At 48.7% G+C, this 131,680-nt stretch overlaps 5 protein-coding genes across 7 annotated transcripts; 1 reads left to right on the top strand and 4 right to left on the bottom strand.

Annotated features, from left to right (window-relative positions):
• Positions 1 to 4,105: 4,105 nt before the first annotated feature.
• On the bottom strand, positions 4,106 to 9,961 carry LOC140207668 (bolA-like protein 1). 2 transcript variants are annotated; one of them, XM_072276237.1, is made up of 3 exons: positions 9,825 to 9,895; positions 7,803 to 7,858; positions 4,106 to 4,589 (listed from the first exon to the last, which is right to left on the bottom strand). In XM_072276237.1, the coding sequence occupies exon 3, from the start codon at positions 4,560 to 4,562 to the stop codon at positions 4,119 to 4,121; it is 444 nt and encodes a 147-aa protein (XP_072132338.1). In that variant the 5' UTR covers positions 4,563 to 4,589; positions 7,803 to 7,858; positions 9,825 to 9,895; the 3' UTR covers positions 4,106 to 4,118. The 2 variants fall into 2 exon arrangements, with proteins under 2 accessions (XP_072132338.1, XP_072132332.1); XM_072276231.1 differs by lacking the exons at positions 7,803 to 7,858; positions 9,825 to 9,895 and adding an exon at positions 9,899 to 9,961.
• A 36,692-nt stretch (positions 9,962 to 46,653) lies between these two features.
• On the bottom strand, positions 46,654 to 53,704 carry LOC140207662 (prostate-associated microseminoprotein-like). The gene is made up of 3 exons (XM_072276219.1): positions 53,566 to 53,704; positions 52,936 to 53,044; positions 46,654 to 47,069 (listed from the first exon to the last, which is right to left on the bottom strand). Exons 1-3 carry the CDS (start codon positions 53,702 to 53,704, stop codon positions 46,898 to 46,900), a joined length of 420 nt encoding a protein of 139 aa, XP_072132320.1. The 3' UTR covers positions 46,654 to 46,897.
• Positions 53,705 to 55,480: 1,776 nt separating this feature from the next.
• Positions 55,481 to 61,809, bottom strand: jtb (jumping translocation breakpoint). The gene is made up of 6 exons (XM_072282646.1): positions 61,759 to 61,809; positions 60,128 to 60,311; positions 57,645 to 57,685; positions 56,655 to 56,740; positions 56,200 to 56,279; positions 55,481 to 55,940 (listed from the first exon to the last, which is right to left on the bottom strand). Exons 2-6 carry the CDS (start codon positions 60,244 to 60,246, stop codon positions 55,784 to 55,786), a joined length of 483 nt encoding a protein of 160 aa, XP_072138747.1. The 5' UTR covers positions 60,247 to 60,311; positions 61,759 to 61,809; the 3' UTR covers positions 55,481 to 55,783.
• Positions 61,810 to 71,186: 9,377 nt separating this feature from the next.
• On the bottom strand, positions 71,187 to 111,153 carry LOC140212097 (cyclic AMP-responsive element-binding protein 3-like protein 4). Of its 2 annotated transcripts, none has more exons than XM_072282636.1 (10): positions 111,046 to 111,153; positions 109,269 to 109,415; positions 108,512 to 108,761; positions 103,875 to 103,957; positions 94,554 to 94,643; positions 90,947 to 91,053; positions 87,033 to 87,101; positions 77,516 to 77,600; positions 72,746 to 72,842; positions 71,187 to 72,094 (listed from the first exon to the last, which is right to left on the bottom strand). In XM_072282636.1, the coding sequence occupies exons 2-10, from the start codon at positions 109,410 to 109,412 to the stop codon at positions 71,784 to 71,786; spliced, it is 1,236 nt and encodes a 411-aa protein (XP_072138737.1). In that variant the 5' UTR covers positions 109,413 to 109,415; positions 111,046 to 111,153; the 3' UTR covers positions 71,187 to 71,783. The 2 variants fall into 2 exon arrangements, with proteins under 2 accessions (XP_072138737.1, XP_072138727.1); XM_072282626.1 differs by having other exon boundaries at positions 110,819 to 111,152.
• A 210-nt stretch (positions 111,154 to 111,363) lies between these two features.
• On the top strand, positions 111,364 to 119,719 carry slc39a1 (solute carrier family 39 member 1). Its single transcript, XM_072282612.1, has 3 exons — positions 111,364 to 111,608; positions 115,256 to 115,383; positions 117,637 to 119,719. Exons 1-3 carry the CDS (start codon positions 111,434 to 111,436, stop codon positions 118,264 to 118,266), a joined length of 933 nt encoding a protein of 310 aa, XP_072138713.1. The 5' UTR covers positions 111,364 to 111,433; the 3' UTR covers positions 118,267 to 119,719.
• The last annotated feature ends 11,961 nt before the right edge of the window (positions 119,720 to 131,680 follow it).

Genomic DNA, 131,680 nt, shown 5'->3' with positions numbered 1-131,680 from the left:
TTCCTTAGTTACCCAAGGCTGGCTCTCCCCACACTTACTGTCCTTACTTTTGACTGGAATATACTTTTGTTGAGCACTGTGAAAAATCTCTTTGAAAGTATTCCACTGTTCCTCAACTGTCCGACCAAATAGCCTGTGCTCCCAATTCGCATTAGTTAACTCCTCCCTCATCCCGTTGTAGTCTCCCTTGTTCAAGCATAATTTACTAGTTTTAGATCTAACTATTTCATCCTCCATCTGTATGCGAAATTCAATCATACTATGATCACTCTTTCCAAGAGGATCCCTGACTACAAGATTGTTAATCTTACCTGTCTCACCGCACAGGACTTGATTTAAGATAGTCTTTTCCCTTGTAGGTTCACTAACATGTTGCTCAAGAAAGCCATCACAGATGCGTTCTATGAAGTCCTCCTCAAGACTTCCTTGACCAACCTGATTCACCTGATTTACGTGGAATTTAAAATCCCCCATGACAATTGCCGTTCTGTTCTAACAAGCTTCAGTTATTTCTTGGTTAATCGCCTCTGCCACTGCAATATTTTTATTAGGTGGCCTATAGACAACTCCCACCAGTAATTTTTTCCCTTTACTATTCTTAATCTCTACCCAGATGGACTCAATATTCTGCTCCATAGACCTTATATCGTCTCTCACAATCATCCTGATCTCATCCTTAATTAAGAGCACCATCCCACCTCCTTTGCCCTCCTGCCTTTCTTTCTGTATTATCTGATACCCTTGGATATTTAATTCCCAGTCATCTCCACCTTGCAACCAGGTTTCCGTAATGGCCACTAAAATCATATGCCTTGGCACTGATCTGTGCCACAAGTTCACTAGCCTTGTTTCTAATACTATGGGCATTTAGATAAAGTGCCCATATACTCATTGCCCTTTTAGAATCTAGTGACCTATGCAATTTTTGCTTTTAACTTTTATGCACTCTACTCTTATTTTTTTCTTCACTAATTCTAGCTCTGGTCTCTGCTTCACTTCCCTCTTCTTTTCTGTGTGGGTTCCCATCCTCTTGCCATATTAGTTTGAAACCTGCCCAACTGCACTAGCAAACAATCTCCCTAGGACATTTATCCCAGCCCTGCCCAGACAGTACTGGTCCCACCTCCCCCAGAAGTGGTTCCAATGCCCCAAGAATCTGAAACCCTCCCTCCTGCACCATCGTTCAAGCCATATATTCATTCTAGCTGTCCTGCTATGCCAACTCTGGCTAGCTCGTGGCGTAGTCCTGAGATTATTACCTTTGAGGTCCTACTCTTTAATTTATCTCCCAGCTCCCTAAATTCAGCTTGTAGGACCTCATGACACAAAGGGTGGCGGTGTTGTGGATAGTGTGGAGGGCTGTCAGATGTTACAGCGGGACATTGATAGGATGCAAAACTGGGCTGAGAAGTGGCAGATGGAGTTCAACCCAGATAAGTGTGAGGTGGTTCATTTTGGTAGGACAAATACGATGGCAGAATATAGTGTTAATGGTAAGACTCTTGGCAGTGTGGAGGATCAGAGGGATCTTGGGGTCCGAGTCCATAGGACACTCAAAGCTGCTCTGCAGGTTGACTCTGTGGTTAAGAAGACATAAGGTGTATTGGCCTTCATCAATCATGGGACTGAGTTTAGGAGCCTAGAGGTAATGTTGCAGCTATATATGACCCTGGTCAGACCCCACTTGGAGTACTCTGCTCAGTTCTGGTCGCCTCACTATAGGAAGGATGTGGAAACCATAGAAAGGGTGCTGAGGAGACTTACGAGGATGTTGCCTGGATTGGGAGCATGCCTTATGAGAATAGGTTGAGTGAACTTGGCCTTTTTCCTTGGAGCGACAGAGGATGAGAGGTGACCTGATAGAGGTGTATAAGATGATGAGAGACATTGATCGTGTGGATAGTCAGAGGCTTTTTCCCAGGGCTGGAGTGGCTAGCACGAGAGGGCACAGTTTTAAGGTGCTTGAAAGTAGGTACAGAGATGTCAGGAGTAAGTATTTTACGCAGAGTGGTGAGTGCGTGGAATAGGCGACCAGCGACAGTGGTGGTGGTGGAAATGATAGGGTCTTTTAAGAGACTCCTGGGTAGGTACATGGAGTTGAGAAAAATATTGGGCTACGGGCAAGCCTAGGCAATTTCTAAGGTAAGGACATGTTCGGCACAGCTTAGTGGGCCAAAAGGCCTGTATTGTGCTGTAGGTTTTCTATGTTTCTATAATATTATTATTATTTCTGGGTTTTTTTGGTCTGCATCAGATCTGGAGTAACAATTATTCTTCTGTCCTTACCAACTTATGTACAGGAAATAACATTAAACTTTATTCTGGTTCTGCCTTCGCTCCCACCCCATCAACTTGTGCAGCCACTTGCAAGGCGCTGTGGACTCGCACCCCAAGACCCCTAAAGGAATCCAAGATCTGGAAACTCCCCAACAGTCTCAACACTGGACTGTTCCCACAGCCGACGGACTCACTTTCGAGGAACTCCACAACTCACGTTCTCAGTCGTAGTTCTTTACTTTTTATTCCTTGTCTTCTTTTGCACACTGGTTGTTTGTCAACCTCTGTTGCTTTGTTTTTCATAAATTCCACTGCATTTCTTTATTTTCCTGTAAATGACTCTCATTATGAGGTGCAGGCGGGGAACCCAGTGTGGCTTCCTACTGCTGTAGCCCGTCCGCTTCAAAGTTCAATCTGTTGTGCATTCGCAGATGCTGTCCTGCACACCACTGTTGTAACATGCAGTTTCCGTCAGTTTGAATCAGTCTGACCTCGCTCATTAACAAAACGTCCCTCTGTTCCAAGGCAGTGTCCTCTGATTCAAGTCTCCCCACCATAGGAAACATCCTCTCCACATCCACACTATCGAGGCCTTTCAACGTTCACCGGGTTGCAATGAGATTCCCTTCATTCTTCTCGCTGTCAGTGAGTACAGGCCCGGAGCTCCTCATATGAAAGCCCTTCCACTCTCAGGAACCCCCTCCGGACCCTCCCCAGTGTTAGCACTTCCTTTCTTAGATAGGGGGCCCAAAATCGCTCACTACCCTCCAGTGAGGCCTTACTGGTGCCTGATGAAGCCTCAGTATTACATCCAGTCCTCGCAAAATTAACGCTAACATCACGTATGACTTCCTCACCACTGACTCAACGGGGTGTGAGGAGGGGGTGGAAGAGAGGGGAGAAGGAGGGGTGGTAGGAGGAGGAGAGAAGGGGAGAGGGGAGGGAGGAGATGGGAGAGGGAAGAGTGGCGGGGGAATGGAGGGGACAGTGAGGAGGTGGAAGAGAGGGAGGGAGGGGTGCAAAGCAAAGGAAGTGGGATAGGAGGGGGAGGGAGAAGGAGAGAGGGAGAAGAGGGAGAGGACAGGAGGAGGAGAGAGGAGGTGGAGGAAGAGGGGAGGAAGGGAAGGAAAGGGGGAGGAGGGGGAAGGAAAGGGGGAGGAGGGGGGAAGGAAAGGGGAGGGGGAAGGAAAGGGGAGAGAGGGGAGGGGGTAAAGGGGACAGTGAGGAAGAGGGGGAGGGAAGAGGAGGGGAGAGAGGGGAAGAGGAGGGGAGAGAGGGGGTAGAAGGAGGGGAGGGAGAGTACGGAGCGGAAGACGAACAGTGAGAGGGGGAGGAGAGGGGGAGGGGAGGGAGAGGAGAGAGAAGGGAGAGCGAGAGGGAGGGGGAGGGAGAGGAAGAGGGGGGGAGGGGGGAGGGGGAGGAAGAGGGGAGGAGGGGGAGGAAGAGGAAGGGGGAGGGGGAGGGGGAGGAAGAGGAAGGGGGGAGGGGAAGAGGGGGAGGGGAGGGGAAGAGGGGGAGGGGAGAGGAAGAGGGGAGGGAGAGGAAGAGGGGAGGGAGAGGAAGAGGGGAGGGAGAGGAAGAGGGGAGGGAGAGGAAGGGGGAGGGAGAGGAAGAGGGGAGGGAGGGGAGGGAGAAGGGAGGGGAGGGAGAAGGGGAGGGGAGGGAGAAGGGGAGGGGAGGGAGAAGGGGAGGGGAGGGAGAAGAAGGGGAGAGTATGGAAGGGGGGGAGGGAGAGTGAGAGGGGAGGGGAGGGAGACTAGGATAGGAGGAGGGGGAGGGAGTATGGGGCAAGGAGCTGCTGACAGACCATAAGACAGTCAAGGGCACGTAGTGTTCATCGTTTATTTGTTGACGGAGTGCTCAGTCACTGGATGGTGTGGGGTGGGGTCTCCCTGCCCCACCCTGCCGCTCTCATGCTTGGACCCTCCGAGGCAGGGTGGGCTGGTGTCGATGCGGGCATCGTCTGCCCACTGCTGGGGAGTCCTGGCATGGATGGAGAGGGCATGGACGGGGCCAGCGAGCTCCTGGCCGACGGCCGCGTGGACCAGCCGGTGTCGCTGGAGCAGAGGCAGCCCCTCGAAGCGCGGGCTCACCACCACCACCTTGAAGTGGGTCTCCGAACCAGGTGGGACGGCATGCCGGTGGCTCTCATTCAGCACCTCCAGGTGGGCGGGGGCCAATGCCTGCTGAATCTTCGCTCGCAAGGTGCTCTCGACGGGGCGCCTGGGGTCCCGGACTGCTGTGGCCATCGCCCTTCGCAGGGGACCGCTTGCCACTAGGCTCATCTGCTCACTGCCTTCGACCTCTGGTGGCTGGCAAGAGGAGAGCAAAGGGTTAAAACCATGGGAAGGTTCCTTCCTCACTGCTCCTCCCACAGCGTACCCCTCCCTCCTTTCACAGTCAGATGCCCCCTTCTCATCACCCCTCCTGCAGTGCAGAGATCTTTTTGCCATCCATCCCACAGTGCACTCCAGCCTTGTCACCCCTCCCAAAGAAAACTAAATAATAAATAAATAAATACTGAGAACAAGAGATGAAGAGTCCTTGAAAGTGAGTCCATAGGTTCTGGGAACATTTCAATGAAGGGGCAAGTGAAGTTATCCCCACTGGTTCAAGAGCCTGATGGTTGAGGGTGATAACTGTTCCTGAACCTGGTGGTGAGAGTCCTGAGACTCATAGTCATACTTTATTGATCCCGGGGGAAATTGGTTTTCGTTACAGTTGCACCATAAATAATTAAATAGTAATATGTAAATTATGCCAGGAAATAAGTCCAGGACCAGCCTATTGGCTCAGGGTGTCTGACCCTCCAAGGGAGGAGTTGTAAAGTTTGATGGCCACAGGCAGGAATGACTTCCTATGATGCTCTGTGTTGCATCTCGGAGGAATGAGTCTCTGGCTGAATGTACTCCTGTGCCCACCCAGTACATTATGTAGTGGATGGGAGACATTGTCCAAGATGGCATGCAACTTGGACAGCATCCTCTTTTCAGACACCACCGTCAGAGAGTCCAGTTCCATCCCCACAACATCACTGGCCTTACGAATGAGTTTGTTGATTTTGTTGGTGTCTGCTACCCTCAGCCTGCTGCCCCAGCACACAACAGCAAACATGATCGCACTGGCCACCACAGACTCGTAGAACATCCTCAGCATCGTCCGGCAGATGTTAAAGGACCTCAGTCTCCTCAGGAAATAGAGACGACTCTGACCCTTCTTGTAGACAGTCTCAGTGTTCTTTGACCAGTCCAGTTTATTGTCAATTCGTAACTCCAGGTATTTGTAATCCTCCACCATGTCCACACTGACCCCCTGGATGGAAACAGGGGTCACCGGTGCCTTAGCTCTCCTCAGGTCTACCACCAGCTCCTTAGTCTTTTTACATTAAGCTGCAGATAATTCTGCTCACACCATGTGACAAAGTTTCCTACCGTAGCCCTGTACTCAGCCTCAATCCTCCTATACCACCTTCCTGATGGCAGCAGTGAGAAGAGAGCTTGACGTGGAGAGAGTGAGCAATTTCAAGTTCCAGGCTGTCAATATCTCTGAGGGTCTAACCTGGTCCCAACATATCGAAGCAGAGAAAGCACGACAGCTGCTATATTTCATTAGGAGTTTGGTTTATTTCCTAAAACACTCAAAAACTTCTACAGATGTACCATTCTAACTGGTATCGGGAGGTGGAGAGGAGCTACTGTACAGGGCCAAAGTGAACTGCAAAGAGTTGTGAAAGTTAGCCAGCTCCATCCTGGGCACCAGCCTCCATAGTATCCAGGACAGCTTCGAGGAGCGCTGCCTCAGAAAGGTGACGTCCATCATTAAGGACCCCCATCACCCAGGACAGGCCCTCTTCTCATTGTTACCGTCAGGAATGAGATACAGAAGCCTGAAGGCACACACTGAGCAATTCAGAAACACTTTCTTCCCCTCTGCCATCTGCCGGACGATGCTGAGGATGTTCTACGAGTCTGTGGTGGCCAGTGCGATCATGTTTGCTGTTGTGTGCTGGGGCAGCAGGCTGAGGGTAGCAGACACCAACAGAATCAACAAACTCATTCGTAAGGCCAGTGATGTTGTGGGGATGGAACTGGACTCTCTGATGGTGGTGTCTGAAAAGAGGATGCTGTCCAAGTTGCATGCCATCCTGGACAATGTCTCCCATCCACCACATAATGTACTGGTTGGGCACAGGAGTACATTCAGTCAGAGACTCATTCCACCGAGATGCAACACAGAGCGTCATAGGAAGTCATTCCTGCCTGTGGCCATCAAACTTTACAACTCCTCCCTTGGAGGGTCAGACACCCTGAGCCAATAGGCTGGTCCTGGACTTATTTCCTGGCATAATTTACATATTACTATTTAATTATTTATGGTGCAACTGTAACGAAAACCAATTTCCCCCGGGATCAATAAAGTATGACTATGAGTCTCAGGACTCTCAGCACCAGGTTCAGGAACAGTTATCACCCTCAACCATCAGGCTCTTGAATCAGTGGGGATAACGTCATGTTCTCGATACTTGTTTATTTATTTATCTATCTATTTATTTTCCCCTGTTGTGTTTGCACAATTTGTTGGACTTTTGCACCTCGACTGCTTGTCCATTTTCCTCGTATCTTTCACTGATTCTACTGTGAATGCCCACAAGAAAATGAATCTCAGGGTCGTACAGTGTACACAGATATTTATGTACGTTGCTAACAAATTTACTTTGAAGTTTGAGATAATCTTGCTGCAGAACAGCAAACATTCAGCAGACTCAGCTGCGGGATTTGAGGAAGGAGGGCTTTGGGGGGGGGGGGGGGGGGCGGGGGGAGAATGACGTCTGGCTGGGCCTGTATTCCGAACAATGGAAGAGCAGGCTTGAGTGAAAGGCCCTGAGCGGCAAGTTGTTCTTACCCACAGGCTGGTCTGTATATGGAACGAGCTGCCACGGGAAACGGTTGAGGGAGGCGCATTAACAGAGGCCCTTCCGGCCCTGCAACCCAGCGTGAGTGCAAGCAGAACTGCAGCATCCAGACAGAGGCCAACCTGGCCGAACAAACTGTGCCACCGTTTCGGCAGGGGCGAAGGGCAAGTCGGGCAGATGATAATAAAAGGGCTGCACAGGGAAGAGAAAAAGCTAAAAAGCCAAGTTGCAGTTTCAGAAAGGGCGGTAATCTACACGCTGCTGATGAAAAATCCGATCATGATGAGAGTGACAAAGGACTGTGTAGCCTTGAGAGTTACAACATGAAAACTAACAATAGACAAGCAATATGGCTCATGTCAGAAGTGAACGGTAAATTATTTAAAATAGAATTGGACACTGACTCGGCTGTTTCAGTCATTCCACAAAATGATTTTGAACGGCAACTCAAAGATACTGAACTGAAGCCTGCAGATATCCAATGAAGAACTTATTCCTGTGGGATTGACCTTTGTAACAGTGAAATACAACAACCAACAAGCCACATTGGGTTTGTACGTGGTAAGAACAGGAGGGCCAAAATTGTGGGGATATGTTTGGTTGAGACAGCTACCTGATTCGGGATCCATCCACCATTTGTGTGCCGTATCCACTCTGCAATGCAGAAAACTGAAAGCCAATTAAGAAAGGTACTGGATAATGCCATAACTGTCGAAAACCATGAACCATTGCCCCACAGAGTTGGTGCTAAGCTCCGTGCCTCTGGTTGGAAAGCATATTGGACCAAGGAAGGACCATGATGCTCAGAGGGAATGTGAAACTGACAAAAGCAGTGGTCGGACTACAACGGTTTTTTGTAGGCAACATATCTGAGAAGGCTTCTGATCTGTTAATCAGGCAGTTACCTGTGAAATGTGGCTTGGTTTTAAGCTAGAAGTAAGTTTAAGGAGCTTCGGGTAAGTTTTAAGCATTCGGCTTTTGTGAGTTATAAAACAACAGAGTCTACCCTGCGTGCATTAGGGTTTTGGCATGAACTTCAAGTGGGAGACAAAATGCTGCTTGTAAAAGTAGATGCAAAGACCAAAGTCCAGCTGGATGGATGGAAGGTCAAAATGAAAGGAGTCGGTGGAGATACGAAGACAGAGAATTCATCAGATCACTTTGTGGATATGGAAACCAAGGGGAGAGATCAGATTATAAAGGGAGCAAGAGATGGATTAATAAGAGAATACTCCAGTGAATTAAATGCACCTTCCTGTTCTCTGTGCAGTTGGTCTTTAAACATCCTCCAGGTGGCAGATGTGGACTTCCCAATTAACTCTCCCTAGCTCCTGCCTAATGCTCTCGTAATTTGCCCTACTCCAATTTAAAACTCCCCTGAGGTCCACATTTAACTGTAGCTACCTTAAGAAGTTGTGGTCACCATTTTGCCACAGGAAAGTCAGGCTCATTACTAGCACCAGCTATAGTCCTCCTCCTCTTGTAGGACTAGCTGAATATTGATTTGAGAAACCCTCCTGGATGCACCCAACAAATTCTGACCAAGCAAAGATCTTGCACGCAGAAGTGCCCAGTTTATATCAGGGGAGTTGAAGTCCTCCACGACAACAAACCTAGTGTTTTACACCTTTCCTTAAGCTGCCTGAATGTCTGTTCCTCAGTGTCCAGCAGCTTTTCGGGGTCTGTACCTCAGACAGCTGAGGAAGTTTGGTATGGGCCCCCAAATCCTAAGAATTTCCTAACAATTGAGAGCATCCTGACTGGCTGCATCACTGCCTGGTATGGGAGCTGTACCTCCCTCCACTGCAGGTCTCTGCAGAGAGTGGTGTGGACAGCCCAGCAAATCTCCAGATGTGAACTTCCCAGTATTCAGGACATTTACAAAGAGAGGTGTGTGAAAAGGGTCTGAAGGATCATTGGGGACCTGAGTCACCCCAACTACAAACTGTTCCAGCAGCTACCATCCAGAAAACAGTACCACAGCATAAAAGCCAGGACCAACAGGCTCCGGGACAGCTTCTTCCACCAGGCCATCAGACTGATTAATTCATGCTGACACAACTGTATTTCTATGTTATATTGACCTTTCTGTTGTACATAATAAATTACTATAAATTGCACATTGTCAGAGACGTAACGTAAAGATTTTCATTCCTCATGCATATGAAGGATGTAAGTAAATTCCATCAGAGTGAATGCACCCCTCCTAGTTTTGAGTTCTACCAATAGACTCAGTGGACGGGCCCATCATTATGCCTCTCGGGGTGACAGTGTCCCCAATTAGTAGTGCAACTGTCTCACCTCCTTTACCCGCACTCGAACCCCTGGGGCATTATGCACCCATTCCGGTCCCTCTCTCAACCAAGCCTCTAATGGCTGCAACATCACAGCTCCATGTTCTAAGTTTGTCACCTCTACCCGTAGTACTCTTGGCATTGAAATACACACACTACTCGTAGGATGCGAGCGACTGGGTGATTCTGTACTAATCTGAATTGACTCCGGGCCTGCGTTTGCAATGAAAGCAAGTTTGCAGCCAGTGGAGTTCGACCTCAAACAGAGCGTGGGGTTTGGGTCAGTGTATTTGTCTCCTCTATATTGGTTCCGGCACGCCAACGGTTAGAAGCAAAGATACAGCAAGGCCAGCGGGCCTACAAAATCCCGAACCCGTTCCCCGTCAGCAGAATGACTCCGACCCCCGAACCTCACCTTCCGCAGCTCCCGGGACCAGCCGTCAATCAACCGCACCCGGAACCTACGTCGGGTCTTCCCCAGCGCGCTTGCGTACAATCGCAGGGCCCGCTGGGGCTTGTGGTTTGGTGTCTCGGTAGCGCCGGTGCGGAGCGGACTCCCGTCGCCATGCCAACGGGGCCTAGGCTCACGGTGACAAAATGGAGCCTGTCAGTGAATGCCTGAAAGCGTCACTGCATCCGGAACCGGAGGTCCCGTCACCCAGGGATTTCACTCCCTCTGGGTTTGGATCCAGTGGAGGTCTTGGGCTACCACCAACCCCTCATCCCAAAACCAGTCCGAGTCAGGAATTCTGACTTGTCTGAAAGTGGATCCAGAGGGAGTCAACCCACCCCTCCCAGTGGGAGCTGGGGCTTCACCCTCCCCTCTGGAACTGGATCCAGTGCTTTCCACTTTGGCTTTGGTTGAAGATGGAGTGATACTTATTGGCGGTTAATAAAAACAAGGAATATGACCAAATACCTTAGCAATAATGCTTTTTCTGTGAACAATTATGGCAAACGATCTCCACAAACAATGAAGAGGTGAGAGAAGGTGAGGCTGAGTTGAGGGTCAAGTGTGCGGGTGCGAAGTGAAGTTGGAGTGAGGTTGAGGCATGTTCGAGGCAAGTTTCAAATTCTTGCTGCCCTATTACAGGACGGATGTTGAAGCTTTGGAGAGGTTCACCAGGATGTGGCCAGGATTATAGAGGGCATGTGCTCTAAGAAGGGGTTGGACAAACTTGGGTTGTTTTCACTGGAGCAGCGGAGGCTGAGGGGAGATCTGATCGAGGTTTACAAGATTATGAGGGGCAGAGATAGAGTACCACTCTATCTGGCTCAAATGACTAATACATATAGGGTTCCCTAAAGATTAACTTGTAGGTCGAGTTGGTGGTGAGGAAGGACATGCAATGTTAGCAATCATTTTGCGAGGACCAGAATACAAAAGCAAGGATGTATTGCTGAGGCTTTATGAGGCACTGGTGAGGCCTCACTTGGAGTATTGTGATCAGTTTTGGGCCCCTTAGAAAAGATGTGCTGATATTGGAGAGGATCCAGAGGAGGTTCACAAAAATGATTCCAGGAATGGAAGACGTATATGAAATGAGGAGCTTTTGATAGCTCTGGACTTGTACTCACTGGAGTTCAGAAGAGTTTGGGGGAGGGGTGGGATTTCATTGAAACTTATATAATGTTTAAAGGCCCAGATCAGGGGTTCCCAACTCAGACCGCTCAGTTAATGGTAAGGCTCCATGGCATTAAAAAGGTTGGAAACTACTTGACTAATAGATAGAGTGGAATTGGAGAAGATGTTTCCTGTGGTGGGGGGTGTCTAAGACCAGAGGGCACATCCTCAAAATAGAGGGACGTCCAAAGTGTGGTAAATCTGTTACAGGGAGAGGGCAGGCAGGCGAATGGGGTTGAGAGGGAAGGGGATCAGCCAGGGTGAAATGGCAGAGCAGACTCAATGGGCCAAATGGCCTCATTCTGCTTTATGTCTTACGGTCTGATAACAGAGGACATGCATTTAAAGTGAGGGGGGTAATTTCAGAAGAGATGTAAGGGGCCTAGACTGTGTTGCCTGGGGTGGTGGTAGAGGCAGAAATTTTAGGGACTTTTAAGAGATGTGTAACGGACCATGGAAGGACATGCGCACTGTGTAGGCAGGGAGGAATTGGTTTAGTTACCCATTTGGTTACTAATTTAATTGGTTCAGAAACATAGAAAACCTACAGCACAATACAGGCCCTTTGGCCCACAAAGCTGTGCCGAACATGTCCTTACCACAAAACTACCTAGGCTTACCCATAGCCTTCTATTTTTCTAAGCTCCACATAGCCATCCAGGAGTCTCTTAAAAGACCCTATCGTATCCGCCTCCACCACCACCGCCAGAGGCCATTCCACAAACTCACCACTCTCTGCATAAAAAACTTACCCCAGACATCTCCTATGTACCTACTTGCAAGCACTTTAAAACTATGCCCTCTCATGTTAGCCATTTCAGCCCTGGAAAAAAGCCTCTGACTATTCACACGATCAATGCCTCTTATCATCTTGTACACCTCTATCAGGTCACCTCCCACCCTCCGTTGCTCCAAGGAGAAAAGGCTGAGTTTACTCCTAACTATAGAGTCCCCTATCACTGCTGCCATCCTCTTCCTTTCCCTACCCCTCTGAGCCACAGGGCCAGACTCTGTGCCAGAGGCACGACCACTGTTGCTTCCCCCATCTCCCCCAACAATACTCAAGCAGCAGTAGTTATTGTTAAAAGGTAAGCCACTCGGGTACTTTCTAGCACCTGTTTCTTGCCCTTCCCTCTCCTGACTGTTACCCACTTATCTGTCTCCCCAGGCCCCGGCGTGACTATCTGCCTATAGCTCCTCTCTATCACCTCCTCACTCCTCCTGACCAGATGAAGGTCATCGAGCTGCAGCTCCAGTTCCCTAACCCAGTCCCCAAGGAGCTGCAGCTGCACACACCTGGCGCAGATGTGGCTGTCCAGGAGGCTGGGAGTCTCCAGGACTTCCCTCATCTGACTCCGAGCACGGAACACCGGCCTCACACACACACATACTTCCTGTCTGTATTCTACACAGTTAACCTACCTCGCCTTGACCCGTATTTGCCAAAGCCTTCCTACTCTGTCTCCCACTACTCTGACACCCGCTCTGTAAAGCTGTCTTCTTTTTAAACTCTTCCCGCTGTTCTCACTGGCTGACCTCCACACGCTTGTGCAGTCATGCCCCGTTCAAACGGCTGAAGGACAAACCCTTCAGCACTACATAGTGGGCCTGTGCTGAACTGTTCTATTTCTATGTTTCATGTTTGTGTCAACGGCCAACACAGTCCGAGGATTGTGCTGGGTCTGCCCGCAAAGTTGTCACCGTCCTTATGGCACCAGCATAGCAAATCCATGACTTACTAAATCATGTCTTTCGAATTTTGGAGGAAACTGGAGCACCCAGAGGAAACACACAATCATGGGGAGAACTGTACAAACTCCTTACAGACAGCAGCGGGATTGAATCAGCATATCTGTGCTGTAAAGCATTTCACGACTGTGCCACACTCTACAGATGGGCAGCCCGCCCACAACCACTGACTCACCATGCCAACAATGCAGAGCAGCAGCAGCTTATACGATGCACTGCAGCACCTTCCAAACCCACCACCTCTACACTGGAAGCTGATTCTCCTTTGTCTATCCTGCTTGTTATTTCTTCAAAGAATTTCAACAAGTTTCTCAGACAAGATGATCCCTTAAGGAAACTATGCAGACTTTGGCCTGTTTTATTCTGAAACCACATTCTTAACAATCCTTAACAATTCTTTGTCACTATGGTTGCATCATCCTGCCTTTAGAATACTTCTTGTTCTGCAGGATCTATCTAACCTACACCTTCCAAATTGCTCCCAGAAACTCCAGCCATTTCTGCTCTGCCATCATCCATGTTAGTGTTCCCTTCCAATCAACTTTGACCACCTTCCCCTCACGGCTCTGTAATTCACTTTACTCCACTGTAATACATCTGACTTTAGCTTCTCCCTCTCAAATTACAGGGTGAATTCCATCATATTATGATCACTGTTCCTAAGGGTTCCTCTGCCTCCCCTCCACAGACTCTTTCTACACTTCTTCCTGTCTTAGTAAAGAAGTCAACATAGAACATAGAAATCTGCAGCACATTACAGGCCCCTCAACCCCACAACGTTGTGCCGAGCATGTAGCCTACTCTAGAAGCTGCCTAGAATTTCCCTAGCGCATAGCCCTCTGTTTTTCTAAGCTCCATGTACCTATCTAAGGGTCTCTTAAAGGACCCTATTATATCTGCCTCTACCACTGTTGCTGGCAGTGTATTCCACACACCCACACTCTGTGTGAAAAACTTACCTCTGACATCCCCCAGCCATACTTACTTCCAAGCACCTTAAAACTATCCCCCCTTGTGTTAGCCATTTCAGCCTTGGGAAAAGGCCTCCAGCTAACCACACGATCAATGCCTCTCATCATCTTGTACACCTCTATCAGGTCACCTCTCATCCTCCATCACTCCAAGGAGAAAAGGCCAAGTTCACTCAGCCTATTCTCATAAGGCATGCTCCCCAATCGAGGCAACATCCTTGTAGATCTCCTCTGCTCCCTTTCTATAGAATCCACATCCTTCCTATAGTGAGGTGACCAGAACTGAACACAGTACTCCAAGTGGGGTCTTACTAAGGTCTTATATAGCTTTAACATTACCTCATAGCTCTTGAACTTAATCCTATGGCTGATGAAGGCCAACACACCACATGCCTTCTTAACAACACTGTCAACCTGTGCAGTAGGACACAGATCCCAAGATCTCTCTGGTCCTCCACAATGCCAAGAGTCTTACCATTAACATTATATTCTGTCTTCAGATTTGACCTACCAAAATGAACTCCATCTGCCACTTCATAGCACAGTTCCACATCCTATTGATGTCCCACTGTAACCTTTGACACCCCACCAGACTATCCACAACACTCCCAACTTTTGTGTCATCAGTGAACTTACTAACCCACCTTTCTACTTCCTCATCCGGGTCATTTATAAAAATCACAAAGAGGAGGGGTCCCAGAACAGACGCCTGCATAACACCACAGGCCACTGTCCTCCACGCAGAATACGAACCATCTACAACGACCATTTGCTTTCCTTGGGCAAGCCAATTCTGGATCCACAAAGCAAGATCTCCTTACTTTCGGAATGAACCTGGCATGGGGAACCTTATCAAATGCCTTACTGAAATCCATATACACTACATCCACTGTTCTATCTTCATCAATGTTTTTTGTTACATCCTCAAAGAATTCAAGCAGGCTCGTAAGGCACGACCTGCCCTTGACAAAACCATGCTGACTATCCCTACAACACACACAAAAAATGCTGGTGAACACAGCAGGTCAGGCAGCATCTATAGGAAGAGGTACAGTCGACGTTCCGGGCCAGGACCCTTTGTCAGGACTAACTGAAAGAAGAGATAGAGATTTGAAAGTGGGAGGGGGAGGGGGAGATCTGAAATGATAGGAGAAGACAGGAGGGGAGGGGTGGAGCCAAGAGCTGGAGAAGGGAGAGGATCATGGAACGGGAAGCTTGGGGAGAAAGAGAAGGGGGAGGGGAGCCCAGAGGGTGGAGAGCAGGCAAGGAGTTACAGTATAGTCAAAGGGAGAAAAAAAGTGGGGGGAACATATAAAAAATATATTAAATAAATAAATAAGGGATGGGGTGTGAAGGGGAGGAGGAGGATTAACAGAAGTTTGAGAAGTCAATGTTCATGCCATCAGGTTGGAGGCTACCCAGACGGAATATAAGGTGTTGTTCCTCCAACCTGAGTGTGGCTTCATCTTGACAGTAGAGGAGGCCGTGGATAGACACGTCAGAATGGGAATGGGATGTGGAATTAAAATGTGTGGCCACTGGGAGATCCTGCTTTCTCTAGCGGACAGAGCATAGGTGTTCAGCAAAGCGATCTCCCAGTCTGCGTCGGGTCTCACCAATATATAGAAGGCCACATCGGGAGCACCGGACGCAGTATATCACCCCAGCCGACTCACAGGTGAAGTGTTGCCTCACCTGGAAGGACTTTCTCGGGCTCTGAATGGTGCTTAGGGAGGAAGTGTAAGGGCATGTGTAGCACTTGTTCTGCTTACAAGGGTAAGTGCCAGGAGGGAGATTAGTGGGGAGGGATGGGGGGATGAGTGGACAAGGGAGTCGCATAGGGAGCGATCCCTGCGGAAAGCAGAAAGAGGAGGGAGGGAAAGATGTGTTTGGTGGTGGGATCCCATTGGAGGTGGCAGAAGTTACGAAGAATTATATGTTGGACCCAGAGGCTGGTGGGGTGGTAGGTGAGGACAAGGAGAACCCTGTTCCTAGTGGGGTGGCGGGAGGATGGGGTGAGAGTAGATGTGCGTGAAATGGGGGAGATGCATTTGAGAGCAGAGTTGATGGTGGAGGAAGGGAAGCCCCTTTCTTTAAAAAAGGAAGACACCTCCTTCATCCTGGAATGAAAAGCCTCATCCTGAGAGCAGATGCGGTGGAGACGGAGGAATTGTGAGAAGGGGATGACAGTTTTGCAAGAGACAGGGTGAGAAGAGGAATAGTCCAGATAGCTGTGAAAGTCCGTAGGCTTATAGTAGACATCAGTAGATAAGCTGTCTCCAGAGATAGAGACAGAAAGATCTAGAAAGGGGAGGGAGGTGTTGGAAATGGACCAGGTAAACTTGAGGGCAGGTTGAAAGTTGGAGGCAAAGTTAATGAAGTCAACGAGCTCAGCATGCGTGCAGGAAGTAGCGCCAATGCAGTCGTTGATGTAGCGAAGGAAAAGAGGGGGACAGATACCAGTATAGGCTTGGAACATGGATTGTTCCACAAAGCCAAAGAAAAGGCAGGCATAGCTGGGACTTATACAGGTGCCCATGGCTACACCTTTAGTTTAGAGGAAGTGGGAGGAGCCAAAGGAGAAATTGTTAAGAGTAAGGACTAATTCCGCTAGACAGAGGAGAATGGTGATAGTGGGGAACTGGTTAGGTCTGGAATTCAAAAGAAGTAGAGAGCTTTGAGACCTTTCTGGTGGGTCTGCTCTCAAACGCATCTCTCCCATTTCACTCACATCTGCTCTCACCTCATCCTCCTGCCACCCCACTTGGAATAGGGTTCCTCTTGTCCTAACCTACCACCCCACCAGCCTCCAGGTCCAACGTATAATTTTCTGTAATTTCCGCCACCACCAACGGGATCCCACCACTAAGCACATCTTTCCCTCCTCCCCCTCTGCTTTCCGCAGGGATCGCTCCCTACACAACTCCCCTGTCCATTCGTCCCCCCCATCCCCCCCCACTGATCTTGCTCCCGGCACTTATCCTTGTAAGGGGAACAAGTGCTACACATGCCCTTACACTTCCTCCCTTACCACCATTCAGGGCCCCAAACAGTCCTTCCAGGTGAGGCGACACTTCACTTGTGAGTCGGCTGGGGTGATATACTGCGTCCGGTGCTCCCGATGTGGCCTTCTATATATTGGCGAGACCCGACGCAGACTGGGAGACTGTTTCGCTGAACACCTACGCTCTGTCCGCCAAAGAAAGTAGGATCTCCCAGTGGCCACACATTTTAATTCCACGTCCCATTCCCATTCTGACATGTCTATCCATGGCCTCCTCTACTGTCAAGATGAAGCCACACTCAGGTTGGAGGAACAACACCTTATATTCCGTCTGGGTAGCCTCCAACCTTATGGCATGAATATTGACTTCTCCAACTTCCGTTAATGCCCCTCCTCCCCTTCATACCCCATTCCTTATTTATTTAATATATTTTTCCCACTTTTTTTCCTCCCTCTGTCCCTCTCACTATAACTCCTTGCCTGCTCTCCACCCGCTGAGCTCCCCTCCCCCCTCCTCTTTCTCCCCAGGCTTCCCACCCCATGATCCTCTCCCTTCTCCAGCTCTTAGATCCACCCCTCCCCTCCGGTCTTCTCCTGCCATTTCGGATCTCCCCCTCGCCCTTCCACTTTGAAATCTCTTACTATCTCTTCTTTCAGTTAGTCCTGATGAAGGGTCTCGGCCCGAAATGTTGACTGTATCTCTTCCTATAGATGCTGCCTGGTCTGCTGCGTTCACCAGCATTTTTTGTGTGTGTTGCTCGAATTTCCAGCATCTGCAGATTTCCTCATGTCTGACTATCCCTAATCAGATTATTTCTCTCCAAATGGTCATAATTCCTGACTCTCAGGATCTTGTCCAACAACTTGCCTACCAATGAAGTAAGACTCACTGGTCTATAATTTGCTGCGTTATCTCTACTCCCTTTCTTGAACAAGGGAACAACATTTGCAACCCTCCAATCCTCTGGTACTTCTCCCATCCATATTGATGATGCAAAGATCATTGCCAGAGGCTCAGCAATCTCCTCCCTCACTTCCACAGTAGCCTGGGGTATATCTCGTCCAGACCCGGTAACTTATCTAACTTGATGCTTTTCAAAAGCTCCAGCACATCCTCTTTCATAATACCTATAATGCCAAGTGTTTCAATTCACTGTAAGACATCTCCACATATGCCAAGGTCCTTTTCCCTGGTGGGTACTGACGCAAAGTATTCATTAGGTACCTCCGCTACCTCCTCCGACTCCATGCCTACACTTCCACTATCGCACCTGATTGGTCCTATTCTCACATGGCTCATCCTCTTGCTCTTCACATACTTGTAGAATGCCTTGGGGTTTTCCTTAATCCTGCTCACCAAGGCCTTCTCATGGCCCTTTCAAGCTCTCCTAATTTCATTCTTAAGCTCCTTCTTGGCAATCTTGTAATTTTGTAGAGCTCTATTTTTTGAACCTTTCGTAAGATTTTCTTTTCTTCTTAACTAGATTTTCTACATCCTTTGCACACCATGGTTCTTTTACCCTACCATCGTTTCCCTGCCTCAATGGAACATACCTTTCAGAATGCCAAGCAAATGTTCCCTGAACATTTCCGATCCTGTGCTGTGGCCCCTGATATCTAAGGCAGAACCTGGTCGTTGAACCGGTAATAATCTTACGCTGCCGAGCTTCCCCTCTGATGGACCCTTTGGCCCTAGGCTGCACCTGTCACAATGGGGGCACTGGGAATGGACCCAAATGCAAGACACAGACACTGAAGTACTAGGAACAGGACTTGACTAGAGTAGGGACGTGACAGGATACAGACAAGGAGCAGGGACAAGAACGCAGACTTGGGCTAGGACATGGACTAGACACAGGGAACCCAGACAAGGAAATATGAACTAGTAGCCTGGGCATGGACTCCGAGCCAGAGACTGGACAAGGACCCAGGAGCTGGGTCTTGCCTTGAGCTCGGACCCCAGAACTAGGCAAGGACATGACATGGCTACAGGACAGGACGTGGCTGGGGACTTTGTTCTTGAGGCTTGAGGCTGTGGTCTTGGCTCTTGAGCTTGGAGGCAGGCTGGGGTCTGAAGTCTTGAAGCTGCAGGCTGGGATCTGGAGTCTTGAAATGCGGAGGCTGATAACTCAGAGGCTGGAGTTCAGAGACAGACTGGGAACTGTACATCAACATAGAGCCGGGACTATCCTTCGAAAAGCTGGGACTCATCTTTAACACGACACAAACACGAGACAGGACAGTACATAGACATAGAGCCGGGACTTATCCTTAGACAAGCCGGGACTCAGTTTTATCTCCACTCCAAGGTGGGACAGGTCCCTCCATTGGGTAACGGCAGAACAGCCTGACTTACCCCGCGGAGGCGAGAACAAGAAGAAACAAATACCAAAGAATGACAGACAGTTCCATCTCTGCATCGGGGTTGCTCCGAGTCGCAGTTCGGCCAGCAACCTCAGCTGGCTATGGAAACAGCCGGATCCCTACCTAGCTCGGAGTGGCTGACGGCCACTCAGCTGGCCCAGGAAACAGCCGAATCCATACCACAAAGACAGCTCCGACTACTAACAGCAAGCATCCATGAGGGGATGGTTCCCCAACACGGCCTAAAGATGGCAAGTGGCCGCTCTAGCCTTCCACCGGCAGGTTGCTGCCAGGAAATCTTGACAAGACAAACCAGTAGCCCACAGTCATCCCCAAGGCTACTTACATTTCAAGCTCCAAGATGGGAATCAGGTGCCTATGATTAACTCAACCAAAACAAGGGACAGCTGGAAGACCCAGAGTGCTGAGTCCATGGACTGGACCGTGAACTGGAATGTGGACTTCACATGACAGCACCTTAAGGTATTCATTTATAGGATGTGGGCGTCGCCAGCTAAGCCGGCGTTTATTGCCCATCCCTAGTTACCCTTGAGAAGGTGGTGATGAGCTGCCTTCTTGAACCGCTGCAGTCCCTGAGGTGTAGGTACACCCACAATGCTGTCAGGGAGGGAATTCCATGATTTTGACCCAGCGACAATGAAGGAATGGTGATCTGTTTCCAAGTCAGGATGGTGAGTGACTTGGAGGGGTATTTCCAAGTGATGGTGTTCCCAGGTATCTGCTGTTCTCGTCCTTCTAGATGGTGGTGGTCGTGGGTCTGGAAGATGCTGCCTTAGTGTGTTGTTGCAGTGCATCTTGTAGATAATACACACTGCTGTAACTGTTTGTCGATGGTGGAGGGATTAGATGCTTGTGGAAGGGGTACCAATCAAGTGGGCTGCCTTGTACTGGATGGTGTCAAGCTTCTCGAGTGTTGATGGAGCTGCACTCATCCAGGCGAGTGGCGAGTATTCCATTACACTCCTGACCTGAGCCTTGTAGATGGTGGACAGGCTCTGGGGAGTCAGGAGGTGAGTTACACGCCACAGGATTCCTAGTGTTTGACCGGCTCTGGTAGCCACAGTGTTTATATGGCTAGACCAGTTCAGTTTCCTCTCAGTGGTAACCCCTCAGGTTGTTGATCGTAGGGGACTCAGTGATGGTGATGCCACTGAATGAAAAGGGTCGAGAGGGGTGTTTGTGGGTGGGTGCGGGGTGGTGTAATCGTTACTTCGATTTAGCCTGATAAATGAGGTTACTAGTGAGTACCAGGTTAACCTACTCAATCAGTGGAAAGCAACCTGGCTTTCTTTGTGTTTGGCTTTCACTTTGTCACCACCGTTGTCACGCACCCCGTGACGGGTTACAGAACCAGCAGAAATGCAAGACACCTTAGAGTCTGGTATTGTTATTAACTAATGGTATTTATTAGTAACTACGCAATACAGTAATATAAAATCAGATATATCAAACAGGTTAGCAAAGATCATAGATATATAAGTCTGGAAATATAGAAACCAAGCTTCTTCAAGCCTAGGGGTAAATGGATGCAGTCTTACGGTGATGGGTAAAGTTCAGTTCAGTTCATGGTATTGAGTTGAGTAGTGATGGAGAGAGAGAGGTGTGGTGGTTGTTCGAGTAAGCCGACGCCGTCGATTCTTCCTGTTGTCCTCTGAAATCCTGTAGAAGTCACCGAATGTGACCACAACAAGGGGACCGTTTTCTGTGGTGGTGTTGTCAACCCAGGCAAGGTTTGAGCACACTAAGAACTTCCCACCGGTCACACCTTTTCCACACTGCAAGAGCCACTGATCGATCCTCCAAAAAACCACCTTTCTGTGGGCACAACAAAGCTCACCCAGTGTCCAAAACCACGTGTCTGTCTATCAGCTGACTTTCTATTTATCTCACCATGCTGAACACCAGCTCCATCAAGTAGCTCCTCCCTTCTCTCTCTGTCGGAACACAGAAGCTGGCAGTGTCCTTGCAAAAGTGTAAACATGCTGCAGAGAAACCATAACACCATCTCAAAGCAGTCTTCGCCTCTCTCGCTTAATAACAAGGTGTTTGTGTTACACAACTCTCTCTCTCTCTTTTTAAAGGCACAGTCCATAGAAAATATGACCCCTAGGAGTACACAACCTTGTGTTTGGCTTTCACTTTGCCACCACCGTTGTCCCTATTATTTTAGAATAATCCTTGTTAAAACGGTCAAAAAAAAATCTAGATAAAATGCATGCAGGTCACCAACTGGACCCAGAAAACCTCTGACTCATGGGCCAGGCCGATGGCTCGTTTATCCCTGCTAAGGGACCCCACCGATTCGGGAGAGAAGGCAGAGCGAGAAGTAATGAGGAGGGGAAGAGAGGAATCAGAGTCAGACACCAGGAAATATCCACAGGCTGAGGCTTCTCTTCACAGGCTTTATTCCGCGCTCTGCTGCAGCCCGTCACCACAAGGGTCAAACTACAACGGCTGACAACGATGTGGGGAGTTAGCATCCCCCAGTGGGGCCGAGACCCGAATAGAAAATCCTCAGCGGGCCCTTGCCTTCCACCCATGGCTTGGGGATGGGAATGCAGTGAGATGCCAGAGGGGGGGAGATCATACGCTGGAGGGATGTGAGGAAAACAGGCTGGGCTGTGGATGTGCTCTGGAGGAAGCAGAGGCTGGGGAAACCATGAACCGAACGTGGGTTGGGGGAATAAAGGGCCGTGACATGTGGAATGTGCGTGGTGAGTTAGACGCAAATATCTATGACGTGGAGAGTGGACCATAATACCGCATAATAAGGAGGCGGGAAGGATGCCAACGTCATTGACGTAGGGGAAGGGACGGGAAGTTATGACAGTCCGAACGCCACTTTAGAAGGCGATTAGCAGAGTTTTGACGTAATAGAGAGAGGCTGTGAGACCGTGACGTATAGTGGACGAAGCAATAGCAAGGCAAAGTGGAGACTGGGAGATCATGACGTAAAGGGATCGGGAATGACGTAAGGGGCGCTACTGATCACCGTGACGGGACCGGAGGCGTGACGTAGATAGGGTGTGGTCATTTCCATGACGTGTAAGGGGCGGGGCTGCTACCGGGATTCCTCACACCAGCCTCATGTTGCACGCCGTCGCCGCCGCCCCCTCCCTCCTCGCCCCGGGCGTGCCGCACGTATTCGATGTGCGTGTTGTGTTTGATGGGCCCACACATCCGGCTCCAGATCAGCAGCAGCGAGAAGCAGACGCTGACCACGCCCAGGAAGGAGCTGAGGCCGAGGCTTGTAGCGATCAGCAGGGCGCGGCGCCCGATCGTGTGGTGGAGGTGCGGGTCCAGCGTGGCGCCGCCCAGCCCCAGCTCCCGAGCCGAGAGCGGGCGCACCAGCAGCACGGCCGAGGCCGTGTCGTTGCCGCCGGCGTTCCGGGCCACGCAGCGGTAGGTGCCGGCGTCCGTCGGGCGCACGCCGCTAATCTGCAGCGTGCCGTCCGACAGCAGGCGGCTGCGACCGGCCCCGGGACCCGATATGGGCCCGGGCCCGGGGAATAGGACCTGTCGTCGAGGGTTGATCCAGACAATGTCCGGCGGTGGTTGTCCGTCCGCGGCGCAGCGCAGTCCGACAGTCTGAGCCTCGCGGGCCCGCAGCCGTTGCGTCTTGTTGCGGATGACTGGCTTGCGGCAGCGGAAAGCGCCCACCGGCAGCGGCTCCTCCAGCTTGGTCAGTCGCCGGCCGCGCAGCAGCGCTGGCGAGGCGCAGACCGGCTCGGAGCCCAGGAAGTAGAGCCGCCGGCGCCGCCGCATGATCCAGAGCAGCCGGCAATCACAGGCCAGCGGGTTGTCGCCCAGGCCGAGGCTCTGGAGGCTGGCGACCGAACGGAAGACACCTTGCTCCAGGCTCGGTAGACGGTTGGCCGCCACGTCAACCAGCCGGAGACCGGCCAGGCCGCGGAAGGCTCCGAGGGCCACCGTGACCAGCTGGCCGCCCACCAGCCGGAACTCCTGCAGCCGCCACACGTGGTGAAGCAGGGCGGGGCGGATGACTCGGATCGGGTTGTGGGAAAGGTTGAGAAAGCGGAGCTGCGCCTGGAGCCGGACGGCGGCGTACGGCACCTCCGTCAGGTTGCAACGCGTCACCGACAGCCACACCAGGCTAGGGCCCTGCAGGCTGCCCATGCCCAGCTCGCTGAGCTCCAGCCAGCCGTCCAGCTCCAGGGCCCGCAGCCGGCCCATGTCCCGCAGCCAGCCGTTCGGCACCGAACTCGGCCCCCGCAGGCTCCGCAGCCGCAGTGCGGTCAGGTTGGCCAGCCGACCTAGGGCAGCGACCGGAGTCTGCTCTAGCGTCGAGCCGGCCACCGTCAGCTGCTGCAGGCCGCCCAGTCCGGCGAATGCATTGGGCCCGATGTGGACCAGGCTCGGGGCTCCCACCGCCAGCAGCCGCAGCTGGCTTGGCCCCGCGAGGCCGTGGTCCAGCAAGGCCACCAGCGGGTTAAGGCTCAGGTCCAGGGAATTCAGATCCAGGAGACCGCGTAGGGACCCCGGCTCCAGGTACCGCAGGCGGTTGGCTCGCAGGTTGAGGACCGAAAGGCGATCGAGGCCTTCGAAGCAGCCGGAGTCCAGATGGGAGAGCAGGTTGTGGCCAAGGTCCAGCTCCTCCAGCCGCCGGGCCCAAGCCGAGGGTCGGGTCCAGTCGCTGCGGCCCACCCTTCTGATCAGGTTGCGGCTGAGGTCCAGCATTCGGGTGCCGGCCGGGACTCCGCGGGGGGTGGCCTCCAGCCTACGGCCGTCGCAGCGGACCGTCCGGTTCTGGGCTGAGCACTGGCAGGCGGAAGGGCAGCTGGAGCCCGGGTTCAAGAGAAGGAGGGAGGCAAGGCCCCACAAAGCAGCGGCGGGTCCCGTTCGGATGGACATCCGGCCCGGAGCTGTGGGTAAGAAGAAAAGGCACAGTAGGTTGGTGACGGGGAACGGATGCTCCAAAACGCTGAACACTACAGTCCGGTGGGGTATAATATCCCAGCTCCCTGTTCCTCTGCCTTAACTATCAGAGTGCTTGCGTTACGGTAAATGCAGTTTATTGTATTAGGCCTTCCTGATTCTTCATCTAGCTCCTACCCTCCAGGCTTGTTTTAACCAATTCGACATGTGCTGCACCAGTCCCGCGTCCCAGCCCAACCTCCCCGCCAGCATAACCTTAACCCTCCCGAGTGGTTAAGAGTGACATGGATTGAAAATTGGCTGGCTGACAGAAAACAAAGAGTAGCGATTAACGGGTCCCTTTCGGAATGGCAGGCGGTGACCAGTGGGGTACCACAGGGTTCAGGGCTGGGACCGCAGCTGTTTACAATATATATATTAATGATTTAGATGAGGGAATTAAAAGTAACATAAGCAAATTTGCTGATGACACAAAGCTGGGAGGCAGTGTGAAATGTGAGGAGGATGTTATGAGAGTGCAGGGTGACTTGGACAAGTTGGGTGAGTGGGCAGGTGCATGGCAGATGCAGTTTAATGTGGATAAATGTGAGGTTATCCACTTTGGTGGTAAGAATGGGAAGGCAGATTATTATCTAAATGGAGTCAAGTTAGGAAAAGGGGAAGCACAACGAGATCTAGGTGTTCTTGTACATCAGTCACTGAAAGCAAGCATGCAAGTACAGCAGGCAGTGAAGAAAGCTAATGGCATGCTGGCCTTCATAACAAGGGGAATTGAATATAAGAGCAAAGAGGTCCTTCTGCAGCTGTACAGGGCCCTGGTGAGACCACACCTGGAGTACTGTGTGCAGTTTTGGTCTCCAAATTTGAGGATGGACATTCTTGCTATTGAGAGAGTGCAGCGTAGGTTCACAAGGTTAATTCCTGGGATGGCGGGACTGTCATATGTCAAAAGATTGGAGCAACTGGGCTTGTATACTCTGGAGTTTAGAAGGCTGAGAGGGGATCTTATTGAAACATATAAGATTATTAAGGGATTGGACACACTAGAGGCAGGAAACATGTTCCCGATGTTGGGGGAGTCCAGAACCAGAGGTCACAGTTTAAGAATAAGGGGTAGGCCATTTAGAACAGAGTTGAGGAAAAACTTTTTCACCCAGAGAGTGGTGGATATATGGAATGCTCAGCCCCAGAAGGCTGTGGAGGCCAAGTCTCTGGATGCTTTCAAAAAAAAAAAGAGATGGATAGAGCTCTTAAAGATAGCGGAATCAAAGGTTATGGGGATAAGGCAGGAACTGGATACTGATAGTGGATGATCAGCCATGATCACAGTGAATGGTGGTGCTGACTCAAAGGGCCGAATGGCCTACTCCTGCACCTATTGTCTATTGTGGCACGAGGAAATGCTCTCTCAGTCACAGGGAGAGCATACAAGCTTCATGCTGCTAGAGGGCGGGGATCGAACCCGCCCCGCCATCGCGTTGCCCAGTCTCTTGTCCCCACTACACAAGTGAAGTTACCTGCACGAGTGAGAACTCAGACACATCTCTGTGCTGCCTCTCGCCCGGGGGGGGGGGGGGGCAAGTACACGAGGAAAAGGGAGCCGCTCGGCCCATCAAGCACGTCCCACCATTCAATGTGGTACACGTGACAAATCCCCACTATCCTCAGTTCTCTGCTCTTTCCAAGATATATATCTGTCTCTACCTTAAACATTAATGCTCTGGAAGCATTTTTTTTAAGGTTAGAGGTACAGCACGGTAACAAGCTTTCCCGCCCAATTACACCCAATCAGACAAATTTACTTACTAAACGTTGTGTCTCTGGAATATGCGAAGCACCCGGAGGAAGGTCATGGGGCGAGCGTACAAACCCCTTACAGGTCAGCGGATTGAACCCGGGTCACCGGTGCTGGAATAGCGTTATGCCAACCCCTAGGTTACTGTGCCGCCACAAATAATTCCACAGATACACCAGCCCCTGGGGGAAGAAAGGGAGGTGCTGTAGTAGTCTGGCGGACTTACCTCTACCTTGATGAGGCTCAGCACCAACTCTTACTTACCCCTCGAACAGGACCCCACTAAGGAGCACCGGGCTATTGTCTCCCACACCATCACCGACCTTATTGACTCTGGGGATCTCCCATCCACCGCCACCGACTTAATAGTTCCCGCACCCTGCACCTCCCATTTCTACCTCCTGTCCAAGATCACAAACCTGCTCGTCCAGGTAGACCCATCGTTTCAGCTTGTTCCTGCCCCACTGAACTCATCTCTGCGTACCTTGACTCTGTTTTATCCCCCCTAGTTCAGTCCCTTCCTACCTACATCCGTGACACTTCACACGCTCTGGATCTTTCCAAAGATTTCAGGTTCCCTGGCCCCCATCATCTCATTTTTTACTATGGATGTCCAGTCCCTCTACACCTCTATCCCCCACCAGGAAGGCCTCAAAGCTCTCCGTTTCTTTCTGGACACCAGACCCATCCTGTTTCCCTCCACCACCACTCTGCTCCGTCCAGTAGAACTTGTCCTCACTCTAAATAATTTCTCCTTTGTCTCCTCGCACTTCCTTCAAACAAAAGGTGTTGTCATGGGCCCTCACACGGGTCCCAGTCATGCCTGCCTGTTTGTTGGCTACCTGGAACAGTCCGTGTTCCAAGCCTACACTGGTGACCGTCCTCCGCTTTTCCTACATCACATGACAACTGCATTGGCGCTGCTCCCAGCACCCATCAACTTGCTGAACTTGTCAACTTCATCCACTTTGCCTCCAATTTCCACCCTGTCCTCAAATTCACCTTGTCCGTTTCCGACACCTCCCTCCCCTTTCTCAATCTCACTGTCTCTATCTCCAGAGACAGCGTATCCACCAGTGTCGATTACAAACCCCTGGACTCTCACAGCTACCTGGACTACGTCTCCTCCCACCTTGTTACTTGTAAAAACGCCAACTCCTTCTCTCAATTCTTCCATCTCCACCGTATCTGCTGTCAGGATGAGGCTTTTCATTCTAGAACGAAGGAGATGTCGTCCTTTTTCAAAGAAAGAGGCTTCCTTTCCTCCACCACCAACGCTGCCCTCAACCGCTTCTCTTCCATTTCACGCACGTCTGCTCTCACCCCACCCTCCCACCACCCATTCTCTTGTCCTCACCTACCATCACACCAGCCTCCACGTCCAGCACAAAATCCTCTGGAACTTCTGCCATCTCCAACGGGATCCCACCACCAAGCACATCTTACCCTCCCCCACTTTCTGCTTTCCGCTCCCTGCGTGACTCCCTTGTCCATTCGGCACTCCCCATCCCTTCCCACTCATCTCCCTCCGGGCACTTATCCTTGTAAGTGGAACAAGTGCTACATGTGCCCCTACACCACCTCCCGCACTACCATTCAGGGCCCCAAACAGTCCTTCCAGGCAAGGTGACTCTTCACCTGTGAGTCTGTTGGGGTCATTTACTGTGTCTGGTGCTCCCGGTGTGGCCTCTTGTATATTGGTGAGACCCGACGTAGGTCGGGAAACCGCTTTGCCAAGCACCTACACTCCGTCCACCAGAACAAGCGGGATCTCCCAGTAGCCACCCATTCTAATTCCACTTCCCATTCCATTCCGATATGTCCATCCATGGCCTCTCCCACTGTCGGGATAAGGCCACACTTGGGTTGGAGGAGCAACACCTTATATTCCATTTGCGTAGCCTCCAACCTGATGGCATGAACATCGATTTCTCAAACTGGCCCCCAAATCACCACAAACCCCCTTCTCGATTTCCCATCCCCTTTTCCCTCTCTCTCCTCATCTCACCAATTAACTTCCCAGCTCTTTATTTCATCCCTCCCCCTCCAGGTTTCCTCTCCCCTCCCTCCACCATTTAAATCTACTCCTCAGCTTTTTTCTCCAGTCCTGCCGAAGGGTTTCAGCCCGAAACGTCGACTGTATTTTTTCCATAGATGCTGCCTGGCCTGCTGAGTTCCTCCAGCATTTTGTGTGTGTTGCTTGGGTTTCCAGCATCTGCAGATTTTCTCTTGTCTAGGGGAAGACATTCCAACGTGTTTTGTTTTTTCTTGGATGTCAACGATGCTCCCGCTAATGAAATAGTCACGGCCTAACCACTTGAGGGGGAACTCAGTGGTTCATTCAGGAGAAAATGGATAGTCACTGTCTCTTTCTACTGCATTTTATAACCGATTGAGTTCCTCCAGTGTTCTGTGCATTTCTTCAGATTGTCGCCTCTTCAGTCTCTTGTGTCTCTGTCAACCCTATAAATTCCCCCTTAGGATTTTAAACATTTGGATAGAATAACCTCTCGATATTCTAAACTGCAAGGGCTAAGGACTTAAACCTCTCTGATGAAACCCCTCTCCTTTCCACTGACGGGTCCTGTGAGACCCATTACTAACTATCTCCCACCCCCAATCTAACCCACTATGGTTCTCCCGTTTTCCACACTTGCAGTGTCAGGACTGCACAGGCGGTCTCGCCCCAGTCTCCACCCAGCTAACAGGAGTCACCTGCCACTCGTGTCCAACTCGTCGCCTGCAGCCTATTTAAACCCACCTTTCATCCACAGTCCTTGTTCACCCATTGAATCAGCCAGCCTCAAGGAGTTGCTTCCAGCCTTTAGTTACCTTGCTGCGTTTTCATATTAAATATCCGATTTATCTTGTTTTGTGGCCCCTCGTGGCTTGTTAATTTGCAGTTTGTCAGTAAAATAGTGCTTACTGCTAAATCTTCTGCACTGCTCTGCTTTTAGGTCAAGCCTCTACGACATTTCCCGACACCCAGTGTCGCCCATTGAATCCCACGTCCACTCCTTGGCAATCCAGGCTATCCCTGTTACGGCACACACCCAAATGTGGGGTTTAGACGCTCCGATTTTCCGGAGTATGGTTAGCTGGCACGGTCCCTTTAAAGATCCTGGTCCGCTCTGCTAATTGGCGGCCAGGATCTGCATATTTAAAGAGCACCTGAATTCAGTTTTGGGACTCCATGTGGCTGGTTAATAAACTGACATGGAAGCACCATATCAGTAAGATAACTGACTGGAGCATTAAATATCCTTAGGTGTCTATGTGGATATTCTTGATTTGCTACATGAAAGTCTTCGCTGACGATTTATATTTGTTTAATTAGATCGGTTCTTCATTACGGCTGTGTGGCTTATGAATCAGCTTTACCTTCATTTTTAAACCGTTTGAGTGTGATACAAGCAAAGGCTTGAAGACTGTGTTGTGGTGCAGTAAGGTCGTCTCCTGTTTCGGCTTTACTGGTTGAAATGGGACAATTACCCTCACAGCTGCGGAGGATGAAGTTGTTGTTATCATACTGGGTTAACTTGAGGGGACAGAGAAATGATCACCCTCTGTTAAAGGTCTGTTGAAAAACTGTTGGGAACATCACAAGGGGAGTGTTTTTAGTTTGGGTGGCTGGGTTCTCATCACGCTAGGAATATGGGTTTACTGGATTACACAATATGGCCCACTGTCATTTTCTCGCTAACCCCACCGTGGTGTTTTCCAATGGCTTTAGCTGATTTTAGGTTGCATGGTTTAATGAAATCCGAGGATCCTGATTTGCCCAAAAGTCTGTTGGTTCATCTCAATATCAGGATGTGGACTAGAAATGACAACTGGAAATAGAAAAGGCTTGTCAGAAGGGCAGTGTTATGATAATTGTGGGGGATTTTAACATGCAAGTAGATTGGAAAAATCAGGTCAGCACTGGGATCTCAAGAGAGAAAATTTGTAGAATCTGCGAGATGGCTTTTTAGAACAGCTTGTTGTTGAGCCCACTAGGGGATGGGCTGTACTGGATTGGGTATTGTGTAATGAACCGGAGGTGATTGGAGAGATTGAGGTGAAGGAACCCTTAGGAGGCAGTGATCATAACATGATTGACTTCACTGTGAAATTAGAAAAAGAGAAACCGAAATCGGAGTAAAGGAAATTGCAGTGGCATGAGAGAGGAACTGGCCAAAGTTGACTGGAAAGGGACACTGGCGGGAAAGACGGCAGAGTAGCAGTGGCTGGAGTTTATGCGAGAAATGAGGGATGTGCAAGACAGGTATATTCCAAAAAAGAAGAAATTTTCGAGTGGAGAAAGGATGCAACCATGGTTGACAAGAGAAGTCAAAGCCAAAGTTAAAGCAAAGGAGAGGGCATATAAGGAAACAAAAATTAGTGGGAAGACAGAGGATTGGGAAGTTTTTAAAACCTTACAAAAGGAAACCAAGAAGGTAATTAAGAGAGAAAAGATTAACTATGAAAGGAAGCTAGCAAATAATATCAAAGAGGATACTAAAAGATTTTTCAAGTATATAACGAGCAAAAGACAGGTGAGAGTAGATATAGGACCGATAGAAAATGATGCTGGAGAAATTGTAATGGGAGATAAGGAGATGGCGGAGGAACTGAAAGAGTATTTTGCATCAGTCTTCACTGAGGAAGACATCAGCAGTATACCGGACACTCAAGGGTGGCAGGGAAGAGAAGTGTGCGCAGTCACAATTACGACAGAGAAAGTACTCAGGAAGCTGAATAGGCTAAAGGTCGATAAATCTCCTGGACCAGATGGAATGCACCCTCGTGTTCTGAAGGAAGTAGCTGTGGAGACTGCGGAGGCATTAGCGATGATCTTTCAAAAGTCGATAGATTCTGGCATGGTTCCGGAAGACTGGAAGATTGCAAATGTCACTCTGCTATTTAAGAAGGGGGCAAGGAAGCAAAAAGGAATTTATAGACCTGTTAGCTTGACATCGGTGGTTGGGAAGTTGTTGGAGTCGATTGTCAAGGATGAGGTTACAGAGTACCTGGAGGCATATGACAAGATAGGCAGAACTCAGCATGGATTCCTTAAAGGAAAATCCTGCCTGACAAACCTATTACAATTTTTTGAGGAAATTACCAGTATGCTAGACAAGGGAGATGCAGTGGATGTTGTATATTTGGATTCTCAGAATGCCTTTGACAAGGTGCCACACATGAGGCTACTTAACAAGCTAAGAGCCCATGGAATTACAGGAAAGTTACATACATGGATAGAGCGTTGGCTGATTGGCAGGAAAGAGAGAGTGGGAATAAAGGGATCCTATTCTGGTTGGCTGCCGGTTACCAGTGGTGTTCCACAGGGATCAGTGTTGGGACCGCTTCTTTTTACATTGTACATCAACGATTTGGATTATGGAATAGAGGGCTCTGTGGCTAAGTTTGCTGACGATACAAAGATAGGTGGAGGGGTCGGTAGTGCTGAGGAAACGGAGAATCTGCAGAGAGACTTGGATAGATTGGAAGAATGGGCGGAGAATTGGCAAATGAAGTACAATGTTGGAAAGTGTATGGTTATGCACTTTGGCAGAAAAAATAAACGGGCAGACTATTATTTAAATGGGGAAAGAATTCAAAGTTCTAAGATGCAACGGGACTTGGGAGTCCTGTTACAGGATACCCTTAAAGTTAACCCCCAGGTTGAGTCAGTAGTGAAGAAGGCCAATGCAATGTTGGCATTCATTTCTAGAGGAATAGAGTATAGGAGCAGGGATGTGATGTTGAGGCTCTATAAGGCGCTGGTGAGACCTCACTTGGAGTACTGTGGGCAGTTTTGGTCTCCTTATTTAAGAAAGGATGCGCTGACGTTGGAGAGGGTACATAGAAGGTTCACTAGAATGATTCTGGGAATGAGAGGGTTAACATATGAGGAACGTTTGTCCGCTCTGGGACTGTATTCCTTGGAGTTTAGAAGAATGAGGGGAGACCTCAGAAACATTTTGAATGTTAAAAGGCATGGACAGAGTGGATGTGGCAAAGTTGTTTCCCATGATGGGGGAGTCTAGTACGAGAGGGCATGACGTAAGGATTGAAGGGCGCCCTTTCAGAACAGAAATGTGAAGAAATTTTTTTAGTCAGAGGGTGGTGAATCTATGGAATTTGTTGCCACAGGCAGCAGTGGAGGCCAAGTTATTGGGTGTATTTAAGGCAGAGATTAATAGGTATCTGAGTAGCCAGGGCATCAAAGGTTATGGTGAGAAGGCGGGGGAGTGGGACTAAATAGGAGAATGGATCAGCTCATGATAAAATGGTGGAGCAGATTCGATGGACTGAATGGCCTACTTCTGCTCCTTTGTCTTATGGTCTCTATGTTAAAGAAAATTATTGAGATATGTTAACCTTTTTTACTGATGGATCAAAAGGTAATTAACAGGGAATGTCGGAGTGGCTATTTTTGTGCCTGAATTACAGGCAACAATAAAGAAATGTCTTACTATTTATCAATGTGTACTACAGATTTGGTTGCCATAAGGAAATCTGTCCTTATAAAGTTATAATTTGTTCAGATTCTTTTCCAGTTTTGACTAGTCTTAAAACAGGTCGTTCTAGCAGTGGGTCAGATTTACTGCTGGAAGCTCTTCAAATTTTATTTCACATTCAAGGTATTGGTCTACATGTTCTCTTCTTGCGGGTCCTGGCACATAGAGGTGTTGAGGGGAATGTGCAGGTTGATTGTTTGGCCAAAAAAGCTGTTGAAAGTTCATCTGTCGATATAGACCTTCCACTAAACTGTGAGGTTGGCAGGGCTAAGAACGAGGGGATTCTGGCCAGACCTGTGGGATAATGGGCATAAGGGGAGACACCTTTACAGAATACACAAACTGTTGGATTGTTGGGAGAAAGGGGTAAGACAATAAGGAAAAGAATTATATTGATTCAGTTTTAGAATTGGGCATCTTATGCTTAATTATTCCTTATATCTTGTTGGAAAACATCACTCTGGGGTGTAGATGTTGTCATCGTCATGAAACAGCTGAACACATTCTATTACAATGTGAAGCATACAAGGTTGAAAGAAAGCAAGTGCAGGCTTTGGAGATTGACAGTTTTCACTTAAAAACTTTACCAATTTATGGAAGTGACTTTAATCTAATTCACAATTTACCCTTTCATTACAATCTATAGGGTTGTTATTGGAGGAGGGGGGTAATTTCGTTTTCATTCTATAAAGAACTAGTAAGTTTTTTTCCCAACTCTCTACACCACACTCCAGTCCAGTTGGTGGCGGTAATGCACCTTCAAGTTGGACTGCCTATCGCCAGTAAAAGTCAGAGGAGGAAGGTTTAGGACTCAGTCGTCAACTCAACTCTGGTGCAGTCTGCAATTGCGTTAGGTATTTTTGTCTCCTTTGGATTCTCGTCTAGTCTCGTCAGTTTTTCATCTAATCAGGAGCCCTGTTCTCGTCTCAGTCTTGATTCCAGTCTCGGATACTCCCAGCACTTGGGTCCTTACCACCCGCGTGCAGGTCTCCGGTCACAATCCCGGGAGCGTGGGGCTGGGCTGTGAGGGAGGAGCGGCCCACCAGGAGTCTTCGGCATGGGAAGCGACGTAGACGGAGACGCATGTCACCACTTTCCCTCTCATCAACGGGTCCAACAGAAGTCAAGAGCCGCAGGTAGACTTGTACCGCGGACGGAAACAGGCCCTTCGGCCCCTCGGATGGAGTTCTACCCTCGACTTTGCCAGTGACTGGCGGAACGAAATTTTATGTTGGACACGACTTTTATCAAAAAATCTTTGACCTGGTGTAGATATTCTTGATTGGCGCCCACTACCATCCACCCGAAACAGCGCTACTGATACCCCACAGCGCCAAGGCCCGGGTACGATCCCGAGCTCCCCCGTTCTATGTGTGTGGGGAGAGAGGAGAGTTTGTTTCTCCCTGTGACCACACGGGTTTCCATCCCCTCCCGCATCCCAATGACGTGCGGATTTCTGTGGGTTAATCGGCCGCTTTAAAGTGTGTGAGGGAGGTGCAGAATCAGGGTGGGGGGGCGTTGGCGTTGATGGTTTCGATCGAATGGGTGTTTGACGGATGGTGTGGGCTCGGCGGACTGAAGGGCTCACATGCCCCGGTAGTTATGAGCCATTGAGCCGTTGCGGGGTCAGTGTCTGGAATCCTCCGGATAAAAAAAGAACTTGTAACTGTCTCGGGACTCGAGCCTACTTACTCCTTCAGGGTCAAAATGGAAGCGTCACGAGAGGGCCGACGGCGGAGGTTGGAGCTGTGGTCACGGTGTGGCTGTGGACCTGCCAAATGCGGGACCAGGCCCCAGGGCGACGCGGCCGGCTGGTTGTTCACTACCGCTCACAATCCCAGGGCAAGGCCCCGAGCGACTCCAGCCCGGTGCTGTTGAATGCAGAGGAGAATCTCCACTGCGTCAATAAAGAACCATCCTGCTTCGGGTGAGTGCGGGGAAAGTGGCCATGACAGCGTAACCAGTCTTTCCGTTATCTCCCCTCCAAGCAAACTGTAAATCTGAAAGAACATTAGATCATGCGGACACTCAGTCCTCGATTATTGTCATTTAGAAATGACAATATAGTCATAGTCCCATAGGAACATAGTCCCTCCTCTGCACTCATTCTGAAAGACATACACCATGTGAGCTAGACTCCTCACACAAAACGCAGGAGGAACTTGGCAGGGCAGGCAGCATCTGTGGAGAGAAATGAAACTCTATTTGAGGGCCTTGGCCCGAAATGTCGACTGTTCGTTTCCCTCCGTAGATGCTGCCCGACCTGCTGAGTCCCTCCAGTATTCTTTGTGTGTAGCTCCAGGTTTCCATAAGACCGAGGATTAGGCCATTCGGCCCATCGAGTCTGCTCCGCCATTCTATCATAGTTGATTTACTATCCCTCTCAACTCCATTCTCCTGCCTTCTCCTCGTAATTTTTGACTAATCAAGACCCTATTAACCTCCGCTTTAAATGTACCCAAAGACTTGCCCTCCACAACCTTTCTTCCGTCTACAAATACCTTGGTTTCCTCTGTTCCAAACCCGGCCGGTGTAACACTACCTCGCGGCTACCACCTCCCACTCCCGATAAAGTGATGGTTGAACGCCAAACCCTCTCCCGTTCCCGCCGTAACGCAATAACCGGAACCGTAGCAGGGTCTCCACCATCAGATTTCTGAAAATGAATCCATGAACATTAACTTCTCCCGATCTCTTAAATTTAACCAGTCTCCTTCAAAGTAAAGTTTCAAATGTGCTTCGAAACTGCGGAACTCAATACCTGAAACTCTAACACGAGGAAATCTGCCGATGCTGGAATTTCAAGCGACACACGTAAAAGTTGCTGGTGAACGCAGCAGGCCAGGCAGCATCTCTAGGAAGAGGTACAGTCGACGTTTCGGGCCGAGACCCTTCGTCAGGACTAACTGAAGGAAGAGTGAGTAAGGGATTTGAAAGTGGGAGGGGGAGGGGGAGATCCAAAATGATAGGAAAAGACAGGAGGGGGAGGGATGGAGCCAAGAGCTGGACAGGTGATTGGCAAAGGGGATATGAGAGGATCATGGGACAGGAGGTCCGGGGAGAAGGACGGAGGGGGGGGGACCCAGAGGATGGGCAAGAGGTACAGTCAGAGGGACAGAGGGAGAAAAAGGAGAAGAGAGAAAAAAATGTGTGTATATAAATAAATAACGGATGGGGTACATGGGGGGAGGTGGGGCATTAGCGGAAGTTTGAGAAGTCCAATCGTACAGGTCACCCCTTCCGGAGAAAAGGTTTCAATGATCTAAGAACTTGAACCCTGCCCCCAGCCCCCAGCACCATCTCCTCAGCCACTCATTCATCTGCGCTGTCTTCCTGTTCTGACCTTCACTTGCTCGTGGCACTGGGAGTAATCCGGAGATTACCACCTTGGAGATCCTACTCTTCAGCCTCCTCCTCACTCCCTAAACCTACTGCGCAGGACCTCTACCCCCCGCCACCTGTCATTAGTACCAACATGTACCACCACCTCCGGCAGCTCTCCCTCCCCTTCAAGAATATTTTGTAAACGCTATGGGATTGCTTTGAGACAGTACACAATCTGGAGCAACGTTTTCAGAATTTAGTGTGAGTATCGCTCTACGGACTTCAGCGTAGATCATGGTAAAAAGAAAAGAGGTGCTTGTCGGAGAAAACATTATAAAGGCAGAGATGTAATGCAGAGGCTTTCGAAGGCATTGGTCAGACGTCACTCGGAGAACTGTGAGCAGCTCTTTGCCCCTTATCTCAGAAAGGGTGTGCTGGCTTTGGAGAGGGTCCAGGGGAGGTTCGCGAGCATGATCCCGGGAGGAGAAGATTAACGTACGACGAGCGTTTGATGGTTCTGGGTCTGTACCCGCTGGAGTTTAGAAGAATGGGGGAGGAGCTCATTGAAACCTACCGAATATCGGAAGGCCGAGAGAGAGTGGACGTGGAGATGGTTCCGATAGTGGGGAGCTGCGACCAGAGGGCACAGCCTCAGCCATGACCGAAAGGCGGAACAGATTTGACGGGCCGAATGGCTCAGTTCTGCTCCTATCTCTTATGGTCTTGAATGATTTTTAAATGGGGGCAATTTCTTAGGGTAAAGGGGGAATCATCTCTTAGGCCGGGTCGCTATTGGTGCTAAAAGCTGGAGATGGGGATAAGGTCATCGAAGCAGAGACTGGAAAAGCTGCCCTACACTGCTGTTTATCCCCGAGGTGTATTCTGTGGCGTCGTTCAGTGATCGGCTGATTCGTGTTACTTTGTTTCTATTACCTAAAACCACGAGCCATGGCAGCACCACTCGGCCCGTCGAGGCTGCTCGCCACTCCACCATGGCTGATTTATTATCCCCGTTCTCCTGCCTTCTCCCCGTAACATTTGTCGCCTTGACTACTTTAGTGCCTACCAACCTCCGCTTTAAATGTACTCCGCAGCCGTCGGTGGCAACGAATTCCACAGATTCACCGCCCTCTGGCTAAAGAAATCCCTCCCCATCTCTATTCTAAAGGGACGGCCCTGCACGCTTCTGAACTCCAGCGGTTATAGGCCGAGAGCCATCAAACACCCTTCGTATGTTGACCCTTTCACTCCTGGAATAATTTCCGTGAACCTCCTTTGCATCCTCTCTAGTGCCAGCACATGCAAAGGACCCCACCTTTCTCACAATACACCGTGAGATCTTATTAACTATTTTTTCGTTAGGTAAATTTCTTTATAGAACTATAATAAAGTGATTTTACAAACTTCCCACACCTGCACATCGTCTGTTTTATTTGCGGATACGCACTGTCGCACCAGAAAAGAACAAGTAACGAATTATAAAACATTTTCGTGGTAGGCGCCGCGCTTACCTCTGGAGCATGGTCCGGAACGGGAGTGATCTCCGTTAAGGCACAGGTCGGACTGAGCCAGGGCGAGGGGCGAGGTGAGCAACCGCATCCGCTGAGCCAGCGGGTTCGCCCAGAGGCTCCCGCGCCCGCTGGGATCGGGTGACAGGTTTCCTCGCTCCAGCGATATCCTGTGACCGTGTCACTGGCGCACGGCCCGCGATCAGGTTGCAGCCACGCTGTTGTTCCTCTCAATATTTAAACAGAGGACTGGCGCAAACAAAGGATCGGGGTTGTTGTGGACAACAGAACGATTTGTCAGGCCGTGCCGGCAGTGGTAACCAAAGCTCAGAGACTTTGAGATGCACACTCGCGCGACCGGGATACTCTGCTGTCAAACCGAACCCGGGCGCGGAGATGATCGTTCAATTGACACATGTTGCTTGAATTTCCAGCGTCTGCAGAATTCCTGTTGTTATCGTTCAATTGAATTATTTTAAATGAAGCGCGCGCACACACACACACACACAAAATATCGGGATCAGACACACAGTGAAGCTCCCTCTACGCTGTCCCATCACACACTCACGGAAACACCGACGAACACACATAAAAGTTGCTGGTGAACACAGCAGGCGAGGCAGCATCTCTAGGAAGAGGTACAGTCGACGTTTCGGGCCGAGACCCTTCGGCAGGACTAACTGAAAGAAGAGATAGTAAGGACACACTCCCGGGGTCAGACAGAGAGTGAAACTCCCTCCACACCGTCACATCACACACTCCCAGGGTCAGACACAGAGTGAAGCTCCCTCCACACTGTCCCAGCACACACTCACGGAGTCAGACACAGAGTGAAACTCCCTCCACACTGTCCCATCACACACTCCCGGGGCCAGACACAGAGTGAAGCTCCTTCCACACCGCCACATCACACACTCCCAGGGTCAGACACAGAGTGAAGCTCCCTCTACACCATCCCATCACACACTCCCAGGGTCAGACACAGAGTGAAGCTCCCTCCACACCGTCACATCACACACTCCCAGGGTCAGACACAGAGTGAAGCTCCCTCTCCACTGTCCCATCACACACTCCCAGGGTCAGACACAAAGTGAAGCTCCCTCCACACCGTCCCATCACACACTCCCAGGGTCAGACATAGAGTGAAGCTCCCTCCACACTGTCTCATCACACACTCCCGGGGTCAGACACCGAGTAAAGCTCCCTCTACACTGTCCCAGGGGTCAGACACAGAGTGAAGCTCCCTCTCCACTGTCCCATCACACACTCCCAGGGTCAGACACAGAGTGAAGCTCCCTCCACACCGTCCCATCACACACTCCCAGGGTCAGACATAGAGTGAAGCTCCCTCCACACTGTCTCATCACACACTCCCGGGGTCAGACACCGAGTAAAGCTCCCTCTGCACTGTCCCATCACACACTCCTGGGTTCAGACACAGAGTGAGGCTCCCTCTACACAGTCCCATCACACACTCCCGGGGTCAGACACAGACTGAAGCTCCCTCTACACTGTCCCATCACACACTCCCGGGTCAGCAGAGTGTCTCAGCTGATAGATCCGCTGCCTGACAGTCAGTGCAGGAGACCCAGGTTCAACCCTGACAGTGTGGAGCCGACACTTTCTTCCTGTGATCCTGTGGCTTTCTTTTCCACCTGGAGGTGAGGGGGAGGGGTCCCTTTAGAACATAGAACATAGAATAGTACAGCACAGTACAGGCCCTTCCGCCCACAATGTTGTGCCGACCCTCAAACCCTGCCTCCCATATAAGCCCCCACCTTAGATTCCTCCATATACCTGTCTAGTAGTCTCTTAAACTTCACTAGTGTATCTGCCTCCACCACTGACTCAGGCAGTGCATTCCACACAGCAACCACTCTCTGAGTAAAAAACCTTCCTCTAATATCCCCCTTGAACTTCCCACCCCTTACCTTAAAGCCATGTCCTCTTGTATTGAGCAGTGGTGCCCTGGGGAAGAGGCGCTGGCTATCCACTCTATCTATTCCTCTTATTATCTTGTACACCTCTATCATGTCTCCTCTCATCCTCCTTCTCTCCAAAGAGTAAAGCCCTAGCTCCCTTGATCTCTGATCATAATGCATACTTTCTAAACCAGACAGCATCCTGGTAAATCTCCTCTGTACCCTTTCCAATGCTTCCACATCCTTCCTATAGTGAGGTGACCAGAACTGGACACGATACTCCAAGTGTGGCCTAACCAGAGTTTTTTAGAGCTGCATCATTACATCGCGACTCTTAAACTCTGTCCCTCGACTTATGAAAGCTAACACCCCATAAGCTTTCTTAACTACCCTATCCACCTGTGAGGCAACTTTCAGGGATCTGTGGACATGTACCCCGAGATCCCTCTGCTCCTCCAGACTACAAGTATCCTGCCATTTACTTTGTACTCTGTCTTGGAGTTTGTCCTTCCAAAGTGTACCACCTCACACTTCTCCGGGTTGAACTCCATCTGCCACTTCTCAGCCCACTTCTGCATCCTATCAATGTCTCTCCGCAATCTTTGACAATCCTCTGCACTATCTACAACACCACCAACCTTTGTGTCGTCTGCAAACTTGCCAACCCACCCTTCTACCCGCACATCAAGGTCATAATAAAAAACACGAAAAGTAGAGGTCCCAGAACAGATCCTTGTGGGACACCACTAGTCACAATCCTCCAGTCTGAATGTACTCTCTCCACCACAACCCCCTGCCTTCTGCAGGCAAGCCAATTCTGAATCCACATGGCCAAACTTCCCTGGATCCCATGCCTTCTAACTTTCTGAATAAGCCTACCATGTGGAACCTTGTCAAATGCTTTACTAAAATCCATATAGATCACATCCACTGCACTACCCTCATCTATATGCCTGGTCACCTCCTCAAAGAACTCTATCAGGCTTGTTAGACACGATCCGACCTTCACAAAGCCATGCTGACTGTCCCTGATCAGACCATGATTCCCTAAATGCCTATAGATCCTATCTCTAAGAATCTTTTCCAGCAGCTTTCCCACCACAGACGGAAGGCTCACTGGTCTATAATTACCCAGACTATCCTTACTACCTTTTTTGAACAAGGGAGCAACATTCGCCTCCCTCCAATCCTCTGGTACCATTCCCGTGGACAACGAGGACATAAAGATTCTAGCCAGAGGCTCAGCAATCTCTCTTCTCGCCTCGTGGAGCAGCCTGGGGAATATTCTGTCAGGCCCCGGGGACTTATCTGTCCTAATGTATTTTAACAACTCCAACACCTCCTCTCCCTTAATATCAACATGCTCCAGAACATCAACCTCACTCATATTGTCACCATCATCAAGTTCCCTCTCATTGGTGAATACCAAAGAGAAGTATTCATTGAGGACCTCGCTCACTTCCACAGCCTCCAGGCACATCTTCCCACCTTTATCTCTAATCGGTCCTACCTTCACTCCTGTCATCCTTTTTTTTCTTCACATAATTGAAGGATGCCTTGGGGTTTTCCTTTACCCTACTCGCCAAAGCCTTCTCATGCCCCCTTCTTGCTCTTCTCAGCCCCTTCTTAAGCTCCTTTCTTGCTTCCCTATATTCCTCAATAGACCCATCTGATCCTTGCTTCCTAAACCTCATGTATGCTGCCTTCTTCCTCCTGACTAGATTTCCCACCTCACTTGTCACCCATGGTTCCTTCACCCTACCATTCTTTATCTTCTTCACCGGGACAAATTTATCCCTTACATCCCGCAAGAGATCTCTAAACATCGACCACATGTCCTTAGTACATTTCCCTGCAAAAAACATCATCCCAATTCACACCCGCAAGTTCTAGCCTTGTAGCCTCATAATTTGCCTTTCCCCAATTAAAAATTTTCCTGTCCTCTTTGATTCTATCCTTTTCCATGATAATTATAAAGACCAGGGAGCAGTGGTCACTGTCCCCCAGATGCTCACCCACTGAGAGATCTGTGACCTGACCCGGTTACCTAGTACTAGATCTAGTATGGCATTCCCCCTGGTCGGCCTGTCCACATACTGTGACAGGAGTCCATCCTGGACACACTTAACAAACTCTGCCCCATCTAAACCCTTGGAACTAATCAGGTGCCAATCAATATTAGGGAAGTTAAAGTCACCCATGGTAACAACCCTGTTATTTTTGCACCTTTCCAAGATCTGCCTCCCAATCTGCTGCTCTGTATCTCTGCTGCTACCAGGGGGCCTGTAGAATACCCCCAGTAGAGTAACTGCTCCCTTCCTGTTCCTGACTTCCACCCATATTGACTCAAAAGAGGATTCTGCTACATTACCCACCCTTTCTGTAGCTGTAATAGTATCCCTGACCAGTAATGCCACCCCTCCTCCCCTTTTTCCACCCACATCCCTTTTAAAGCACTGAAATCCAGGAATATTGAGAATCCATTCCTGCCCTGGTGCCAGCCAAGTCTCTGTAATGGCCACTACATCATAATTCCATGTATGTATCCAAGATCTCAGTTCATCACCTTTGTTCCTGATGCTTCTTGCATTGAGGTACACACATTTCAGCCCTTCTACCTTACTGTCTTTACACCGTTTATTCTGCTTCTCTTTCCTCAAAGCCTCTCTATATGTTAGATCTGGCTTTACTCCATGCACTTCTTTCACTGCTCTATGCTCTGGGTCCCATCCTCCTCGCAACTTAGTTTAAACCCTCCTGAACCATGCTAGCAAACCTACCTGCAAGGATATTGCTCCCCCTCGAGTTCAGGTGCAACCCATCCAATCTGTACAGGTCCCACCTTCCCCAGAAGAGATCCCAATGATCTAAAATTCTAAAACCCTGCTCCCTGCACCAACTCCTCAGCCACGCATTCAACTGCCATCTCCTCCAATTCTTACCATCTCTGTCACGTAGCACTGGCAGCTATCCTGAGAACGTCACCCTTGAGGTCCTGTTCTTTAGCCTTCTGCCTAATTCCCGAAACTCACACTTCAGGACCTCATCCCTCTTCCTGCCAATATCGTTGGTCCCAACATGTATAACGACTTCTGGTTGCTGTCCCCCTCGTACCAGGATGTCGTGCACTCGGTCAGAGACATCCCGGACCCTGGCACCCGGGAGGCAACAAACCATGCGGGTGTCCTTCTCACATCCACAAAATCTCCTGTCTGCTCCCCTGACTATAGAGTCTCCAATGACGACAGCTCTCCTCTTCTCCGTCCCACCCTTCTGCACCACAGGGTCAGACTCAGTGCCGGAGGCCCTGCCACCGTGGCTCACACCTGGTCGGTCATCCCCGCCGACAGTATCCAGGACGGTAAACTTATTATTCAGGGGAATGGCTACACTAATGCTCTGCACTACCTGTCTGCTCACCTTCGCTTTCCCCCCTCTGACTGTCACCCAACGACCTGCTTCCGACAGCCCAGGTGTGACTACCTCCCTGTAGCTCTCATCTATGACTGCCTCATTCTCCCTTATGAGTCGAAGATCATCCAGCTGCTGCTCCAGATTCCTTACACGGTCTTCCAGATCGCCCAGCCGTATGCACTTCTGGCAGATGTGACTCTGCGGGAGAGGGGCGTTCCCCCAAGACTGCCACATCTCACATGAGAGGCACATGAGAACTTTACGAGGAAGTTCTTCCCATGCACCTGAGAGATCTGGGGTGGAGGCTGCTACATAGAGTGATGCCTTGTAATAAGTTCTTTAGTTTGTACACGGATCTCCCAGCCGCATGTCACTTCTGTGGGCTGGAGGAGACCGTGTACCACATGTACATGGAGTGTGTGAGGCTGTATCCCTTTTTGTGTATCTGTGTGGGCTGCTTCTCGCCTTCTAGTTGCACTTTAGCCCCACCCTATTTATATTTGGTCATCCAGTAAGGAGGGGGGCACAGAGGGATGAGTATGTCCTTGTCAACTTGCTCCTGGGGCTGGCGAAAACAGCCATCTGTGCGTCTTGGAAACGGGTGGCGGGAGGATCTCCCCGAGCAGACTGCCTGGCAATGTTTAAAGGGGTATGTTCGTGCCCGGGTAAATATTGAGAAGGAACACGCGCTGTCCACGGCGACCATAGAGGCGTTCCGGGACTGTTGGGCTCCGCGGGGGATAATTGCCGTCATTGACAGAGATGGAAACATTTTGGTTTAATGTGTATTGTCTATTTGTAGTGAAGTAATTGTGCTAGTCACTTGTTTGTATATATTGTAGCAATGAATTTGTAATAAAGATATTTTATTTAAAAAGGGTCAGACACAGAGTGAAACTTCCTCCACACCGTCCCATCACACATTCCTGGAGAGCATAATGTACGATAAATGCAAGTAGTGTGGTCAGCACAGACACGGTAGGCCGAAGGGTCTGTTCCCCCCTCCCCCTCCACCCCCGTATCTCTGCAATAATGCCATCTGGCGTGGTGTCGTGAACAAACCTGGTTATGTGACACATTATACTCTGTTTCTAATCATTGTTTTAAGCCGAAGCTCGGAATCAAACGCCTCACGTCTAACTGATTCGCCGCCTCCCAACGCAGAACGACCCGCTTCTTTGCATTTGAGCAACTATATTTTCCCTAAATTTTGGATTCTGATTTTGCTTAATAATCCCTTGTGTGACCTTTCCATCAAACGGCAGAAAATAAAACGTGCAGAAATGTGGACCAATAAAGCGCTGCCCGTTTAACACAGGGGTGGGTGTTTCTCACAGGGGCGGTGGTCGCAAGACCTTTGCGTGTTGTTAAAGTTTCTCCGACGCACGCCACCTTGGCGAGGTGTCAGAAATCCTGTGTGTCACAACTAGGGACACCGCCGCAGAGTCTGGGCACCTGAAAGGGCCCGGCAATCACGCTCGTGAGGAAGCACATTCCGGCCAGTTAGGGGTATTTCAGTTCCTTCCTTTCGTTTCAGCCTTGTAGAGACGGTAACGCTCCCTGTTCACTCTTGACCGCGTTCCAGGAAAGAAGCTTACACTATTGATTGATGCTACAGTGGCGGGATCCTGAATTATCCCTATGAACTGTGCTTCTGAAGAGAGAGAGAGAGAGAGAGAGAGAGTTGTTCAACACCAGACACCTTGTTAAAAGAAGAGAGAAAGAAAGAGAGAGAGAGGCGAAGACTGCTTTGAGATGGTGCTATGGTTTTTCGGCAACCTGTTTACACTTTTGCAAGGACATTAGCAGCTTCCAAGTTCTTACAGAGAGAGAAGGGAGGAGCTGTTTGGTGGACAGCTGGTGTCAGCACGGTGAGATAAATGGAAGGTCAACTGTTAGACCTACAGACACATGGTTTTGGACACTGAATGAGCCTTGTTGTGCCCACAGAAAAAGTGGGTTTTGGAAGATCAATCAGGCGGATCGATCAGTGGCTCTCGCAGTGTGAAAAGGGAGTGACTGGTGGGAAGTTATTCGTGTGACCAACCCCCGCCTGGGTTGATAATTCCACCACAGAAGAACGGTCCCCTAAGTTGTGGTCACAGTCGGTGACATCTAGAGGATTTCGGAGGACAACGGGAAGATCGACGGCGTCAGCTCACCTGAAGATTCAAATCTCCCCCCCCCCTCCATCACTACTCAACTAAATACCACTAACTGAACTGAACTTTACTCATCATCGTAAGACTATCTATTTACCCCTAGACTTGAAGCTTGCTTTTCATATATTTCCATACTTAAACACACACATATATATATATATATATATATATATATATATAATTATTTCTAACCTGCTTGATTAATCTGATTTTATATTACTGTATTGCATAGTTACTAATAAATACCATTAGTTAATAGCAATACTGGACTCCGAAGTGTTTTCCATTTCTGCTGGTTCTTTAACCGTCACGGGGTACGTGACACTACGAAGGAGCGGAATTCATTTAGTATTAAGTCCCTGCCGCCGAGCCTCAGTTAGATTTTAGTCTGAGAGTTTTTAGTTAACAGTCCTGTTGGTCTAGCGATGATCAAGTTCCTTTTGTTCTGTATAGTTCTTATTAAAATTCAGGAAACTCTTTAATCGGCTTCTGTGCCTCTCCCTCTGCTCTTGGGCCATCAAGGAGCACCGTGTCAGCGATGCCGTCCGGCGCTCCTGGTACGGTCACCCCTGGCGGTAAGGTCAGGGGAGAGTGCCAGGTAAAAAGCGGCCCTCAGCGGTGGGGCTGGCGGGAGATGTTGACGCATCGCAAGAGCAGTAAAGGCGGAGGGAGGCTGCGGCCGTGAAGGGTCCCCAGGCGCCCTGATTTCCAAGCCCCTGGACCCCTCAAGTGCCCGTGTATCAGCCTCTCCGTGTTAAACAAAGTCACGCACGGGCATTCTCCGCTAAGGAAACGGACCCTTCAAAGAATATCATTCTCGACTCGAGTGCGTCTGTTGTTAAGGCAGGGGAAGGTAGATTTCTTGGCGGGCCAGGGGAGAAATTGTTCCCGGGGTAGGCGGGATCTGTAGCCCATTTTGTGCGATCATATTAGCCTTAATTTTATACATAATCGATTCTGATTATGGTGGAAATCTTCAGTGCACACACACACACACACACACACACACACACACACACACACACACACACACACAAACACACACACACACAACGCTGGAGGAACTCAGCAAGCCAGGCAGCATCTGTGGACGGAAGTAAAAGGTCGCCGTTTCGGGCCAGACCCTTCATCGGCGTTAACCTTGTACTGTACAGTGGAGTGATTATAAGAGACAAGAGCAGAATTAGATCATTCGCCTCAGCAAGTCTGCTCCGCCATTCCATCGTGGCTGATTTATTATCCTCTCAACCCCATTCTCCTGCCTTCTCCTTGTGACCTTTGACACCCTGACTAATCAAGAGCCTTAAATATGCCAATGACTTGGCCTCCACAGCCGTGTGTGGCAATGCATTCCACAGAGCCACTACCCTCTGGCTAAAGAACCTCGTCATCTCTATTTTAAATGGACGCCCCTCTATTCTGAGGTAGTTCCATCTGAATCTGGACTCCCCCGCTGTAGGAAACATCCTCTCCATATCCACTCTATCTAGGCCTTTCAATATTCGATAGGTTCCAATGAGATCCTCCTCCTATTCCCCCACCCACCCCATCGTTCTTCCAAACAGGACACCAAATGCTCCTCATACGTTAACCCTTTTATTCCCGGCGTCATACCCGCGAACCTCCTCTGGTCCCTCTACTCTGCCGGCACGTCCGTAGCGCCAATGGCACCGTACCGAGTGGTTTGCCCATGCGCATTCCGCCAGCCGGAACCTCCTGCAAAAATTGGCTGCGTAGTCTGCTCATCGAAACACGTCGGGTCTCCGCGTTCACGTCACGTCCCCTTATGGCTTGGGGCGTTGGGGTGTCCCGCTCAATAAAGAACGAAGCGCCCTGCGCCAACGCACCCCACCCCCGACCCTCCAACTCCCGCGAGCAAAGGACAACAAACGTACCACGTAACTGCGGGATATTTATTTAATATTTTACGGACAGAGAAACGCAGAGTGATTCAGGACTTCACCGAGGCGCCTCTCTCCCTCCTTCATACAGACAGAGACTTGACTCACGGACCTGTCACTCTGCCGATTAAAGTGCGTCTGACTCTGTTAACAGGGGCCGGATTTAAGATAACACTCAGACACACTGGAGGTGCCACGGATACAGTGGGACTTACATCACAGGTGGGGCATTAACTGCCAGGGTGTATCTTGATTAGAACCAGTGTCCCTTCTCCTGGCGCGCTCTGCCGAGGTGGAGGTGCTTAGGGGTCGATTGGCCGATGCAGGGTACCCTCGGATCGGCTTTCATAACGAGTTCCAGCTCGCAGGATTCGGGCCGTTGGACAAGCTCGCACCAATCCGGGTAATCGACCGGTTGCTGGGCACTGGAGGGGAAAGGCGGTGGTGGTGAGATACTGTGCCGATCACTAACACACCGACTGCCCCTTCCTCTACTCCGTCCGATCACAGATCCCCAGGGACAGACAGCGAGTGAAGCTCCCTCTACACCGTCCCATCACGCACTCCCGGGGTCAGACACAGAGTGAAACTCTCTCTACACCGTCCCATCACACACTCCCGGGGTCAGACACAGAGTGAAACTCCCTCTACACTGTCCCATCACACACTTCCGGGGTCAGACACAGAGTGAAGCTCCCTCCACACTGTCCTGTCACACACTCCCGGGGTCAGACACAGAGTGAAGCTCCCTCTACACTGTCCCATCACATACTCCCGGGGTCAGAAACAGAGTGAAACTCCCTCTACACTGTCCCATCACACACTCCCGGGGTCAGACACAGAGTGAAGCTCCCTCCACACCGTCCCATCACACACTCCCGGGGTCAGACACAGAGTGAAGCTCCCCCTACACTGTCCCATCACACACTCCCGGGGTCAGACACAGAGTGAAGCTCCCCCTACACTGTCCCATCACACACTCCCGGGGTCAGACACAGAGTGAAGCTCCCTCTACACTGTCCTGTCACATAACGTTTGGGCAGCAACAGCAGAGGTTAGATTTTAATTTGAAGTATCCTTAATAAAGTTATTTTAAATCAAATAGGCAAAAAAAAACCCTAATACGGAGACCTGTAAATAAAGGTTAAAAGGTGGTTAGGTACAGCTTAAAACATTGTGTCTTGTGCCCTGTTGCACAGTCAAGGAACAAAGTCCCAGCAGCTTCTTAAGCTTGTAAATGGGTGATAACCTGTGGAATTTGGCAACGTAACAACGTTACTTATCAGACTGTTGAGTTGAATGTCCAAATTTTTAATGAAGAAAGGAATTAGGAAGGGATAGTTAGCTTAACGCTTTACAACGACAACGATCCGTGTTCGATTCCCTCTACTGCCTGCGAGGAGTTTGTATGTTCTCCCTGTGAACGCGTGGCTGGACGTGAAAGAAAAGGAGGAGTTTTACTTAACAGAGAAAAGCATCTTTTATCAGGTTAGTTGGTGAGGCACTGTTTCAGGGACGGGGAGAGACCGGAACGACATGGGATTGCGTGATATCACAGGTAGGCTGGAGCGCCACGGGTTTGGGTGATGTCACAGGTAGGCTCAAAATAATCTGCAGATGCTGGGATCAAAACAACACTCACAACACGCTGGAGGAACTCAGCAGGTCGGGCAGCATCCGTGGAAAAGATCGGTCGACCGATCTTTTCCACGGATGCTGCCGGACCTGCTGAGTTCCTCCAACGTGTTGTGAGTGTCACAGGTAGGCTGGAGCGCCACGGGTTTGGGTGATGTCACAGGACGACTGGAACATCACGGGTTAGGTAACATCACACGTCGTCTGGAGCGCCACGGGATTGGGTAACACCACAGGTAAATTGGAGCACCACCGGATTGTGCGATATCACATGTAGGCAAATGCATCATGGTATTGGGTGATATCACAGGTAGGCTGGAGCGGGATTGGGTATCATCACGGGTAGGCTGGACTGCTGAGGATTGGGTGACGTCATGGACAGGGTAGAACGCTACGGGACTGGGTGACATCACAGTTCTGCTGGAACGCCTCGGAATTGGGCGACGTCACGGGTAGGCTGGAACGACAGAGGATTAAGTGACATCACGAATAGAAAGTGTAGGGTTTTTCACGGATGTGCACGTCACGCACGGACGTGTCTTCTGCGTGTCTGCTGACGCTGCGGTACTCAAACTTTGGATTTATGCAAAGAAGTGGTCCATTCGCCAAGTGATGAGGTATCTCTACCCCGACACCCACCCCCCCACACACACACACCCAATAAAGAGAATTTTTCCAGCTCGTACCCTCTAACCAGGCCGAGTTTTATAGAGCTCCAGCATTACCTTGTGGATCTTGAACTCAGTCCCCTGGCTAATGAAGGACATTACACCATTTGGCTTCTTAACAATCCTATGAACCTGCAGAGCAACTGACAGATTTATGGACATAGACTCCAAAATCCTTCTCTAACCTCACCTTGCAAAGAATTCTGCCACTAACCCTACAATCTGCCTTCAAATTTGACCTTTCAAAGTGAATCACCTCACACTTTTCCAGGTTGAACTCCATCTGCCACTTCTCAGCCCAGCTCTGAATCCTGTCCATTGTAACCTACTGCCGAAGCCTAAAGATGGAAGACTTGAGGAACAAGTGGGATAGGAGAATCAGACATATTTTGGGAGGGAATTGTAGAAATTAGGTTGCAGGCAGTAAGCGTGGAGATCTGGGAAGGTGAAAAATTAGAGGAGCACAAAGATTAGAAGAGATTGGATAAAAACGCAAGGAATTTAAATTTTAGATGTTGTTCCACCAGGAAGAAACAGAGGGAATGAAAGTTAGGCTAAGGGGCAGCAGAAATTTGGAAGAACGAACAAGGCTAGCTGGCTAGAAGAGTGTTGCAATAGTTAAAAGATCCCTGCGTGGGTGGTATCGGGCAGTGTTGTTCAGGTGAAAATGGATAGACTCAACAGTGGCATACACATACATACAAAGCTCACATTGGTATTGAGCGCAAAGATTGTTCCAGACTAGAACCTGGTTCAGGGTGGTGTGGAATGACCTCTGTGATGTTGAACATAGAATATTACAGCACAATACAGGCCATGTTGTGCTGACCTTTTAACCTACTCTAAGATCAATCTAACCCTCCTCTCCTACATAGCCTTCCATTTTTCTGTCATCCAGGTGCCTCTGAGTATCTGCCCCTAATGTATCTGCCACCATCGCCTCTGACAGGGTGTTCTACAGACTCGCCACTCTGACATCCCTCCTGTACTTTCCTCCAATCGCCTTAAAAGTTATGCCCATTGAGTCAGACATTTCCACCCTGAGAAAAAGTCTGCCTATCCACTTGATCTATGCCCCTTATCATCTCAAACATCTGTGTGCACCAGGTCAATGATCTTAATCTCCTCTTCCAGGCGGCTGCTGGAGAAATCCCAGCGAATCGAGGCCATCATGGCGTCGATGCAGGCGACGGGGGCAGAGGAGGTGCAGCTGCAGGAGATAGAAGAGATGATCACCGCACCCGAGCAACAGCAGCTGGAGACGCTCAAACACAACGTCAACATGTGAGCACCCAGCCAGCCTGCAGCATGTGGAGGGTGTGAGCCGTGGTCTGACCAGGGTGATGTGTATACACCAGTGGTGGTGGGAGGGAAGGCGTGGGAGATGGCCGGTACACAGTGGAAGGTGTGTGGAACATGCCGACAGGGGTGGCAGTAAAGGCAGATACAAATAAAGCTATAGAACAGTACAGGCTCGTCATCCCACTATGTTGGCCAACCTTTGAACCTACTCTAAAATGAAACTAATCCTCCTTATGTAACCCTCAATTTTTCTTCCATCCATGTGCCTCAGAGTATCTTAAATGTCCTTAATATATCTGCCTCTACCACCATCCCTGGCAGTGCATTCCATGCACCCATCACTCGGTGTTAAAATAAACACCCCTGGAATCCCCCTTTCATGCAATCACTTTAAAGTTTTGCCCTCTTGGATTAGTTATTTCTGCCCTGGGAAAAAGTCTCTGGCAGTCCACCCTCTCCTTGCCTCTATCCACCATCTTGTACACCTCTATCACATCTCCTCTCATCCTCCTTTGTTCCAAAGAGAAAAACCCTAGTTTGCCCAAGCCCTCACAAGACATGCTCTCTAATCCAGTCAACATCCTGGTAAATCTCCTCTGCACCCTCTCTGAGCTCCCACATCCTTCCTATAGTGGGATGACCAGAACTGAATAAAATACTGCCAAGTATGGTCTGAGCAGGGTTTTACAGAGATGCAGCATTACCTTGTGGCTTTTGAACTCAATCCCGAATAATGAAGGCCAACACACCATACGCCTTCTTAACAACCCCATCAACTTGATCGCCTATTCTTGCCCCAGAACTTTCTCTCCCTGTATTCTTCATTTGATCTGGGCACTGGGTCAATTTCTGAATCCTGCGGCGTTTGCAGAAATTCAATGTCAAAAGGATGGATACCGACTCTCTCAGGTTGGATTCGACTGAGAATCAGGTGGGTGAGACGATATTTATTTTGGAAACTGACAACTCCACCAACCCTAATGTAGGCACAATCTTCCAGAACAGTTCAAAATGTGTTCTCCCTGCAAGTGACGAACCACGGAACTCGCTCCCATAGAAACTCAAATGTTGAAGCCAAAACATGAAATACATCCAATAAGGAATTGGGATTACAATAGGGCGGTGCGGTAGCGTAGTGGTTAACGCAACTCTCTACAACGGCAGCTGTACGCCAGTCTCTTTTCCTCACTACCGTGTGGCCCTCCGCTTTCCTCTCTTATCCCTAAGACTTACGGGGTAGGGTTGGCAAGTTGTGAGCACTATATTGGCACTGGGAGCATGACGACACTTGCTTGCGGGCTGCCCCCAACACACCTCGGACTATCAAGCAACACACATCAAAGTTGCTGGTGAACGCAGCAGGCCAGGCAGCATCTCTAGGAAGAGGAACAGTCGACGTTTCGGGCCGAGACCCTTCGTCAGGACTAACTGAAGGAAGAGTGAGTAAGAGATTTGAAAGTAGGAGGGGGAGGGGGAGATTCAAAATGATAGAAGACAGGAGGAGGAGGGATGGAGCCAAGAGCTGGACAGGTGATTGGCAAAGGGGATATGACAGGATCATGGGACGGGAGGCCCGGGGAGAAAGATAGGGGGAGGGGGGGAAGCCCAGAGGATGGGCAAGGGGTATAGTGAGAGGGACAGAGGGAGAAAAAGGAGAGAGAGAGAAAAAGAATGTGTGTATATAAATAAATAAATAACGGATGGCGTAAGAGGGGGATGTGGGGCATTAGCGGAAGTTTGAGAAGTCAATGTTCATGCCATCAGGTTGGAGGCTACCCAGACGGAATATAAGGTGTTGTTCCTCCAACCTGAGTGTGGCTTCATCTTTACAGTAGAGGAGGCCGTGGATAGACATATCAGAATGGGAATGGGATGTGGAATTAAAATGTGTGGCCACTGGGAGATCCTGCTTTCTCTGGCGGACAGAGCGTAGGTGTTCAGCAAAACGATCCCCCGGTCTGCGTCGGGTCTCGCCTATATATAGAAGGCCACATTGGGAGCACCGGACACAGTATATCACCCCAGCCGACTCACAAGTGAAGTGTTGCCTCACCTGGAAGGACAGTCTGGGGCCCTGAATGGTGGTGAGGGAGGAAGTGTAAGGGCATGTGTAGCACTTGTTCCGCTTACAAGGATAAGTGCCAGGAGGGAGATCAATAGGGAGGGATGGGGGGGGGGGATGAATGGACAAGGGAGTCGCGTAGGGAGCGATCCCTGCGGAAAGCGGGGGAGGGAAAAATGTGCTTAGTGGTGGGATCCCGTTGGAGGTGGCGGAAGTTACGGAGCATGATATGTTGGACCCGGAGGCTGGTGGGGTGGTAGGTGAGGGCCAGGGGAACCCTATTCCTAGTGGGGTGGCGGGAGGATGGAGTGAGAGCAGATGTGCGTGAAATGGGGGAGATGCGTTTGAGAGCAGAGTTGATGGTGGAGGAAGGGAAGCCCCTTTCTTTAAAAAAGGAGGACATCTCCCTCGTCCTGGAATGAAAAGTCTCATCCTGGGAGCAGATGCGGTGGAGACGGAGGAATTGCGAGAAGGGACTATGACCTCGGACTATGTTGGTCGTTGACGCTAACGACACATTTCACCGAATTTTTCGATCTTTAATCGCTCTTTATGTTTAACTAAACCAAAACGACCTGCTCAGCTTGGGGTAGGGACCGGCCCGGTTACCGGCGGTACACTCACTTGTCACAGCAACCGATGCCGAAGGGGTCGAGGCAGACGCACTGGTAACATTGATCGTTCACCCAAGTGTCCCCGATCTCCAGCTTGACACCCCCATGCTCGCAGGTGGCTGCGGAGAGAAACTGCATCAGCGCGTGTGAAGGTGGGGCGGGGTATACCGGCGTCTGAGCCCGCAGGGACGGTGCGAATTAACTCCAGACATTGGTGTTTGCTCCCACAATACCCCTCCAGCCTCTACACCTCTCTCTGTCTCTGTAACCATCCCTCCTCGACTCCGCTTCCCCCTCCTGCCCCTACACCCATTCCCTGACTCTGTAACCACTCCGGCCCCAACACCCCTCCCTGTCTCTGAAACCCCTGCACCCTTATCTATCTCTGTAATTCCCTCCGACCCCTCCTATCTCTGTCCTAGGCTGCTTCGCCGCCAGCTCTGTAACTCCATCCCTCGCTCTTGGCTCGGCTCGGCTCGGAATCTAGCCGGCTCTCGAGTTTCTGTTCCGAGTCTCCGGAAAGTGTCACCATGGAATGGGGAGAGCTCAGCCTTGTAGACGGAGAGGTGTGGTGATTCTTTCTGAGTGCCCCAGAAAGGGGGCAAAGCTTTCTACCCGCCTCCGTGGGAGACAACCGCACCTTTTGCGTTGAAGAAACACTCTCCAACTCCGCTTGCGGATGCCGGGAGCAGAAAGAACATTAGGCACAGCGAGGGTCCCATAGTCCTCATCTCGCTCCGTGTGGATAACTCCCGTGGGCTCCGGAGGTCCCATTTCATATATACCCCTCTCCCCGCCGCGACCCTGTGTCTGGCGGGGAGATAAGGCACAGCCCCTCCCCCGGGTTGTTTACATTGACCACTGGCTGACGGAGTGCCTTCGTCAAACGCGGGACCTCCATCACCTGGCGCCCCCTCCGCACCTTCCTGCTATCTGATGGCTCGGTCGCCATGGAGAGGGGGCGAGGAGGGGGATAGTGCTTACGTGCAGACAACTCCGGAGCAACCCCGCCTCACCCCCCACGCCCCCATTCCAGAACTCGCGGCTGCTGCACAGCAAGATCCCACGGACAGGCGCTGTCCATCAGCAGAGAGAAGTGCTAAATTGATCGATGATGGTTCAGTTCAGACTGGCAACGGCGGTTTCTCACATACTGCGGTCGCCCTCTCCACGGAGCGGTGCTGCATTGAGCCCACCCCCTCGGCAGTCACCCTGCCTCACCCTCCCTGGGAACGGCACGCCCTCTGCCCACCGTGCGGTGCCAAACTCTAACACGAACCCGGGACTGACCGCGTGCGTAACCGGACAGAGGGTCGGACCCTCTTAACTCGCTCCCGGAGACCCACCCTGCACCCAACCCCAGTGTGGGCCAAGGGGAGTGATACAGGAGAGGGTGGGGACTGCGCAGCGAGCCGACCACCGGCGCTGTGTGTGCTTTTCTGCCGGGGGGGGTGGTCAATACAGTTTGTCCCAGAGAAAGAGCGCTGTCATAAACACGTTCACCCACAGTGACCAGGGTTTCCACCAGCTGCTCCGCCTTCCTCCCTTACAAGGTTACGTCTCCCATACCAACGACATGCGGCTTGGCAGGTTAGTTTCCCGGCTTAGAGTGTGGGTGATGGGGGAACGTGGGGAAATGAGAGGATGTTTCACGTCTTAGTCTAGTTAAACGAGAATTTGGCCTGGGCCACGATAACTCCTGCCGCCTCCTCACTCGACAATGAGGCGAGTCTGCAGCCTGCAGGGTCAGGGGCCACTGCTGGTGCTATCGTTATCCATGTTTGTCCACCGTATTTGTGCTCTCATCAGGACCTGGCACATCTCTCCACAGTGACGTAAACGGAGCAGATGCTGGCCAGGAGAGATAGAGAGGCACCCATCAATCACATGTCCTCTGTTAACTTCCTGACACCACCCCATCACACACTCCCGGGGTCAGACACAGTGAAACTCCCTCTACACTGTCCCATCACACACTCCCGGGGTCAGACACAGAGTGAAACTCCCTCTACACTGTCCCATCACACACTCCCGGGGTCAGACACAGAGTGAAGCTCCCTCCACACTGTCCCATCACACACTCCCGGGGTCAGACACAGTGAAACTCCCTCTACACCGTCCCATCACACACTCCCGGGGTCAGACACAGAGTGAAGCTCCCTCTACACTGTCCCATCACACACTCCCGGGGTCAGACACAGAGTGAAGCTCCCTCCACACCGTCCCATCACACACTCCCGAGGTCAGACACAGAGTGAAGCTCCCTCCACACTGTCCCATCACACACTCCCAGGGTCAGACACAGAGTGAAACTCCCTCTACACCGTCCCATCACACACTCCCGGGGTCAGACACAGAGTGAAGCTCCCTCTGCACCGTCCCATCACACACTCCCGGGGTCAGACACAGAGTGAAGCTCCCTCTACACCGTCCCATCACACACTCCCGGGGTCAGACACAGAGTGAAGCTCCCCCTACACTGTCCCATCACACACTCTTGGGTTAAAACTCCCCTGTGTGTGCTGAACACAGTTCACATTCAACAAAGCATAAAATCAGTTAGCCGAGAGAGGCATTGTCTGGATTTGTATTGTAGGTTAATATAACATTGTCCCCGTACTGGGCCCACAGTCCCGGATGCCCAGAGTCGACTGACAACGCTGGCCCAGTGTACTGTCTCCTCCGCAGGTATGAGTTCGACGTGCCCCAGGCCACACTGGCAGTGTCTGTCAGCCTTTGAAGAGAGGGGCAGGCAACAAAGTCCGGCTGACATCCACGTCCCTGTGCATGCCGCGTACTCCCCCTGGGGGGGGGGGGTAGTTCATTTCCCCCACCCCCACACTCCCGTCTGGAGGGCCTCAGATGGACTCGATCTGCTTGCGGACCTTCTCAGAGGCGAGGCGGTCGAGCGCCCTCTGGCGCAGGACGACCAGGGCGGCAAAGAGAATAGCCAATGAGATCATGGTGGCCTCGAATCGCCAGAAGAGGGTCTCCTCCATCAAGGCCGAGCGGCAGCTGTGGGTGGGGAGAGAGAGAGCAGGTGGTGAGTGGAGAGGGCAGTTCGTTTTGTCAGAGGGTTGCCATGCGCGGCTCAGCGTGGGTGTAGGCTCTTGTGGTGAAGGGAGGGAGGATGACGGGGTGGGTGTGAGAGGTCAGGAGAGCAGTTAGGGTGGAGGAGACGGAGGGCTCATTCAGTTGGAAAGTTGTCCGCACAGGACTGAGGGTGGGAGTGAGCTCTCGTTGGGGGCGGTGGTCGGGAGGGGCGCAGCCTTACCTTTTGTACTCCTCCTTCTGCGACTCGGGGCAGTTAATCTTCATGGTGAATCCAGTCCTGATGCAGGCTGGTTGCGTTTTCTGTGGGAAGGTAATAAGGTGGAGCTGGCTGGTATCTCACAATGTTGGGAGAGGAGGGGAGCGAGGGAAAGAGGGAGAGGGGATTTGGGGAGGGGATGGGGAAGGGTGAGGGGAGAGGGGTATATTGGGAAGGGGAGATGCTGGAGGGGGAGGAAAGGATTGGCGAAGGAGGGCTAGGAGGATGTAATGGACAATAAAGTCCCTTGAGGGGAGAGTAACCTGATCCCAGCTCCCTCTAACCTTCTCACTGTACAGATAGCATCCCCAGGGTCCTCCTGCCCCACTCCCTCTCTATACCCGCTGCCTGCTCTACCCCTCCTGCCTCCAAATGGCCCCTCTCTGCTCCCTCCCCATCTTCCCCACACCAGGACTCACCATCTCGAACTGCGTGCACTTCGTGCATTCACTGGCCACCACGAACTGCTCCGTTTGCCAGCATGGAATGGCTGTTGGCGTACTGGCTGCGAAGAGAGCAGGTGGGGGTAACATCAGACCCTGACTCCAGATCACCATCCTCAGAGTTAAACAGGCCCTTCGGCCCAACTTGTTCAAGTTGCCTACCTCAGCCAGTCCCATTTGCCTGTGTTCGCCCCATATTCCTCCTTTTTTCTATGCGTTGTAACTGTACTTGCCTCGACCACTTCAATCCGCATCTAAAATAGCTTCTGTATGAGAAAGTTGCTTCTCAGATCCCCTTTAAACGTTGCCCCTCTCACCTTAAACCTGTGCCCTCTCGGTTTAGACTCCCCTATCCTGGGGAAAATACCTATGCCCCTCATGATTTTATAAACGGCTGTCAGGTTACCCCACGGCCTCCTACACTCCAGTCTCTTCTCATAGCAGTAACGCAATGCAATCACAGCTCAGGGCGTCAGAGTTCAGAGTTCAATTCCGGCGCCGTCCGAGCGCCTGTGAGCTTGTACGTTCTCCCTGTGACCGCGTGGGTTTCCTCCGGGTGTTCTGGTTTCCTCCCACAGTCCAAATACATATTGGTCATTCTGTGGTCAGGCAGGGGTTGCTGGGTGGCATGGTTCATTGGACTGGAAAGGCCTGTCGCACATCGCATCTCAAAATAAAATAATAAAAGGCCCCCCCCCCCCCAAGTCCCAGTAGCATCCCTGTGAACTTATCCTGCACAATCCCCAACTCGATGACAGCCTGGCTGACTGGAACTGCACACAATACTCCAGGTGAGGTCTCACCAATGTCCTGTACAGCTGTAACATGACATTCCGACTCGTAGACTCAGTTCTGTAAATGACGAACGCTACAGACACAGAGTGAAGTTCCCTGCACAGCTGACCCTTTCACGCACTCAGGGCCCGACGTGACAGCTGGCAGTTGTAGAGCAAAGAGGTCACATACCTGACTCTTTCACTTCATTCACAGACAGCAAGTCACCTAACCTGGAACACAAAACAGAGTCAGTCGTCGGGAGCAGGAAGCCATCCTAAACTATTCCTTCACCATCACAGGCACTCTATCTCATAACATAGCAACACGCACAAAACGCTGGAGGAGCTCGACAGGCCAGGCAGCATCTGGAGGAGAATAAGATCTGCACATCTGTATTTTGCACCACAGGTGCACACTCCTTTATCTGAAATTCTGAAATCCAAAAAGCTCCAAAAACCGAAGTTTTTTCCGCCAACAGCTGACGTCACTCAGGTGTGTCGTGGCAGCACCAGCAGAGGCCGCCAGACGTCAGTTGTGGCTCAGCGCTCGTACTGGTTACACGTGCATTTGCTGTTCGCTGATATTTTGTGTTCACTGTTGACTTTGTGTTTAATTTCACTGTGAAAATGTCAAAAAGAGCTGCAGATACCCCTATGGGTAACAATGAGAAAAAGAGAAGGAATCTTCTCTATCAATAACGCAGAAAGTGGAGTTATTGCAGAAGCTTGATCGTGGTGTGTCTGTGCGGCGTCTGACTGAAGAAAATAGTGTCGGAACTAACACTGTATTGATTTAAATAAACAGAAAGACAAGTTACTGAAGTTTTATAGTGACAGTGATGTTCTACATTTATTCCAATAAGTCATTTACCATGTGTTTGATTTGGTTCGTTTGAAGCTGTATATTTTTATGTTTTATTGAATGTTTTTGTTGGAAATAAAATTTCTTCTTGTCATTATTCCCTAAACAATACAGTATAACAATTATTTACATTGTATTAGGTATTATAAGTAATCTAGAGATGATTTAAAGTATATGGGAGGATGTGCATAGGTTTGGTGCACCGTTGGGTCCTAAACCCCACTATTCCACCACACTGAGACAGGTTAAATAAGGGACTTGACCATACGTGTTTTTTAGTATGTGGGGGAGGGGGGGGTGCGAAATCCGGAAAATTCTGAATTCCGAAATGCAACTGGCCCCAAGGATTTCAGATAAGGAATTGTGAACCTGTATTACTTTTTAATGCAATTTTGTACTCTTTCACACATCCATCACCTCCACCGGCAGCTTGTTCCACATTCATTATTTGTTTATCACAGGACAATTTACAAAGACCGATTAACCTACAAACCAGGATGCCTTAGGACTGTGGGGGAAGGCAGCTGGAGCACCCGGAGGGGAGCTCCACAGGGGGAACGTGGACTTGTTACAGAAGGGGCCGAAATTGAACTCTGAACTCCAACGCCACAAACCGTTAATAGTATCACGTTAACCGTTAACACTACATTGGGATTCATTAGCTTGCAGGCATTCACAGAACAAAGAAACACAACAGAATCAATGAAAAACTTCACACCACAAACAACCAAAGGAGACAAACTGTGCAAATACATTAAAAAAAAATGGTGTGAGTGTGGAATGAGCTGCTGGCAGGGGTGATTTCAACACTTAAAGAGAAATTTGGATAGGTACATGGATGGGAGGGATATGGAGGGCTGTGGACTAGGCAGATTCATGGTTCGGTACAGACTGGATGGGCCAAAGGTCCTGTTTCTATAAAGAATGCTGAGAACGTGAGTTGTGGAGTCTCTGAGAGTGAGTCTGCAGGTGGAACCAGGTCAGTGAAGTTATCGACGCTGGTGCAGGAGCCTGATGGTTGTAGGGTGATGACCGTTCCTGAACCTGGTGGTGTCCGACCTAAAGTTCCTGTACCTCAAAGAGAAGAGGGTGTGGTCTGGATGCTGGGGGTCCTTGATGAAGGATGCTGCTTTCTTGTGTCAGTGCTCCTTGTAGATGTGCTCAGCAGGGGGGAGGGCTTTGCCTGTGACGGACTGGGCCGTATCCACCACTTATTTTGTAGGCTTTTCCGTTCTCAGGCATTGGTTTCCAGTCTCTAGAATTCCCTACTCCAGACAGTTGCACAGGCTGGAATATTAGTTAAAATGGAGGAAGAAACTGTTCAGAAATATCAGTGAATTAAGGGCTACATGGAAATGTCAGAGGAGGCGAGAACAGCCGCGATCATACTGAATGGAAACATATTGACCTTATGGACCTGCAAAAAATCATCAGAGCTATCTCTAGGGTCAGTATCATCAGGGCTCAATTCCTGCTGTAAGATGCCTTGTACATTCTCCCCAGGTGCTCCCATTTTCTCCCACATTCCGTAGACGTACGGATTACAGGGACTGTGGCCATGATACGTTGGCGCCAGAAGCATGGCGGCACTTGCAGGCTGTCCCCAAGTGAACAGCCAATGAGATCACATCCGCTGGGACTAGCTTAGCTGGGCATCCTGACCAGAATAGAGAAGATGGGCTGAAGGGCCTGTTTTCTGATGTAGGACTCCCTATCTGGTCCTGTTCAGTTTTCTTCTCCCAGGTGAGCTCTATGGGGGAACGGTAGAACAGTGTGGGACCAAAGCTGAGGCTCGTGACTTTACAACTCACCGGATATTTAACACGGAGAGACAGAGAAGCGTTAAGAAGAACCCCCGGCTGGTGTGTCTGCACCAACTGATGAAGCTGGACCCCTCCGGGGGAACCAGTGGCTCGCAGCTCAAAGACATGATTCCAGGAACTTGGCTGCACCTCGAATCTGTGAAGCGCCTGAAGTAATAGGCAGAGAGCTTTCCTGTTACAGAATAAAGCTTCGTTACTGGACTCTCCCTGGGTAGTCGTCACCTCTCCTGTACAACATGTGCTCCTCTTCTCTCCCTGCCCCACGCCTACAAACTCCAACACCTTCCACATCACAGCTCACCTCGAGCACCCACAGTCTCCCAGAGAGTGGGAGAATCCAAGGGGTGGATCAAGGAGAATACAGATGGGATACCAGGGAGGGGATTCAGAGTATCGAACAAGGACAACGTGGTGCATAGGGGATGGTTAAAAGGTATTGTGGGGAAGAGAAACAGTTGCATTTTGGAAGGGGGGGTATGAGGCCGTCCTACATTGAGATCAACACCGACTGGCAACTCCTGCTATGCTGCTGGTACCAAACTGTATCAGTCTGTGCCGTTCCTTTCAGCTCATCAGTTATGTGGAGAGGGGCTGCTTGTTACATGGGCAATAGATTGCTCTCCATATTGTACTGCCCAAGCTTGCGTAGCTAAAAGGCTGGGACTCAATATCGATGGTCAACTCTGACCGGCGGAGGCCTCGGACAGAACAGATGAATTGAAGGGGATGAAGGGTAGACATTGGGGGGGGGGTACTTTTCCCTAATATCTCAAAATCTTCCCACCCCAACTTACTCCTGACTGGCTGTATCCCTGCCTGGAATAGGAACTGTACTTCCCTCAATCGCAGGCCTCTGCAGAGAGTGATGCCGACAGCCCAGCGCATCTGCGGATGTGAACTTCCCACTATTCAGACCACTTACAGCGACAGGTGAGTAAAAAGGGCCCGAAGGATTATTGGGGACCTGAGTCACCTCAACCACAAACTGTTCTGGCTGCTCCGGGAAGCGGTACCGCAGCATTAAAGCCAGGACCGACAGGCTCCGGGACAGTTCCTCCACCAGGCCATCAGACTGATGAACTTACGCTGATACAATTGTCTTTCTAAGCTACATTGACTGTCCTGTTGTATATCTTACTGTACATACCATTTATTACAAATTACTGTAACTTGCACATTGCACATTCAGACGGAGACGTAACGTAAAGATTTTTACTCCTCATGTATGTGAGGGATGTAAGAAATAAAGTCAATTCAACACCCATCCCCAGGACTTTCCTTCCTTCCTTGGACCATTTGCCACCCCTTCCCCGATACTCAATCCTTCCCCTCCAGACTCTTCTACCCCCACCCCGCGGGACCTCACCAGCTCACCCCCTCACCCCATCTTCTCATCGCGGGAGACTTCGCCCCCTCTACGGTCCACCTCCCCTCCTTCGCTGCTCCCCCCCCCCCACCGCCGGATCTTTCCCTCCTTCATCGGGACTTCGACCCCTCCCCCTGGTCCTCCTCCTCTTCTCCCCACCGCCTGGGGTCCTCTCTCGTCTCCTTCTTTCCACCCTGCCCCGCCATCCATCCTCCCCCCGCTTCCACACAACCCCGATCCTTCTCCGCCTCACCGTCCCCCCTCGCCTCCCCGCCGCCATCTTACTGCCTCGTCGAGAAGGCGACAAAAGCGGAAAGAGCGGCGACGGGGGGGGGGGGGAAACGGGAGACCGGAGAAAGAGCGAGGCCGCCCACACTAGCGCCGCCTGCTCTGGAGGACCGGCCACAACCCCGGGGCCTGGCGTAATGCAGATGGTCACTCGGCCCATTCAGAGTACCCTACCCCCCTAGAATTCATAAACATTTCGCTTGAAGTATTATTCCAGCGTCGTTTTGGAGGTTCGCGTGCAATCTACTCCCTTTTGTGTTTTCTCAGATTCTAATTTTGTACATGAAAATAAATCCTCATGAAGCGGTTTTGAAAAGACAACATTCAGTTAACAACAGAAGACATTCTGCAGATGTTGGAAATCCAGAGTAACCCACATAATGTTCTGGAGGAACTCAGCAGGTCATGCAGCATCTATGGAGGGAAATAGAAAGTCGGTGCTCCCGGTGAGGCTTCCTCTATTAGTGAGACCCGACACACCAGAACTGCTTTGTTGAGCATCCTCACTCCATATACAGTAGGAAGGTTTTCATTTTAATTCTTCCTCTCCCAATTCCCATTCTGACATGTCTATCCATGGCCTCCTCTACTGCATCAAAGAGGCCACTCTCGCATTGGAGGAGCAACATCTTATATTCCATCTGGGTAGCCTCCAACCTAATGGCGTGAATGTCGATTCCTCTAACCTCTGGTAATTTCTTCCCTCCTTCCTTTCTCTTCATCTATTCTCCATTTGGGCTTTCCCCTCAATCCTTCTCCTCACCTGCCCATCAGCTTTCACTTCTTCTTCTGACTTTTAATGGCGGTTGGCAGTCCGACTTAAAAGGTGCATTACCGCCACCAACTGGACTGGAGTCTGGTGTAGAAAGTCGGGAAATAAAACCCTTACTAATTCTTTATCAAGTGAAAACTAAATTACTCCAAAAGCACCATCGATTGTAAATAATGAAAGACAATACTGTGAATTAAAGACAATTCCTTAACTTAGTAAAGTTGTTAAATGAAAACTATCAGCCCCCAAAACTAGTACTGCAGACTGTATTTGCTCTTTTTCAACCTTATATGCTTCACATTAAAATAGAATTTGCCCAGCTGTTTCATAACGATGACACCCCAGAGTGATGTTTTCCAACAAGATATAAGGAATAATTAAGCATAGGATGCCCAATTCTAAATCAAGTCAATATAATTCCTTCCATTCTCATTTTACCCCCTTCTCCCATCAATCCAACAGTTCAAGGTATTCTGGAAAGGTGTCTCCCCTTATGCCACAGGACTTGCCAGAATCTCCTAATTTTGTAAATAACACTATTCTTTGCATTTCTGGTTAGATGCTAACTGCATTTCATTGGCTTTGTATCTGTACTTGGCACAATGACAATAAAGTTGAATCTAATCTAATCTCATTCTTAGCCCCATCAGCCCCTTCGCTTCTGATTTGCTCAGTGAAAGGTCTATATCCACAGATGAACTTTTAACAGCGTTTTTTGGCCAAACAATCGACCGGCTCATTCCCCTCAGCACCTCTATGTGCAGGGACCCACAAGGAGACATGAAGATCTTGAAAGTGAAATAAAGTTTGAAGAACATCCAGCAGTAAATCTGACCTACTGCTGGAAAGACCTGTTTTAAGACTAGTCAAAACTGGCAAAGAATCTGAACAAATTATAACTTTGTAAGGACAGATTTCCTCCACCCACTGTAAGCCCAAAATGATGGCAACCAGTTCTGCAATATACACTGACAAATAGCTAGGAAGATGTTTCTTTATTGTTGCCTGTAATTCAGGCACAAAAACAGCCACACCAACATTCCCAGTTAAATTATCTTTTGATCCATCAGTAAAAATGGTTAACATATCTCAATAATTTTTTTTAACATGTTGATAAACCAACAGACTCTCAGGTATTCAGAATCCTTGGACTTTGTTAAATCATGCAACCTAAAATCAGCTAAAGCCATTGGAAAACACCACGGTAGGGTTACTGAGAAAGCTACAGTGAGACATGTTGTGTACTCCAGCAAACCCATATTCCTAGCGTGATGAGAACCCAGCCACCCAAACTAAAAACACTCCCCTTGTGATGTTCCCCACAGTTTTTCAACAGACCTTTAACAGAGGGTGATCATTTCTCTGTCCCCTCAAGTTAACCCAGTATGTTAACAACACTTCATCCCCCACAACTCTGAAGATAATGTCCCATTTCAACCAGTAAAGCCAAAACAGGAGATGACCTTACTGCACCACAACACAGTCTTAAAACCTGAGCTTGTATCACATTCAAACATTTTAAATTTGAAGATGGTGCTGATCCATAAGCCACACAACCATAATCAAGAACCAATCTAATTCAACAATGTATATATGTCGTACATAGTCAACAGAGATTTTAGTGTAGCACCTCAAGAATACCCACATAGACACCTAAGGATATTTAATGCTCCATTACATTTGTCAACTAAATTACTGATGTGGTGCTTCCACTTCAGCTTATTATCCAGCCACATGCCAAGAAATCTTACCACTGACACTTTTTCAAGAGTTTGACTATATAAGTTCAAATTAAGTGCAGGTCTATTGATCCTCTTTGTAAAATATATAATTTGTGTTTTAGCTACTGAAAGCTTAAAACCCCATCTATATTCCTACTGTTCGATGCTATTAATTGCTAATTGCATCCTATATACAGTTAAATTGAAATTTCTACCTCTGATCCATAAAGCTCCATCATTTGCAAAACGTGATTTACCATTCTCTCTGATAGAAGCTCAAACATACCTTTCCTATTCTTACCGGCATAGACTATCCAAATAAAAGACTCAGAAAAAAATTGTATAGCCTTCCTCTCACTTCTAATTTTCATAATTTAATCAAAAAACCCTCCTTCCATAGCATATCATATGCATTTTCTATATCAAAGAAGTTGCTATTACAACTTCTTTATTTACCTGGGCTTTCCTAATATCATCTTCCAAACATAAAACTGAATCCAATGTCATTCTACCCTTCCAAAATCCTTTCTGATAAAATGCTTTTTTTCATCTAAAATATAATTCTTCACCTCCCTCTGGTTCCCCTACTCATTTTTTACATGGCCCACTCTCCTCTCCTATCAATTTTCTCCTGCAAGCCCTTTACCTCTTCCACTTATCACCTCCCAGCTTCTTACTTCATTTCCCCCTCCTCAGCCACCTACCTTTCCCCTCACCTTGTTTCGCCTTTCATCTGTCAACTTGTTCTCCTTCACCTCTCCCACCTTCCTAATCTTGGTTCTGCTCCCTTCCTTTCCAGTCCTAATGAAGGACCCTGGCCTGAAACGTCAACCGTTTATTCATTTCCATAAATGCTGCCTGACCTGCTGAGTTCCTCCAACACTCTATGGTTAGGCCACACTTAGATCCCCTCCAGTTCGCCTACCAGCCCCATTCTAGGAGTTGAGGATGCCATTGTCTACCTGCTGAACTGTGTCTATGCCCACCTGGACAAGCCAGCGAGCACTGTGAGGGTCATGTTTTTTGACTTCTCCAGTGCGTTCAACACCATCTGCCCTGCTCTGCTGGGGGAGAAGCTGACAGCGATGCAGGTGGATGCTTTCCTGGTGTCATGGATTCTTGATTACCTGACTGGCAGACCACAGTACGTGTGCTTGCAACACTGTGTGTCCGACAGAGTGATCAGCAGCACTGGGGCTCCAGACTCCGAGACTGTCTTGTCTCCCTTTCTCTTCACCATTTACACCTCGGACTTCAGCTACTGCACAGAGTCTTGTCATCTTCAGAAGTTTTCGGATGACTCTGCCATAGTTGGACGCATCAGCAAGGGAGATGAGGCTGAGTACTGGGCTATGGTAGGAAACTTTGTCACATGGTGTGAGCAGAATTATCTGCAGCTTAATGTGAAAAAGACTAAGGAGCTGGTGGTAGACCTGAGGAGAGCTAACGTACCAGTGACCCCTGTTTCCATCCAGGGGGTCAGTGTGGACATGGTGGAGGATTACAGATACCTGGGGATACGAATTGACAATAAACTGGACTGGTCAAAGAATACTGAGGCTGTCTACAAGAAGGGTCAGAGCCGTCTCTATTTCCTGAGGAGACTGAGGTCCTTTAACATCTGTCGGACGATGCTGAGGATGTTCTACGAGTCTGTGGTGGCCAGTGCGATCATGTTTGCTGTTGTGTGCTGGGGCAGCAGGCTGAGGGTAGCAGACACCAACAGAATCAACAAACTCATTCGTAAGGCCGGTGATGTTGTGGGGATGGAACTGGACTCTCTGACGGTGGTGTCTGAAAAGAGGATGCTGTCCAAGTTACATGCCATCCTGGACAATGTCTCCCATCCACTACATAATGTACTGGGTGGGCACAGGAGTACATTCAGCCAGAGACTCATTCCACCGAGATGCAACACAGAGCGTCATAGGAAGTCATTCCTGCCTGTGGCCATCAAACTTTACAACTCTTCCCTTGGAGGGTCAGACACCCTGAGCCGATAGGCTGGTCATGGACTTATTTCCTGGCATAATTTACATATTTACATACTACTATTTAACTATTTATGGTTTTATTACTATTTAATTATTTGGTGCAACTGTAACGAAAACCAATTTCCCCCGGGATCAATAAAGTATGACTATGTCTGTGTATGTTATTCAGTCCACTTCTTTGTACGACAATCTTGGAAGCTCCATTGCGTCATTCCCTTCCTCTCCTTAGTGTTTGCTATGGTAATTAGCTATTGCATCATGGGATTCATGGGCCAGAGGTGAGGTGATAGCACCTTGGGTCTTTATCCAGTTCAGAATCGCGATCAGAATCAGGTTGAATCGCGATCAGAATCAGGTTTAATCACTGGCATATGTTGTGAATTTTGTTGTTTTGCAGCAGCAGTACACAGCAATACAGAATTTTAGAAACTATAAATGACAATCAGGCTCTCCATTGGTCGAGGTCACCATAGATGTTGTGTACCTGCTGTCTACATGATGTACAAGCCACCACCCAGGCCAGAGCAGTACGATATGGAGAGCCAGCTGCTCCCCTTCTCCAAACAGCCAATGAATCCAAAAGAACGGCAGAGACCACTGCAGTGTGGTACCAGTGGCATCGCAGGAGGTGCCAGTCAGTGTTGAACTCAATGTAGGATTGCCTTAGGGACCCCAGCTCCAGATTTTTCCTCGGGGTTTACTCCTGAATCCATCCCCATGAGTGGGTATAGCCGCAAGGCAGCGGAGATTTGAGATCAGAGTTTTCCTTCTCCTAGATGAGCTGCCAACCATGGCTGGTGAGCCCCATCTGCCTGAAGCGACTGGTTTTAAGGCGCCAGTAACCCACCTTTGCCCCTTCTCCTGTCAGTAGAAATGGTTCCGCTGGACTTAGTAGCTAAACCACACATGAAGGCCAGGAGTTGGACTTGGTTGTCAGAGGCTATTTGAGATGCACACCATTGTTAGTTTTTAATAGGTAGCAGGAGCTTGTCCCCACTACCTCCCCCTCCCTCCAACTATAACAACAGTGTGAGGGGGAGGATAGGTAGGTGGGACGCGCTCGGACCAGTGGTTTGAGATGTGTTTATTTTAATGAGAGGAGTATTATGAACAAAGTGGATGAACTTAGAACGTGGATCAGTACTTGCAACTATGATGTTGTGGCCATTATAGAGACTTGGATGGCTCAGGGGGCAGGAATGGTAACTGCGAGTGCCAGGCTTTAGATGCTTCAGAAAGGACAGGGAGGGAGGCAAAAGAGGTGGGGGAGTGGCACTGTTGATCAGAGATAGTGTCACGGCTGCAGAAAAGGAAGAAGTCATAGAGGGATTGTCTACGGAGTCTCTATGGGTGGAAGTTAGGAACAGGAAGGGGTCAACAACTCTACTGGGTGTTTTTTATAGACCACCCAAAGGTAACAGGGATATCAAGGAGCAGATAGGGAGACAGATTCTGGAAAGAAACAGAAAACCTACAGCACAGTACAGGCCCTTCAGCCCACAAAGCTGTGCCCAACATGTCCTTACCTTAGAAATTACCTAGGGTTACCCATAACCCTCTATTTTTCTGAGCTCCATATACCTGTCCAGGAGTCTCTTAAAAGATCCTATCGTTTCCGCCTTCATCACCGTCAACGGCAGCCCATTCCACACACTCACCATTCTCTGCATAAAAAATTTACCCCTAACATCTCCTCTGTACCTACTTCCAAGCACCTTAAAACTGTGCCCTCTAGTGCCAGCCATTTCAGCCCTGGGAAAAAGGCTCTGACTATCCACACGATCAATAACTCTCATCATCTTATACACCTCTATCAGCCTCCGTCACTCCGAGTTCACTCAACCTATTCTCATAAGGCATGCTCCCCAATCCAGGCAAAATCCTTGTAAATCTTCTCTGCACCCTTTCTATTGTTTCCATATCTTCCTATAGTGAGACGACCAGAACTGAGCACAGTACTCCAAGTGGGGTCTGACCAGGGTCCTATATAGCTGCAACATTACCTCTTGGCTCCTAAACACAATCCCACGATTGATGAAGGCCAATGCACTGTATGCTTTCTTAACCACAGAATCAACCTGCACAGCAGCCTTGAGTGTCCTATGAACTCGGACCCCAAGATCCCTCTGATCTTCCACACTGCCAAGAGTCTTACCATTAATATATTCTGCCATCATATTTGATCTACCACAATGACCCACCTCACACTTATCTGGGTTGAACTCCATCTGCCATTTCTCAGCCCAGTTTTGCATCCTATCAATGTCCCGCTGTAACCTCTGGCAGCCCTCCACACTATCCATAACACCCCCAACCTTTGTGTCATCAGCAAATTTATTAACCCATCCCCCCACTTTTTCATTCCGGTCATATATAAAAATCATGAAGAGTAGGGATCCCAGAACAGATCCCCGAGGCAGTCCACTGGTGACTGACCTCCTTGCAGAATATGACCCACTTACAACCACTCTTTGCCTTCTGTGGACAAGCCAGTTCTGGATCCACAAAGCAATGTCCCCTTGGATCCCATGCCTCCTTACTTTCTCAATAAGCCTTGCATGGGGTACCTTATCAAATGCCTTGCTGAAATCCATATACACTACATCTACTGCTCTACCTTCATCAATGTGTTTAGTCACATCCTCAACAAATTCAATCAGGCTCATAAGGTGGGGGTTAACCAATGTTATTCGGCTGTTAAAGAAAGGCTCTAAAAATAAACTCGAAAATATTAGGCCAGTGAGTTTGACATCAGCAGTGGGAAAGCTATTGAAAGGTATTCTAAGGGACTGGATATATGAGTATTTTGATAGACATGGACTAATTAGAGATAGTCAACATGGCTTTTTAAGAACAACTTTTTCCCCTCCGCTATCAGATTTCTGAAAGGTCCATCAACCCATGAAAACTACCTCACTATATGCTTTTTCTTGCACTACTTCCTTTTATAGATCTCTTATTGTAAATTGTGGTAACTTTTATGTACTGCATGACTGCTGCCACAAAACAACAAATTTTATGACATGCCTGTATGTCAGTGAAAAATCCAGCTGACTCGGACTCTCCCAAACATACTACTGCTGCTGGCAAGCCTTTCGTGTGGAACTTTGATAAAGGCTATTTTAAAAGTCCACGTACAAGGCATCCGCCACATTACACTGTTTGACCATCTCTGCCGCATGCGCGTGCACCCACACACAGTATACGCCCTTCTGATAACAATAATAACTTATTTATCGAGCACTTTTTATACAGTTGATGCAGTTCAAAGTGCTTTACAATGGGATAAAGTGCAAACATGAAAATAAAAGGCAAAATTATATTAGTTTAAAGCAAGATTAAATAAATGGGGTTTGAGCTGGCATTTAGAATTGTCAACTGAGTCTGCATCCCTTACAGTTTTAGGTACTGAGTTCCACAGTTTAGGAGTGAAGTTATAACAAGCTGACTTGCCAATTATCTTTTGAGAGAGATTGTTTAAGTTTAAGAGACTGGCGGAAGAAGACCTTAGAGCTTGTGCAGAATTATAAAATGAAACCTATTTGGTAATGTGCTCCGGTCCTAGACCATTGGGTGCTTTAAAAGGTAAGAGCATTTTTAAAATCAATTCTAATAGATACAGGAAGCCAATGCAGAGTGACTAGAATGGGAATGATATGCTCCCTTTTCGTGGTTTTAGTTAAAAGTCTAGCTGCAGTGTTTAAATGAGTTGAATAGATTGCTTTGGAAGGTCATAAAAATGGGCATTGCAGTAACCTAGTCTGTTCAATATAAAGATGTGAATAAAGCTTTCCTGAATCATTGTGTGTCAGAAATGGACACACCTTTGCAATGTTTTTAAGTGTAGAAATGCTGCTCCGGTCACTTCCTTTATGTGGGTTTTAAATTTGAAATCGGAATCAACGCTAACATCCAGCCTGAAGGATCATTGGGGACCCGAGTCACCCCAACCACAAACTCTTCCAGTTGCTACCATCCGGGAAATGGCACCACAGCAATAAAGCCAGGGCCAACTGGACAGTTTCTTCCACCAGGCCATCAGCCTGATTAATTCATGCCGATACAATTGTATTTCTAAGCTATATTGACTGTTCTGTTGTATATACTATTTATTAAAATTAGTATAATTCTCACTTTGCACATTCAGATGGAGATGTAACTTAAAGATTTTTACTCCCCGCATATGTGAAGGATGTAAGAAATAACGTCAATTCAATTCAAAATTCAATGCAGGCTTGTTACTTCTGATTTTACAAGGGGAGCCAAGTTCCCAAGTTTATCAGGAAGTTTATTTCTTTTTGCTTTGGGACCAACCAAAAGTATTTCAGTTTTATCTTCAGGAAATTATGACTACAAATGCACACTCCATAATTCTCCTTCCACTTTATTAGGAAAGGAAGATCAGGAATGAAAAGACACTCTATTCCTTTCTCTGTCCTGGGAAAGCAGACAGAGCTAAAAAAAAAAAAGCAACACATAAAAGTTGCTGGTGAATGCAGCAGGCCAGGCAGCATCTATAGTCCTGACGAAGGGTCTCGGCCCAAAACGTCGACTGTACCTCTTCCTATAGATGCTGCCTGGCCTGCTGCATTCACCAGCAATTTTTATGTGCGTTGCTTGAAATTCCAGCGTCTGCAGATTTCCTTGTGAGAGCTAAAAAAAGTCTGTGCTCAAAGCACATAAAGAGATAACAAGCTTGATGAATGGCCATGCTGGAATTCTGGGAACAGGTCCTGCTGGGCACTGGACCCCAATAAGATAGTACCTTTTACCACAAAGAATCACCACCCTCCCCACGTAAAAATCATTCACACCCAAGCTGTCCACAAAATACCAGGAAAGAGAATTAATTAAGATGTTGGCATTATTAAATCTAGATGAGAGGGCTCTTCAGAAACAGGAGGGGTTGAGTTTATGCAAATATCAAATATTTTATTTCATGTAGATATAACAATCCTATAACAAGGACAGGGGAGACAGACAGAGAGACAGGAAGACAGCGTTGCAGACAGACACAGAGAGATAGACAAAGCCAGAGAGACTGAGATACAGTGACAGACAGACAAAGAGATATACAGACAGAGACAGATAGAGAGACCATGACAGGCAGAGAAGAGAGAGACTGACAGAGACAGAGAGAGGGAGACAGGCAGAGAGGCAGGCAGACTGACAAAGAGAGACAGACAGAGACAGAGAAAGAGAGAGATGGACAGAGAAAGTGTGAGAGACAGACGGTGAATCAGATTTCAGGCAGAAGTTTGAAGGAAGTATTTATACACCACCACAGTGAGGAATATCACACCAGCACAGAAACTGTAGTGTCTACTCTCTCGAGTCCAGACGGGGCAGTGCCTGACCCATTCAGTGGAGAAGTGATCACGAACGGTGTCCATGTGGCCTCTGAGTTCATTGCCACAACATCCCTATGGCCAATCGCTTTCTGCCCCATTCACCCGATGGGGATGGGGTACCAGTCAGTGATCAAGGCTCACTAAGTCTCCAATCACATCTCGTCCGCATGCCCCAGCTTGGATGAGTCGGAATCCTTGGGTAACGGACCGTGGCCCAGAGGTCGAAGGTCAGAGGTCGAGTTGGAGGCTGTGCCAGGGTCAGATGAATCCAGTGAGGGAATGACATCCTGGTGGGCAACGTTGAGCACTGGTGGGAATCTGGTCACGGGCGGCTTCGGCAGGGGGGCTGCAGGGTCCTGCCGCTCCTCCTGCTCCCGCAGAGCTGCAGCATCTGGCACCGCCATCTCAGCATGTTCTGACCTCCGAGAGGATTCCAGGTCATTCAGGATTGTCCGGGAGATCACTGCAGAGGGAGAGAGAGGAGTGGTGATGCTGGGCTAGGTGATCCATCCAGACCAATGTATACTCTGGCAAAGGTTGGTGAAAAAGGGAGGCAAGGAGGGTGTCCAGTGCTGTGGGAGGGGCGGCGAGGAGGGAGAACTATGCCATGGGGATGGTGAAGAGGGAGAATCACACCATGGGAGGGATGGTGAGGACAGAGAACTATGCTGTGGGAAGGGTGGTGAGGAGGGAAAATCGTGCGACGGGAGGGATGGTGAGGAGGGAGAATCGCACGGCGGGAGGGTTTGGTGAGGAGGAAGAATTGCGCGACGGGAGGGGTTGGTGAGGAGGCAGAATCGCGCAACGGAAGGGATGGTGAGGAGGGAGAACCGCGCTGCAGATGGGTTGGTGAGGACAGGGAACTGCGCTAGGGAAGGGGTTGGTGAGGAGGGAGAATTGCACTACGGGAGAGGTGGTGAGGACGAAGAACTGCGCTATGGGAGGGGTGGTGAGGAGGGAGGAACAATGAGGAGGGAGCGCCATGGTGCGGATTAAGAATTCCTGAGTGAAAAGCAAGACCCTGCACAAGTAGGTCGGGCTGGGGGGGTGGTGTTGTGGAAGTAAACAAGACAAGCAGGGCCAGACGGGACAGCACTGTACAATAGGTCTGTACCTCCAGTGGGTTTGTATCCCTGAGGATTGACTGGAGTCTCCAGGCTGAATGGGCTATAACTGGGGAATATCAGCAACATCAGGGAGCAGACCAGGATCTGCAGAAGCACAAACAGTGTTTTCCTATTTATTAATAAAATAATATTAATAAATTTTCCCTGAAATAATTGTCAATGACATCCTATTGATAACATATCAATAACATATTGACAATATAGTGATGCAATTACAAAGAAGGCATGGCAGTGGCTATATTTCATTTGGAGCCTGAAGAGATTTGATACGGCACCAAAGACACTAGCACATTTCTATAGATGTACCGTGGAGAGCATTCTAACTGTTTCCATCACTGTCTGTTATGAGGAAGGGTTTGGGGGGGGGGGGGGGGTTCTCCATACAGTATCGGAAAAAGTTGCAGAAAGTTGTAAACTCAGCCAGCTCCATTCTGGGCATTAGCCTCTCCAGCATCCAGGACATCAAACACAATGCCTCTAGAAGGCAGCATCCATTATTAAGGACCCCCATCACCCTCTTTTCATTACTACCATTAAGGATGACGTACTGGAGATTGAAGACACACACTCAACATTTCAGGAAGAGCTTCTTCCCCTCTGCCATCAGATTTCTGAACGGACAATGAACCCACGGACACTTCCTCAGCAATTTTGTTCCTTCTCTTTTTGTACTACTTAATATAATTTTCTCTTGTTATATATATTCAATGTAATTTATCATTTTTTATTATGTATTTCAATGTACTGCTGCCACAAAACAACAAATTTCATGACAAGTGCTAGTAATATTCAACCTGATTCTCATTCTGTTTCTGGATAATCTTGCATTGTTTCCTCTTGGAGGCTGAGGGGAGATTTGATAGGGGTTTATAAGATTATGAGAGGCACAGAAGTAGACAGGCAATATTGTTTTCCAAAGGTCTAATACTAGAGGGCATGTATTTAAGGTGAGAGGAGCAGGTTCAAAGGGGATGTGAGGGGCAAGTTTTTATATTTTTTCACACAGAGAGTGGTGGGTGCCTGGAATACACTGCCTGGGGGCGGTGGTAAAGGCAGAAACATTAGAGACTTTTAACACACATCAAAGTTGCTGGTGAACGCAGCAGGCCAGGCAGCATCTCTAGGAAGAGGTGCAGTCGACGTTTCAGGCCGAGACCCTTCGTCAGGACTAACTGAAGGAAGAGCTAGTAAGAGATTTGAAAGTGGAAGGGGGAGGGGGAGATCCAAAATGATAGGAGATGATAGGAGGGGGAGGGATGGAGCCAAGAGCTGGACAGGTGATTGGCAAAAGGGGATACGAGAGGATCATGGGACAGGAGGCTCAGGGAGAAGGAAAAGGGGGAGGGGGGAAAACCCAGAGGATGGGCAAGGGGTATAGTCAGAGGGACAGAGGGAGAAAAAGGAGAGGGAGAGAGAGAAAGAATGTGTGTATATAAATAAATAACGGATGGGGTACGGTGGGGCATTAGCGGAAGTTAGAGAAGTCAATGTTCGTGCCATCAGGTTGGAGGCTACCCGGACGGAATATAAGGTGTTGTTCCTCCAACCTGAGTGTGGCTTCATCTTTACAGTAGAGGAGGCCGTGGATAGACATGTCAGAATGGGAATGGGATGTGGAATTAAAATGTGTGGCCTCTTCCTTCAGTTAGTCCTGACGAAGGGTCTCGGCCCGAAACGTCGACTGTACCTCTTCCTAGAGATGTTGCCTGGCCTGCTGCGTTCACCAGCAACTTTGATGTGTGTTGCTTGGATTTCCAGCATCTGCAGAATTCCTCATGTTTACGTTTTTAGACTTTTAACAGATGTTTAGATAGGTAGGTGAATGTGAGGGAATTGGGAGGATATGGAACAGTTATTACCCCTCAACCACCAGGCTCTTGAACCAATGGGGACAACTTCACTTAATTTCACTTGTCCCATCACTGAACCGTTCCCACAACCTATGGACTCACTCTTAAGGACTCTTCATCTCATGTTCTCGATTTTATAGCTTATTTATTATTATTATATTTCTTTATTTTGTATTTGCACAGTTTGTTGTCTTTTGCATGAGTTGAAAGCCCACGTTGAAGTGACTTATACATTGGCGTTGTACCTTCATCTGAACCCTGCTCACAACACTGTACACTACAGTGGACTTTGCTTTTGTTATAATTGCATTCTGTTTCGTATGATTTATAATAAAATTTATGCTGTTCTTGTGAAAGGTGTGTCTTTAATGCTATGTGCCCCTGATGCTGCTGCAAGTAAGGTTTCATTGCACGGGTCAAATTATGTAATAGCAGAAGGCTGAAATGTAAGGTGAGAGGAGAGTGCAAATATATTCGTAATTTTGAGATTTTTAATGTACTTAATCTTACAATGTGACAAAATGGAAGCCGTATAATCCCAGAGTGCTTTGCTATATGTGAAGTGTGTAAGTGGCAGGAGGCATGTAATGTTCTGATCATTTTTCAATGTGTAACTAAGGCAAGGTTGGTACATTGTGTGACCTTGAATACTGCAGCTGCTAAGTGAAGGACCTGACACCCAGAACAGATAACAGCCAAGGAATAGCCTGAACACTTGTATTTTAAAACAAAATAACTTTGAAAGCTGTAAAACAAAAGCCGCCCGCCATTCATGGAGGAGTAGAGGAGATCTTCTCCTTACAGATAGTAAACATGCATTTGAACAGATCTACCCTGCATTTTTTTTGGTTCTTTGCTATAAGATCTAGCGAAAGGTACACAACAGGGTAGGAAGTTAAAAGGATAAGTACGGGTCAAAGTTTTGTTTTTTTCTTAAAAAACACAGAAGTGGTGGGTGCCTGGGTTGTGTGATAGAGGCAAGTATGATAAAGATGTACAAATCGCTCTTGTTCTTTATGTGCCATGTCATATGACATAGGCAATCATGATCTTTCCGTGACCATGATTGTTCTCAGCAAATTTTTCTGCAGAAGTGGTTTGCCATTGCCTTCTCCTGGGCAGTGTCTTTACAAGACGGGTGACCCCAGCCATTATTAATACTCATCAGTAATTGTCAGCATGGCATCAGTGGTCACAACCAGGGCTTATGATGTGCACCAGCTGCTCATATGGCCATCCACCACCTGCACCCATAGCTTCATGTGACCCTGATCAGGGGCTAAGTAGGTGCTACACCTTACCCAAGGGTGACCCGCAGGCCAGCAGAGGGAAGGAGCGCCCTACACCTCTTTTAGCAGAGATGTATCTCCACCCCGCCACCAGCTTTTACATACACAAGTGAAGATGTAAGGAATAGAGGGATGTGGGAAACTGTGCAGGCAGAAGTGATTAGTTTAGTTAGGCATTTTAATTGCTGGTTTAATTAGTTTTAGTGCTGTAGAATGTAAAGATAAAGATTAACTTTATTTCACACATGTACATTGAAATGCTAAAACCTACAGTGAATGCATCGTTTGCATCAAGTCCCATTTCCCTCCTGGGAAAAAGTCTCCGGCTCTCCACTCAGTCAATGCCTCTTATCAACCTGTTCACTCTATCAAGTCACCTCTCATCCTCCTTCGCTCCAAAGAAAAAAGCCCTAGCTTGCTCAATCCATCTTCATAAAAGATGTTTTCTAACCCAGGCAAGGTTTCAAATCTAGGTTTTATAGAACTGCAATTGTGGCTATCAAACTCAGTCCTTGACTAATGAAAGCCCAAAATAAAAGCCTTAGTTCGCTCAGCTTTTTCTCTTAAGACATGCTCTCTAACCCAGGCAGCATCCTGGTACATCTCCTCTGCACCCTCTCTAAAGCTTCAACATCCTTCCTATAATGAGGCGACCAGAACGGAACACAATACTGCTTGTGTGGTCTATCCAGAGTTTTATAGAGCTGCAGCATTATCTCACGGCTCTTAAGCGCTGAGTAATGAAAGTCAAAGTACTATACACCTTCTCAACAACCCTATCAACTTCATGGCAACTTTGAGGGATCTACAGACGTGGATAATCTAAATGTACCTAACTTCTCATAGAAGAGTACAGCACAGGAACAGGGCATTTGGCCCACAATGTTGTGCTGAACCAGCTAAAAAGGAAATCAAAAACACCCAAACACTAATCCCTTCTACCCATACAATGTCCATAACCTTCCATCCTCCTTACATCTATGTGCCTATCCAAACGCCTCTTAAAAGCCTCTAATGTATTTGCCTCTACCACCATACCAGGCAGCGCATTCCAGACATCCACCACTCTCTGAGTAAAAACACTGAGCACCCCACGTCCCCCTTTAACCTAACCCCTCTCACCTTCAATGCATGCCCTCTGGTATTAGACAATTTTACCCTGGGAAAACAGTTATTTCCTGTCCACTCTATCCATGCTCATAATCTTATAAACCTCTATCAGATCTCCGCTCAGCCTCTGGCGCTCCAGAGAAAACAACCCAAGTTGATCCAGCCTCTCATGATACCACATGCCCTCTAAACCAGGCAGTATCCTGGTAAACCTCTTCTGCACTCTCTCCAAAACCTCAGCATCCTTCTTATACTGGGGCGACCAGAACTGTGTGCAATACTCCAGATGTGGCCTAACCAGAGTTTTATGAAGTTGCAACATAATGACTAATACTCTGCCCGAGGTCAAACCGCAGTGAATCTGTTTTGCACCGTTTCACAAGGTGCAAGGGGTGCATTGGTGCACTTGTGCATTGACTTTGCACCCCACCCACTCGCACTCGAAACTATGGATGCCTGCTCAGTGTTGCAGCTCCCCATCCCTCCACTGGTGTTTCTGCGAACTTACCATGACACAGGTGCTGGTCTGGGCTGCTTTGTTTGACGTCTGCTTGATGAGAGACTGCAGTCTGCGTAGCTGGCTGATCAGAGACCTGCGGGAGGGGACAAGAAGCAGCAACACAAAATGTCTGAGACTGTAAGAAGCACATCACGAGAGCCATCCTCCCCTTTCCCTCAGCCACTGAAAGCCACACACCACCTCTTACACTTCCACAGACCTGTTTCTGATCATGTTTCTGCACAGCCTTTCCCCTCGCTGTCTTGGATAATTTATGTCTTGTGTGTTGTCCGTACGTACTTGACACTGCTGCAAGTTTTCTGTTGGACCTGTACCTCGCCATACTAACGCCATGGCCGAGAGCGCTCGCCAGCATCTGTTTCAGATTCTGATTTATTTATCAACTGTACATTGAAACGCGGGCACTTGGCCAAATGGTTAAGGCATTGGACTAGCGACCTGAAGGTCGTGAGTTCAAGCCCCAGCCAGGGAAACATGTTGTGTCCTTGAGCAAGGCACTTAATCACACATTGCTCTGCGACAACACTGGTGCCAAGCTATATGGGTCCTAATGCCCTTCCCTTGGACAACATTGGTGTCGTGGAGAGGGGAGACATGCAGCATGGGCAACTGCTGGTCTTCCATACAACCTTGCCCAGGCCTGCGCCCTGGAGAGTGAAGACTTTCCAGGCGTAGATCCATGGTCTCACAAGACTAACGGATGCCTTTACATCGTAACATACAGTGAAAAGCGTAGCTTGCATCAACAACCAACACAAGCCTAAGGATGTGTGGGGGCAGCCCGCAATTGTTGCCAACAGAGCGTGCCCACAATGTTCCACAGAACACAACAAATAACAGTAAATGACATAAGGCAAACAAGCCCCTTCCCTCCGACACACACAGACAATCCTCCAACTCAAGGATAGGCCTTTGAACCTCCACTCCCCGGGCTTTGACGCCCAGACTTCCCATCTACTCATGGGCTTTGATCTAGCCCTGGACTAGCTGATGACCAGACCCTGAACTTCAGGCCTTGAACTCTAGGTCGCTGACTTACCGGCCCTTGTGTCTCTTGCTTGCATGAGCATCCGATCCTGGACGTTCCTGGGACCCAACGACCCAGGACAGCTCGACATCCATGGATGTCCCGTGTCTAGATCACTGGCCTTTGAGCACAAAGCGGAGGCCTGTACTCCAATGTCCCTTGTCACACATTCACATCACTGGCCTTCAAGCATGGGGCAGAGCCTAGATTCTGGATGCTTTTTGAAATATTCCACATCGCTAGTCTTCAAACACGGCGCAGACACCTAGATTCTGGATGTCCTTTGAAACACCCCACGTAACTAGCCTTCAAAAACAGCACGGAGGCCTGGGCTCCGGACTCCTATTTCCTCAGGAGGCTAAGGAAATTTGGCATGTCCCTTTAGACCCTCACCGTTTTTTAATTGGTGCACCACAGAAAGCATCCCATCTGGATACAATGGCAATGGCTCTGCCCAGACTGCATGACATTGAACACAGCCCAATCCATCACGAAAACCAGCCACTGACACTGTCTACACTTCCCACTGCCGTGGGAAAGCAGCCAACATAATAAAGGACCCCTTTCAACCCCCTGCCACGAGAAGATACAAAAGCCTGAAAGCACATAACACCAGGCTCAAGGGCAGCATCTACCCCAGACTCTTGAAAGGAGCTTTCAATGACTAAAAGGTGAACTCCTCATCTTCCTGTCTAACTTATTTGTCTACCTGCTTCATATTTCAGACTTGTTTAATTATCACATGTTCACTGATGATTCACCTGCCTTGTCAACCAACACGAACAAGTACAGCCCGCAAGTGTTGCCACATTCTGGTGCCAACATAGCATACCCACAGTTCAGCAAAATTCCTCCACATTATATTCTCCCCCGCGCATCCACATTCCCCCTCACCTAGTCTCACCTATCACCTGCAGGCTTGTACTCCTTCAATCTCCCCCCTCCCACCTTCTTATTCTGGCTACTGCCCCCTTTCCTTTCCAGTCCTCCTGAAGGGTCTTGGCCCGTAACATTGACTGTTTATTCATTTCCATACATGCTCCTTGGTCTGCTGAGTTCCTCCAGCATTGTGTGTGTGTTGCTCTGGATTTCCCCTCCGAGAGGACCACAACCTTGTCGTAGGGTTTGGAGGCTTGCGTGCCTCGATGACGTGAAGAGCTATGCTGGCTGGAGTCAGGGCTTTATGCTTTGAACTATTTGGCATGGCTGACCCTACCAAGGGCCAAAAGGTAGAGGCCAAGAGTGGTCCATCAGTATTCCAGGTTTGGGGGTTCAGCTCAGGGTTAACCCTGATTGGTAAAACAAAATTGTTATGGAAACAGCAATGAAGATTCCTTCTACATCAGATGGTATTCCTGAGTCTCCACCTGTCCTTGCCTGGCTGACAGTAGTGAAAACCGAGAGGAAGCTACTGGCATGATGAAGGAAGCCCTGAACACTGCCAAGACCAAGATCAAAATTGATTTTTTGGAATGTATGGACTATGTACAACACTGGAACGCTACACAAGTAACTGCAGAAATGTGTTGTTACAATCTACATACACTGGGCAGCAGTGAAAGCAGATAGACAGGGTCTGGCAGACTAAAAGCAACAACTGGTGAAATGGTTTTATACTCGGGAAGGGAAAATGGTCGGCATCATGATGGGGTAGCTGTCATTTTGAAGAAAGGCTTTGAGAAGTGCTTGCTGCAGTGGAAACCAATCAACAGTAAGCTGATGAGAGTCAGGCTGAAAGGGAAGCAAGTGAACATGACTGATCCAGTGCTGAGCTCCAACTAACGACAATGAAATTGAAGGAAAGGATGTCGTGGGCACGCAACGATGTGGAATAATTGTGACAAAAGAACCAGTTATCAGAAGATTGATGCCGATAAGAGGATAATGGGGGAACATTCAAAATGCAAATAAGAGAGAGACGAGAGAGATTACCGAAAGGAGACACAGTTTCGAGTATTGTCAGAGACCGGTTACTTTGAACTGTTTGAAGTTTGATGGACAGGCGATACCCCAGCAGGGGGATAAAAGGAACAGGTTCTCTAAGGCACGACACGACACCACGAGGTAACGAGACCCTGGAAGCGGTGTGCCCCCACAAGTTGGTGGGAGTTTTGGTGGTCTGGTCGCGGGACCAGCCATAGACGCACAGGGTGGAAAGATACGGTCGGTGGGAACCTGGTGTGTGTGTCCACCCTTGCCTGGGTGCCAGGTTCACCGCAGAAGTACGATCGTATCTGGAACGGAGGGGTCACAGTCGGTGACCTCAGAAGACATTATAAAGGGCTCGCCCGAAAGCTAACTGCGAGGAATATCGAAGGTCTGTTTGGAATCCAATTTGAATATTCATTCGTTCTCTCTCATCCTCCCCAACGGCACAACAGCGATTACTGCGAACTGAAACTGAACTGAACTCTGTCACTTGAGACTGATCATTTTACCCCTAGACTGCGATAGAGCTTGATTGATCCTATTATCCTAGTTCTGTGTACATGTGTGTTTATTCATTGCTAACCTGTTGCGTTTATATCCTTACTATTAGAGGACTGTGTTACTTATTTCTTTAATAAAACTTTCTTAGTTCCAGCAATCCAGACTCCAACTAAGTGGTCCATTTCTGCTGGTTTGGCAACCCAGTTACGGGGTACGTAACATAATGAATAACAATGGTGAAAAACCAGCCATGAATAATCTGGTCACCTCTTTGGGTGGAATTCTGTGCCATGAATAATCTGGTCACCTCTTTCCACACCGTGAAATCCAGAGACTGACATGGTGCTCACGCAAAGGACACGACAAGAACCAGACTGACTATTTGAAGATCAATGGTCAGCGGAGACGATCCTTGCAGGGTGCAACGATGAAGAGAGGAACTGATCACCACCTTGTTGTAGCCGTGATGAAACTGAGAACCCCTGGGAGCAGAGCATGTGTACAAAGATGCTTTGATGTTGAGAATCTCAAGGACACCAGTGTGAGCTCTGCCTTCACCGTTCAGCTTAAGCACAGATTTCACCCTTTGCAAGACCCTGATGAGGATGTGTCAGTAGACAAGGTCAACAGAATGTAGAAGTGGATTGCCCCAGTCTTCAAGAAAAGCAATGAGGCGTGTCTAGGTAACAGAGCTGGAAAGAAGAACAAAGAATGGATATAGCAGGAAACATGGACAGCCTTAGAAGAAAGCTGGAAAATTAGAAAAAAAGTGTCAGATGCAAACTCAACACAAATTAAGCTGAAACTTCAATTAGCATATACTGAAGCTAACAAGAAAGTGAAGAGTCTTACAAGAAAGAATAAGAGAATTTACATGGAAGACCTTGCAGTAGAGGCCAAAGCAGCAGCTAGGGAAATAAAAACAAGATTTCAAAATTAGTGTGTGGAAAGTTGCAGGTCAGATCCAGTGGTCCCGAGGGAGATTAGAACCGTCTGCTTCTGACAACTGAGAAAGATCAAGAAGCATGATGGACAGAGTAACTTGAGGATTACTGAATAGACCACCACCAAATGAAGAACCTGGCATACAAGAGGCAGCAGAGGGCCTCGACATCAACACAGATCCACCCAAGAATAAAGAAATTGTTGCTGCGATTAAATCATTAAAGAACAGCCAAGCCCCGGGACTCGACAAGTTGAATCCCAAACTGTTCAAAGCTGAACCAAAGGTTGCAGCAACCATCCTGCAACCACTGTTCACTATAATCTGGGAATGGGGACAGGAAAACAAGAACTGTACAAAAGGAGTTATTGTTAGGTCCTCAAGAAAGGAGCACGGTGACCGCAACAACTGGCGTGGCACCTCACTTTAAACTAGAATGGTTGGGGGGTGGGAATCAAATTAAAGAGGCTAGGCGTGAGGAGGTTAGTTCACTACAGGGGGATGGGAACCAGTGCAGAGAGACAGAGGGGTGTAAAGTGAGGGTAGAAGCAAAAAGTAGTAAGGAGAAAAGTAAAAGTGGCAGGCCGACAAATCCAGGAGAAGCATCAAAAAGGGCCACTTTTCAACATAATTGTATAAGGGCTAAGAGAGCTGTAAAAGAGCGCCTGACGGCTTTGTTTGTCAATGCAAGGAGCATTCGTAACAAGGTGGATGAATTGAAAGTGCAGATTGTTATTAATGATTATGATATAATTGGGATCACAGAGACATGGCTCCAGGGTGACCAAGGATGGGAGCTCAATGTTCAGGAATATTCAATATTCAGGAGGGATATACGTGAAAGAAAAGGAGGTGGGGTGGCGTTGCTGGTTAAAGAGGAGATTAACGCAATAGAAAGGAAGGATATAAGCCGGGAAGATGTAGAATCGATATGGGTAGAGCTGCATAACACTAAAGGGCAGAAAACGCTGGTGGGAGTTGTGTACAGGCCACCTAACAGTAGTAGTGAGGTCGGAGATGGTATTAAACAGGAAATTAGAAATGTGTGCAATAAAGGAACAGCAGTTATAATGGGTGACTTCAATTTACATGTAGATTGGGTGAACCAAATTGGTAAAGGTGCTGAGGAAGAGGATTTCTTGGAATGTATGCGGGATGGTTTTTTGAACCAACATGTCGAGGAACCAACTAGAGAGCAGGCTATTCTAGACTGGGTTTTGAGCAATGAGGAAGGGTTAATTAGCAATCTTGTCGTGAGAGGCCCCTTGGGTAAGAGTGACCATAATATGGTGGAATTCTTCATTAAGATGGAGAGTGACATAGTTAATTCAGAAACAAAGGTTCTGAACTTAAAGAGGGGTAACTTTGAAGGTATGAGACGTGAATAGCTAAGATAGACTGGCAAATGACACTTAAAGGATTGACGGTGGATATGCAATGGCAAGCATTTAAAGATTGCATGGATGAACTACAATAATTGTTCATCCCAGTTTGGCAAAAGAATAAATCAAGGAAGGTAGTGCACCCATGGCTGACAAGAGAAATTAGGGATAGTATCAATTCCAAAGAAGAAGCATACAAAATAGCCAGAAAAAGTGGCTCACCTGATGACTGGGAGAAATTCAGAGTTCAGCAGAGGAGGACAAAGGGCTTAATTAGGAAGGGGAAAAAAGATTATGAGAGAAAACTGGCAGGGAACATAAAAACTGACTGTAAAAGCTTTTATAGATATGTAAAAAGGAAAAGACTGGTAAAGACAAATGTAGGTCCCCTGCAGACAGAAACGGGTGAATTGATTATGGGGAGCAAGGACATGGCAGACCAATTGAATAATTACTTTGGTTCTGTCTTCACTAAGGAGGACATAAATAATCTTCCAGAAATAGTAGGGGACAGAGGGTCCAGTGAGATGGAGGAACTGAGTGAAATACATGTTAGTAGGGAAATGGTGTTAGGTAAATTGAAGGGATCAAAGGCAGATAAATCCCCAGGGCCAGATGGTCTGCATCCCAGAGTGCTTAAGGAAGTAGCCCAAGAAATAGTGGATGCATTAGTGTTAATTTTTCAAAACTCGTTAGATCCTGGACTAGTTCCTGAGGATTGGAGGGTGGTTAATGTAACCCCACTTTTTAAAAAAGGAGGGAGAGAGAAACAGGGGAATTATAGACCGGTTAGCCTAACATCGGTGGTGGAGAAACTGCTGGAGTCAGTTATCAAAAATGTGATAACAGCACATTTGGAAAGCGGTGAAATCATCGGACAAAGTCAGCATGGATTTGTGAAAGGAAAATCATGTCTGACGAATCTCATAGAATGTTTTGAGGATGTAACTAGTAGAGTGGATAGGGGAGAACCAGTGGATGTGGTATATTTGGATTTTCGAAAGGCTTTTGACAAGGTCCCACACAGGAGATTAGTGTGCAAACTTAAAGCACACGGTATTGGGGGTAAGGTATTGATGTGGATAGAGAATTGGTTAGCAGACAGGAAGCAAAGAGTGGGAATAAACGGGACCTTTTCAGAATGGCAGGCAGTGACTAGTGGGGTACCACAAGGCTCAGTGCTGGGACCCCAGTTGTTTACAATATATATTAATGACTTGGATGAGGGAATTAAATGCAGCATCTCCAAGTTTGCGGATGACACGAAGCTGGGCGGCAGTGTTAGCTGTAAGGAGGATGCTAAGAGGATGCAGGGTGACTTGGATAGGTTGGGTGAGTGGGCAAATTCATGGCAGATGCAATTTAATGTGGATAAATGTGAAGTTATCCACTTTGGTGGCAAAAATAGGAAAACAGATTATTATCTGAATGGTGGCCGATTAGGAAAAGGGAAGGTGCAACGAGACCTAGGTGTCATTATACATCAGTCATTGAAAGTGGGCATGCAGGTACAGCAGGTGGTGAAAAAGGCGAATGGTATGCTGGCATTTATAGCAAGAGGATTCGAGTACAGGAGCAGGGAGGTACTACTGCAGTTGTACAAGGCCTTGGTGAGTCCACACCTGGAGTATTGTGTGCAGTTTTGGTCCCCTAATCTGAGAAAAGACATCTTTGCCATAGAGGGAGTACAACGAAGGTTCACCAGATTTATTCCTGGGATGGCAGGACTTTCATATGAAGAAAGACTGGATGAACTAGGCTTGTACTCATTGGAATTTAGAAGATTAAGGGGGGATCTCGTTGAAACGTATAAAATCCTAAAGGGATTGGACAGGCTAGATGCAGGAAGATTGTTCCCGATGTTGGGGAAGTCCAGAATGAGGGGTCACAGTTTGAGGATAAAGGCGAAGCCTTTTAGGACTGAGATTAGGAAAAACTTCTTCACACAGAGAGTGGTGAATCTGTGGAATTCTCTGCCACAGGAAACAGTTGAGGCCAGTTCATTGGTTATATTTAAGAGGGAGTTAGATATGGCCCTTGTGGCTAGGGGGATCAGAGGGTATGGAGGGAAGGCTGGTGCAGGGTTCTGAGTTGGATGATCAGCCATGATCATAGTAAACGGCAGTGCAGGCTCAAAGGGCCGAATGGCCTACTCCTGCACCTATTTTCTATGTTTCTATGTTTCTGTCAGCACCCAGCAAGATTCAGGTCACAGTCATTGTCCCAACGGATTATTCATGCTGTCGATGTGTGCTTGAGGAAAGAGCAAGCTGGCTTCAGGAAGAACAGAGGCTGTGTCGAATAGACCTTCACACTGTGTAACATCATAGAGCAGTGCACAGAGTGGCAGATACAACTGTAAGTGAATTTTGTGGACTTTGAAAAGGCAGTTCACAGTATCCACAGGGCAAGCCTCTGGTGATATGGGATCCCTTCCAAAACTGTCCAGCTTATCCAATCGCTGTGCTAATTTCACCTGTACAGTTGGGGATTGCAATTTGAACTTTGAAGTCAAGACAGGAGTCAGGCAAGGCTGTGCGATGTCAGCGATATTGTTTAACCCGGTGATTGACTGGGGTCATGAGGTGAACAATGAAAGATAAGCAGAGAGGCACTTTGGACTCCATTCTCTACTTTAGAAGACCTTAATTTTGCAGACCACCTTGCATTACTATCCCATAGACACCAGTGCCTGGTCACTTCTGATAGACAGGTTGGACTGAGAGTCAGCCAGGGAAAGACTGAGACCGTGACCCTCAGTGTAGAGACTCCTCCTCCCACCAAGGCATATGGCGTCAACATACCCAGCACTGGCAGATTCACCTACCTGGGCAGTACCATTCAGCAGGAAGGTGGGACCAAGGACGGTACCCAGTGCAGACTCAGCAAAGGTAGAAACACCTACCGATCAATGACTGACATCTGGGGATCAACCAAGTACAGTGTCCACACCAAGGTGAAGCTGTACCAGCTCTCTGTTCTGTTCACACTCCTGTACGGGTCAGAATGCTGGCCCACGACAGAGAACAACCTTGCCAAGCTGTCGTCATTCCACACCATGACAGTCCGGAAGATCCTCCATATTTTCTAGCCAAGAAAGATCTCCGAGCACACCCTACTCTTCAGTGTCATCAGAAGAACGTGGCCACAATCATCATGAGGAAACCCTAGAGGTGGATTGGGCGCGTGATGAGAAGAAAGGCCAACTCCATCATCAAGACAGCATTGGACCTCTGAAGGGCGGAGGAAATGTGGGAAACCAATGACAACTTGGCTCTCTACTCTAGAGGCAGAAGTGAGGACCCTGAACCACACAATAGAGAAGATGACCAAGGACAGATAGAGATGGAGGACCTTCATTGCTGCCCTAAATGCCAACAGTGTAAGTAAGCAAGCACCTGCAAAATCTTGTGTTTATTCATTTCCATCGATGCTGCTGATCTGAGCTCCTCCAGCATTTTGCGTGTGTTGCTCTGGATTTCCAACATCTGCAGAATCTCTTGTGATTATACTCTATGCTCTGTTTTCCCTTAGTACCTCGATGTACCTGCATATGGAATGATGTGTCTGGATGACATGCAGATAAGTGCTTTTCACTGTATCATGTGACAACATACACTAATCACCACCGGTAAGGGAGTGATGGACTACAGGTGGGGAGATGCAAAAGCAGTGCCATCGGGTGGAGGGGTGGGGGGAGAAGGGCAAACAAGTGATACTCACAGGTTGTGATGTTCAAGTTGTTCCACCTGCTTCTGAAGCTCTTGGTTTTGAGCGGTGCACGCAGCCACTCTGAGAGAAGACCACAAGACACAGGAGCAGAGTTAGGCCATTCAACGCATCAAGCCTGCTCCACCATTCCATCAGTGCTGATTAACTATCTCTTTCAACTCCATTCTCCTGCCTTCTTCCTGTAACCAGTGATTCCCTTCCTAATTAAGAAACTATCAACCTCTGCTTTAAATGTACCCAATGTCTTGGCCTCCACAGCTGCCTGTGGCAATGAATTCCACTGGTTCACTCACCAGCCTCTGGCTAAGAGGCAAAGAGAGATCAGAACTGTCAATCACCAAACAGGCCCGTCTCTTCACAATCCCAAACTGCGCCCACTTTCAGACAGCGTTGGAAACCCCAACCTACCACACCCGCCCCTCAGATTGATTTATTACACAGATGTTTAAAAAAAAACCTGGTACAGCCACACTTGGAGGACAGCGTGCAATTCCAGTCATCCCATTACAGGAAGGATGTCGAGGCTTTGGAGAGGGTGCAGAACAGGTTCACCAGGGGTGCTGCCTGGATGAAAGAGCATGAGCTACAAGGAGAGGTTGGACAAAATTAGGTTGATTTCTGTGGAGTGGTGGAGGCTGAGGGCAAGATGTTTAGAAAATGATGAGAGGTATAGATAGGGTAGGCAGTCAGAATCCTTTCCTAGTCAAATACAAGAGGGCATAGAACATAGAACATGGAACATGGATCAGTACAGTACAGGCTCTTCGGATCACAATGTTGTGGCAAACCTTTAACCTACTCCTACATCAATCTAAACCTTTCCTCTCACCTGGTAGAAAAGACGAATCTCAAGACTGTATATGGTGTTCGTGCTTTGATCATAAATGTGCTTTGAGATTTGAACATAGCTCTCCATTTTTCTTTGAGTGGCTTTTCACATAGCTTTAAAATGAGAGGGTTTAGGTTTGAAGGAAATAAATCAGCCATGATTGAATGGTGAGGCAGACTTGATGAATGGCCTAATCCTCCCTCTTTACTTTGTGGTCTCATGAGATGTGTGGGGCAGGCTTTTATTTTTGCACACGGACTATGGTGGTAACAGGACAGGCTGTCAGGCCAGTGATGAATAAAGGGGTTCTAGAGCCTGCTAGGCTGGTGATGAAGAATAGTGTTCTAGAGCCTTCTGGGTTGGTGATGGATAATGGTGTTCTTGAGGCTTCCGGGCTGGTGATAGATAAAAGTGTTCTAGAGTCTGCTGGGTTGGTGATAGATAAAGGTGTTCTAGAGTCTGCTGGGCTGGTGATGGATAAAGGTGTTCTACAGTCTGCTGGGCTGGTGATGCATAAAGGTGTTCTAGAGTCTGCTGGGCTGGTGATGGATAAAGGTGTTCTAGAGTCTGTTGGGCTGGTGATGGATAAAGGTGTTCTAGAGTCTGCTGCTGATAGATAAAGGTGTTCTAGAGTCTGCCGGGCTGGTGAAGGATAAAGATGTTCTAGAGCCTGCTGGGCTGGTGATGAAGAACTGTGTTCTAGAGGATTCTGGGCTTGTGATGGATAGGGGTGTTCTAGAGTCTGCTGGGCTGGTGATGAAGAATGGTGTTCTAGAGGATTCTGGGATGGTGATGGATAAAGGTGTTCTAGAGGCTGGGCTGGTGACTGATAAGGTGTTCTAGAGGCTTCTGGGATGGTGATGGATAAAGGGGTTCTAGAGTCTGTTGATGGATAAAGGTGCTCTAGAGCCTGCTGGGCTGGTGATGGATAAAGGTGTTCTAGAGCCTTCTGGGCTGGTGATGAAGAACGGTGTTCTAGGGGATTCTGGGATGGTGATGGATAAAGGTGTTCTAGAGGCTGGGCTGGTGACGGATAAGGTGTTCTAGAGCCTGCTGGGTTGGTTATGAAGAACGGTGTTCTAGAGGCTGGGCTGGTAATGAAGAATGGTGTTCTAGAGGCTTCTGGGATGGTGATGGATAAGGGTGTTCTAGAGGCTGGGCTGGTGATGAAGAATGGAGTTCTAGAGTCTGTTGAGCTGGTGATGGATAAAAGTGTTCTAGAGCCTGCTGGGCTGGTGATGAAGAACGGTGTTCTAGAGGCTGGGCTGGTAATGAAGAATGGTGTTCTAGAGGCTTCTGGGATGGTGATGGATAAGGGTGTTCTAGAGCCTGCTGAGCTGGTGAAGAAGAATGGTGTTCTAGAGAATTCTGGGACGGTGATGGATAAAGGTGTTCTGGAGTCTGCTGGCCTGGTGGTGGATAAGGGTGTTCTAGAGCCTGCTGGGCTGGTGATGAAGAACAGTGTTCTAGAAGCTGGGCTGATGATGAAGAATGGTGTTCTAGAGGTTTCTGGGATGGTGAGGGATAAAGGTGTTCTAGAGGCTGGGCTGGTGATGGATAATGATGTGCCAGAGGTTTTCAAGAGGGAAATGACTACAAAGGGAATGAATACATGGAGATCACTCGCAAGCAGAGGGGATTATTTTAACCTGCACCACATCATGGGCCGAAGGACCTGTTTCTGCTGTACTGTGTTGTGTGTCAACCAACCCAACCCCAGACTTGCCCCTTTTCTACCTGCAGACCAAACACACACCTCTTGCCTGCTTCACACCAGTCCCCTTCCCAAACCACCCTCTCACCACCCCTCTCCTACTTACTACTTCCAGCCCACGGATGTTGTCCCTGTACCAACCTAACAAATCCTGGCTCCTCCATCCAACCTTTGCCCCATAATCCATTCTAGCCCCCATCCCATGGAAGTAGGCCCTGCAGCCCAAGTCCTGGCCAACCAAAACCTTATTTAAGCTAGTCCCATTTACTTAGTTTGGGTGTATCCTTATAAAACGTTCCTTCTCCTTGGACTTGTCCAAGTACCTTTTAAACGTTGTTAATATACCTACCTCAACCACTTCCTCTGGTAGATAGTTCCAATTCAAAAAGGTTTCCCCTTAGGCTTCTATTAAGTCTCTCCCCTCTTACCATAAACCTGTGCTCTCCAGTTCTTGATTCCCCAACCCTCTGAGCATACACTCTATCTATGCCCCTCATGATTTATACACCACTACAAGATCACCTCTCAGTCTCCTATGCTTCATGAAAGTAAGTCCCAACCTGCTCAGCCTCTTCCATAACTCAGTCCCTCAAGTCCCAGGAATGTCCTTGTAAATCTCCTCTGCACTCTTTCCAGCTTAATGTCAACTTTCCTATAGCAGGGAAACCAAAATTGAACAAAATATTCCAAGTCATAAACACATGATGCTGGCCAAGACTCTTCATCAGGACTGGCAGGGAAGGTGGGTAGAAGCTAGGATAAGAAGGTGGGAGGAGGGAACGGAGTACAAGTTGGCAGCTGACAGGAGAGAACAGATGAGAGGGAATGTGGGTAGATGAGGGGGAAATGTGGGTGGATGGGGAGGGGGGAATGAAGTAAGACTGGGAGGTGATAGGTAGAAGAGGTGGAGGGCTGAAGAAGGTATCTGATAGGTGAGGACAGAGGAACATGGAAGAAAGGGAAGGAGGAGAGGAACCAGAGGGAGTTGATGGGCAGGTGAGGAGAAAGGTTGAGAGGGAAGCAGCATGGGGAATGGAAAAAAGGAGGGGTGGGGGAGAAATTAGTGGAAGTTGGAGAAATCACTGAAAGTTGGAGAAATCGATGTTCATGCCATCAGATTGGAGGCTACTCAGATGGAATACGAGGTGATGCTTCTCCAACCAGGGCTCATTATGACAATAGAGGAGGCCACGAACAAAACATGTTGGAATGGGAATGGGAAGTCGAATTGAAATGGAAAATATTCCAAATGCAGCTGCTCCAATGTCTTGTACACCTCTAACATAACGGCCTGTCCCTCTTCAAGGCCAAAGCCTTAGCCAAACCCCACCAATCCCAGCATGCTGAATACCCACTCTTTACCTGCTCTCTAGTCCATCAATGTATTCCTTCTTCCGACGGCGACTTTCCTGAGCGGACTGCTTGTTCCGGATCTTCCTCCGAACCTTTTTAAGAATCCGCTCTTCTGCCTGAGGAGATGTGGTGAGGGGGACAAAGGGTCTGATCTGAATCAGGTTTATTATCACCGATTTATATGACATAAAATGCGTTGTCTTGCGGCAGCAGTATGGTGCAAAGACATACCATTACTATAAATTACTAAAATAATGAGATAGTGCAGAAAAAGGATTAGTGAAGTAGTGTTCATGGACCAATCAGAAATCTGACAGTGGAGATGAAGGGCTGTTCCTTAAACACTGAATGTGTATCTTCAGGCTCCTGTACCTCCTCCCTGCATGGTAGTAACAAGAAGAGGGTCACCTTCAAGATGTCACCTTCTTGAGGCATCGCCTTTTGAAGATATCCTTATTGGTGGGGTGGCTCGTGGAGCTGGCTAGGTCTGGAAACCTCCGGAGGCTCTTGCAAGCCTGTGCTTTGGTGCCTCTGTACCAGACGGTGTTGCAGAGTCCAAATGCTCTCCACTGTACCTCTGTAAGAGTTCTTGGTGACATACCAAATCTCCTCAAACTCCTAACGAAATATAGCCACTGCTCTGACTTTTTTGTGATCGCATCAATACGTTGGGCCCGGGATAAATGTTGGCACCCAGGAACTTGAAGTTGCTCACCCTTTCCATCGCTGACACCTCAGTGAGGAGTGGTGTGCATTCTCTCGACTTCCCCTTCTTGAAGTCCACAATCAATTCCTTGGACCTGTTGGCACTGAATGAGGTTATCATTGTGACACCACTCAACCAGCCAATCTACGTCCGCCTCCTCAACACCATCTGAGACTCTGCCAACAACAGTTGCATCATCAGCGAGTTGATAGATGGTGCTTGAGCTGTGCTTAGCAACACAGTCTTGACTGTAGAGACAGTAGAGCAATGTGCTAAACAGGCGTCTTCGAGGAATGCCTGTGCTGATTGTCAGTGAGGAAATGTTATAACTGATCCATACTGACTGTAGACCCTGATGAGGAAACCAAGGATTCAGTTGCAGAGAGAGGAACAGAGGCCCAGGTTTAGAAGCCTGGTGATTAATACTGATTGATAAATGGTTTAGAAGTCTGGTGATTAATAAATCATTTAGAAGCCTGGTGATTAATACTGATTGATAAATGGTTTAGAAGTTTAACACCATTCAGCCTGTCATCAAAGAGTGACAAATTTCTACAGATGTACACTGGAAAGTGCTCTGACTGTCTGCATTGCAGAGACTCGAATGCCCAGACTTGCAAAAGGCTGCAGAAAGCAGTGGACTCAGCCAGTTCCATTATGGACACGGCTCTCCCAGCCATCAGGCAACATTTACAAGAGACGGTGTCTCAGGAAGGTGATATCCACCATCAGGGACCCCGGACTATCCAGGCTGTGCCCCCTTCTCAATGCTGCCATCAGGCAAGAGGTACAGGAGCCTGAAGACCCACAGCTCAACAGCTTCTTCCCCACTGCCATCAGGTTCTCGAACCAAGCTGAAATACCTGAACACTATGTCCGACTACATTTCACTTTCCCTGGCTCTCAATCGTGCACTAGCATTGACATGATTGAGAGGCCATATGGCTCAATTCTGCTCCATTGTCATGTTTATTTTGCACTTCTGCAAGTTACGCATGATTTATGTTCATTTATGCCAGTATAAAAAGCTAATTTAATTTAGGATTACTTTCTATTTGTCACATGTACATTGAAATACATGGCAAAGTGCATCGTTTATGTCAACGGCCAACACAGCAGCAGGGTGTTTTGGGGGCAGCCCGCAAGTGTTGCATCAACATAAGGTGCCCACAACTCACTAACCCCTACCCGTACGTCTTTGGAATGTGGGAGGAAACCTACGCAATCACAGGGAGAACGTGCAAACCCCTCACAGACAGCGGCAGGAATCGAACACCAGTCGGTGATCACTGGTGTTGTAAAGCGAGGGTACTCACACTCATGCTACATACCATGATTTTCATGCTATTTATTCCCTGTGCATATCTGCCCATGACAATACACTGGAATGTGAGGGAGTAACAAAGGACAGAATGTAGGAGTAAGGATTTGGAAAGGGGAGAGTGACCAGATAAAGTAGGGGGAGGAGAAAGGAGAGACGGGAGTAAGGAAGATGATGTGGAGAGAATATTTCCAATTGAGGGAGAGTCTAGGACCGTTAGGTCTTGCAAGACCATGGATCTGCGCCTGGAAAGTCTTCACTCTCCAGGGCGCAGGCCTGGGCAAGGTTGTATGGAAGACCAGCAGTTGCCCATGCTGCAAGTCTCCCCTCTTCACGACACCAATGCTGTCCAAGGGAAGGGCATTCGGACCCATACAGCTTGGCACCAGTGTCGTCGCAGAGCAATGTGTGATTAAGTGCCTTGCTCAAGGACACAACACGTTCCCTCGGCTGGGGCTCGAACTCACGACATTCAGATCGCTAGTCCAATGCCTTAACCACTTGGCCACGTGCCCACGTCTAGAACCAGAGGTCACAGAATACAAGGACATCTACTCACGAGAGGATGGTGGATCTGTGGAATTCATTGCCACAGATGTCTGTGGGGCCAAGTGATTGGCTACACTTAAAACAGACGTTGATAGGTTCTTGATTAGTAAGGGTGTCAAAGGTTGCAGGGAGAAGGCAGGAAAATGGGATTGGGAAGAAAAATAAATCAGCCATGACTGAATGGCAGAGCAGGGTCAAAGGGGCAAATGGCCCAATTCAGCTCCTAGGTTCTTATGGGAAATGACCAGGTTGGGAGGACAGTCTTAAGCATCCCCAGCATGAGGCACAGTCAATAGCGCAGGGTATGTTTCTGTTCCCTTCTCAGCAACATCAGTCTGCTTTGCTTGCCTTCACGTAGCACCCCTTGCGTGACTCCACTACTCCCATTCCCTCCGCTAACCCAAGGGCTCTTCTCCCTCAGTGTCCCATTAACGGGCGACCTGAATTGTTCCCAAATGGAGCAACACTTTCATCTCAGTTGAGATCCCTCAGGATGTCAGTACCCTCCCAAACACTCTGTGTGCCTATGTACCTTACCCTGTCACTGTGTGACCCTACATGCCTCCCCATCTGTGTGACCCTACACCTCACCCCGTCCCAGTGTGACCCTACGCGCCAACCCATCTCTGTATGGCCCCCACCCCCTGAACCCCTCCCCATCTCTGTAACCCACTCTACCCCTATGTCCCTCTCTGTCTCTGTAACCCCCTCCAGCCCCTACACCCCTCCCTGTCTCTGTAACCCCCTCCAGCCCCTACACTCCCCTTGTCTCAGTAACCCCCTCCAGCCCCTACACCCCTCCCTGTCTCTGTAACCTCCTCCAGCCCCTACACCCCCCCCTTGTCTCAGTAACCCCTCTGGCCCCTACACACCTTCTGTCTCTGTATCCCCTCCCCTTCCAGGCCCCTACATACTTTCCAGTCTCTGTACCACTCCTGCTCTGGCTGGAGTTACGGAACTCCTTCCCTCATCCCCAGACCCTCTCTTGCCCCAGTTACTGTGGTCTGGTGGTGGGATGTTGGTGACAGTTGCCAGGATACCTTAGTCAGCGGTAGGTTGCTAGGCAGCATGATGCCTTCCTGGCTCAGCAATCGCTGCTCCTCCTCAGTCAACAACAGATCTGGAAAATGCTGTCAGACAGGGAGAAAATAAAGGTTTAAAGATTAGCTTTATTTGTCACACATACATCAAAACACACAGTGAAATGAGCTGTTTGCGACCAACAGTCCAAGGATTTTGCTGGGGGCAGCCTGCAAGGGTCCAACATAAACATAGCGTGCCCACAACTCACTAACCCCAACCTGTATCTCTTTGGAAAGTAGGAGGAAACCAGAGCCCCTGGAGGAAACCCACGTGGTCACAAAGAGAACGTATTTACACTCAGCAGTGGGAATTGAACCCCAGATCGCTGGAACCGTAAAGATATACCATGCTGCTCGCCCTAACACTGCCCAGCTTATTCTCATGGAGTCATAGAAAACTACAGCACAGAAACAGGCCCTTCAGCCCATCTAGACGCTGCCTCGTCCCCACATGCTAACCACTGGGACCTGGGCGGAAACTGCAGCGGCAGTCAGCGCTGGAGGCTGGATTTGTTTCGGAATTCCAGTACTGTGACCCACTAGGGCAGCTGTGTTGCCCAGTTCATTAGTTGGCATCCTACTGTCTCGAAGGATGCTGGGTTGCACACAGCAAAAGTCAGCTCGTGGTGGTGCACTTCCTAGAGGTGGCTGAGGTGTCCCACTCTGGAGTAACAGTCTCTTCCTCACAGGCCGTAGGTGAAAGAAGACTGGTGTCCGGTTGGGGCGGCCCCTCTCCGTCCGTTGAGCTCTCTTCGCAGCTAGCTCGTTGATGAGGGTACTTTCTGCTCTTTGCACTTGCCCTTTTGAACTGCCAGGCTCCAGGCAGCCCGGTCGTCTATTCTATCTTCTCAGTACCGGCCAGCTTCAGATCCTTTTTGCAGACGTCTTTGAAGCAAATCTGTGAGCGACCAACTGGGCACACACAGCAGGTCTTTCAGGATTCAACTAGAGCCCAACCGCCTGACACATCCTAATCTGAGCCGCCCAGGGCTGAGGAGGGCAAATGTACTGAGGATGCCTGCACATTGTAAGACCTCTGATTTCGTGGCTCTGTGCTGCCAAGATATGTGCAGGATCCGCAGTGAGACACGTTGTAAATTGGGGGACCGCTTCATCGAGCACCTCCGCACCATCCGCCACAAGCAGGACTTCCCAGTGCCCAAACATTTCAATTCCCGTTACAATGCGTCCTTCCATGGCCTCCTCCAGTGCCCAGATGAGGCCACCCTCAGGGTGGAGGAGCAACACCTCATATTCCATCGGGGTACCCTTCAACCTGATGGCATGAATATCGATTTCTCCTTCCGGTGAACAAACAATCACCACCACCCCCTTCTATTCCCCATTGCGACCTTTTACTTCGTCTCACCTGCCTATTACTTCCCCCGGCTCCCCTTCCCCGTCCCTTTCACCTTTGGTCCACTCTACCCCCCCTATCAGATTCTTTCTTCGCCAACCCTTGACCTTTCCCATCCACCTGGTTTCACCTACCACCTTCCAGATAGCCTTTCAACCCCACCCCCCAACCTTTTAATTCAGGCACCTCGCTCCTGAAGAAGGATCTTGGCCCGAAACACTGAGTGTTCACTCTTTTCTGTAGATGCTGCCTGGGTTGCTGTGTGTATTGCTGATCACTTTCGTCACTTTCCTAGCACAGATTTTCCAGGCTTCACAACTGTAGAGGAGAGTGCCAAGAGCACAGGTCTGGTACACATGCAGCTTGGTATTCCCAGCCACACTCTCTTGTTCAGCCTAGCCATGACAGCTGCAGCCTGGTTGCTCAGTGCAGCATCAAAAGTCAGAGCATTTGTGACAGGTGAAGGAGTTAACCACCTCTAGAGTGTGACCATCGATGGTGATGGGTGCGAGGGAGTCAGTGCCCTGGGCCATGACAGTTGTCTTCAGGCTGATGGTCAGCCCAAACTCCTTGAAGCCATGGAACAGGTGGTCAATGACATCCAGCAGTTGGGCTTCCGTGTGGGAAGTTAGTGCTGCGTCGACAGTGAACAACAGCTCTCAAATGAAGACCTCTCAGAGCCTGGTCTTAGAGTAATGGTGAGCAATGTCGAAGAGACTGCTGACAGTTCTGGTATGTAGGGAGATGCCCTCAGGCTGACAGTTCTGGTATGTAGGGAGATGCCCTCAGGCTGACAGTTCTGGTATGTAGGGAGATGCCCTGGGCACTGTCAGTTCTGGTATGTAGGGAGATGCCCTCAGGCTGACAGTTCTGGTATGTAGAGGGATGCCCTCAGGCTGACAGTTCTGGTATGTAGGGAGATGCCCTCAGGCTGACAGTTCTGGTATGTAGGGAGATGCCCTCAGGCTGACAGTTCTGGTATGTAGGGAGATGCCCTCAGGCTGTCAGTTCTGGTATGTAGGGAGATGCCCTCAGGCTGACAGTTCTGGTATGTAGGGAGATGCCCTGGGCACTGTCAGTTCTGGTATGTAGGGAAATGCCATTGGCGCAATCTCCAAAAGTATACTGAAGCAGCACATACAAGAAGATGCTCAAGTGTGTTGGTGCCAGAGTGCAGCCTTGCTCTATTCCGCTGCTCACTGGAAAATCTTCCAAAATTCAAGGTTCACTTGCATTTATTATCAAAGTATGTCTGCAGTATACAACCCTGAGATTCTTCTTCTACAGCTGGCCACAAAACAAAAAAAACCATGGAAGCAGTTCAAAGAAAAACATCAACCACCCCACCCCTACACACAGAAAAAAAACTTGCGTAAACAGCAACAAAAATATCAACCCTCCCATGTAAAAAACAACAAATCATGCAAATGACAAGAACATTAAAACCCCCACACACAAAAAAATGCACCAATGGCAACAAGAACATCAAACCACCCCCCCCACACAAAAATAAACAAATTGCACGAACGGCAATAAGAAAGAATCCCTGAAAACACAGAATATAAAAACATCAAACTGAAAGAGTCCAGTTTAAATCACAGTCCGCAAATTGCCAACTTTGGTAACATCCTCCGACAGCATTGTGGGAGAGATCATTTGAGCGGGTGAGAGATCCGTCACACGCAGACACCTTCTCTGGCAGCAGCAAGTGAGAGGCTGGTAGATGGCGCTGAACGCTTCTCATCACATTCACTTCGATGTTTCAATCTTCCTCGATGTTCTAATTGGCAAGATCAGTAAGAGATGGAGTCGATCGCGGGCTCACATCTCATCTTTAAGCTTCTTTGCCTCGAGGCCACTGGCCTCCTGGGACCTTCTCAGAGACTGCAAAGCGCCAGACTGCTCAATCAATCTCAAACTTATATCACAGCCTCCAACAGTATTAGAAACACTATTAAGATAAAAAGATGTAGAAGAAGTGAAACAAAGTTTCATGAACCATCTGAAAGGTGGCATCCGAGGTAGCACAGTTTGCTGGCACCACCTTGACCGGAAGTCAAGATTGGTAAGTTCCACTGTTGAAGCAAACAGAACTGGGCACACCTTCATGGAAGGAAGCGATCAAGCCCAGCAGTTTCGGAGGTTAGCCTATCTACTGCAGCAAGCAGAAGAGCCCACTTTTGCTAACCAGGCCGAGCATCTTTGTCGAGTCAATGAATGCAATGAAGAATAGTTTTTACTGCTCTGGACACTCCTCCTGGAGCTGGCATAGTGAGAAGATCCAGAGTGCTCTAAAACCACACCATGACTCTGGGTAGCCATGTTTAGCAAGGTGCTGTAGCTGTGCCAAAACAACTCGTGCAAAGGCCTTTCCCACAATGCTGAGGAGGGAGATGCCACAGTAGTTGTTACAGACACTGCCATCGCCCTTGAATTGTACATGTTGGTGTCTCGCCTATCTTGTGGCACGAAGCCTTTCGCCCAGCAGAGACAGAGAAGCTCATGCAAATGGTGCAGCAATATTGGTTTGCCACTCTTCAAAACTTCTGGAGGGATACAGCGTTTCCAAGGGTCTTCCCACAAGCGAGATAGTCAGTGGCTTTGCTGAGGTCTTCCAGTGTCGGCAGTGCGTCTAGCTCCTCCGGGACTGGTAGGTCTGGGATAGTTTCGATGCAGTGCTTGTCACCACATTCTGAGCTGAGTACAAATCTACACAGTGTTCAACCCAGTGTTGAAGCTGCTTGCCTTGATCAGATATGACTTCTCCATTCTTACACTTCAGAGGGGCAGTCTATAAGATCATAAGATACAGGAGCAGAATTAGGCCATCTGGCCCATCGAGCCTGCTCCAACATTTCATCATGGCTGACCCATTTCCCTCTCAGCCCCAATCTCCTGCCTTCCCTCTGTGTCCCTTCATGCATTGACTAATCAAGAATCTATCAACCCTTGTCTTAAATATACTCAATGACATGACTTCCACAGCAGCCTGTGGCAATGAATTCTGCAGATTCAGCATTCCCTGACTAAAAAAAATTCTTCCTCATCTCCATCCTAAGTGGACTTCCCTCTATTTTGAGGCTGTGCCCTCTGGTCCTAGGCTCCACCACCATAGGAAACATTCTCTCCACGTCCACTCTATCAAGGCCCTTCCATATCCGATAGTTTCAATTAGAAACCCCCTTACTCTTCTGAATTTCAGCAAGTAAAGGCCCAGAGCATCAAACGTTTCTCATATGATAAGCCTTTCAATCCCAGAATCATTTACGTAAACCTCTTTCGAACCTTCTCCAATGTAAGTACATCCTTCCTTGGATAAGGGGCCCAAAACTGATCATAGTACTGCAAGTGAGGCCTCACCAATGCTTTATAAAGTCTCAGCATTACATCCTTGCTTTTATATTCGAGCCCTCTTGAAAAGAATATTTAACATTCCATTTGCCTTCCTCACTACCAACCCAACCTGAAAATTAACCTTTAGGGAATTCCACACAAGGACTCCCAAGTCCCTTTGCACCTCAGATTTGTGAATTTTCTCCCATTTAGAAAATAGTCCATTTTTATTTCTTCTACCAAAGAGCATGCTCTTGCCAACACTGTATTCCATCTCCCTTTTCTTTGCCTATGCCCCTAATCCAAGTCCTTCTGTAGCCTCTCTACTTCCTTAAACTACCTACCCTCCACCTATCTTCGTATAATCCACAAACTTGTCCACAAAGCCATCAAATCCATCATCCAAATCACTGATAGATAATGTAAAAAGGATCAGTCCCAACACTGACCCCTGTGGAACACCACAAGTCACTGGCAGCTAACTAGAAAAGGCTCCCTTTATTCCCACTCTTTGCCTCCTGCCAACCAGCCACTCGAATCTTTCCTGTAATACCCTGAGCCCATAGCTTGTTAAGCAGCTCACGTGTAGCACTTTGTCAAAGGCCTTCTGAAAATCCAAAAACACAACATCCACTGATTCTCCTTTGTCTATCCTGCTTGTTACTTCTTCAAAGAATCCCAACAGATTTGACAGGCAAGATTTTTCCTTGAGGAAAATCATGTTGACTATGACCTATTTTATCACGTGCCTCCAAATAGCCCTAAACTACATCCTTAACAATCGACTCCAATATGTTGCCAACCGTTGATGACTAACTGGCCTATAATTTCCTTTCTTCTGCCTCTCTCCCTTCTTGAAGAGTGGAGCGACATTTGCAATTTTCCAGTCCTCTGGAACCATGTCAGTATCCATTGATTCTTGAAAGATCGTTACTTGTGCTTCCACAACCTCTTCAGCCACCTCCCTCAGAACCCTCGGGTGCAGATTATCTGCTCCACCCCAGGGTTATGGAGGACAGAGGGACAAAGATCCTGTGGCCTTCTTGATGCCTTCACGCATGCCTCATACATCCCATGTCCGCAGCAGTTTGGATACTGCCGTGCAAGTTCAGCCAGTAGTTGTTGGCACAGTAGGAAGCAATTTTCCAGGCCTTATTCCTTGTAGCCTTAAAGAAGCTCTTGGGTGCCAGGGTTAGGATCATTCTTGTAGGCAAGGAGGGCTCTTCTTTTGGCTTCAGTCACTGATTCCATTTCTTTCCGGCTTTCCTCATATTGGTTTGCTCGTGTGCGTCCTCTCTTACCGAACAGTGATGGCTGAGTTGAAAGTGGCATCGTGGAGACAGAACTACTTGCTGTCATCATAGGTGGAGGCTGCCAAAGCACCTTCAAAGCCATCAATGAACTTCCGTGTTCACTCGGCACTGAACACACAGCAAGTGTAGATGCGTGGTCGACCCTCCCTCTTAGCTTCTTTGGTGTGCTCCTCGCTTTGCTGGCTATGAGGAGAGGTCGGTGTCACAGTCTGCATTGTGATAACTGTGGGTGATAAGGTGGTGATGACAAGGTCTAGCTGATGCCAGTGATCAGATCGTGGGGGTTTCCATGAGACCTTGTGAAGCTCCTTGCACTGGAGATAGGTCTTGGTCATGCACAGTCCATGGTAACAGCAGAGTCCTAGCAGCCTCCACCCATTTTTGTTCATTTTTCTCACTCCATGTGGGCCTAAACAGCTGGGGCAGGCCTTGTTACTCTGGCATTGAAGTCTCCCAACAGGTACAACCCTACAGTGCTAGATATCTTGGGCAATGCTTCATCCAGTGCCCCGTAGAAGAGATTGTTATCGTTGGGGGTGGTGCCGAGAGTGGGGGCGTAGATGCTGGCAAAGTCAACCAGGGAAGATGACATTGTCAGGCAGGAAGAAGGATTCTGCCTGTTCCCCCCTCCCCCAGTGGGGGCTCAACAGCTGCAGCTAGTGTGCTCTTCACTATAAAGCCAACACCAGACAGTCTTGGCTCATCTCAAGGCTTCCCTTGCCAGAAGGAGGTGTAGTTCGACTCTCTGATACAGCCGCTGTCTTCCAGATGAGTCTCCTGAAGGCAGGCCATGTCAGTATTCAGTCTGCAGAGTTCTCTGTCTGTGACAGCAGCCTTGTGAGCTTCATCGATCTGTTGGATGTCATTCATGAGTCCTGAGCGCATGGTCCAGCTTGCGACACGAAGAGCTGGAGTCTTCTTGATTCCTCTAGGTTTGCCTGGTGCAGGGTTTTAGCCTGCTCATTGAGGTTAGTCTCTAAGCTCCACGCACCCACTGAAGCAGGTAGGCCGTGGTGGGACAGTGCCTTACTGGCTGGGGGTTGCCCAGCTAGAGGTGGGTGGTAGCTGTCCAATAAGATGCAATCATCTCACCCACCATCAGAAGGAAACTGTGGTGCTCATTCCTACACCAATCGGTGTGAGCTTAGAACCAGTAACTGCCACTTCTCATGTTCTGCCTAAGTCTTGCAACATCACTGGAGTGACCCCTCCAGGGTGCTACAAGCCAGGGCAGGTGATACGGAGACCTTAGGCTGCCCAAACCCCTGTGGCCTTGCTGATGTACTCCAAAGGAAAGGTAGAACTGGTACAATTTGATACCAACGCGGCTGCAGGAGTTGCCAGGAGGAGGCATAGAACGTCATCTTGCCACCCTTAGGGGCTTCACTCCAGATTTACTGTCAGGGTTTACACCCTTAACATTCGTCTCTCCTGAGAGTGACCCACATGGCACTGGGCCAGTTTCCCAATGGCAAGCCATGGCCAATAGATGCTCAAAGCGTGTCTCTGGACCCAGGGTCTTCGCACGTTGAGATTGTCCATCATGCCTTGACACTTCAAGGGTTTGGAATCAGAATCAGAATCAGGTTTAATACCACCAGCGTATGCCGTGAAATTTGTTAACTTTGCTGCAGCAGTACAATAATAGAGGGGAAAACTGCGAATTATAGTAAGTATTATGTATATATTAAACAGTTAAATTAAATAAATAGTGAAAAAATCAAAATAAAAAGAGGTAGTGAGGTAGTGTTCATGAGTTCAATGTCCATTTGGAAATCGGATGACAGAGGGAAGAAGCTGTTCCTGAATCGTTGAGTGTGTGTCTTCAGGCTTGTGTACCTCCTCCCTGATAGTGGCAATGAGAAGATAGCATGTCTTGGGTGATGGGGGGCTAGTACCCATGATGAGGCTGAGTTTATAGCTCTCTGCAGCTCATTTTTCTTTCTCATGGACAAACTGCCTGCCAAAGCTAACGAGCTCTGTCTGCCCGGGTTCAGAGTCAGAATTGTCCTTCTTCTCGACTGGCTGCCGGCCAAGGCAATTGAGGCAAGACTGCATCGTATAATGTAGTGCCCCAAGCCATCATCCAGGCCCAGACACCGCGGCCGCGGACCCCCAGCGCCACTGCATGGGCCGAAGCCATCCCTGGACTCCACTCCCCCGAAGGAGGACAAGAGCCCGGAGGGCAGCAACGAGCCCGTTGAGCCGGAGCAGCCGCAGCCTAAGCGGTGATGGTGGTGTTGGTGGGCCGTCAGTTCCTCCACAGTACCCAACTTCCAGGCCGTCACCTCCCCCACCGTCCAGGATCACCACCAGTTAACACACCTTGCCTTTTATCAGACAAGAGAGGGCAGCTGCTCTGGTGTGAGTCCACACACATCTCCCTGGGATGCTGCCTCACCAGGGGACATAAGAACACAAGAAACAGGATTTGCACACTCAGCCCCTCGATCAGTATGATGGTGGCTGACCTACACTGGTGCCAACTCCTCTTCTCTCCCAGTTCCCCATCGCCCTCAATTCCTCGATCTATCTATCAACTATTTATTTATTTCCATCTTGAATGTATATCCCCCCTCACGACAGAGAAGTCGAGGGATTCACTCCCCTCCAAGAGAAGGGATTTTGAACTGACCCATCCCCTCGTCTTGTAGCTGCATCCCCATGTTCAAGACTCTCCCACTGGCAAGAACATCTCCAGATCTGCCCCCATCGAGACATCTTGTATGTGAATAATGTCACCTCCCTCCCCCTCCTCGTAAAGCAATGAAAGACAGACCCAAACTGTCCAGTTTCTCCTGAAGAGACAACAGGTCCTCTCTTGTCAGGATGTTTCCTCTCTCCCTACAGGGGAACACTCCCTCCCACTCACCCCTCTGCTGTGGGATGCTCCTTCCCCCTCTCTTCCTCCACTCCACCCCCCAGGAAGGGCACACATCCTCCTCGAGATGTGGACCGTCCCTCTCCCTCTCTCCCTGCCATGGGATGCTCCCCCCTTCCTCAGCCAAGGGGCATTCCTTCTCCCATCCCCACCAGGGATCATTTCCTCCCCTCTCCCCCAACGCAGCAGATACTACTTCCTCCGCCTACCCTTCTGGGGGGACACTCCCTTCCCTTTTCCCCACAGGGATGACCCCCCTCCTCTTTCCCTCCCACTGTGGTAGGGGTCTGTACTCCATTTCTCGCTGCGACCCCTCCACCAGGTATACTATTCTGCCTCCTCCCTGTACCTCCCCACTCCAATTCCCCCCGCCCAACCCTGGCTCCAGCCCCTACCGGCAGATCATCCATAGTGCCTGGTTCCCTGCTGGCATCCACTACGCAAGACTCGGGCAGGAGCGCCTGGCTGTTCCAGCTGCCTGTAACGGGGGGGTGGGGGGGAGAACAAAACATCCTGTGGTGAATCCCTTCTTTGGCTATCAGGGTAACGTAGGGTAGGGTCTACAGTCTGAGGTCTGAACCCTGACGCCCACAGGAATGCACTCTGTCCCCTTCCCAGATCCCTCTCTCTGGGACATCTGAGCACCCTGAAAAACCTCCCCATTGATCTGTCGTCATTGCCTGGGGCCGCGGGTGGGAATGGAAACCCTTTTTGAGAGCGTGTGCCTAAAATGGCTTCTAAAGAAAAACTCCTCGAGTACCATGGTAATTTTGTCAAGAGATTATCAGTATTCTTTGCGTTTCTGGTTAGATGCTAACTGCATTTCATTGGCTTTGTATCTGTACTTGGCACAATGACAATAAAATTGAATCCAATCTAATCTAATCTAATCATTGGTTAATCAATGAGTAACAAATATGGGCGATAATGTGGAACAGACTCAATGTGGCCAAATGGATTTATTCTGCTCATATCTTAGTTTAGTAAAAGTCCGATTGTGGCCTTTATTTTAAAAAGGAAAAATGATTAGTTCTGTTGCTTGTTTACATGTTCATTGTTTTACTCTTAATAAAAGTTTAACACAGACAGATTGAAATAAATGAAGTACTTCAGAAAATGTGTTCAAAAATTATCCATATCAATCTTATAAAAACGCAATCGAAAAATAACTTCACTTCTAAACAGTGCTGTTGTTGTAATCACCCAAATATCAAATCCAAATGCTTGGGGATGGAAGTGTTTTGGATTTTTCTGGATTTTGGAAGATATAATGAGATGGCTTGGAATCGTCATCATTTCCAACTGAATTTGTGTGCTACCAGAAAGCAGTGTTTGTCTTAGAAACATCGAAAACCTACAGCACAATACAGGCCCTTCGGCCCACAAAGCTTACACTTGCTCATCACACATAATTACTTAACAATTAAAATATTACATGCCAATAGTTTTATGAAAATATAATGTGTGCAGGGTAATAAAAGCAGCATAGCAGCATTGGGAGAATACCCAAATGTACGACTGATTTGGGGGAGAGAAGGGGAGGGGTGGGAATTCCTCATTCTCCTTCCAACCCCCTCCCCTCCATCCCTCCTCATCCCCTCTCTCTCCCAACCCTATCTCTCTGTTCCCCTCTCTCTCCTTCACCCACCCTCTCTCTCTCTACTGTTTTGCAAACCCTTCTCCTTCAGCCCCCTCATCTCTCTCTCCTTAACCCCCCTTCATCCCCATCTCTCTCTTTTACCCTCCTCTCCTTCACCTTCCCCTCTCTCTCCTTTACCCTCCCCTCCTTCACCTTCCCCTCTCTCCTTCACTCTGCCCTCCGCTGTCCTTCACCCACCTCCCCTTCACTCCCTCTTCTCTCTCCTTCACCCCCTCAACCCACTCTCCCCATCTCTCACCTTTACCCTCCCCTCCATCACCCACTCTCTCTCCCTCCACCCCTCTCTTCCCACTCCCTCTCTCCTTCAAACTCCTCCCTCTCCTTCTCCTCTTTCAACTCCCTTCACACACCTTATCTCTCTCCTTCACCCTCTCTACTTCACCCTCCCTCTCTCCTTCACTTCACCCTCCACCCTTTTTCAACCACGTCCCCTCTCCTTCAACCCCCTCACTCTCTTTCAAACCCCCTCTCCTTCAGCCCCCATCTCCCCCCATTACCTTCCCTTCCTTCAATCTCTCATTCCTTCATCCCCTCTTTCTCACCTTCAGCCCCCTCTTTCTCCACCTCCTTTGTCCTTCACTCCCCTCTCCTTCAACCGCCCTCTCTCCCCTTCACTCCATCTTTCTGCTTTACCCTCCCCTCTATTACCCGTCCTCCTCTCTCACCTTCAACACCCCTCTCCCCCTTCACACTCTATTTCTACACCTCCTTCACCCCATCTCTCTCCTTTACCCTCTCCTCTTTTATTCCCTGTTTCTCCTTCACTCCCCCTCCCCTTCACACACTTTCTCTCTCCCCTTTATCCCCTTCCATCTCTCTCTCCCCACCCCCTCTCCCCTTCACCCCTTTACCCTCCATCACACACCTTCCCTTCCTCTTCTCTTCTCCCCTATCTTTCTCTCCCCATCTCTTAATCCCCATCTTCCCCCCTCAAACTCCTCTCTCCACCAACCCCCTCCCTCCCCTTTCAACTCCCACCCCACAACCCCGTCCCTCCATCTCCCCTCTCTTTTGTATACCCTCTCCTCTTTCACCCCCTCTCCTTTATTCCCTGCTCTCTCCTTCACTCCCCCCTCCCCTTCACAAACCCTCTCTCCACACACCCCTCTCTCCTTCACAACCCGTTTCCCTCATTTACCCCCTCCTTCACCCCTCTGCTTCACCTTTCTTTCACACCCCCTCCCTCATTTACCCTCCCCTCCTTCACTCCCCCTCTCTCCTTCACATCCCCTTCTCACTCTCTCTTCTCCCCCTCTATCTCTCTCTCACCTTCACCCCCTTAATGTCACTCCCCATCTCTCTCCTTCAACCTCCTCTCCCCCTTCAATCCTCTTCCTCTGTCACCCCTCTCTCTTTTACCATCTCCTCCTTCACTCCCCCTCACTCCTACACAGACCCTCTATCTCCATACCCTCTCTCCCTCAGTTACCCTTCCCTCCTTCACTCCCTCTCTGCTTCATCCCTCTCCTTCACATCCCCTCTCCCTCACTTACCCTCCCCTCCTTCACCCCCCTCTCCTTCACACCGCCCTCCTCTTTCCTTCACTCGCAACTCCCTCCTTCACTCTCCTAGAACAGGTCCTGCCTGTCCCATGCCAACCCTAATGTCAAGGTTACCTGCACATCCTTTACATCCAAATCCCTGTCCAAACATCTTGTAAATAGTACTGTTGTGTCTGCCTCCAGGAGCAGAACTAGGCCATTTGCCCACTGAGCTCCACAATGGGGAAGAGCAGAGAGTTTGGACACGGCCTCCCTCTGCACTTCTCGCCTCTTCTGGCTGAGCAGTTAGCATAAAGAAAGACACCACCCACCCCGGACGTTCTCTCTTCCCCATTCTCACACAGGGCAGAAGATACAAAAGCCTGAAAGTATGTACCAGCAGGCTCAAGGACAGCTTCGATAAGAGTACTGATAAGATGGACTCTTGACCACACAATCTACCTTGGCATGGCCCTGCATTTTATTATCTGCTTGCAGTGCACTTTCTGTGTAACTATACCTCCGTCTGCAAATAAACCCTTCACTGTGTCTTGCCCAGGACCACCAGAAACCAGCAGAGAGTTGTGGACTCTGCTCAGCAGATCACGGAAGCCAGCCTCCCCTCCAAGGATTCTGTCTACACTTCTCACTGCTTCAGGAAGCAGACGGCTTTAAAAAAAAAGGATGTTGCGGGACAGGCCAGCAGGAAGGAGGAGGGTCGATAAGACAGAGACTGTCACAGCCCATGTGGCATGATTTTTAAAAGTGGTTTAGAAGTGATTTTTTTTTTTTTACAACCTCAGAGCAGTGAGATGTTTTCACAGGAAACGTCTCACTCCAGCTTGGTCCCGGCTAGTCGGCTGCAAGAACACATCGTATGAAACGTTTTGACATCCTCGTAGACCTGGGTTACACATCAGTACCTTGGCAGATGGAGTTCAGCCCAGATAAGTGTGAGGTGGTTCATTCTGCTGGGTCAAATATGATGTCAGAATATAGTATTAATGGTAAGACTTTTGGCAGTGTGGAGGATCAGAGGGATCTTGGGGTCCTAGTCCATAGAACACTCAAAGCTGCTGCGCAGGTTGACTCTGTGGTTAAGAAGGCATACGGTGCATTGGCCTTCATCAATTGTGGGATTGAGTTTAGGAGCCGAGAGGTAATGTTGCAGCAATATAGGACCCTGATCAGACCCCACTTGGAGTACTGTGCCTCACTATAGGAAGGATGTGGAAAACATAGAAAGGGTGCAGAGGAGATTTACAAGGATGTTGCCTGGATTGGGGAGCATGCCTTATGAGAATAGGTTGAGTGAACTTTTTCCTTGGAGTGACGGAGGATGAGAGGTGACCTGATAGAGGTGTTTAAGATGATGAGAGGCATTGATCATGCGGATAGTCAGAGGCTTTTTCCCAGGGCTGAAATGGCTAGCATGAGAGGGCACAGTTTTAAGGTGCTTGGAAGTAGGTACAGAGGAGATATCAGGGGTAGGTGTTTTTATGCAGAGAGCGGTGAGTGCGTGGAATGGGCTGCCAGCGACTATGGTGGAGGTGGATACTGTAAGGTCTTTTAAGAGACTCCTGGAGCTCAGATAAATAGAGGGCTATGGGTAAGGACATGTTCTGCACAGCATTGTGGGCCGAAGGGCCTTATTGTGCTGTAGGTTTTCTATGTTTCTATGTTATCTGAAATTCCAAAATTGAAAAAACTCTTTGAGGGGGGGGGAGAGGGGGCGAGGGAGGTAGAAGAGCAAGAGAGGGTGAGGGGGAGAAGAGGGGAGAGGGAGGTAGAGGGGCTAATGGGGAGAAGGAAGAGGGGGTGGAGGCGGGAAGGGGAGAAGGGAGTTGGGTGGGGATGACCACACTCCTAGTCTTTCTCAGGGATCACTGACCAAGATCGATGGAGACCAAATCGGCCCCAGGAGACTCTGACTTCACGCTGACCCCATACACGAGCTGGAAGAGGCGGGCGGGGGTTGCCTCAGCAGGAAGTGGACTGTCAGGCCGCTGGTCGTCGGAGATGCCGCTGTCCGCCTCAGAAGTCGATTCGGCGGCGCCACCGTTATTGCTGCTGTTGTTGTACACCTCATTGGGATTAACGCGAGTCTGAAGCAGCTCATCAAGTTCCACCTTGCCCACAACCTTCGAGGAGAGAGATCTCAGCCTCAGGAGGATAAATATCCAACCACCCCATCCACTGGTCCCTCAACCTAAACTTCAAATCTTCCACTCGGAGAATAGCAGGTTCTGAGAGTGGGAAGGGGTCGGGGGACGTCTTACACGAGGAGTAGCGGGAAGAAATTCCAGAGCCTGGAGCAGAGAGAGAAAGTGATGATGAGATTCAGGAATATTCAGGGGATTGACAGTGAAAAGGCCAGTGGGGTCAGAGAGAGGGGGAGAGAGAGATAGAGAGATGATAGAGAAAGAGAGATAGAGGGAGATAGAGATAGAGAGATAGATAGAGAAAGAAATATGTAGGAGCCCAAGGGGGTTACAGAGATGGGTAGGGGGTAGGGGCCAGTGGGGGTCATAGCCAGGGTGGGGTGCGGAGTGGGGTCTCGGAGATGAGGACGCATGAGATAATGAAGGCAGTGTCATATTATGATCAATGCACACGTTAGGGGCCAACTCTTCATTGATATCACTCACCCCAGATCTGGCGGCTGACCAGTTAGGCACCACTTCGTCTGCCTCTTCCTGTCCCTCAATGGACCCCAAATAGCCATTCCTGAGGAAAATTCCCTCCTGTTGCTCCTGATAACTGACCAGTAGGTCCTGGTCACCAGGATTCATTTCCTCAGAAACACAGAAGAAAACAAGTACCTCACTTGGTGGCACCGCATTCTCAGATTAAATCAAACATCAGAAACAGCACAGAGTAAACACAGAGTCAATCTCCGTCCACACCATCCCATCACACACTCCCGGGGTCAGACACAGAGTGAAACTCCCTCTACACTGTCCCATCACACACTCCCGGGGTCAGACACAGAGTGAAGCTCCCTCCACACCGTCCCATCACACACTCCCGGGGTTAGACACAGAGTGAAGCTCCCTCTACACTGTCCCATCACACACTCCCAGAGTCAGACACAGAGTGAAACTCCCTCTACACCCTCCCATCACACACTCCCGGGGTCAGACACAGAGTGAAGCTCCCTCTACACTGTCCCATCACACACTCCCGGGGTCAGACACAGAGAAACTCCCTCTACACTGTCCCATCACACACTCCCGGGGTCAGACACAGAGTGAAACTCCCTCCACACCATCCCATCACACACTCCCGGGGTCAGACACAGAGTGAAGCTCCCTCTGCACCGCCCCATCACACACTCCCAGGGTCAGACACAGAGTGAAACTCCCTTGGCACTGTCCCATCACACACACCCCGGGGTCAGACACAAGGGGGAAGCTCCCCTACACTCTCCAATCACACACTCATGGGGTCAGCCATAGAGTGAATCTCCCTCTATAGCATCCCATCAGACTCGTATGGCAGCAACAGGTTATGGGGTCTGTTAGTTATCCATTGTCTATGGATGAGCAGTCATATAATGCCAAGGTCAGAGCATTGGGAAGTCAGTCAGCCACACAATGATGGGCTTGCAATGTCCTACGTTCTAATGGGGAACCATCGTTTCTCTACTTTGTCAAGAATTATTTGGATTGCCCTTAGTTCTTCTAATTGTTCATAAAGAGAAATCCAATCTGCTTAACTCTGTGATACAAATATCCATTCATCCAGTGAAGTCTGGAGATGCAAACCTTCTCTACCCTGTCTCAAAAGTAATCGTATCATTCTTACACAAGGAGACCAAAACTGTGCCAATTTTCCCAGATGTGAGGTCACCATCTCTCTGCACAGTGGTATCGTTGGTTTCCTACTGTCGTCCTTCAGTGACATCCTGCGGGAATGTGTTTTTTTGTGCTTGCACAGGACCTGGGCTGTGCAGGATACAAAGATCCTGGATTGGCCCTACCCATCTTATAATAAAGGTAAACGCACAGCGACATATACTTTGACAAGCTGTTATTTTGCGCATTTTCTTAGCATTCCTAATCAATTGTTGAATGTACATTTTTAAAAATGTCTTCCTCTTACACTCTATTAAATTGCAGGAGATGATTTTAAAAGCGCTGTCCGATCAGAAAGTCCCTCACACAAAACACCCTGCCTCCACACTTGGACAACTTACCACAACTTCCAACCTGGCACCAATGACGTCACCGCGCCCCGACTGCGCATGTCAGGAATCAGAGGCCTACCCTACTGCAAACCGATTGGTCTAATTTAGTGACCTGCCGGGCTGATTCCTCGCTCGGCAGCTGCCCGCCAGATTTGTAAGGTGCAAGTGGTAAACCTTTGACAAGTACATTTCAAAAGGCACTTGTTCCAGGCATGAGTGATACGTCTAGTACTAACGTATTTTTTTTGGTGACTGTCGTCATCCCGCAGCGATTCCGTTTGGTTTGCAATTAGGAACGGTTCGCTCGGCGCCCCTCATAAACATGGCGTCGAATTCTTTCCCGCAAGACCTGTGACAGATGATGTCAGTGGTGACGCCCACTTTGAGACGAAACCCCGCCCCTACTAAGCCCCGCCCCCTGGAACCGATCCGCGTGCTCTTGCGCCAAACCCCGCCTCTTTTCAAAAATCGAATGAGAGCTGCGCCCGGCGCCGATTGATTGGTCAGTTTTATGTCAATCGGAGTCCAAGTTTAAACGCGAGTGGCTGTTCGTGCTGACACTCCGCGCCTCACCCCTCAGCTCCCGCCCCGCCTTTGGGCGGGTGGTGTGCTCGGTTTGAGGTGATGGGAGAAGCGGGGCCTGGGAAGATGCCGCTGGAGCCGGGTGTCGACCTGAAGATGAGTCCCGGGCTAGAGGTGAAGCTGGCCTCGCTCGCCCTGCTGCTGGTCCTGACCGTGCTGTGCGGGCTCTTGCCGGTGTGCGTCATGAGGGCTGTGGCCGGCGGCTCTGTGGGCGCAGGTGAGGAGGCCGCTGGGGTCTGGGCAGTTAGATGTCCCCTGGGGGTGGGGGTCGGGGTCGGAAGACAGGGGTTTAGACTGATGTCACCCACAGCCCTGGATGAAACTTAAATATTAGTGTTTAAAGGAGGCAGGTTGGCGATTCAAATGCCCCCGCGGAAGTTGGGGGGCGACGGGAGGGAGATGGTTAACTGTACCGTTTTCCCAGATGAGGCATTAAGCGAGAGGGTCTTAGTTCTTTTTTATTTCAGTAAGGAGATAACTATAGCCGGGGGGGGGGTCCTTCCCAGCTGAGACAGTGAGTAAAGGGATAATTGTAGCCCCTCTGAGCGAGATGGAGGGCTGGAATCCCCTTCACCCAGGTGAGATGGGGAAGGTGAGAGTTAATTGTGCTCTCTCCCCTGTTGAACTGTTGGAGGATTTAGTTAATTGTGCTTGTTCCTTGGTGGGGGAAGTGGGTGACCCCCCCCCACACACCCCCAGGCAAGATGGCAGTGACGGGTTAATTGAGCAACATGCACAGTCGGTATCCCCTGTAAGCAAATGGCCAGGCAGGGATTTTGACAATGCCCACCTCCTGGCAAAATGGTGAGAGGACTGTCAAATGTGCTCTCTCTCTCTGCAGGTCAGATGGGGAGGGAAGTGTGTTGGGTGTTCAATCATGCTCCTGTCCAGGTGAAATGGGGAGGGGGGAGCTGGGTGGTCAAGTGCTGGGCTATTTTGTTCCTGGGTGAAATGAGATGAGGAGCAGAGGTCTTAACGATTAGCAGGGCTGTGAGGAAGTGTTATTGTGACATGAATTAGAAAGGGGAAAGAAGTCATGGTCGTACATCAGGCACTTCCCAGAACATAGCTGTGAACATTCTGCTGGCCCTGACTATTGTGGCTGTACTTTATTAGGAGCTTGAAGAGATTTGGCATGTCAACAAATGCACTCAAAAATTTCTACAGTTGTACCCTGGAGAGCATTCTGACAGGCTGCATCACTGTCTGGTATGGAGGGGCTACTGCACAGGACCAAAAGAAGCTGCAGAAGGTTGTAAATCTAGTCAGCTCCATCTTGGGTACTAGCCTACAAAGTACCCAGGACATCTTTACAGAGCGGTGTCTCAGGAAGGCAACATCCATTATTAAGGACCTCCAGCACCCAGGGCATGCCCTTTTCTCACTGGAGGCACACACTCAGCGATTCAGGAACAGCTTCTTTCCCTCTGCCATCTGATTCCTAAATGGACGTTGAAGCTTTGGACACTACCTCACTTTATTTTAACATACAGTATTTCTGTTTTTGCATGTTTTTAAAATCTATTCAAAATACATAATTGATTTACTTTATTAATTTTATTATTTTTCTCTCTGCTATATTATGTATTGCATTGAGCTGCTGCTGCTAAGTTAACAAATTTCACGTCACATGCTGGTGATAATAAACCTAATTCTGATTCTGACCCTATTTATTAGCAGATACTGAGGTGGGGGGGGGAAGGTGTAGGGTTCATTGCAGTTTACAAGTTGGGGCATTCTTAGCACAGGCTTTGGGGGCTGGTTTGTCAACACATTGTTCCAATATTTACTATGGTATATTTACACCAGTCCCTGTTTTAATCAGTTTCCACAGATGGATTGTGTGACAGTTTTAACACATGATACTAAAATGCTTAATTTGGATTTGGGGTTAATCAGACAATCTCCACAGTTGAGAATGTGGTTGATTAGCTTGTGCTTGCTAGCTTGCATTGTCTGCTGGTTAAGTATTAGCTGGAATCTGTGAAACACGTCTGTGTTTAAAGATCAAATTTATTAACAAGGCATGTGTCACCACATTCATTTTGTCATAAAGATGGACAAACAACTGATGTCCCAAAAACTGCAAACTGTGCAAACACAAAATAAAGAAAAATATGTAGCCAGTAAAGATTGAGAGCACAAATTGTAGAGTCCTTAATGAGTCCATAGGTTATGGAATCAGTTCAGTGTTGGAGTGAGTGAAGTTAACCCCTCTGGTTCAAGATCCTGATGGTTGAGGGGTAATAACTGTCCCTGAACCTGCTGGTGTGTGGGACTTCGGGCTTCTGAACCTCATTCCCAATAGCAGCAGTGAGAAGAGAGCCTGGTGGGGGTTCTTGATAGATGCTGCTTTCCTGTAAATGTGCTCAATGGTAGAAAGGGTTGTACCTGTGATGGACAGGGCTGTATCCATTACTGTTTGTGGTCTTTCCATTTAAAGGCATTGGTGTTCCCATTCCAGGTCCGTATACTCAACACTGCACATCTATAGAAGCTTATCAAAGATACAGCCATAATTTCAACTCCTCCTACCTCCATTATCCCTCTCCCTCCAGACCTAGTTTATGTTAACAATCAACACACTCAAGGATGTGCTGGGGGCAGCTTGCAGGAGTCCCCACTCCAGCACCAACATAACATGTCCACGATGCTTGGCAGGACAGCACAGCGAAAAAGAACATGCCAAGTAACAAGAGCAAAACAAGCTTTCTTCCACAGACACACACCTAACCCCAGGACAAGCCAGCTTTTTCAGGCTCCAGCAGATCGTGGATTCACAGACGTTGTGCCCTGACTTCCCTAGTAGTCTCACAGAGACTTGTAGACTTGGGACTCGACTTGTAGACCCCCAATCAATTTTTGCTCTTTAATCCAGACCTCAGATCAACCTTTGGCCTTTGATCTGGACTTCTGAGAACTGCCCCCTCCAGCTGTCTGTATCCTGAGTGCTCGATTTCTCACCTGAAGCCTCTCCCTTCCTTTAGCACCACACTCTAGGATTATACTTTTAATCACCTGTTTGTATCCTTGTTTGCAAGATTATCAATTTTTTGGCCAGCTCTCCTGTGATCTGCCTTAATGGTTCATTACATTATTGGGACAAAGGAATTTTGTTGAAAAGTACATCAACACACACAGTGCTGGGGGAATTCAGCAGGTCGGGCAACATCGATGGAGGGGAATAAACTGTCAACGTTTCAGTCTGAGACCCTTCGTCAGGGCTGGAAAAGAAAGAGGCAGAAGCCACGATAAGAAGGTAGGAGGAGGGGAATGAATACAAGCTGGCGGGTGATAGGTGAGACCGGGTGGATGGGGGGTGAAGTAAGAAGCTGGGAGGTGAAAGGTAGAGGAAGTAAAGGGCTGAAGAAGGAAGAATCTGTTAGAGGAGAGTGAACCATGGAAAAGGAAAGGAGGGGCACCAGAGAGGTATTTGAGCAGGTGAGGAGAAGAGAATGGGTGAGAGGGGAACCAGAATGGAGGATGTGAAAAGGGGAAGTGTGGAAAAGTTACGAGAAGATAGTTCATGGTATCGTACCCAGACGATATAAAGTGTTGCTCCTCCAACCTGAGTGCGGCCGTGTGAATAGCCTTGTGGTAGTAGCGGAAGCTGTGGGTGGACGTAAGTGTTTAATGAAGGCTCTAAGTCTGACATTGTGGGCCAATGGCTGTTTCCTCTGCCGTACTGTTCTATGTCTTTGTCCTGATTTGTCTAGCCTCACTTTGACGGGCTGAATGGCTCCTGTGCCCTGATCTATACTGGGAGTTAGTCCTGCCTGTCAGATTCCCTCCAGCATGTATGTTGCTGTCAGCCAGCGTATGACTCCTGATGTGTTTTATACCTGGTTTTAACACTTTCTCCAGGTCATCGCCGCATTCTCAGTCTGCTCAGCTGCCTAGCTGGTGGGGTGTTCTTGGCCACCTGCCTCCTGGACTTGATTCCAGACTTCCTGTCGGACATGGCTGCAGTGTTGGACAAGATGAAGATCACCGTGAGTATCCTTGCGATGAGTGTCACAGGTCTCTCTCCTTTCCCTTGTATGGCAGTGTGAAATGACTTTGGTGGGTGGGGGAGGGATTAACATCTCCATGAAACCCACTTCCCTGAGGCTTCCCCTGTGAATATGTTGGGGTGATCTTCTGTATCTAGTGCTCCTGGTGCAGTCTCCTCTACATTGGGGTGAGCCAACACAGATCGTGGGACACTTCACTCAGCACCTTCACCCTGTCTGCCACAAAAGGTGGGATTTCCCGGTGGCTACCCATTACAATTTGACTTGCTGTACTCCTTCTGATATTTCATTTGGATAGCCTCCAACCTGACGGCACGACCATTGATTTTAGAATCTGGTTTAATGTCACAGGCTTACAAACCAGAGGGGTGGCCATTTTCCCCACCACATTTCAACGTTGATAGTTGGTAACACACACGAAGACCAGGCGAGGGGGAAGATGACACCCCCTCAACCCCTGAATATCCAAACTGCAGTATCAAGTGCTGTGTGAGTGTCAGCTGCTGCACCAGGGGTGCTGGGGGGGGGCAGGGTGGACGTGTCCCTGATCAGCATGAATCAGATTTTACTAACACAGCGAGTCTGCAGGAAGCTTGTGGTTCCCTATCTCCAAACAGGAAGGTTGGTGTTCTCGTCCTATCTGCATTTGGTGTGCTTCGCAATTGCCAAACTCAGTAGCTCTTGTGCAGCGACGTACTTGCTCCCGGCTTGTTCCATTGATTTTTTTTACATCAACCTGGGCACTTGGTGGAAAAGCTAACAGTTACAGCTGCCCTCAGGAGAAGATCTGGTTGCACTCATTTGACATCGTCTTAGCACGGAAACAATCAACGATGGAATGAGACAGGAGCAAGTGTGCCATTGCACAACGGCTTGGCAACTGCTGTGGCGGCACAGCCGCACGGCGGTTAGTGCAACACTATTACAGCACCAGTGACCCAGGTTCAATTTCACTGCTGTCTGTAAGGAGTTCTCCCTGTGACGGAGGAGTACGGGCTAGTAGGTTAATTGGTCCCGTGTGTGATCAGCTAATGTGTATAACTTTAAGGTGTTTGGGCGAACGTGTGGGGGGAAATGTCTGGTAGGTTTTTTTTACACAGAATGTTAAGTGCGTAGAATGGCTGCCAGTGGTGGAGGTGGATCCATTAGGGACACTTAAGAGACCCCAAACCTCTCCTTTATTAAGAGATGCTGCTGCGTCTTTACACTGCACGCATAAGCTTGGTCTGCGATGGTCTGAAGGATGTCATGTGCGCGCGCGCACACAGTTTTGGGTAGCAGGGGATGAGCATGCACACAAAGGTTACGCAGTCAGCACTGGATCAAAGCAGAGACAGGACAGGAATCTGGAGCAGCAAACAGCTCAGCAGGTTGAGTAATATCTGTGGGGGTGGGGATTGTCAGCGTTTCGGGTTGAAACCCTGCATCAAGGCTGAGAGGGAGTGGAGAGGTGTGAAAGACGATAGGCAAGTTGTGGGGGAGGGGGGGAGAATGAATAGCAGCAGAGGAGGAAAAATGAAACGCATGGAATGTACTGGGGGAGGGGAAAAAGTGAAGGTGGAGACAGCTTCTAGAGAGGGCATCACAAAAGAGAAGATGTAGAAATTCCTCATGAGCCTAGATCAATCCTTATCCCATCTCCCAACACCACTTGTTCCAAACTTTGGGAAAGTTGCTATTTCCCCAATCCCTTCATTTGTCCATTTCTCTGATCCTTGGTACATTGCAAAGCTACCTTTGTTAGTGTGACTCTTTCTTAGCTGTTGCATTTCAATAATTTTAGCGTTCTTGAAGCTGCCAAGAAGGTAAAGCAATCTGCAGTGAGCTGACGTGTCGATTACTGATATGATCTTGTGAGACATCCCACTCCTTCCCAAGGCTGATACAGCACAGCTAACATAAAACCCAAAGCTGCCTCGACACAGAGTGACACTCACTCTACACCTTCCTATCATAATCCTGGGGTCAGACACAGAGGGAAGCTCCCTCTACACCATCCCATCGCACACTGCTGGGGTCAGACAAAGAGTGAAGCTCCCTCTGCATCATCCCAACAGTTTTGTTGTTAAACTATGGTGGGCCCATGGAGGGACTCTGCAGCCACAATAAACCAATAAAGGGCAATGTACTACTGTTTCCTGCTGCTGGTCCTGGGTAATCGGGACATCGAGCACTGCCACTGACTGCCTTGCACCTCTCTCTTTCTCTCCCCTCTCCCCGCAATTCCTGCAGCTGGAGTTCCCCCTTCCAGAGTTCATCGTCGCCATGGGCTTTTTCCTGGTGCTGATCATGGAGCAGATCACACTGGCCTGCCGGGACCAGATGGCAGATACTGACGAGCAGAGCAGGGCCCTGCTGGGCCGTCCGTTGCCCCCAGACAGCCCTTCCTTCCATTTCCACGTGGACTTCAACTCCCACTCCGCCATCCGTTGTGTCGTGCTTGTGCTGGCACTCTCTCTACACTCGGTGTTCGAGGGATTGGCGCTAGGCGTGCAGGAGACGGGCACCAGAGTGGTGGAGATCTGCGTTGCCCTGTCTGTTCACAAGTGCATCGTGGCCTTCAGCCTGACTCTGAAACTGGTGCAGAGCAGGCTGAGGTGGGCAGTGGTGGTGGCTTGCATTGTCACCTTCGCTGTCATGTCGCCACTAGGCATTGGGCTGGGCATTGTGCTGACCGAGGACTCCAGCCACCAGCTCGTCCGTGCTGTGCTGGAGGGTATAGCTACTGGCACCTTCATCTACATCACCTTCATGGAGATTCTGCCCCACGAGCTCAACTCGCCCCACCATCGTATCCTCAAGGTCGTAATGCTTATCCTGGGTTTCTCCCTTGTCACCGGTGTCCTCTTTATCAAGGTGTGAGGAGAACGAGGTGAAGGCACACACACCGCACCACACCTTTCCATATTTCTCTATCTCCTCTCTTCCCATCACTTGGATTCTTTATTTTAACCCCATGCCTCCATTTGGCTTCCTGAGGTCTGGCAAGTGGCCATTCAATATCCCACCACTGCTGGCCTCCCTGTGTCTCCTCTCTCTCCTTCTCTCATCTCAGTCCCTCTCTCACTCTGTCTAATCTCTCCCCTCACCCCCTTCCCCTCTCCCCCTCCTTTTCTCTGATTTCTTTCTCTCCCCCCCCCCGCACTCTCAAACTCCCCTTTCCCCTCTATCTGTCTCATTCTCACATGTTACTGGTTATATTTATACCATCGCTATCACATACGGACATCTGTGAGCAGCTCCTCAGTGAGTCACTCTGAACTGACGTAGGTGCTTCCTCTGAACCATCTGCGCACACAGCTGCTGGGACTGGGCTGGTGGTGGTAGCCTCTGTAACGCCTCTCCCTGCCCCAAACAAAACCCATGCCCTTTGCGTAACAGTGTGCAAGAGGCAGAGAGTGAAAGACCATGGGGGAGCTGCAGGGACCCAGACCAGAGTTGTCATTACCCAGATGCACCTGTCCCTGGAACCTCCACTGCCTGTCTCTGCACCACCCTGCCCCTTGCCCCATCTGAATGAATTCTGTTGCTGGTAAAGTAGTGGAGTGGAGGGAGTGGCAAGGAGCAGCTGGCTCACACTATATTTTCAACCTGCTGTTTTGTGGAGAGTGTTGTGAAACAGATTAGTGTTTTCAAATTTCTTGCGATTGAGTAAGGATTGGGGCAATTGTACTGTGACTGGTTATCAGGGATCCCATTGCATCACACCATTTCATGTCGAGATGTACTCTCAGATAACAGCTCATGCACTCTTGTGGCCTCGAATGCTTAACATTACGTAGCCAGGCTTTCTTCATTTTGGAGATCTTGGTTGAGCAAGTGCTGGGGTTAGTGGTAATGTCTGAGAGGAAGGGGTAGTGTCAGTGGGGGGAAAAGCTTGGCAGAATCAGGTTTTATTCACTTGACCAGTGATCCTGGGGGTTAGAGAGAGAGGGAATCGGCCAGAGTTCCTGTACCCCATCACTGCCTCTGAGGTTAGAAAGAGAAAATGCCTTTGAACAGAGATAGGAGTTGGTGTGAATTTGTTGGCCAGCTTGGCTCATTCTGTGGTCCAAGTACAATTTCCAACGTATGTTTATCCTGCACTGATTAATAATCCCCTCTTTTCTCTTTTAATTTTAAAATCTATTTTTATCATTACATGTCGAAGTAATATTCAAAACAAAAACTTCATTTTTGGATTTGCCAGTATCTCGAACCATTGTAATACAGCCATTTCTGCTGCTTTTAGTAAGTTTCATAGATAATTTTTGTATAAATGTGACACTATTTTGTGTAGTTTTTGACATGAAGTAAAACAAGGTTTTAAAAACCCTGCATGAAACTCTTTGTATTTGAATGTTGAAGTAAGATGCACAGTGGTGACTATTTGAACAGATTAATGTTTTTAACAGGAAATAATTTATTTGATATAAATCTTTTAACTTGTGTTGATCAAATCATCTAATTTCCTTTGCTGCCCTGTTGCTACATCCTTACACTAGATGCATGATAGTGCTTTTGTAACTTTTAGACTACGCCTTTCCTCTAAGTATTTAATATTCATTAAAGGGGAAGTAATTCAGCATGAAAACAGGCCTATCAGCCCAACTGGTTCATGTCAACCACAGCAGCCTCCCCACTTGTTCCAGTTTCCCACATTAAGCCCATAACCCTCCAGGCTCCTCCCTCTGTTTACCCATCCAAATGTCTCTTAAATGTTGCAGTCGTACCTGCCTTGACCACTTTCTCCAGCAGCTCATTCCAGGTAGTCATTCCTCTCTTACTTCTCACGTCTCTTCAGTCTCTCTCCTCTTGTATCTATCCCCTGGGGAAAAGACTATAACCAACCATCTTAGCCATATCCCTTATGATTCTCTAAACTTCTGAGAGGTCACTCCTCATCCTGCACTGTAGAGAATAAAGATCTAGTGTGGCCAACATCTCCCCATATCTCAGGCCCTCTAGTCCAGGTAGCGTCCTTGTAAATCTTTTCTCCATCTCTAGCTTGACAATGTCTTTCCTACACCAAGGTGACCAAAACTCTGCATAATATTCCAAGTGTGGCCTTGCTGCTATCTGTGGCTTAATGAGAGGGGATTCTCCTGGATTTCACTCAGTCAGTATAACCAAGGAATTGGTTGTGGACTTCAGGAAGGGGAAGTCAGAAGAACACACACCAATCCTCATTGGTGGGGGGGGCGGTGTGGCGGGGGGGGTTGCAGTTCAGCAGTGGAAAGGGTAAGCAGCTTAAAGTTCTTTGGTGTCAACATGACTGAAGATCTATCAGAGGGTCATTGCAATTATGAAAAAGGCATGCCAGCAGCTATATTTTATTCGGCGTTTAAGGAGAGTTGGTATGTCACCAATGACTAGCATATTTCTACAGATGTACGTACCATGGAGAACATTCTAACTGGTTGTGTCACTGTCTGGTGTGGACAAGATCAGAAAAAGCTGCAGAGGATTGTAGCCTCAGCCAGCTCCATTATGGGCACTAGCCTCCCTATCTTCAAGGACATCATCTTGAGCCAATGGCTCAAAAAGATGGCATCCATCATTAAGGACCCTCAATCAAGGATATGCCCTGTTCTCATTACCATGAGAGAGGAGGTGCAAGAGCCTGAAGACAGTTTTAGGAAGAGCACTCAACATTTTAGGAACAGGTTCTTCACTGAAGTGCCCTGACAATGGAGCATGACTATAGCCATCCTTGGCAGCCACTGGAGTTAAGAGGGAATGGTGTTTGCATACCCAGGACTTGTACACAGCTTGGCACTGCCACACAAAGTCAGCCATCAGAGTATTCCTCAATACTCCAAATATGGCCTTGACAAAGTCAGAGTTATACAGCATGACCACAGGCCTTTCAACCCAGCTCATCCATGCTAACCCACCATCCAAGCTAGTCTCCTTTGCCCGTGTTTGGCCCATAATCCCTCTGACTATTTCCTATCCAAGTACCTGTCCAAATGTAATTTAATCCTTGCATCTTCTACAAAACGTCAGTGAATGTGTGGGCAGAAGAGTGGTGAAGATGGCAGGCAGGGGGTGGGGACTGTTTTAAAGTGCAAAACGTGACTTCTCTGCTCTGCAGTTGTACCTTCTGAAATAGCCTCAAGTTGTGGGCAGAGACCACAATGGCGAAAGTTCTCCTAAGTTTGAAGTTCAAAAATTCATGGTAAATGTGTTATTAAGGTGCATATATGTAACCATATTACAGCCCTGAGAATCATTTTTTGCAGTCATTCGCAGTATAATACAAAGGAGCACAATAGAATCAGTGAAAAACCACACAAACCGAGATGAACAACTAATCAATGTACAAAATATATCAATGTGCAAATACAAAAAGAAAAGCAATAATAAGTCAAGTCACTTGTCATTTCAATCATAACTGCTGGTATGGTACACAGTAAAAATGAGACAATGTTTTTCAGGACCATTGTGCTACATGAAGCAATACAAAAACTACACTGAACTACGTAAAACTACACTAGAATACAGACCTACCCAGGACTGCATAAGTAATAAACAAAACAATAGGCACAGTAGAGGGCAGTAGGTAGGTGTCAGTCCAGGCTCTGGGTATTGAGGAGTCTGATGGCTTGGGGGAAGAAACTGTTACATAGTCTGGTCGTGAGAACCGGAATACTTTGGTGCCTTTTGCCGGAGGGGGAAGAGTTTGTATGAGGGGTGCGTGGGCTCCTTCATAATGCTGTTTGCTTTACAGATGCAGTGTGTGATGTAAATGTCTGTAATGGCGGGAAGAGAGACCCCGATAATCATCTCAGCTGACCTCACTATCCGCTGCAGGGTCTAAAAGTAATAAATAATTCCGAGAACATGAGTTGTAGAGTTTCTGAAAGTAAGTTGGTGGGTTGTGGAGTCAGTTCAGCGCTGGAGTGAATGAAGTTATCCACATTGGTCCAACAAGCAGTCGGAGTGCTCCTCAGTCCTTGCTGTATTCAGCTGCGGTCAGCTGACGTTGCTGGGAAAGATGGGGCACAGCGGACATGGAAGGCCTCCATACAGCTAGGAGTTCACGAAACTGAGTTAGCCCTTGGGGAACAATCTCCTGGTCGTCAGGCACCACTCACCACGCTGACTCTGAGCAAGCCCATAGAATTTGTGTGTGAGCCTCCAGGGAGAGGTAAGGAGGGTGCGGGGTTGAGGAGAAGTGCACCCTACCCGGCCTCCATTCTGTGTGTATGCAAATGCCATTCCCTCCCAACCTCAGTGGCTATGGTCACGCTATGTTCAGTCCAAGAGTTGGATCACTTTATGCAGCAAAACATTCAATGAGTCAACGTGGAATATTCTTGCATTTCCTGCAGGTTTTGTGCAGCCTGTCCTAGTCACCCGAGACAGTGTCTCATCACATTTGATGACTAATTTATTGCAAAGTTGAAATTAAATTTATTAGCACAGTATGCACAGTGCTGTGCAAAAGTCTGAGGTTGCTCTGTAGCCTGAGTGCCTAAGACTCTTGCACAGTCCAGTATTTGTCAACATGGAGCGAAGAGCCAGTTTATGAACCTGGCTGGAGTAAAGATACTGGGAATGATGAGGGTGGAGCACTGCGGGGAGGGGTGTGTGACAGGTGGCAGAGAAGGAGTGCCAAGAGCAGGGCTGGCACAGGTGCAGACACACTCAGCTGGGAGACACCAGGCAAAGTCATTTGAATCCAAACAATAGGTTTATTGATCATTATAGAATGTCTCTGTGGTGCCTCGTGCTCCCTCCCCTCTCCCTTCCCCCTTTCCCAGCCATGATTCCCCTCTCTCCCTGCCCCCTTCCCACCCTCAGCCCACAATAGAGACCCATATCAGAATCACTTACTTATGTTATGAAATTTGTTTTTTTTTGAGACAGCAGTACTGTGCAAAAGTCTTAGGCACCCTAGATAGATAGATATGTCTAAGACTTATGCACAGCACTGTATGCATCACTACATCACTATACACTACCTGGAGATTCAGTTCCCTGTAGACATTCACAATAGAACTGAGAAACACAATGCTATCAATGAAAACTACAGACAAATAATCAATGTGCAAAAGAAGACAAACGCTGCAAATAAATAAATGGGGATACCATACATACATTCTGAGGACATCGTTGCAGAGCCCTTGAAAGTGAGTCCAGAGGCTGTGGAATCCATTCAGTGTTGAGGTTAGTGAAGTTATCTAAGCTGGTTCAGGACCCTGATGGTTGAGGCATAATAATTTTTCCTGAAGTTGGTGGCGTGAGACCTTAATTAAGGTTCCTGTTCTTCCTTCCTGATGGTAGCAACAAGAAGAGAGCATGGCCTGGATGCCGGGACTCCCCCTGAATGCTGCTTTCTGCGGCAGTGCTTCTTGAAGGTATGCTCAATGGTTAGTTCAGCTGAACATTGTGAACCACAGGGTATCAGGAAATGTAGAAGTGGCTTGACCTAAAAGCAGAGCAGCAGAGACGATTTAGCGGCGGACTGTAACTTTAAAAATAACAAGCCACAAGGGGCCACAAAGCAAGCGAGAACAGAAAACAAACACAACAAGCTTAACATTAGGGAGAGTGAAAGCGAAGAGCAACTGGTTGAGGCTGGCTGTTTCGATTAGTGAACAGGACTGGATGAGACTTGCTGTCCATTACTCTGCTGGGGGCTTAGGGCAGCGATGGAGGGCCTCCATCTCTGTCTGAAACCAATTTTCATCTTGGTCTTGGCAGTGTTCTGGGCTTTCTTCATTGTACCAGTAGCTGCCCTTTGGTTTTCACCACTGTCAGCCATGCTAGAGGTAACGCAGGAATACCATCGTAGAAGGATGTAGAAGGATTCTTCATGGCTGTTTCCATAACAATTTTGTTTGACCAGTCAGGGTTGTTAGCCCTGAGATCAACCCCTGAAGCTGCAGAACCGGTGGACTACTCTTAGTTTGGCCTCTACCCTTTGCCCTGCTTGGCATGGGTGACTACCAAAAGCCAAAGCGTCACGCCCTGACTCCAGCCAACATAACTCTCTGGGTCATTGAGGCATGCAGGTCTCCAAAACACAACAAGGTTGTGGTCCTCTTGGAGGATTGTGGATGACAACTGGGGTTAAATAGGCTGCAGGTGACTACTATTAGCTGGGTGGAGACTGAGAGGTAGGTAAATGTGTGGGCCTGACACAGGGGCAGTTTTGGTGCCGTATTCCTCTATGTTCTACGCTGAATATCCCCCAGTGAGTCAGCCTCCATAGCTCTCCAGGATGGAGAATTCTGAAAGCTGTATGAATTGGTCAGTCAGTTTATTACTGCCCCATGCACCAAGGTACTGTGAAAAATTTTGCATGCCGTCCCTACCGATCACTTCATTACAACAGCGCACCAAAGCAGAACAAGGGCAGATGTCAAAGTGTCAGAAGTACAGAGAAAGGGTAGTGCGGGCAGAAACTGCAAGAGCCATGAGAAAGAGATTAGGAGTCCATCTTCATCCTATGAGAGGTCCATTCAAGAACTGGATAAAAGTTGGGTAAAAGATGTCCTTGAGCTTACAGCTATGTGTTTTCAGGCTTTTGTATCTTCTGACCTATAGGAGAGGGGAGAAGAGAGAATGTCCGGGGTGGGTGAGATCGTCACCAGGGTTAGTAAGTGCTAAGTAGTCGTCAGAAAAAAGGCAACACTTGGCAGGCTTTTGCCAACGTATCTTTGGATTGTGTAGGTTGTTGATGCAATTGATGCATTTCACTGTATGTTTCGGTGTACATGTAACAAGTAAAGCAATTCTTTTGAAACAACTTAACAAATGTACCACGGTGAACAATGAAGAATTTCCATGTCTGAAATGAAGTTTATTATCATAGAACATAGAACATTGAAATCTACAGCACATTACAGGCCCTTCGGCCCACAATGTTGTGCTGACCATGTAACCTACTCTAGAAACTGCCTAGAATTTCCCTAGCACATAGCCCTCTATTTTTCTAAGCTCCATGTACCTATCTAAGAGGCTCTTAAATGACCCTGGTATATCTGCTTCCACCACCACCGCTGGCAGTGCATTCCACGCACCCACCACTCTGTGTGATAAACTTACCCCTGACATTCCCTCGGTACCTATTTCCAGGCACCTTAAAACTATGCCCCCTTGTGTTAGCCATTTCAGCCCTGGGAAAAGGCCTCTGGCTATCCACTTGATCAATGCCCCTCATCATCTTATACACCTCGATCAGGTCACCTTTCATCCTCTGTCGCTCCAAGGAGAAAAGGCCAAGTTCACTCAACCTGTTCTCATAAGGTACGCCCTCCAATCCGGGTGACATCTTTGTAAATCTCCTCTGCACTCTCTCTATAGTAGCTACATCCTTCCTAGTGAGGTGACCAGAACCGAACACCGTACTCCAAGTGGGTTCTGACCAAGGTCTTACACAGCTGTAACATTACATCATGGCTCTTGAACCAAATCCCATGGTTGATGAAGGCCAACACACCATACACCTTCTAAACAACACTGTCAACCTCTGCTGCAGCTTTGAGTGTCATATGGACACAGATCCCAAGATCACTCTGATCCTCCACACTGCCAAGAGTATTCCATTAATATTATATTCTGTCTTCAAAATTTGACTTAGCAAAATGAACTACTTCACACTTACCTGGGTTGAGGTCCATCTGCCACTTCTCATCCCAGTTCTGCATCCTATCGATGTCGCGCTGTAACCTCTGACAACCCTCCAGACTATCCACAACACCCCCAACCTTTGTGTCATCAGCAAACTTAATAACACACCCTCCTACTTCCTCGTCCAGGTCACTTATAAAAATCAAAACGAGGAGGGGTCCCAGAACGGATCCCTGTGGAACACCACTGGTCACCGATCTCCATGCAGAATACGAACCATCCACAGCCACCCTTTGCCTTCTGTGGGCAAGCCAATTTAGGATCCACAAAGCAAGGTCTCCTTGGATCCCATGCCTCCTTATTTTCTGAATGAGCCTTGTGTGGGGTACCTTGTCAAATGCCTTGCTAAAATCCATATACACCACATCTACAGCTCTACCTTCATCAATGTGTTTGTTAAAGTATCTCTTATCAAAGTGTGTAGACCATATACAACCTTGAGATTCATTTTCTTGCAGGCAGCCACAGGAAAACAAATATAATCTTTGAAAAAAACACACACACAACAAAGACCAACAAACATCCAGTGTGTAAAAGAGGCCAAATAGTACAAATATTTTTTTACATATGTAAAGTCAAGCTGCAGAGTCCCTGAAAGTGAGTCCACAGTTTGCGGAATCACTTCAGCGCCGAGGTGAGTGAAGTCGATCCAGGAGCCCCAGAGCTGCCGGACGGCTGCTCCCGAATCTGGCGGCGTGGGATCCAAGACTCCTGCACCTCCCGGCAGATGGTAGCAGCGAGAAGAGAGGGAGATGGGTGGAACGCAGGCAGACGGGAAGGAATCATCTCAGCGAGAATCACACCCGGTCGTCCCAGGGAAAGTTACCGACTGGCACGGATCCGAATTAAATCAAGCGTATAGCGCGTGAAATCTACACCCACGTTACTGGGACTGCTATCCGGTCACCCAGAGCTGAGCACGCTGCGTCCATCGCTGCGATAAAATAACAGCCAAGGACTAGCAACCTCCCATTATGGTCTGGAGACGTGGACTGGAATAGGTCGGGGGTTTATAAAAGGATCACAGATCCTGCGGATGAGTTACAGGCTGGGATCTAATTCGAGGGGTTTATATATATAATGACGGGTCCCCGGGAGTGGGTCGCGTGCTGTGATCTAATCCAGGGTTTCGGTGGGTTTATATACAGAATAACAGATCTCCGGGGGTGGGTCATTGGCTGGGATCTAATCTATGAGTTCATGACCTTGTCCGCGAGAGTGAGTTACAGGCTGGGATCTAACGCAAAGAGGACTTCCGGGGTTTATGTATAGAATATCAGATCCTCGGCGGAGGGTTACACGTCAGGATCTAATCCAGGGGTTCAGATAACAATAACAGTTCCCGGAAGCGGGTTCACAGGCTGAGATATCAATCTCGATGCATTTATAAAGAGGGCACGACAGCGGCCATTTGATATGTCACCAAAAAAAAAACACTGGAATACTTACTTCGACACACGTACCACGGAGAGCATTCTAACCGGCTGTATCACTGTCTGGTACGGGGGTGGGGTGCAACACAGGATGGAAGTAAGCTGCAGAAACTCGTAAAATTAGTCAGCTCCATCGTGGGTACTAGCCTCCGTAGTATCCAAAACATCTTCAAGGAGCGGTGCCTCAGAAAAGCCCCATCAAGGACCCCCACCACCCAGGGCATGCCCTCTTCTCATTGCTACCTGAGGAAGGAGATACAGGAGCCTGAAGGCACACACTCAGCGATTCAGGAGCAGCTTCTTCCCCTCTGCCATGGACATTGAACCCACTACTTTTTTTAACCTTTCTGTTTATGCATATCTTAGTTTAACTGTTTAATATACTTAATGTTTTTTCTATATTTATCAAGTACTGCATTGTACTGCTGCCGTAAAGTTAACAAATTTCGTGACATACGCCGGTGATATTAAACCCGATTCTGATACGATCTCGGGGTTGAGAGGAGGTTTGTATGTACAATGACAGGTCCCCAGCAGTGAGATTGCGGGACTTGGACGAAAGCCTGCCAGACAGCTCTGGAAACAACGACCAGTCATTCGGAAGGCAATGATTCGTGGCACAAACCAGCCGCGGTCTGGAGCGCGATTGTCACATAATTTATCACACGTTTCTGATGTGGCGGTTTCTGAGCGCTCTCGCTGAGCTCAGACCTCAATGAAAGTTCAAAGTTCAAAGTCAACTTGCTGTCAGAGTGCACGCATGTCACCGTACACAGCCCCGAGGTTATTTATTTATTTACTTATCTACCGCGATACACCGCGGAACAGATCCTTCTGGCCCCCCAGCAATCCCCTAGCCTAATCACGAGACAATTTACAACGACCAATTAGCTTACTAACAGGTACGTATTTGGGTTGTGCGAGGAAACCGGAGCACCCGGAGGAAACCCGCGCAGTCACATGGAGGACGTACAGACGGCGGCGGGAATTGAACCCCGGTCGCTAGTACAGTAAAGCGTTGTGCTAACCATTTCTTGCGGACATTCACACTAAATACAAAGAAACACAACTGAATCAATGAAAACACTCAAACAACAAATGCGGACAAACAGCGAACTGTGCAAATTCAAAAGCAAAATGATGATAATAAATAAGCATTAAATATCGAGAACATGAGTTGAAGAGTCTTTGAAAGTGAGTCTGCAGGTTGTGGAATCAGTTCAGTGTTGAGGTGACTGGTTCAAGAATAATAACGGTTATGGTTTAAGGATAATAACTGTTCCTGAACCTGGTAGTGTGGAACTTGAGGCTCTTGTACCTCCTCCCCGATCTCAACAGCGTGAAGAGATCATGGCCTTGACGGTGAGGGTCCCCGGCCCAGGATGTGCTGCAGACAGGACAGATGTGTCTGTCCCAGGATGTTCTGCAGACAGGACAAATGTGTCTGACCCAGGTCAAAAGAGGTTTTTCAGGAGGTAAAGCAGTGAAATGTGATATACCTAAAGGCAGATCAAATTCTACAGCAACCTTCTATTCGCTGGAGGAACTCAGCAGGTCAGTCAGCATCTGAAGAGGACATAAATTGTCAACATTTTTGGATGGGAAGTCTGCACTGGAGTTAAACACAGAATGAAGAACATTACAGAACAATTCAGGCCCTTCAGCCCATGGTATTGTGCCGACCTTTTAACCTACTCTAAGATCAATCTAACCCTCCCCTCCTGCATTGCCCTGCACTTTTCAGTAATCCATGTGCCTATTTAAGACTATCTTATATGTCCTTAATGTATCTGCCTCGACCATCACCCGGACAGGGCATTCCATGCACTCACCACTCTCTGTCTAAAAGTCCTACCTCTGACATCTCCCATATACTTTCCTCCAATCACATTAAAGTCATGCCCCCTTGTATTAGCCATTTCTGCCCTGGGAAGAGAAGTCTCTGGCAGTCCACTCGATCTAGTCCTCCTATCGTCTTGTACACTGTTATGTTTCCTTCAATCCACCTTCGCTCCAAAGGAGAAAGCCCAAGCTCCCTCAACCTCTCCTCATAAGTCATGCTCTCTAGTCCAGGCAGCATCCTGGTAAACCTCCTCTGCAGCCTCGCTGAAACCTCAACATCCTTCTCATCATATGAAGTGACCAGAACTGAGCACAATATTCCAGTGCGGTTGACCATCCCCTCTCTCATAAGACATAGAATGTAGAACAGTACAGGCCCTTTGACCCACGATGTTGTGCCAACCGTTTGACTTACTCCAAGATCAATCTAACCCTTCCCTTCCACATAGCCCTCCATTTTCCGGTCCAGTAGATTTATTTGTAGTCCAACATATTTAGTCCACTGTGTGTCTGAATCAATTTCTATTGCAAATGGGAAAGTAAATGGATTTGAAATATTGGATGCCTTGCGCTGTTGTGAATTACAAGATTCCATCGCCTCATGCAGATACTGCTTGGCCTGCTGAGTTCTTCCAGCAGATTTTCCACTGATCTATTGTGGTTCATTTTTCTGTGCCCAGCACGACAGCGGCCCGTGAAATATTATAAATGGAGACACAAGAGACTGCAGATGTTGGAATTTGGAGCAACACACAAGCTGGTTGGGAAACATTTCAAAGTTCAAAGTAAATTTATTGTCAAAGTACCTGTATGTCATCTTAGATTCATTTTCTAGCGGGCATTTGCAATAAGACCATAAGACAAAGGAGCAGAAGTAGGCTATTCGGCCCATTGAGTCTGCTCCGCCATTTTATCATGAGCTGATCCATTTTCTCCTATTTAGTCCCACTCCCCTCCCTTCTCACCATAACCTTTGATGCCCTGGCTACTCAGATACCTATCAATCTCTGCCTTAAATACACCCAATGACTTGGCCTCCACTGCTGCCCGTGGCAACAAATTCCATAGATTCACCACCCTCTGACTAAAAAAATTTCTTCGCATTTCTGTTCTGAAAGGGCACCCTTCAATCCTTAAGTCATGCCCTCTCGTACTAGACTCCCCCATCATGGGAAACAACTTTGCCACATCCACTCTGTCCACGCCTTTTAACATTCGAAATGTTTCTATGAGGTGTCCCCTCAATAGATACAAAGAAACTCAATAGAATCAACACGCTGGAGGAAATCAGCAGGTCGGGCAGCATCCGTGGAAATGAACAGTCAACGTTTCAGGCCGAGACCCTTCGTCAGGACTGGAAATCTACTGGACAGGAAAATGGAGGGCTATGTGGGAGGAAAGAGTTAGATTGATCTTGGAGTAAGTCAAAAGGTTGAAGGGTCTCGGCCCGAAACGTTGACAGTCCTGACGAAGGGTCTTGGCCCGAAACGTTGTCTGTTCATTTCCACGGATGCTGCCCTACCTGCTGAGTTCCTCCAGCGTGTTGTGCGTGTTGCTTTGACCCCAGCATCTGCAGAGTATTTTGTGTGAACACAATAGAATCATTGGAAAACTGCACACAGAGATGAACAAACAATGGATTTGCCCAAAAACATAAACTATGTAAATACAAAAAAAAAGTCATAAATAATATTGAGAATGAGTTGTAGGGTCCTCGAAAAGTGAGCCCATAGACTGTGGAACAGTTCAGTGTTGAGATAAGTGAAGTTATCCACGTTGTGAGTGGGGTGGGGGATGGAGGGGAAGTGGACAGTCGACTTTCAGGTTAAGACTCTAGATTCTAGATTCTAGGTCGCCCATTATTAAAAGTGGAGGTTGAGTGTACTGTCATATGAACAACTAGATCTGTGCATAGGTGTAATGAAAAACTTTCTTATACAGCATTAGGGTCAGAAGGCATCAGATACACATTGTTCACAACAAATAAAGCGCAAATTAAAGATAAATCATGAACAGCTTTTACAAGAAAGAACACAATAGGAACAAAAAGAGAGTCCTGCCAAAGGGGTTCGGCCGGAAACGTCGACGACATTCTTTTCGGAAATGCTGCTTGACCTGCTGAGTTCCTCCAGCGTTTTTGTGTGTGTGACTTGGATTTCCAGCATCTGCAGATTTTCTCTTCTTTGAGAAAATTTACAAAAATAAAACCCGTCCACTTTAAGGCAAAGTGGAGACAGGTAGTGTTATGGTTAGCGTAAACACGAGGAAATTTTGATTAGCGTGTTGCTTGTGGTTAGTGTACATCGGTTACAACGGGACATTATAGGGTGCGCATCTGGGCTCAGAAGGTGCAGGTGGGGTTCGAGCGGGATAAAGCG

This window comes from Mobula birostris, chromosome 2 (genome assembly GCF_030028105.1).
Source record: "Mobula birostris isolate sMobBir1 chromosome 2, sMobBir1.hap1, whole genome shotgun sequence".
NCBI classification, from domain to species: domain Eukaryota; kingdom Metazoa; phylum Chordata; class Chondrichthyes; order Myliobatiformes; family Myliobatidae; genus Mobula; species Mobula birostris.
This window is presented reverse-complemented; position numbering and strand designations above follow the sequence as displayed.

What these genes read in the sequence shown, in the direction of transcription:
- LOC140207668 (XM_072276231.1), bottom strand. Translation starts at nt 4,562, where the DNA reads ATGAGCCTAGTGGCAAGCGGTCCCCTGCGAAGGGCGATGGCCACAGCA.
- LOC140207662 (XM_072276219.1), bottom strand. Translation starts at nt 53,704, where the DNA reads ATGAAATGGGACCTCCGGAGCCCACGGGAGTTATCCACACGGAGCGAG. An exon ending in GTGTTTCTTCAACGCAAAAG is followed by an intron (nt 53,045 to 53,565) that starts GTGCGGTTGTCT and finishes TTCTCTCCGCAG; the next exon opens with CCACCTGCGAGCATGGGGGT. An exon ending in GGCATCGGTTGCTGTGACAA is followed by an intron (nt 47,070 to 52,935) that starts GTGAGTGTACCG and finishes TTTCCCCTCCAG; the next exon opens with TGCCCAGCAACCGGTCGATT.
- jtb (XM_072282646.1), bottom strand. Translation starts at nt 60,246, where the DNA reads ATGTCTTTGAGCTGCGAGCCACTGGTTCCCCCGGAGGGGTCCAGCTTC. An exon ending in CTCTCCGTGTTAAATATCCG is followed by an intron (nt 57,686 to 60,127) that starts GTGAGTTGTAAA and finishes TTTGTGTTCCAG; the next exon opens with GTTAGGTGACTTGCTGTCTG. An exon ending in GAATGAAGTGAAAGAGTCAG is followed by an intron (nt 56,741 to 57,644) that starts GTATGTGACCTC and finishes CTCTCTTCGCAG; the next exon opens with CCAGTACGCCAACAGCCATT.
- LOC140212097 (XM_072282636.1), bottom strand. Translation starts at nt 109,412, where the DNA reads ATGAATCCTGGTGACCAGGACCTACTGGTCAGTTATCAGGAGCAACAG. An exon ending in CAACTTGAACATCACAACCT is followed by an intron (nt 77,601 to 87,032) that starts GTGAGTATCACT and finishes CCCCTCCCGCAG; the next exon opens with GTCTCTGATCAGCCAGCTAC. An exon ending in AGACCAGCACCTGTGTCATG is followed by an intron (nt 72,843 to 77,515) that starts GTAAGTTCGCAG and finishes GTGCTTCTGCAG; the next exon opens with ATCCTGGTCTGCTCCCTGAT.
- slc39a1 (XM_072282612.1), top strand. Translation starts at nt 111,434, where the DNA reads ATGGGAGAAGCGGGGCCTGGGAAGATGCCGCTGGAGCCGGGTGTCGAC. An exon ending in CGGCGGCTCTGTGGGCGCAG is followed by an intron (nt 111,609 to 115,255) that starts GTGAGGAGGCCG and finishes CACTTTCTCCAG; the next exon opens with GTCATCGCCGCATTCTCAGT. An exon ending in TGGACAAGATGAAGATCACC is followed by an intron (nt 115,384 to 117,636) that starts GTGAGTATCCTT and finishes CAATTCCTGCAG; the next exon opens with CTGGAGTTCCCCCTTCCAGA.